The 144,179-nt window shown below is 39.2% G+C and overlaps 9 protein-coding genes, 1 long non-coding RNA gene and 1 pseudogene across 14 annotated transcripts in view; 6 read left to right on the top strand and 5 right to left on the bottom strand.

Moving 5' to 3' along the window:
- LOC148997221 (NACHT, LRR and PYD domains-containing protein 3-like) overlaps positions 1-28,756 on the bottom strand; it is a 31,317-nt gene extending 2,561 nt beyond the window's left edge. Inside the window, exons 1-9 of one of the 4 annotated variants that reach the window (XM_089122187.1) lie at positions 28,617-28,756; positions 27,959-28,054; positions 27,562-27,675; positions 27,249-27,371; positions 24,447-24,542; positions 21,293-23,020; positions 19,563-19,640; positions 14,352-14,525; positions 2,576-2,749 (exon numbers count right to left, since the gene is read on the bottom strand). In XM_089122187.1, coding sequence (XP_088978313.1) covers positions 2,576-2,749; positions 14,352-14,525; positions 19,563-19,640; positions 21,293-23,020; positions 24,447-24,542; positions 27,249-27,371; positions 27,562-27,675; positions 27,959-28,008 — 2,537 coding nt within the window. In that variant the 5' untranslated portion in view covers positions 28,009-28,054; positions 28,617-28,756. The remainder of the gene's footprint in view (positions 1-2,575; positions 2,750-14,351; positions 14,526-19,562; positions 19,641-21,292; positions 23,021-24,446; positions 24,543-27,248; positions 27,372-27,561; positions 27,676-27,958; positions 28,055-28,616) is intronic. The other 3 variants (XM_089122198.1, XM_089122193.1, XM_089122195.1) reach the window with 3 other exon arrangements.
- LOC120474894 (uncharacterized) overlaps positions 1-50,506 on the bottom strand; it is a 328,303-nt pseudogene extending 277,797 nt beyond the window's left edge.
- On the top strand, positions 35,208-39,632 carry LOC148997220 (uncharacterized). Its single transcript, XM_089132863.1, has 5 exons — positions 35,208-35,327; positions 38,613-38,730; positions 38,858-38,965; positions 39,055-39,222; positions 39,402-39,632. The coding sequence occupies exons 1-5, from the start codon at positions 35,208-35,210 to the stop codon at positions 39,545-39,547; spliced, it is 660 nt and encodes a 219-aa protein (XP_088988989.1). The 3' UTR covers positions 39,548-39,632.
- Positions 50,507-52,928: 2,422 nt separating the features above from the next.
- On the top strand, positions 52,929-53,543 carry LOC148997219 (N-lysine methyltransferase KMT5A-like). Its single transcript, XM_089119614.1, has 2 exons — positions 52,929-52,938; positions 53,034-53,543. The coding sequence occupies exons 1-2, from the start codon at positions 52,929-52,931 to the stop codon at positions 53,438-53,440; spliced, it is 417 nt and encodes a 138-aa protein (XP_088975740.1). The 3' UTR covers positions 53,441-53,543.
- A 16,141-nt stretch (positions 53,544-69,684) lies between these two features.
- LOC148997218 (G2/M phase-specific E3 ubiquitin-protein ligase-like) lies at positions 69,685-75,899 on the top strand (the record flags this gene model as incomplete). The annotated part of the gene is made up of 5 exons (XM_089119613.1): positions 69,685-70,042; positions 70,210-70,388; positions 71,951-72,123; positions 72,598-72,701; positions 75,616-75,899. Coding segments are annotated over 5 exons (1,098 nt in total), but the record flags the coding sequence as incomplete, so codon positions are not given.
- Positions 75,900-85,016: 9,117 nt separating this feature from the next.
- On the bottom strand, positions 85,017-90,542 carry LOC120477252 (uncharacterized). Its single transcript, XM_089119609.1, has 10 exons — positions 90,341-90,542; positions 90,134-90,245; positions 89,943-90,046; positions 89,299-89,352; positions 89,003-89,056; positions 88,439-88,903; positions 88,187-88,238; positions 87,683-87,899; positions 85,924-86,074; positions 85,017-85,592 (listed from the first exon to the last, which is right to left on the bottom strand). The coding sequence occupies exons 1-10, from the start codon at positions 90,540-90,542 to the stop codon at positions 85,465-85,467; spliced, it is 1,539 nt and encodes a 512-aa protein (XP_088975735.1). The 3' UTR covers positions 85,017-85,464.
- Positions 90,542-93,894, bottom strand: LOC148997217 (uncharacterized). Its single transcript, XM_089119608.1, has 3 exons — positions 93,870-93,894; positions 91,421-93,194; positions 90,542-90,548 (listed from the first exon to the last, which is right to left on the bottom strand). Exons 1-3 carry the CDS (start codon positions 93,892-93,894, stop codon positions 90,542-90,544), a joined length of 1,806 nt encoding a protein of 601 aa, XP_088975734.1.
- Positions 93,895-101,806: 7,912 nt separating this feature from the next.
- LOC148997216 (uncharacterized) lies at positions 101,807-106,030 on the top strand. The gene is made up of 7 exons (XM_089119605.1): positions 101,807-101,869; positions 102,770-102,831; positions 103,149-103,201; positions 103,286-103,326; positions 103,427-103,580; positions 103,977-104,119; positions 105,899-106,030. Exons 1-7 carry the CDS (start codon positions 101,807-101,809, stop codon positions 106,028-106,030), a joined length of 648 nt encoding a protein of 215 aa, XP_088975731.1.
- An 11,608-nt stretch (positions 106,031-117,638) lies between these two features.
- Positions 117,639-119,516, bottom strand: LOC148997215 (uncharacterized). 2 transcript variants are annotated; one of them, XR_016146047.1, is made up of 4 exons: positions 119,164-119,516; positions 118,518-118,591; positions 118,312-118,385; positions 117,639-118,228 (listed from the first exon to the last, which is right to left on the bottom strand). It is a non-coding gene; the product is annotated as an uncharacterized LOC148997215 (long non-coding RNA). The 2 variants fall into 2 exon arrangements; XR_016146046.1 differs by having other exon boundaries at positions 118,518-118,586; positions 119,164-119,509.
- A 3,548-nt stretch (positions 119,517-123,064) lies between these two features.
- On the top strand, positions 123,065-124,975 carry LOC148997214 (uncharacterized). Its single transcript, XM_089132453.1, has one exon. The coding sequence runs from the start codon at positions 123,065-123,067 to the stop codon at positions 124,973-124,975; it is 1,911 nt and encodes a 636-aa protein (XP_088988579.1).
- Positions 124,976-125,326: 351 nt separating this feature from the next.
- LOC148997213 (uncharacterized) lies at positions 125,327-132,181 on the top strand. The gene is made up of 9 exons (XM_089132445.1): positions 125,327-125,513; positions 125,601-125,717; positions 125,828-125,857; positions 126,499-126,694; positions 126,860-127,155; positions 127,236-127,408; positions 127,504-127,568; positions 129,282-129,376; positions 131,909-132,181. Exons 1-9 carry the CDS (start codon positions 125,327-125,329, stop codon positions 132,055-132,057), a joined length of 1,308 nt encoding a protein of 435 aa, XP_088988571.1. The 3' UTR covers positions 132,058-132,181.
- Positions 132,182-144,179: the final 11,998 nt, after the last annotated feature.

The raw sequence follows: 144,179 nt of genomic DNA, 5'->3' as shown, positions 1-144,179 counted from the left end.
TTAAAGTTTGTGGTTAAGAATCGTGTAAAAAAATCCCTTATTTTGGGGGATATTTTCAATGTTCAGTGTTGACAGCTATGGCGTACGCACGCTTTGTAGATAGATAGTTTCAGATAAAAAACTTATTCTCAACACAGTTGAGCTGACAAACAGCAGTATATTTACAACAGTCTGAAACAGGTGTAGGCTGAAGCTCTTGCTTATAATGCCTATCCTTTTTTAAGGATAAAATAAATTTAAAATATCTCTAATTTAAAAAATAAAAGTAAAATAATTATTGTCTTACATTATAATCTTGACAAACAAATCTAAAAAAAATGTATTTCCTAAGCAGTACATTTGCACCATCCCAAATACAACAAAAACAGTTTGTTCATTTATCGCTCTTTAAATTGTTTCATTTAGTTTCATTGCATTATTTTTAAATAGTTTCTTTAACATGCTAAGTGTCCCTTCCAATTTAAATTATTGTCTATAATCACTCCAAGAAATGTAATCGCTGACACCCTTTCTATTTCAACTTCATTAATCATTCATTTACCTATTTTATTCGATAAACGATTACCAAATACAACACATTTTGTTTTCTTTAAATTTAATGTTAGTTTATTCAAATCAAACCAATATTTAGCAGTACCATTTCTTTTTCCATTGGATCCAGAAGTTGTTTCAGATTGTCACCAGAACAAAATAAGTTTGTATCATCTGCAAGTAATATAAATTTTAGTACTTTGGAAACCTCACATATATCATTAATGTATAACAGAAAAAGCAATGGGCCCAGCACAGAGATTTGGGGAACCCCACATGTTACCTGCACCAATTGTGACCTGCAATTATCTATTTGGACATATTGATGCCTTTTCTCTAAATAATTACTTATCCAAGAGTGAGCTACCCCTCTTGCTTCATTTTTTTTAGTTTCTCTAGTAAGATCTCTAGATCTCCTTTTCTCTAGAAAAAGTCAAATGCTTTTTAAGATCTAAAAATACCCCAACTGTGTATTGTTTATTTTCTGTTGATATTTTCTCCACAAATCTTTTAACACATGTGAGGTTGTTCTAATACTTCTAAACCTATATTGTTGCTTGCTTAGTACATCATATTTTATAAGAAAATAATTTTAATCTTGTGTAAACTAATTTTACCAATATTTTTTGAAAATTGTGAAAGCAAAGAAATGGGCTTATAATTTGAAAAGGTATGTCTATCTCCAGTTTTATATATGGGTATAACTTTAGTGATTTTCATTTTTTTTTAGGAAATATGCCATTTTAAAGAGACAAATTGCATACATGTACCAGGGGTTTCTCAACACACTCGATAATATGTTTTACCACAGACATGTCCATGTCATTCCAGTCAGTTGATCTGACAATATCAATTATTTATTTCCATCTGTTCCTCTTATAAACATTGATTGCTTATTTACACTACTCATTTCTCTTTCCATTCTACTTTTTTTTATTAATTCCTACGTATCTCAATACGTTTCAATTGAGCAGGGTGTAGCGGGTGCACGGCTTTGCATTACAGAAGACAAATTACGAATGTGGACATGGGATGGAGTTCAATTGTCTGATTGACTTAAATAGATGGGCATGATTTTATGTAAATTAATATGAAAAAAGTCAGCTGTGTTGTGTGTGTGTGGGGGGGTGGGGGAGTGGAGAGTGACAGAGAAGACAGAAACTCTAATAGCTCTCCTCAGAAAAACGCTTGTTACACACATACACACACACACACACACACTCACACACACACACACACACACATACACACAGTTTGATTGTGTCGGTAGTTTCTAACCAAACACCCGCAGCGAGTCTCGGCCTGACACATCACGGGGGAAGCCTGACACACCTCAGCTCTTACACCATGGACACACACAAACTTGCGACCCATGAACGCCTCTCTAAACTACTGCGGGATTTTACAGTTTGAAGCGTCTGTCACAGAAAAACACCATGTGCTGTCATGAACAAGAGGAATGTCTTCTCATAGGATAAGAACACACAGTCTCATTGATAACACACACACTGACATGTCATCGATGGACTATAGTGTTTCTCCATGTCATAATCTGTGACTTTGACATAATGTAGATTTTAAACCTGGAGAGAAATCTCCACAGTATCCAGTTTCCTCCTGAAATTAAAGTGAATGGACTGTTAATCCTGACTGTGCTGAGATTGAGTGTGTTTAAAGTAAAGGGTGTTAAATGTATGTCATGATGTCAGAGTGTGTTTTTCAGTGTGACTATCAGTCCTGCAGTTTCAGCTTAATGAGGAGCAGCTCATGTGTTCAAGCATTTACAGATCAAACACATGAACTCACAGTGCAGGAGAAACACAGCAAACGCTTTATACATATTAATCCTCTTACATCATATGAACAGAATTCATGAATTTAATAAGGATGAATTTAATAAGGTGAATTCATGAATTTAATAAGGTTGTTTCAATAGCTTTGCTTGTAATTAATGTAATAGTTATTTCCCTGAATTTTATTCCATTTGATTATAATTTATGTATTCACAGTGACAGTTTAATGTGAGAGTCATGTATGATCTTACCCCAGTGTCTCCAGTTTACAGTGAGGATTCGCCAGTAGATCAGAAAGCTGCTTCACTCCTGAGTCTCCTAGTTTATTATCAGACAGATCCAGTTCTCTCAGGTGTGAGGGGTTTGATCTCAGAGCTGAAGCCAGAGCAACACAACCTTCATCTGTGACTCCACATTTACACAACCTGTAGAGAACAATGACACACATTAAGCCTATATCCAGAGATAAACTATAAATAACATAGGCAAAGCTAGTTTATTTCTATAGCACATTTCATACACTATGGCAGTTCAAAAGTTTCACATAGAAATGAATTATAATAATCACACTATAGCAATTCATAGAGCTTTGCATAGAAAATAGATAAAATAAAAGCATGTTTAATAATGTATTTGTAAGCATTTTAAGGAAAGTCTGTGTGTGTGTGTGTTAGGGCTGGGAGAAAAAAAATCGATTCACCAAACTATCGTCATTGTTTTTCTCTGGTGGCTCTCAAAGACACTCCAGCGTGTGACGTTACAGTCGCTATATCCCTTTCAAGTGGACCCGTGGAAGCGGCGTGAGACTGAATCAGTGTTGCCAACTTAGCGCCTTTGTTGCTATTTTTAGCGACTTTTCAGACCCTTTAGTGACATAAAAAAGTGACGAGTGCCAAATCTAGGTCCTCTTTGGTCAAAGCTCAGTCTCCTCCAGATGTTGTCAGTGGTGCGAACGCGAACTCTTGCTTTCTCCCTGCCGTCTCTCTCTCTCTCTCTCTCGCTGCGTCTCCCCTGTTCAGTGAACGATGAGAGGAGCAGCGGCTCGTTCTTCTGTTGAGCGCACGGCCGCTGACAGACGGGAATCAGCAGTGTTTCTCACTGACGCATCACTTATCTGCTGCGCTTTTATTTTAGATATCAAGAATTTAGTTTGACCATTTTAATTTTGTGCTTATTACTTGTAATACTCGCTATCACAGAGCTTTAGTTCATCCAGTTCCCGAACTCTTAATTCAGATCATTTACACATATAAAAAATGTAGGCATTCACTATATCATTGCTACTCGTTCTATTGTCTGACAAAAAAAACTATAGGAAAGGAGAACATCTTTATTGGACATCTGGCTATTTTATATTGTATTAAAATACAGTATGTGAGCATGAATTTAGAGAGAAAACAGTCAGAACACAAGAATGACGCGATGAAGTCATGAATAAGCTAATTGACGTATTACCTCATCTAGCGACATTTAGGGAAGGCATTAGCTACTTTCCTTTGGAAATAGTTGGCAACACTGGGGGCAATTTATCTAGATTTATTGTTCAGCATTGCTTGAGCGTTTTATAATTTGCATGGCTGAATTATTCTTCCTCTTATCTGAGTGACCATGAATAAGAGTATTTTAAGATAATCCATGCGATCAGAAGTACCGTGACTACTGTAGAGTTACTGTCCTCGCTTATGAACTCAGTCAGATGGCGGGAGTGGAAGGGGATCGAGCGGGATTCTTTATTGCTGTCGATTTTCAGTCTCTTTTTAATGATAGGTCTTACGCATCTGTCAATCATCCCGCTTGCTATTTGGGGAATGAAGCGAGCGCTATGATTGGTCGAACTCTTCTTCTTTTGCTGTTGCTTGATTTGAGGACTGTGTGTTCACAGAGGCATCACCGGGTTATTGCGTAGTTTAGAGTGACAAATCGTACCAGAGTACTTTGAGGTCAAATTGCGAAACAGGTCGTTAGATCTGCAGTAGAGCTGCACGATTCATCTTTAAAATACTGTGATCTCAATTCAAACACACACACACAATCTTCTTCCAGTTCCTCTGTCTATTAAACCTTTGACCAAATCATATCGCAACATTTTAAATCTGTGTTGGCGCTGCCGCTGACCCAGAGAGAATTGTCATGAAACAGCTTCACAAAAGGTCTTTTAAACCTCATAATAGTATCAATATTTCTGTGATACAATAGTTAAAATTATCATGGAAGTACTGGGATAAAAGTTTAAAGCTCAAATATAAACACTGATGTCTACAGTAGCGATCACAATAGAGTAAATCAGCTTTTAATAGAAACTTGGCGCTTAAAACAACACATTTATCGATTACATTGTTTCTCCACTAGGTGACGAGTGACTTAAAAATGTATTTGTTATTGGATTATTTATTCAAGAGAATGTAGAACTGTATGATGCTCCTGAAATAAAACTCAGAAAGATGTGATGAATTGTTTTTGTAAATATGACTCATCTTACACATCATGTAGGGGATAGCGGGGCACAACCTAACGCGTTTTGATTTTGGCTCAATTAATTAAAAAATAATTAGGTTAGATTAATATTTTTTTACACAAGCAACATACACATCTCTGCTACAAATGAACACTTAAAGTTTTTTTCTAGGACCTACCATTTTCGTACAGTTGCACTGAAAGTGTCAGAAGTGCAAATGTTACAACTTACCCCATATGCGGGGTTAATTGTAACAGACAGAGGGGTTAGTTGTAACACTTGTGTGCAACACACATAATTCAGTAAAATTTTATTTGAATAGTTTGATATTGTTTGTGCATCTGTATAGACAGATATCCATACATCCATCCCTCATCCAATCCTCCTTCTATTATGGATCAATATCATGGATAGAGACATAGAAAGGGGCAGCACAGTTTTGCGAAAAATAATAATAAATAAAATTATAAAATATTGTAATTGCAATTAAATTGGATTTGTGTGTGGCAGCTGTACAATTATTGTTATTATTAACCCTCTGAGACCTAAGGGTATTTTTACAATAAATTTTCCGTCTGGTGTCATTTACTAAAAAAGCTTGTAAAATATCAACCCTTTGGTGCACATACAATTGACACACCTCTTTTTTTTCAGGACAAATTGAACTTTCAGCATATTTGTGTTACGTTGATGTCACCTGAATGTAAAATAAGTTATGGGACCATAAAGACAAATGAAAAAATAAATCGGAAATGGAATCACTTAATTATTTATTGAAATTACACACAAATAAATAAAAGCTAAGCAATTTTCCTCTGGAAAATAGTTTGTTCATGTCTTTGGAGTCCTGGAGCACAGGAATAAACATTATAACTTGTACAGAACAAAAACTATTGACATTTTTCCAAAAGAAGTCCAGGCGTTTGGGGCCTCATGAAATTCACTGGTGCCAAGCCTCAAAACAGTTCCTATCAGCAATCACACAGAGGGCCACATCACAGGTTTTGCATTTCTATTTTATTTATTATGTTCTTTTTATTCTTTTATAATACATTTATACTACTATAATACTTTTTTACAGTAAATAAATAATTGGCACTTCAGCTGGGTCTATCCTGGTAATCTAGTTCCTCATCTGTCAAAAAGCTCTGTTCTCCTGAAAATCCATCATCCTGCAATGCACCAAAATAGACCAGCGCTTTATATACGTCCATTTCTCTGTGTTTCTCTGTGAATCGCCCGTCTCCGTGAGTCTCTCTATCTCTCTACACTATATCAGCGCTTGGTTCATGCGTAATGACGCACACCAATGTTTACGACGGATCAGCCTGTAATTGGTCAAAAAACATCACGTGAAAACATCACATGATATCCAGAATGTCCGCTAGCATCGAGCTAGCGGCAAAAATGACGGAATATTTATGAATTATGGACTTCAAGAGTATCAAAGTTTGACATAAAGCGTTTGGATTTATTGCTGAAAACCTCTGAAAGGAAGCACAAGTTCCAGGCTGGATAGAAAACCTTCTGTAAAGGCTAGAAAGACCCGAAAGACACCCCCGTGATGGCTAGCTCGTTAGCTTTCTGCTGGAAAAAACGGTAAGAAAATCGATAAATCTGTCATCGAGTTATGTAAACATTTATCGGAGGTGACGTGTGGCATCGTCAACGATGCCGTCGGGCTCAGGGGGTTAATAATAATAATAACAGTCATTATAATACAAATGAGCTTAAAATAAAAATTAAGGGTTTATTGCATTAAAAACAGGCCATATTTTTATCATTTTTATCAAGTTATCATTCATAGTACACTAAATTTTAAACATTTTAAATTCCAACATTGTTTGTGAACGTCCAACAAAGTTAAATGTATACTCAAACCTGAAAAGTTGTGTGTCTCCCTGTTTTCATTTGATTATCATTGTACACTTGGCATCTTAGTTGTAACATTGTGTTACAACCAACCCCGCTGTGTGTATTACATATTTTAACTCTAGCTAACAGTCGCTAGGAATTGCTGACATGTTTCAAAACGGTGCTATGTTTGAGCCAACAAGACAGTGATTAAGGCAATATAAAGTTAGATTCAGAAACGTATACATCTAACACAGAAACCGAAAAAAATCTATGATGAAAAAATGTACTTGCATGGTGTCAAAACGTCTCGGTTACGTATGTAACCCTCGTTCCCTGAGTAGGGAACGGAGACGTTACGTCAGAAGTGACGGAGATTGGGGGATTTCGCATAGAAAGCCAATCCTCTTCGAGTATTTAAACACGAGCCAATGGCATGCAATGCCTTGGGGCTGCGGAAATTTGCATAGCGTACTCCGCCCTACTCCGTGAGCATAAAAGGAGGAAGTGAACGCAACCGCAGTATGTCTTCGCTGAGGAGCCAAGACTGAACTCGGCATCTACCCAGCGATACAGCAGAAGTGGCAGGGAGACGTAACGTCTCCGTTCCCTACTCAGGGAACGAGGGTTACATACGTAACCGAGACGTTCCCTTTCGTAGTCACTTCGAGTTACGTCAGAAGTGACGGAGATTGGGGGTCCGTGCCATCACGCCAACTTCAGGCTGTCTTCCAGTGCCCTGCGAAAATCTGAACCCCTTTTTTTTTTTTTTTTTTGGGATCTACTTTGACACAGGATTACCAAGGTACACTGGGAAACATATCCCGGAAGGGACATGTTACCAGATGCCTACCAGAGGGAGGACTTAAGAATACTCATATGGTATAGGAACACATATGGAACACTGGAGTACCAGCTGTTGGTGGCTAACAATTTAAACTCCAGGGTTGGCAGATGGCTTGCCAAGGGAAGACACATGCTCAGAGAGTCTTACAGTGGATAATACACATGAGACGGTTACCAAGGGGGAACCGTACGCATGGAGGCACCTAGCTAGCATCCAGAGCACAGCAGTGGAGCCCGCATTGTCGGTGCTGGAGGACTCGAGTCTTCAATGGAAGAACTGAGAAAAATCGCACTTATCCAGTCCGGGGAGTGGAGTGGCGAGCAAGCGAAGACACCTGAGCGGGTCCAGTACCGGCCGGAACGAGTACGTGAGAGGACACTGGCTCAATTCGCAGATTATAGAATCTGGCGAAGGTGTTGGGTGTCGCCCAGCCTGCAGCTCTGCAGATGTCTGTTAGCGAGGCGCCATGCGCTAAAGCCCAAGAGGAGGCCACACTCCGAGTGGAATGGGCCGTCACACCAAGGGGGCACGGACGGCCTTGCTGCTGGTAAGACAAAGCAATAGCATCCACAATCCAGTGGGACAGCCGTTGCTTTGAGAGAGCCCTTCCCTTCTGGCTCCCTCCATAACAGACAAAGAGCTGGTCTGAGGTCCTGAAACACTGCGTTCTGTCGACATAGGTGCGGAGAGCACGTACCGGACAGAGCAGTGCCAAGGCTGGGTCTGCCTCCTCCAGGGGCAGCGCTTGCAGGTTCACCACCTGGTCCCGGAAGGGAGTGGTGGGAACCTTGGGCACATATCCAGGCCGGGGTCTCAGGATCACGTGAGAGTAAGCCGGCCCGAACTCTAGGCACGCTTCGTCAACGGAGAATGCGTGCAGGTCCCCCACCCTCTTGATGGAGGCCAATGCAACCAGGAGTGCTGTCTTCATGGACAGAAACTTTAACTCGACTGATTGCAAAGGCTCAAAGGGATGCCTCTGCAGAGCACTTAGAACTACTGAAAGGTCCCAAGAGGGTACGAGGGGAGGACGAGGCGGATGCAGCCTCCTCGCTCCCCTCAGGAACCTGATGACCAGGTCGTGCTTCCCCAAGGACTTACCTTCCACTGCTTCATGAGAAGCGGCAATGGCCGCGACGTAAACTTTAAGGGTGGAGGGCGACAGCCTGCGCTCCAACCCTTCTTGCAGGAAGGAAAGCACGACACTGATCGAACATCTCCGGGGGTCTTCTCCGCGAGAAGAACACCAACTGACGAAGAGGTTCCACTTCAACGCATAAAGGTGTCTCGTGGACGACGCTCTTGCGGAAGTGATGGTTGCCGCCACCGCAGGTGGCAGCGAACTCAAACCTTCCTCGTCCCGTCCAGGAGCCACACGTGCAGCCTCCAAAGATCGGGACGAGGGTGCCATAGAGTGCCCCGTCTCTGAGAGAGTAGGTCTGGTCTCAGAGGAATAGGCCAAGGAGGTGCTGTCGCGAGGAGCATGAGATCGGAGAACCACGTCTTGGTGGGCCAGTAGGGGGCTACCAGCAAGACCTGCTCCTCGTCCTCCTTGATCTTGCACAACACCCGTGCAAGGAGGCTCACTGGGGGAAACGCATACTTGCGTGGGCCCCGTGGCCAGCTGTGCGCCAGCGCATCCGAACCGAGAGTGCCCCAGGTCAGAGAATAAAACTGGGCGCAGTGGGCTGAGTCCCGAGAGGCGAACAGATCTATCTGTGCCTCCCCGAACTCTTCCCAGATCAGCTGGACCGACTGGGGATGGAGTCGCCATTCGCCGGAGATGGGACGGACCCGTGACAGCTCGTCGGCTGCCCAGTTCCGGTCTCCAGGAATGTACACTGCACGAAGGGACCTCAGGTGCTTCTGACTCCATATCAAGAGGTGGCGGGCGAGCTGCGACAACTGGCGCGAGCGTAGACCCCCTTGGTGGTTGATGTACGCTACAGCCGTGGTGTTGTCTGAGCGGACAAGCACATGCTGGCCCTTGAGCAACGCTCTGAAGCGGTGCAGGGCGAGCCGTACTGCCAGCAGCTCGAGGCAATTGATGTGCATGAGGCGCTGGGCTCCTGTCCAGGAACCGGCGGCTGCATGCCCATTGCACATGGCACCCGAACCCGTGGTAGATGCATCCGTGGAGACGACGAGATGTCTGGAAACTCGCTGAATAGGGACCCCTGTCCGTAAAAAGCTGAGGTTCGACCACGGGAAGAAGGTTCGCCGGCAAGCCGGAGTCACTGGGACTCGGAGCGAGCCGCGATGCCATGCCCACCTCGGGACTCGATCGCGAAGCCACAGCTGAAGCGGTCTCATATGAAGCAAACCGAGCGGCGTTGCCGCGGCCGCGGATGCCATATGCCCCAGGAGCCTCTGAAATAGTTTCAGTGGAACCGCACTCTTGCCCTCGAACTGTCGAAGACAAGTCAGCAGTGAGTTCGCGCGCTCGTTCGTGAGCTGCGCGGACATGGCGACCGAGTCTATCTCCATGCCGAGAAAAGAGATCCTCTGCACGGGGCAAAGTTTGCTCTTTTCCCGGTTGACCCGAAGGCCCAGACGGGCTAGGTGCCGGAGCACCAGGTCTCTGTGTTCGCAGAGCTGAGCTCGAGAGTGTGCTAGGATTAGCCAGTCGTCGAGATAATTCAGGATGCAAACCCCGTGTTCGCGAAGGGGAACAAGGGCTGCCTCGACGATCTTCGTGAAGACGCGAGGGGACAGAGCTAACCCGAATGGGAGAACAGCGTACTGATATGCCTGGCCCTCGAAGGCAAACCGAAGAAACGGTCTGTGTAGAGGTAAGATGGACACATGGAAGTACGCGTCCTTCAGGTCGATCGCTGCAAACCAATCCTGATACCGAACACATTCGAAAATGCGTTTGGCCGTGAGCATTCTGAACGGTAGTCGATGGAGAGAACGGTTCAGAATGCGCAGGTCCAGGATCGGTCGTAACCCACCGGTCTTCTTGGGGACAATGAAGTAGGGGCTGTAAAACCCGGACTTCACCTCGGCTGGAGGGACCGTCTCGATTGCACCCTTCGCCAGCAGGGTAGCAACCTCCGCTCTCAGGACCGGGGCATTGCCACCGACTATCGAGGAGCGAACTCCCCTGAAGCGGGGAGGAGACCGTGCGAACTGAATCGCGTAGCCGAATCTGATCGTTCTGATGACCCAGCGGGATACCCCGGGAAGCGCTAGCCAGGCTTCCAGGAAGTGAGCCAACGGGGTCATGTGAACCACAGACGTCCCCCCGGAGGGGCAGCGTGGCGGGTCGACTGGCACGCGTGCAGGGATGACCCCGCTCGGATGCGTCGAAGCCCGCTCCCCGACGGAAGGGACCAGGGAAAGCGGAGCGTTCCACGGGGGTCCGTTCTGCCGGGGGTCTGGCGATAGAGGGGGAAGGGATTGGCGTAGCCCGGGGACGACACACGCACCCTTCCGCGCCCTCCGAGACAGAGAGGAGTGAGTGGGCTGACACACTGAGGCATCGAGGGCACCCACTCCAGTCTGTGAGCTCAGTGAGGATGTCAAGTCTTTCTTTAACCAGTTCAGGGTGCTGCCCACCCGTGGGTGAGCAGCGGGGAGCTGAGAACAAAAGATTCTCCCCCGGCCCTCCACCGGGGGAAGGAGGGGGCCTGCTACCGCCTCCTGTGAAAGACTCGAGATCAACACTGAGCTGCCCGTGTCAGGATCTTCGCTTGGCCTGGCGTTTAGCGGGGCGAGCGGCCTGAGGGGGCTGTGACGCCGGTCTGCGGCCTCCTCGACGCTGGGGCCCGGGTGAAGGCTGCTGCTGGGGCCGAGCGGGAGGGGGGGGAGCCGCAGAGGGGCGTCCTCGGCGGCGAGCAGGGGGAGGCACCTGTGCCGGTGACCGGGTGGAGGCAGCAGCTGGTCGCCGGGGCAGGATATGTTTAATGGCCTCCGTCTGCTTCTGAGCAGTGGAGAACTGCTGGGCAAAGTCCTCCACCGCACCGCCGAAAAGGCCAACCTGGGAGAGCGGAGCGTCAAGCAGACGAGTCCGCTCAGCGCTCCGCACATCCGCCAGGTTGAGCCAAAGATGACGCTCCTGAACCACGCTAGTGGCCATCACCTGACCGACGGCGCGAGCGGCCACTTTCGTTGCCCGGAGAGCAAGGTCAGTGGCGGACCGCAGTTCTTTAAATGCCGTCGGATCAGTCCCGCCCTCGTGCATGTCTCTGAGCAACTTCGCTTGGAAGACCTGCAAAGTGGTCATAGCATGCAGAGCGGAGGCCGCCTGTCCCGCCGCTCTGTAGGACCGCGCCGCCATAGCAGACGAGAACCCACAGGCTTTGGATGGGTGCTTAGGATGACCGCGGGTGGAAGCACTCTGAGGACACAGTTGCATCGCAACAGAGCGCTCCACCGGAGGCATCCCAGTGTACCCACGGGCGGCCCCGCCGTCGAGGGGGGGAAAGGCGGGGGAGAGATCGCGCTCTCGAGTGGACAAAGGAGCCCCCCAAGAGCGCGAAAGCTCCGCATGCAGCTCGGGGAAAAAAGGTATTGGAGTCGGCCGTGGCTTTGCAGCGGCAGCCTTGTCCAAAAACCAATTATCCATCCGCGAGAGATCGGGGCAGGATGGAGGTTTCCATTCTAGCCCGATACTCCCAGCGGCTCGAGACAGCATGGCCGTCAACTCGGGATCTGACGCGGACAACGCTGGGACTCCCGAAGGAGGCAACGCAGCCGGATCTTCCTCTCCCGAGGAGTCAAGCCCGCCTAGTGATGCCGTGATAGACATCGCATCATCATCTGGAGCGCCGCTCGAAGCGGCCGGTGCCGCCGAAGAGACAACCGACCGAGTCGAACTAGCGCTCGCTGGCTCACGCACTGAGGCGGGAGGTGTGGCCCGAGGAATCGTCGGGGCTTTATCCCACACCGTCACCGTTAGATCGCCCGGACCCCGGGTCGACGGGCCCCCTTTCGTGAAGGAAGCCGATCGAGTAGGGGGGACCGGGGCTCTCACTCTAGTGAGATCATTGAGCCGCGACCTCAGTGTGGAGATGGTCATGCTCCCACAAAAGGAACATGAGTCATCCACGAACGCTGCTGCAGCATGCTGAATGCCCAAGCATACAAAGCAGCGTTCGTGACCATCAGATGACGATAGAAATCTACCACATCCAGAAGGGCACGGGCGAACCATCTTTAAAAAGACGTGCCGCGTGCAGCTCTTTTACAGAGAGGAGAGAAATTCACTCTTTCAGCGCTGAGGCTACCAGGGAGAAGCGCAAAGTCTGGCAGACCACTGCACAGATCGCAGGCAATGCAGAATCTCGCTGGGTACCGCCGTCACACCAACACTGAAGAGGACGCTCGTCTCGAAGAGTCTTGAATCAGCTTTTAGGAGTGAAGAGGTTCTCTTGGCTCCGAAGCGAAAACATACTGCGGTTGCGTTCACTTCCTCCTTTTATACTCACGGAGTAGGGCGGAGTACGCTATGCAAATTTCCGCAGCCCCAAGGCATTGCATGCCATTGGCTCGTGTTTAAATACTCGAAGAGGATTGGCTTTCTATGCGAAATCCCCCAATCTCCGTCACTTCTGACGTAACTCGAAGTGACTACGAAAGGGAACACTCTTTGTCCAGTATCTTCACGAAATATTAGCAAAACTTTCCGCAAATTCGCGGGAGACCGTCTTCTGGCAGCGAGAGAAAAAGATCAGAAAGACATCCTGCTTGATCCTGACGAACTATGTAAAATGTCCGTGTTACATTTAACCCCGCGTTAGGTTGTGCCCCGCGCTAGGCTTGCCGCGGTAGTCGGTGTTACCGGTGTTCAGTCGCAACACCGGTTTCATGACATGCCCACCGCGGCACCGCGGTGGTCATGTGAAAAAAAAAAAAGTTTAAAGCCTTAAAAATATTGAACGCAATTATGCAGTAGTCGTTAAATCCTGCCTATTAACACACACTCAACCCACAGAAAAGACGCGCGTCGGTATCGAGTTCGTCGGTATCGAGTATCGAGAATTGATGAAACTGTTTTAATGAGGGTTAGGGGGCGATTTGGGATTCAACCCATGTTCTCGAGGAGTGAAAAATAGAGGACACTGACAACGCGTTAACAGACAGGACCGAGCAGGTAATATTTAATATGAAACAGTCTCAACTTTCAAATTTGGTCAGTCAAAGAAAATCAAACAATAGGCCTACCGTTTTGTGGCTCTTTAATGTGTCGTGACAGATTGTCTGATAAAGTCAAGTTCCACCGACGTTAATCTACTCCTGACTGCTTTCTGACTGATCCTGTCAGATCATGTCTGTCAATCAAACTCCAAGCGAAGGATGAATTGACGCTAATTTAAAAGTGAAAGTTAGTTTCGTTTTCAAACTAGCGCATATTCAGGGCACAATAACAAAACAGTTCTTTCCCGCACTACCGCACCGTTATGTATGCCCGTGAAAACGTGCGCATTTTACGTTTGCCTTTAAATTAGCGATTTAAAAGCCCCCGCCGGTGAGACACCAGTATTACCGGTTTTGTCACACGTCGAAAATATCCTCACCGTCACAACACTACCCCGCGCTCCCCTACAGTCTGTATGAGTGTATGATTGAACTTTTCCCCATAGTCTAGTGTTAAACACAAATCACAATACATTTCAATATCGAATCACAATATTGTAGAATCGCAGCGTATCGGCACCAAAGTATTGAATCTGGAGATAGATGCATTGTCCCAGCCCTAGTGTGTGTGTGTGTGTGTGTGTAATGTATTTGTTAATATTTTAAAGAACTCTTAATATTGATGTAATTAATGTCAAATAAAGGCTGTATTAAAGCACTTAATGACATTCTCTGATTTTCAGTGACCTAATTTATTCACTCAGAGTCTTTATGGTAGAGATGATCTTACCACAGTGTCTCCAGTTTACAGTGAGGATTCGCCAGTAGATCAGAAAGCTGCTTCACTCCTGAGTCTCCTAGATTATTCACAGACAGATTCAGTTCTCTCAGGTGTGAGGGGTTTGATCTCAGAGCTGAAGCCAGAGCAACACAATCTTCATCTGTGACTCCACAATCATACAACCTGTAGAGAACAATGACACACATTAAGCCTATATCCAGAGATAAACACAACACTTAAACTATAAATAACATAGGCAAGGCAAGTTTATTTATATAGCACATTTTATACACTATGGCAGTTCAAAGTGCTTTACATAGAGAGGAAATAATCACAAAATAAATGCAAGGAAAATTCAAACAGTAATTCAAAAGCTTTACATAGAAAGGAATTATAATAATCACACTATAGCTATTAAAAAAATCATTATTTCTATGGAAAATCCCCATAAAACATGGAAACCCAACAATGTGTGTGAGCGTGTGTGTGTGATTAAGTGTGTGTGAGTGTGGCGGTGTGGTTCAGCGGTGTCTGCAGCGGGAGAGCGAGTGAGGAGAAGTGGGTCAAGTTCAAACGATGAACACCTGTCTGTGATTTCAGTGATTGGCGGAGGAGAGCGCATTTAAGCGGGCCAGGTGGACAGTGCTGTGAGAGAGATCCTGGAGCTTGAGTGGCTGTGTGCGGAGCTGTGTACAAACAATCCGAATTGGTCCGTGACCTTTTTTGAGGAAGCTGTGAACAGCGGGACGAGTTTGATGTCTGAAGGGCCTTTCACACAGGACGCGGTATGCGCTGCGCTATGAAACCCATTCATTTCAATGGCTTGCGCCAAGCGAAGGCGTTTTGTTTCTGCGCTGACCTGAGCGCAAGCGCAGCGGTGCGCACCATTGACGTCCTCGCGCGCATGCCGCGGTCAAAGTTCAAAATAGTTTAACTTTTGCCGCTGCGCTCTGTGACGATTACCAGCGCGGCCAATAGAAACGGGACATCCAAACAAACACGGAATCAAAATGGACGAACGGCTAGTACTGTGTGTGTCGGAATTTCCCGAGCTTTATGTTACAAGTTTGAGGTCGTATAGGGACATCACCAGAAAAGCTGTGTCATGGAGACATATCTCCATTCAATTTGGCATGTCAGGTGTTTTTAAAATATATTTATATATATAATTTGTTCCTTTGTGTCAGCTTTAGTGTTTGAATAAATGTTTTATTCTAAAAAGAACTGAGCTCGTGTGTTGATTTCGATGTTTATATATATATATATATATATATATAATATTCATATCAAGTCAGATCAAGTCACGCGCAAATCACGTTGTATCTGAAGGGCAACGCTGAACAGAGCGGCAAGCGCAGCGCATTCCGCGTCCTGTGTGAAAGGCCCTTGAGACGGAGAAAGCTGTATGCAGCAGGAAGAGTTTGATCTACAGTGTTTGATTGATTTGGGTTTGATGTTAAGAGCTCTGAGGCACCGTGGACTGAGTTATTGAAATAAAGCACACAAGCTCCAGTATTCGCCGACCCCTTGTCTTCTTCCATCACCCACACTGAACCAAGATTCACTTCATCACAGTGAGATTAAGTGTGTGTGTGTGTGTGTTTACTGTATTTGTAAACATTTTAAAGAATGTGTGTGTGTGTGTGTGTGTGTGTTAGGACTGGGAAAAAAAATCAATTCACATAACTATCACAATTTTCTGGTTCACAATTTTAAAATATTTTTTGTATTTATTCCAGAATTGATATTGATTCAAATTAAATTAAAGTCTGTGATTTCATTGATTGGCGTTGGGAGAGGATTTAAGCAGGCCAGTTGGACGCTTCATTGAGAGAGAGTGGAGCTTGTGTGTGGACACTGTGAGCTGGATATTGTTCAACTGTTCGAGTCTGAAGGAAGCTATAAGCTGTGGAAAGAGTGATCCATTCGAGTCCGAAGGAAGCTGTGAATCAGCGGGAAAGAGTCTGTTCTATTGTGCTATTGAGTTTAATGTGAAGCGCTGAGACGCTGTGGAAAGAGTATTTGTCTGTCTAATAAAGCACACAAGCTCCAGTATTCGCCGACCTCTTGTCTTCTTCCATCACCTCCTCTGAACCTTACCACAATTATTTTATACCATGGTCTACAACAATGAGCGACTTCGTTATTTCTTTTAACATTTATGGAGAATATGACAACTTTGACGACGGGTATGCTGCCGAAGAAAGAAAAACTTTAAATAAAACGGAGAAATGACAAAGAGTTAACACCGGGAGAATTTAATCAAATAGAAGATGAAAAAGATGAGATCAACACGAAAAAAAATACGAAATGGGCAGTAAATACACTCAAAGACTTTATTGTTCAAAAAGAAATGGACTCCAGCTTTGAAAATTACACCGCTGCTGCTCTGAATGAGACCCTGCGGGAGTTTTACGCAGCTGTCCAGACAACCAAGGCAGGAGGAGAGTACAGCGTTTCAAGCCTATAAGGAGCCTGAGAGCCGGTATCAACCGCCTTATAATTATTATGTGTAATAAAAAAAAATAACTATGCCTACCTTTGTGTTTCATGAAAAACTGTAGGGTTCTACAAGCTGAGCGGACTATAAATATCTCCGGTTGCTAAATAAACCGTCAGGCAAGTTATTATGTGTAAAAACTAGATTTAGCCTAATTAAAATATAAACTAATGTTTTAAAAATGTTTTATTGGCAAGTGACCATGGTAGAAGCGGGTTAATGCCCTCCGAGGTGTCCATTGTCAGGTTTTAATGGACTTCGGCGGACTGGGAGGCAACAGTCCTCCGCTGCGCGTCAGCCGGTTCACGCCTCGCCGTCGTCCATTAAAACCTGACAATGGACACCTCGTCGGGCATTAACCCTTACTTATTTTTGTCGTTGCTTACAGACGAGGTTGACAGAAGTTCGCCACTCTTGCTCCAACAGAGGATTAACTTTTCGTTATCCATCTGTGTTGCCGCTGCTGCTGACCCAGAGAGAGTTTATTAAACAGCTTCACGAAAGGTCTTTTAAACAGGGCCGGATTAAGAGTTCAGAGGACCCTGGGCACAATGTCTTGTAGGCCCCCTCTTAAGCAGGCCAAATGTATATTTTGTCCAAGGACATTTTAATATGGCATTTACAGTTCTACCGACTTAAAATTACCTTTGTTGTACTATACTGGAGTAAAGTTAATAAATGGTTGTTCTTTATATGAATTTGTAAAACTATGTTGGGTCGACCCTTAATATAGCATTTACAGTTTTACTGATTTACTGTTCCTCTAGAGGGGTTCGGGGGCATGCTCCCCCGCAAGAAAATTTTGTACATTTTAAGGTTAAATGCATCAGTCTTGTGTTTTTTGAGAGATCAACATTAAGAGCTTCAACCCATGAACTGCTCGTTAAACAAAGATAAAGCATTGATTTGTACCAGGACAATAAAGACGGCTCAAACATCTTTTTAAATATGAGAGTCTCAGTCTATATTACATGATCAATGGTGTTTTAGGATGCCAAACAATTATTATAATAATGTAATAATGATTTATATAATTATTACTATGACGTAAAATCCATATAGCCTATAAATGTACTATATAAAGGAAAATGAATATTTCAAAGTATATTTTAGTCTAAATTACACTACTATAGGCAAATTAAAATACTTTTGTCCTTATTTCTTCACTTGCAAGAAATAAACCCTTGAACTTGTATTTAGGAGAAAACACCAGATGACCATGATGATCGGGTGAGCAAAGTGCACACTTTTCTTTAATTCACCCAGCACTGATGCCTATTCTTAAAGTCTTGTGCTGTTTTATAACGGCGAAAAGCCATATCATGGTTTCGATATTAGTTCATTGGCAAAACATAACGCTAGAGACCTTTATGTTAGGTTATACATTTTACATCTTCTCATATGTGTTGGGAAAAGAGAGAAGAGACTTCGGCAAAAGGCGGATTCAAACTTGGGTCGAGCACATCAAAAGTTGATTCACGCGCTTTGCGTAAAAGTTTAAAGCTCAAATATAAACACTGATGTCTACGGTAGCGATCACAATAGAGTAAATAGAGCTTTTAATAGAAACTTGGCTCTTAAAACAACACATTTATCCATTACATTGTTTCTCCACTAGGTGGCGACAAGTGACTTAAAAATGTATTTGATATTGAATTATTTATTCAAGAGAATGTAGAACTGTATGATACTCCTGAAATAAAACTCACAGATGTGATGAATTGTTTTTGTAAATACGACTCATCTTACACATCATGTACAGTCTGTGTAAGTATATGATTGAACTTTTCCCCATAGTCTAGTGTTAAAAACAAAATCACAATACATTTCAATATCGAATCGCAATATTGTAGAATCGCAACGTATCGGCACCAAAGTATCGAATCTGGAGATAGATGCATTGTCCCAGCCCTAGTAGTGTACTGTAGACAGACACTAAGGTTTGAATTTTTCTTTGTTTAATTTGCACCCTGAATATGGGTTGGAGCTTTTAATTTTGAACTCTCAAAGCGCACCAGACTGCTGAATTTAACCTTTAAAGAACACAAAATTGTCTTACAGGGGAGCATGCCCCCCAACCTCCCTAGAGAAACAGAGGTCCACTTCTGACACTGGGTAGTTGCGCCCCTGAGTAACTCAGTAGTCTATGTATTTGAACAATGTTTAAATGTAGTCATATTTGTGATTTTAATTATGTAGCTAATTTTCATTATGTAGGTAATTTTCATTTTCTCACGAGTGCCGTCAGGGTTACTCTCTGGCCCTGTCCCAAATGGCACACTCCGAACTTGCGGACTTCCTCATAGTCCACACTTCGGTGATGTCATGTAGTGCAGACCTATAGGGCCCTTAGCGCGAGTCCGCGAGGGTGCATTGAGAGGTATTTTTGGGACAGACTCGATCGTCACGCCGGAAACAGGAACTCACGCCTGTGAAAGCCTTATCCCTCTCCATACGGAGCTGAATAAACTTAAAGATCATCTCATCAGTCCCTTTATTAGAAATATATAATAATTATTTTTTAATGATATAAACAAATATCATTAAAAAATTCCAGTCATCGAAAACAGGATTTATTTTATTTTCCCAAATCTTATCCATGTGAACTAAACAGCCTGCTTTTACAGTTCTATAATTGTATATAATATATAATTTATAATGTTTAAGATAAGAACTGTTGTAATGTTTTAGCAGTGATGCTTGTTCTCAGTGTTACTTACACAGCGTGTCTAGTTGCTGTAACCACAGGCATCAGGTTCTGAAGAACTTCAAGAACTTCTGCAGTGTTTTGTCGGACACTAATAGAAAATAAAAAATAAACAATTAATAATGCTAACAATAATAATTCATATCATAAGTAAATAATACATTTTACCTTTTTTAATGAAACACAACTTTATAAAGGACGTGTGTTAAAGTTGTTTAGTGTCTATAACTGTAGAAGTCTCGTATTCAGCAACACAGATTTGTTTTCTCTTTTTCTTGTCAATGTCGTTTGTCAAGGTCTATTAGTCTACATTTACACTACAACACTATTCGACATATCAGATTTTGTTGAGTCAAATGCGTATATTTTCATGAATCAAGAAGTATTTTGTGTTAAACAAGTTGTTTTTGAAATAGAAGTAATAATGATAAAGTCACATTAGCTGGAGAAACAGCACTGGCACGCACACACACACACTCACACACACACACACACACACACACACACACACACACACACACACACACACACACACACACACACAGACGAAACACAGGGACAAAATGACGAGACAGTGCAGTGTAAGTGTATGAAATGAATGGAAAATTTATGGAAATGGATCTGGAAGGGAGAGAGGAGTAACGGGTGAATGTCCATGTGCAATCAGCATCTCGTGTGTGAGTGTGTGTGTGTGTGAACAAGACGAAGATGAATGAGGTGTGTGTGACGAAGATGAATGAGGTGTGCGATCAGCATCTCGTGTGTGAGTGTGTGTGTGTGTGTGTGTGTGTGAACAAGACGAAGATGAGTGAGGTGTGTGTGTGTGACGAAGATGAATGAGGTGTGCGATCAGCATCTCGAGTGTGTGTGTGTGTGTGTGTGTGTGTGTGTGAACAAGACGAAGATGAGTGAGGTGTGTGTGTGTGTGACGAAGATGAATGAGGTGTGCGATCAGCATCTCGAGTGTGTGTGTGTGTGTGAACAAGACGAAGATGAATGAGGTGTGTGTGTGTGACGAAGATGAATGAGGTGTGCGATCAGCATCTCGAGTGTGTGTGTGTGTGTGTGTGTGTGTGTGTGTGTGTGTGTGTGAACAAGACGAAGATGAATGAGGTGTGTGTGTGTGACGAAGATGAATGAGGTGTGCGATCAGCATCTCGTGTGCACGCGCTCTTATGATAGTGGCGGTGAGGAAGGAACGAGACGTGGATGAATGAGGTGTGTGTGTGTGTGTGTGAGTGTGTGTAGTCACTCTTCCAGCGGACAGTAGAGCTGAATGCCATCAAGGTTTTCTCAAGTTTACTTTGGCTGTCCGCGTGACGTCATCATCATCATCATCATCAGGAGGATCCGCGGACGTCCACTTGCTGTTACTATTAAAACTTCAGTTTGGAAAAATACTTTCTATTAACTTGCTGTTTTATTACTGCAATCCAGTGAATGACAGCCGTCTGTGTCTCCCAGTGTCTTACATTAACACAAAATGATCTGAATTAAAGACACAAAATGAAGTCTGTCTTCAAAAGATCCTTCAAACTGAGAAGGCCTTCAGAGGCGCTTGATGACGTGGCAGTCGAGATATGCAGCCTTACTAGGACACAGCCACGGTTTGAGAAACACCCGCAAATTATGGACAATATCCCAGAAATCAGTCTGAGCCCGTGATTTAAACACCTCTGATCTCTGAGTTTCTCTTTGTTCATAATGTTTTAGACTGTAATGATTGCACTCGGTGTTACTTACCCATCATTTCTGCCTCCGATTAAGCTGTTCAGGTCAAACTCCTGCAGTGTCTCCTCTGAGGACAACAACACAAACACTAAAGCTGACCACTGAGACGAGGAGAGTTTCACATAACGTAATCCTCCACGGCTCGTATGAGGTTGAGCTTTGTTCACTAGAGAAAGATCCCCCAGTTCATTCAGACAGTGAAACAGATTGATGTATTTCTCTGGAGAGGGATTCTCACTGATCTTCTCTTTAATATAGTGAACTGTTTCCTCATTGTTGTGAGAGCTGTTTGCTGTCTGTGTCTTTAGTTCTTGTAAGAGACTCTGATTAGACTCCACTGACAGACCCAGAAGGAAACGAAGGAAAAGGTCCAGATGCCCATTTCTACTGTGTAAAGCCTCATCCACAGCTCTCTGATGGAGATCAGATAGGGACACTTTGCCCCCATTAGTTGGTTTGGTAATCTGGTCAAACACATTGATGTTATTGTTGATAAAGGAGAGATGCACATATAGAGCTGCTAGATGTTCCTGAATGCTCAGATGAACAAAGCAGAAGACTTTCCCCAGACACAAGCCCAACTCCTCTCTGAAGATCTGAGTGCACAATCCTGAGTAAACTGATGCTTCTGCCACATCAATGCCACACTCGCTCAGGTCTTCCTCATAGAAGATCAGGTTGCCTTTTACAAGCTGCCGATACGCCAGTTCCCCCAGTTTGACGATCATGTCTTCATCTTTCACTTTCTTCTCATAGTCCTTCTCATGTTTGATGTTGGTCTGAATGAGCAGGAAGTGTGTGTACATTTGAGTGAGAGTCTTGGGAATCTCTCGTCTCTCTGCTTCACTGCACATCTCTTCTAGAACAGTGGCTGAGATCCAGCAGAACACTGGGATGTGGCACATAATAAAGAGGCTCCTTGAGGACTTCAGGTGTGAGATGATCGTGTGGGCCAGACTCTGATCACTGATCCTCTTCCTGAAGTATTCCTGCTTCTGTGTGTCACTGAAGCCTCGTACCTCTGTCACTCGATGGACACACTCAGAGGGGACGAGATCCGCTGCTGCTGGTCTGGAGGTGATCCAGATGAGAGACGAGGGAAGCAGATTCCCCACAATGAGGTTCGTCAGCAGCTCGTCCACTGAGGCTGATTCAGTCACATCACACAACCTCACATCGCTCTGAAAATCCAGAGACAGACGACACTCATCCAGACCATCAAAGATGAACAGCACTTTATACTCATCACTGGATATGGCCATTTTTCTGCTTTCAGGGAAGAAGCGATGAAGAAGATCTGAAAGACTGAGTGTTTTGTCCTTCATCAAGTTGAGCTCTCTGAAAGCCAGTGGAAATATGAGCTGGACGTCCTGATTCTCTTTCCCTTCAGCCCAGTCCAGGATGAGCTTCTGCACAGAGACTGTTTTTCCAATGCCAGCGACTCCCTTTGTCAGCACAGTTCTGATGGGTTTGTCTTGTCCAGGTAAAGGTCTAAAGATGTCACTGCATTTGATCGGTGTGTCCTCTGTTTCTGCTCTCCTGGACTGTGTCTCAATCTGTCTCACCTCATGCTCATTATTGATCTCTCCACTTCCACTCTCTGTGATGTAGAGCTCTGTGTAGATCTCATTCAGGAGTGTTGGCTTTCCCTGCTTTGATATTCCCTCACACACACACTCAAACTTCTGTCTCAGATTTGATCTCAGTGTGTTGAGGACTTCAGCAGCTTTAGAGTCATGGCTGGAAGATTACAATAACACATTATTACTAGTGGTGCAACGGATCATCACTGATCCGTGATCCGTTCGGATCAATGTCTTCGGTTCGGCACACACGTGATCCGCGGATTGATTATGAAAAAAAAAAAAAAAAAACGTGCGCATGTTGTTCAGTCAACGCACAGCTTCGTCATAGCGAGCGGAGGAACGGAGAAGCTTGAACGCCCCGCGTCATTTCAGGGCTCCAGACCAGACTGCGACCAAAATTTGAGAGTGTGCGACTGAATTTTACATCCAGTCGCACATGTGCGACCAGTAAATTTGCCACACGTTAAACGCATGGTAAAGCGGTGCGTCAATGAATCCGTGACAAGAATAGCGCGCGTAAACATCTGTGGGAGGGAGACGGAGACAAATATCACAACCTGATGTGCGTCTGAGCAATCAGCGATCTATCGACTCGTTAGTCGTTGCCTAGCAGCGAATGCAAACAAAATGAAAGTGGAACGAAAATACGCTACTCATTTATGATTAGGACCGTGGTCGGAGCAGCAGCAGCGATCCATTGACAAAATAAAGCCCCGAACTTGACAGTCGCGGGCCGATCTCGCTCACGCAACACTGTTACTAGGAGATCCAGTGAAGAAATCCATTGAATTCGCCTCAGAATTAATAACATCAACACCACGAGATCCAGTGAGAAACACTCCGATTCGGCGCAGGTTTCTGTTATAAACCATATCAGATCAAACAGAGCTGACGTGGAAACCAGGAAAAACACTTATAGAAGGCTTTCAGTCCACAAATCAGCCTATATGATAATGTGTAAGAAATAGTCAAATGCTTACAAGTAGCCTACTACACATCTTTTCCCAGCACTTCAATAATATCATAAATAAATGTTTTATTTTTTTGAATTTTTTATGTGATTACCAACACATTTTTTGTTTATCCTTTAAAGATTGTCCTAAAATGAAAAAAGTACGATGATATTTTTACTACTTTTATTAATTGATATTAAGACATTATAAATGATAATAACTAAGTTAATTTCATCTACACCCTAAATTAAGCTTAGTGATTTATTGTCAGCCCCAGTGCTACCAGAATTTTTTTTTTTTTTTTGTAGAACTCGCTGTGAGTTCTCATTTGAGGTGATGCTGCCCTCAACTTTCAGTCTGGAACCCTGTGAAGTTAAAATAAAACAGAATATCATAATGTTAAGTCTATTTATTATTAAAGAATTTGTCAGTAGGCTATTACAGTTATTTTGGGGGAATTTTTTTTTTTTTTTTTTTTTTTTTGCTGATCCGAAAAATGATCCGATCCGTGACCCTGATCCGAGAAACGATCCGATCCGTGAGTTGTTTGATCCGTTGCACCCCTAATTATTACACAAGTCAGAGGAGTAAATAACCATAAATTACAACGACAGTCCTGCATTTTACCTGAAACCAGGACACATGCGTTCATGAAAGTCTTGTGGTTGAATCACAGGCATGAACACAGTTTTGTTTTTAACTGGTCTGGATGGAAGATTTGACCTTAAATCAGAATGAAGAGGGTAAAGAATCAGACACACTGATATTGATGTAATTGTGTCATTAACTGAGTAACACACCAACAGCTTTTACAGTGTGTGAATGTATTAACAATACAATACATAGAGCTTTACACAAGAGCACAATCATCATCATTAATAGACTCAAACTAACAGGATTTCAACTCATTAAACTGCTGTATATTAAAGCCCCATTCTGTTATTTTTGAAAGGTTGCTCTCGGGGTCCCCCTACAGTTGGGAAACAGTATTGTCTCCTGTGGTAAAATCTGTCATGGTTACACTAGGGCAGTGTTTCTCAAACTTTTTCAGCCCAAGGACCACTTTATCTTCCTTTTTTTTTTCTGAGGACCACTTAACAAAATCCCACTCTAACACGCCCCCCAAAAACAAAAAAATTGTAAGGATAAGCTAAATTTAAGTTTAAATTTAACTCCTAACTGAGCTTTGACTGATATAGGCTTTTCATTTTTCTGTCAGTGAAGAAAGTAAACATAGGGTCAACTGATATAGGTTGATTTTGCCTATGAATAATTTCTCAGACGCGTTTATTTACTGAAAGCTAAAGCTTGCTAATTAAGTTTATTAAATGCATTCACAATATGTATAGGCTACACATTTATTATTGTTTGTATGCCTAATACAGGGCCGTAGACAGGGCCTTATAATCAAAGAGGCCCTAAATTTGAGGTTGGTAGGGGCTTCACATTTTTTAGTTATCTGATATTTGCATTTTCAAGACGTTTGAAGACAAAAAAAAAAAAAAAAAAAAAGGATATGAAATAGCTTTAAAACCATGTCAGTGGGCAGTAGATTATTTGTCAAAATCTCTCCTCATCTCCATCACTCTTTCTTTTTTCCTTAGTCTCTTCATCACTTTCTCTTCCCCTCTGAAGGCTTAGCTTTGTACTAAAGGCTTTGTATTATATTCTCAGTATACACTCATTATTACTCATGTGCCTAAAATGATGAAAACGGCTTTTGTTAATGTTTCTTGTCCCCTCACAACAATGACAGTAAACGAATTATTACATTACATGTCACGTTACTATTTTTTATTTACTAATTTTCAGTTCAAAATGGCGAAATTAGACAAAACTATATTAGTTTGCCTGATTATTTTTTGTCAATCGTTTAACATTTCAAATTTCAAATATGAAATGTTAAGTTTAGCTACTTACATCGCACTTGACCGTGCGCGTCGAGATGAACACACACACACACTTTCCTCTGTTTCTGACGTGCTCTCTGCTCTGCACCGCTGCGGATTGACGATGAAGAACGCGCGAATCTGATTAAATCAAGACTGAAGCGAACATGAATTCCTAGCCTACATTAATCACAATTTTTTAGGGGGGCTAGGCAGAAGTTTAGGGGGCCGGTAGACCCCTGCCATAGGAAATTGCGTCCGGGATATGACAGCAGCACTGAGTGCGCCCGTCTCTGGCCCAGCGCTAGCCAACACAGGTAAGCACATTTGAATTTAGCAGTTGATCATGTGATGCACTGACCGTTCTAATCACACCGGTGTGATCGTACGCTCCAGGGATCAGCCAAGAAGACTGATCACACTGGTACGTTTAGGTCAGTTTAGGTCATCTTTTCGCGGACCACACTTTGAGAATTACTGCACTAGGGAATACACGCGTGTGTTTGTTGACAAGCGATCCCGAACTCTGCAGAAGGAAGGAGTTGTCAGATCTTGGGCAGACTCCAGTGTTGCGTGTGAAATGTCTTCATCACAGATACAGTGGCATCTATTTCTGCATGTCTTATGGGCTTTATTTTTTTCGAACGTCAAAAGATCGCGTAGCTCATGTTTATAAGCCAGCGTCTTTATAGTAACGCTAGCCTATTGTCTACTGTTTTACATAATGGATATGCTAATTCAATTCAATGTTTGTTGGTAGATAATAGCCATGTCGTCAATATTCTAATATCAAGCTATCATAGATGAATCCGCAAATTAGAAAAATCGATTTGGATTATAGCCTGAGGCAAGACACTTTCACCAGAAAAATAAGTAACAAACAAGACTATCAGCCGGCAGACATAGGAAAGTTATCCTGAACGATTGTTTTGTCCGTCTAATCATGTATTATTTACTTGCAAGAATGCAGCCCCTACCAAACTCAGTAATCAGTGTACTTTCACGTCTGGAGCTGGCGTGAGCTGCCCGCCCCGGCTCTACGGGGATGCTTGAGTGTGTTAAGCGCCCTCAAAAGAAAGCAATGCAGTCTACATGTGATGCGGCGAGGGGTGAAGCTGCACAACACATTCCCAACAGTAAACTGATCACCCGCGCTCTGTTTCTGACGCACTTCACATTTGGTTTTACTCGCTGCTTCAGCCATGACAACATACAGAGGTAAAAGAAAAAACACTCGTTGGGCTCTCGCGTCGTAATCTGAGGAAGTGGGGGAAGTGACGTATGCCGTAAAGCAGTCGAATTTTGCAGTTCTTTTTGTGCTCGGGTTCCTACCCGCTCCCCGAAGTTACAGAGTGCCAGTTAAAGCGATACAGACCCCGTCAGGCTTTAGCAGACCTGTCAATCAACCTATTGTAAGTCGATGTACCATCTCAAGGGTTTGGGAAAAATATTATAAAGGTTGAAAAAACTACAGAGTGCTGCTTTAACAATTTCATAAAAATCAAAAACTATAAGCATAACTTTTATATAAATGATATACCTGAGATTAGGCCGTGTCCGTCTCTTAAACTTTATTGGCAGATCCATAGAGCAGTCACTCTTCACAGACACACAGCTGGACTCTGGGTTTTGTCTCTTCTGCTGGACTGAACTGGGTTCAAAACTAAGTAAAATACAAACCAAAGCGGTTAGAAAAATCTGCTCAATTTTACACCGACTCCATTATATAAAGGTGGAGAAAACCTCAGCTTACATTTACTTGATGTCATTGCTAGTGTTAGACTGACTGAGATCAATTATGAGTCTAATTCAGAAGTGTCACTATAAGCACATCTTTTATATAAATGATATACCTGAGATTAGGCCGTTTGTCTCCACTCTTAAACACTGGTGGCTTATCCATAGAGGCGTCACTCTTCACAGACACACAGCTGGACTCTGGGTTTGAGCTCTTCTGCTGGAATGAACTGGAACAGAGAACAGATTCAGTTTAATCCTCTACATTACTGTGTTCATTCGTTATGAGAGGAACCATATTAAAAACACATTCATCTTTCATCTTAAAGCACTTTGAAGAAACTTTATGATCTTATTATTTAATATTTCATGTTAATTTTAAAACAAAACACATGCAAAAATAGGCAAAAACATATATTTTTATGTAAACTTGTGCAGGGGGGTCAAATCAGGGGTGATATTTTTCTGTGATGATAATGTGACACAATATTTAACGGTGTTAGTTGAAAGTACCTGTGTCCTGGAGAGAAATCTCCATCTCTGGATGCTTGTGAATCAGCCATGATGAAGATCCGGAGAATCTGTTGAGTTTGATCTCCTCCACTGACTCTGATGAAGAAACATTCACACACAATATTAAATGATTAAATTAAACGACCTTCATAATTTATCTGAACATATCTGGAGTGTGTGAGAAAAGGGATCGTGTAATTTCGTTAACTCACGCTCATTGGGCCTTTACACACACACACACACACACACACACACACACACACACACACACGTCACACACACACACACACCTACACACACACACACACACACACACACACACACACACACACACACACACACACACGTCAGCCGTTGGATTTAGAATTCATGAAAATAACGGACACCGGAAACGCTGAACATGTTCGGGTGAAAGAAAACAAACCCCGACCCGCATCGACAGACTCTGATCCGGTGTTTAAAACGCGTGTCTGTGAGCTGTGATTTGGCCTATGAATGTTTACACATAAGCTAATGAATATTTACATACTTCTGAAAAATCCCAAACTTTACGAAACACAAAAGAAACTTTGATGTGAAAGAAACTCTTAATTTTATATTAAATCAAAATGTCCTCCAGAGATTCATTTTAATATGAGAGTCACACATGAACACTCACCTTGATCAAACTTTTACAAGTACAGGACCTCAAATCCTCCAGATTTAACATCAAACTACAATTAAATTAATTCTTAAGCGTTGATAAACACTCGATGCTCTGTTTTTTCCGTGTCGTATTATATTTTTCCAGCTTCTTCTTCTTCTTATTTGTTTTTACCGGCGGTTGGCAACCAGCTTTTGGTGCATTACCGCCACCTTCTGCTTCGGAGTGTGAATCAGACATTAGGCTTACAATCTAATTTCCACATTAAAATTTAAAAAAAAAAAAAAAAAAAAAAAAAAAAACACCATATTACTCGTAATCACTGATTTCCCTTCACACTTTTCCTATATCCCTATTTATCCTCATATCCGATCATACAAACCTGTTTCCCTTAAAAAAGTTAACAATATCCTAACCTGTGCTCTATCACCTATATTCAACACTCCTTTTAATGTTAGCTCCTGTTCCCCTAATTCTCTCAATTTATTTCTCATTATAACTCTCTGTGACTCATACCTTCTACATCTTATTATTATATGCTCCACTGACTCTACTTCCTGACACCACTCGCACAAGCCTGTTTCATGTTTTCCTATCAATTTCAGTGATTTGTTTAAAGCACTATGGCCCAACCTTAACCTTGTCATTACTGTTTCCTCTCTTCTGTGCCCACCACCTAATCTAGTTATTTTTACACTCTTTTGAATTTGATATAAATGCCTTCCTTTCTCCTCTCTGTCCCATCTTTCTTGCCACATTTGGTTAGATTTTTCCCAGACAATACTTTTAACCTCTGCTCTACTTATTTTAATATGCATTTCTATATTTTCCTTCTTTAATGCCCTTTTCGCCAATTCATCCACTAACTCATTCCCTTTCACCCCTACATGTGCTGGAACCCACATAAATTGTACCTGTCCTCCTTGATTTTTTATCCTTGTCACTGACTGAAGGACTTCATACAATATATCCCGACGGCTCCCAGAATGAAAAGATCTTAAGCTTATTAGTACTGAGGATGAATCGGAGCATATCAGCACCTTTTCTTGCCTAGTTATTTCCACCCACCTTACCGCAACTAACACGGCCACCATTTCCACTGTATATACTCCCAAAAAATCTGATGTTCTTCTATTAATTCCTATTCCTTTTGCAGGTATTGCCACCCCATATCCTGTCACTCCTGTCTCAGGTTTCTTAGAACCATCTGTATATATATGTATGAAGTCCTTATATTCTTTATTTATTTGGTGATTAAATGCTCCAACCATATCTATTTGACCTTTTTCTTTTCTTTTTAGCTCTAACAAATACCAGTCAATATCTGGCCATACAAGTACCCATGGAGCCACCGTCGAATATACAACTGCAGGGCTCAACTTCATTTCAAATACTCCAAATTCTTTTGCTATCTCATTACCTACTCGACTTAAATTATCTCCATTAAATCTTGTATTCTCCCATGTCTCCTGCAACACTACCTTAGTAGGGTGGTAATCATTTTGTCCCTGCAAATTGGCCCAATAGTTTGTCATCAGCTGCCTCCTTCTTAATGCTAACGACATTTCTCCCATTTCTACTTGAAGTGCAGGTATCGGTGAAGTTTTAAAAGCACCACTACACACTCTTAATGCCTGTGCTTGAATCATATCTAGCTTCTGTAGTTGAGTTTTAGCTGCTGACCCATAAGCTACACTTCCATAATCCAACACGGATCTTATCAATGCCACATATATTGCTTTTAATGCAGAGCAACTTGCTCCCCATTCCCTGCCTGTCAAACATCTCATCACGTTGATAACTTTTTTACATTTTCCTTCTATTTTCTTTATGTGATCTGCCCACGTTAACCGAGAATCGAAGATAACTCCCAAAAATTTAAATGTTCCAACTCTTTCTAATTCTTTCCCATACATATTTAACTTCAACCCTTCCTTAATTTGCTTCCTGGTGAAAAAGACTGTTTGTGTTTTTTCTACTGAGAACTTAAACCCCCAATCATATCCCCACTCCACCACCTCATCAATTGCTCCTTGTACTTTACTAATTGCATACTCCATATTCCTTCCCCTTTTCCACAAAGCCCCATCATCCGCAAACAGTGACCTCCCTATATCCATTGGCACCTTTGTGAAAACATCATTGATCATAATGATAAAAAGTAGTGGGCTTATCACACTGCCTTGAGGCGTTCCATTGTCCACTTCGTACTGACTTGACATGTCTGACCCTATTCTTACTTCTATTTTTCTTCCAAACAAAAAATGTTTTATCCAGTTAAAGACTCTGCCACCAACCCCCACCAAATGCAACTTTATTAACAACCCTTCCTTCCACATCATGTCATACGCTTTTTCTATATCGAAAAACACTGTGATGACTGATTCTTTATTTGCCTGAGCCTTTCTTATTTCATTTTCTAATCTAATCACCGAATCCATGGTACTCCTTCCTTTCCTAAAACCACTTTGATAATTTGCCAGTTTTCCATTTATTTCTAACATATACGATAACCTTTCTGTTATCATCCTCTCCATAATTTTGCATACATTTGATGTTAATGCAATTGGTCTGTAACTACTGGGTTTTGAAGGATCTTTGCCAGGTTTCCTTATTGGAACGACTACTGCCTCTTTCCATGCTACTGGTAATCTACCCTCCTCCCACACTCTGTTATAAAAGTGCAACAAATTTAAGAGCGCTCCTTCCCCTAGATGTTTTAGCATCACATAGCATATCTGATCTTTCCCTGGAGATGTCGGTTTAGCTCTGTTTATTGCTCTCATCAACTCAGCCATATTAAAAGGTTCATCAATTTTATCCTCAACTTTATCCCTCCATTTTAACACATCTGGATGCCGACTCATTGTTCTTTCCCTTCTCATTTTGCATATTTCTGATAGGTTGCTTGAACTGTGAATTTTTACAAATGCTTTTACCATCATCTCTGCCTTATCCTTATTAGAGATTGCTGTTCCTTCCTCAGTAGTTAAAACTGGAATATCCCATTCCCTCCTTATTCCTCCCATCCTTTTTATCATTCCCCAAACCTCTCCCACAGGTGTTGTTCTTCCTATTTCATTGCAGAACTCCTTCCAACTCGCCCTTTTAGCTTGACGTACTGTTCTTCTCACAATAGCCTGTGCTTTTTTATACTGAATTAAATGCTGCAAGTTATGGGTGTTTTTAACTCGCTTAAACGCTTTATTCCTGTTTTTTACAGCCTGACGACACTCTTCTGTCCACCATGGTACCAGTTTTTTATTCCTCCTTTGTTTACTCTTGGGAATAGATCCACCTGCTGCCATCATAATTGCTGATGTTATTTGTTTGTTTATTTCATCTATATTCCCTGAAGTGTCTATCTTTGATATTGATTCCTCACTTAATTGCTGAAATTTTTCCCAATCTGCTCTTCTAAAACCCCATTTTGGCACTCCTCCACCTGGTCTTACTTCCATGCGCTCTCCCACTGAGCATGTTACTGGGTAGTGATCACTGCCCACTGTTGAATCATTCCAAACATGCCAGTTACTTATTCCAGCCAAAGCATTAGACACTAATGTAATATCTAATGCTGACTCATTTCCTGTTGTTATGTTTATTCTTGTTCCTCTTCCGTCATTCATACACACTAACTCCTTATCATCCATCAAATCTTCTATCACCCTTCCATTTGCATCTGTATGTGAACCCCCCCAAATTTTACTATGGGCATTAAAATCTGCACACCATATTACTTTTTGTCTATTATTTCCTTGTATCCTTAATAACTGATCTACTTCCAACCTCTTACAAGGATTATAGTAGTTTATTATAACCACTTCCTCTCCTCTTTCCCACAATGCTACCACTATGTATTCTAGATCCTTTCCCTTTTCTAGAACCCTATACGGAATATTTTGTTTAATAAATGTAGCACATCCTCCTCCTCCTCCCCGTCCCCCATTATCTCTGTCATTTCTTATCCCTATGTACCCATGAATCACATACTCTAAATTTGGCTTTAACCAAGTCTCCTGGATACACACTACATCTGGATTCACTTTACTTTCTTTAATGAAATGTTTGAATTCCTGACCATTGGCCAGTATGCTTCTTGCATTCCATTGTAAAATAACAACCATTAATATTAACCAATACATGGTGAATCCTGGCTTGACTGATTAGTGAGATTCTCCCTCACTTCTTCCCATGTCAGTCCCACTAGTCCCAAATGATTTACTGCTGCTTTAACAACCAGCTGTATTTTATCATTTTTTGATTTAACTTCAGCAGTACTATTTATCACTCCTGCAATAAATGTTACCAAGTCCTTTTTGTCCACATACATCTTGTCACTTTTCCTTTGCTGTTGTTCTCCAATTCCCAATTCTGCTTGCTCTGTGGTGATATTGTCATGTACTCTTGACAATCTTGCTGCTTCTGCATAAGTGATCCTTCTTTCCACTCTTATTTTCTGGACTTTATTTTCCTGCCTCATCACCTTACATCCTCCATATGCCACATTATGGTTCCCTCCACAATTACAACATTTTGGTTGCACTCCTGTTCCACATTCTCCGTAGTCATGTTCGCCCCCACATCTCGCACATCTCTTCTTCTCTCTACAGTTATTGGCTATATGTCCAAACCTCTGACAGTTAAAACACCTCAATGGTCTTGGTACATACATTCTTACTGGGTAGCTCATATAACCAAGGTATACCTTTTTCGGCATATTATCCCCCTCAAATTCAATCAATACCGTTCCACTGTCCTTTTTCACTCCTTCTCTTGTTGTTTTAAGTCTTTGCGCCATCACTATTTCCCCCCCTTTAAGATGTCTTTTAAGTTCTTCCATTCCTACATTCATAGGTACCCCTGTGATCACTCCTTTACATCCTCCTCCATTTCCTGCTCCCACCCTCCTAGTGTTTATCACTCTTAGTTTTCCAATCTCTTTTACTTTGATTGCTTTCTCAAATTGACCCTCATTTGCACATTTTACCAACAAATTTCCATCATTTAGGACCTTTGCATATACTATCTCCCCTATTTTACTAGCCAGATGTTTTGTTAATACAAATGGGTTGATAATCTTCAAGCTCTCTTGATCTTTGTCATTGAATCTTATTATGACAATAAAATTCTCTTTTTCCTTCTTATTTTGTTCATGTCCTTCTTCCTCACTTTCAGACCCCTCATCATTTTCTTTTCTTATTCTTTTATTCCCTTTAACTTGACTGCCTTTCTCTTTTGGAAACTCTCCCTTCAATGTTCCCTCATTTTCTTCATCTTTCCCTTCACTACAATCCATTTCTGCCCACCTACCTATGTCTGATTCATTCACGAAGCAGTCGTGCTCAACCGCTCCTAAAACAACATTTCCTACATTTTTCGAATCTCCCGCTTTCAGTCGATTACTCTTTCCTCGATCACGTCCTGCTGAAGTCGCCGCCATTTTTTCCACGCTTCCCGCAACTCTCAAATACGCAGGCCCAGCCCGGATCTCATTTTTTTTTTTTCCAGCTTAAAATGGCGACAGGAGAACTACCTTTCACTTTCTGTGTCGTCTTCTTCTTCTCTTTCTATGGCGGTTGGCAACCAGCTTTTTTGGTGCATTACCGCCACCATCTGGACTGGAGTGTGGATCAATGGGTCAAACATACTCTGCAACCTGGTCTGACCACACTTTTTAAATTCTTTTAATTAACCCAATTATCTTTAAAAAAGAAAAAAAAAAAATTCACCAGACCCTCTTTGCATTATTTACCGTAAATTTAGGGTAATCCCATTCTCACCTAGTTGTGATATCAGCCTTTGCCTATAGCTTGATGGTATTTAGGACAATTAATAATTACATGTTCTACTGTCTCTTGACTATTGCAGTAATCACATTTTCCATCAACATGCTTATTCATTATAAATAACGTTCTATTTAACCCTGTATGTCCTAATCTCATTCTAGACACCACATCTTCTTCTTGCCTTTTCTTGTATGTATTCCTGCCCTTTCCCACTTTTCCTTGAATTCTATACAAGTATCTCCCAGTCTGTTCATTGTCCCAAAGAAACTGCCATTTTTCATTCATTTTAGTTTTAATTATACTTTTAACTTCAGCTTTACTGTATTTGATATCTATAATCCTTCTCTGCTGCTTTCTTCGCACATTTGTCTGCCAACTCATTACCTCCTACACCTATATGAGCTGGCACCCATATAAATGTAGTACTAATACCAGACTTCCGCAGATTGTTAGCTAAATGGATTATTTCAAACACTATATCCTGTCTAGACTCAGAGTGAAGATGCTTGAGACTGAACAATACTGAACTGGAGTCTGACGCAATCACAGCTTGCTTAGGTTTATTGCTCTCTATCCACATCATTTCTGCTGTATATACTGCTAAATCATCATTAATTCTTTTAGCATATTCAATATTTAGTTGAGGCATAACATAAGCAATTATGTTCTCCAGGATTGTGGCGATCTATATGAAGGACTAGGCTGTTGACCAGGAGAACACCACATACAAACTGATCCAAATGTCAGAGCAGTTGTGCATGCGCCAAGAAGGAGACCTGTAGCTCTGCGAGAGAAAGTGCTTGAAGAACTACAGAGAATGGAGCAGATGGGGGTCATCGCAAAGCAAACTGAGCCGACTGAATGGGTCGACAGCATTGAACCTGTAGTTACATCCAAGAAAACGCACATTTGTGTGGATCCTAAAGATCTGAATCTGGCAATAAAAAGACAGCATTATCCAGTGCTGACAGCAGAATAATGTGCCCTTTAAAGGTTCCCTGTAAAATAGCGACCCCTGCTGACCGGTTACTCCCAAATGAAAACCATATATTTTTCCCCCATTGACTCTTCCAAAAAAGAAATATACGAATTAGAAGCATGAGTACGGAAGCCTGAACCGCAACCTAAAAAAAAAAAAAATCTGAAAAAAAAAAAAATCTGTAAAAAATTTGAAAAGAATTGTCAAATGTACGGCAAGAGGAGAGACATTTTGTCCTGGCCAGGTGTGTCGACACACACTGAGATCAGTCTCCAGATGTCTACAAGACTCATCCTGTGACATACATTCTCCAACTCATCTGAAGAACTGTTTCTTGAGGCCGTCTATCCAGATTTCCATCCATAACTGTATTAAAATCACCTCCCCATATAATCTTGGCAGTAGGAAAAGTTGTAATCAGCTGGATAATTTTATCTTCTACTGTTGTAAATAATAACTTGTTGTCTTTTTTGTTGTTACACGCATAAATGTTAATAATAATGAATTGGGAATGATCTGCATCACCAACCAGTATTACCCATCTCCCATTTGAATCTGATAAATGTTTAAAGTTTCCCTTTAAAATAGCGACCCCTGCTGACCGGTTACTCCCAAATGAAAACCATATATTTCTCCCCCATTGACTCTTCCAAAAAGAAATATCCGAATTAGAAGCATGAGTCTCCTGTGTAAAATAAAAATCAGCACCTTGGTTTTGAAAAAATAAAAATAAACATTTCCTTTTCAATGGGTCTCTAACACCTCTGGCATTTACAGAAAAAACAGATACAGACATAAAAACTCAGAAACTGTATGAACTTCTTTGCAAAAACTGCAGAGATTCTGCTCTAATGTAATCATGATCTGCTTCAATGTCCCTTATAGACCCCTTTTGTGCCGACGTCACAGTTACGTCACGGCACTAGCTGGAGGCAAAACAAAGTGAAAACTGGAGGCGGCCAATACAAACCAGCACAGATTCGGCTACATAATAAGGAGCTTAAATTATTGTTACTATAATTAAATGTCATCTTGTTGTGTTTGGTGCAAGAAGTGATTTCTTTTATTTCTAGAAAATATTCACATGATTAAAATCACACTGTAATGTCACTCTTTATATTGTCGTGGTCTCGGCAGAACTGCGGATCGTACACACAAGTCTTGTACAGGACCATATAGGCATCTAAAGATTTATATGCCCTCAGTTTCTCTTTACGATCAGTTTCTCTATAAGGTAGGTGTAGAAGTCAGGCCACTCAACCGAGGTAACGTTCGTTAATCCTGTCAGATCGTCCATGCATTGAGTGAGTGTGTAGGCGGCTACGGGTCGGCCAATCGGGGTCATTCTAAAACGCTTACCAAAACCAAAACTCGCCCAGAGCTTTACAATGTACCCAGATATTATCCAGAACTGGCCCAAAACAACGTCATAATCCCCATATGTCAGCCAGACAAAAGCCAAACGGACACCACTTTTAAGCCAGAACTCAGACACATCTTATCCAGAAGCTGCAGAAAACAGACACAACTGGGCCAATATTATACCACAGTCCCCAAAACTGAACCAGAAATGATCCCTGTGTAATACTTCTATATTGTGCAAGGAGCAGTGTTGTGCAAGTTACTTCCAAACTGTAATACATTAGGTATTACTTGTTACTGTTATTTAAAAGTAATTCATTACCTTACAATATTACTGTCCCAGAATTGTAATGCGTTACATTACTCATGTATTACTTTTGAGTTACTTTCACCAAAATAACTAAGTAGAACTTAACTTTTGGGCTGTAACGATATGCAATATGAAACCGAAATCGCGATTCACCACATCCACGAACCTACAGAATCGCGACACACCTCTTCCAACTCCAGCGTTATTCTCCTTACCGTCCATATCCTATGCTGCATTATCTTTAATTAGGCTATTAGTATCATTTGAAGTTAACATTATAAAATACGTAGACCTACACCACAAAACTAGTTGAGGATAAATTATTTAAAATTGGGGAAGTTCAGTATTATGGACATGATGACATTTGCAGTCAAAACTTGAAATAAAATTGAAAATAGGCTACTTCCTTAAAGGACTCCAGACATTAGACAAATATCAGTCTATGTTTTATTTTTATTATTAGGGAAAAGACACACATTCATGCGTGACAAAAAAATAGGAGGCAAAATATATTTTTTGTAATTCTGTTAATTACACTGCGCAAATCGGATGAGGAAGGGTTGGCTCTCCAGTCTCCATAGAACTTAAAATATTCATTTTATTTTAGTTTGCTTGTTCGTGTTCGCATTTATGAGGAAAAAACAATGTTAGAGACATGACCGCTCTGAACTGGCACTAAAAGACTGCTTTAAAACTTTCACATAGTCTGTTGCCTTTAAGAAGTAAAAGCAGACAATACACTGTAATACAACTGTAATACAAGCCTCACTGAACATGTAACGAGTAAAATATTACTGAAAATTGATTAGTAATGCCTTACACTACTGCGTTACAGCAAAAAGTAATATGTTACTGTAATGTATTACTTTTGTAATGCGTTACTCCCAACACTGGCAAGGAGTAATAAAAAAAGACACGGAAAAACAGACAGACGGGCGGAAAAGAGGGACATAAAGACAAACATAGACCGAGAGATGGACAGACACGGAAAAGACAGACGCTTTAAAACCCTTAAAAAAAACACCCATACAAAATAAAAATGCGATAAACATACTTTATTTTAAACACAAACAAACAAACAAAGAAGAAAATGGCCAATAGAAATAAATGGAGGATTTGTTCAGAAATGATCCTGGAGTTCACCTGTGGAGAGAGAAGTGGTTTGAGAAAGTTCATTAGTGGTATTGCCTCATAACAGCAGATACACACAGTCAAACGCTTCGGGAAAGACGCTCGGCACAGTTACTTCTATTGCTCTCCCTAAACACACACAAAACACTCGTCTTAACCTACACTTCATTATTGTGCCTAACCATACATTTAGTCTAAGGAGCCATTTACACGACACCGTTTCCAACTAAAAACGGATTACGTTTTTGAAACGGTCTCTGTGTAAACAGCAAAAACGCCAATCTCTGAAAATGATGATGTCATGCGTATTGTGTTCAGATATAGCAGGGATCTCAAACAGTTTTTCATTTGAGAGCTACTTTTTAAAAACAAAAGAGGCCGAGAGCTACTCATGTAATACACTACTTAAATCTCTTACATAATCTCATGACTCATTAAAGATCTCAGAGAGGGCAAAGGTGGAAGCTGCCAGCTTCAGTGATTTCAGCCTGAGAAAGGGCATCACTGAACAAACAGCACAGCAGTGGGTGTGTGATGTTCAGGAGTGGGCAATCACAGGTAAATCATGCACAGTGCTCGGACTCTTCAGAAATACAACTGTTAGTTACTTTGTTCAAATATGAACTACATAAGGTGATCAGAATCTTTCAAATGAAACTATCGCTTGACTGTGTTACCTATTCAGAGCCAGGTAGCACAACACAACAGGGAGCAACAGAGGATCTCAGGGCTGAGATAGAAAGTATCATAGTGTCCCTGCTATGCAAGAAGCAGGACCTCTATCGTCAGCATGGTTGGTTGACAAATATTGAAATGGCACATTCCAAATGCAAACAAACAAAAACTCTGTTTTCCTTAGAGTTTTATTGTTTCACTTTGCAGATAGCAACCAGACCAGACAAAGAAAGAGAAGAAAAATAAGAGAATTAAAAAGCAAACTAAGACAAAAGATTGTACTCTACGATACTGTTGCAGAGGATACGATTGATGGGGAATTGGCTTCCAATTTGACAGAGGACTACATCCTGCCTTGGGAGAGAAGTGAGGATGGTATGTTAGCCTATCTTGACATGTTTTCTAAAATGTATGCCTACATGCCTATGGTATAGCAATGACAAACTCTCTCTATCTCTCAATCTGTCTATCTATATGTGTATGTTTGGGTTTGTAACTTAATTGTGAATACTAAATCACTTTTTCATATTTCCATCAATTCCCTCTACCCATAGGCCACTCCTTCAGATTAAAACGGTCTGTTTTTGACCAAACAATGCTAATTAGACGGCTTGAGGAAGAGCAGAGCATCCTTGTGAAGGAGATGTCTCAGCACATCACGTCTCTACGAAAGGAGATAAAGGCCCAGATAGCAAACTGACATTGAATCAACGTGGAAATATGACATCGAAACAACATTGATCTGACATTGTTTTGCTCATCGAATTAACGTTGAACCAACGTCAGACGCGTCATTCTTTCAAAACTAACGGAAAATCAACTTGAAATCAACGTGTTGTTTCAACGTTATGAAAGCAAACCAATTTTCGATTTTCATTTAGCTTTGAAGAATGCCGCTTCTGACGTTGGTTCACCGTTAATTCGATGAGCAAAATCAACGTTGTTTCAATGTCATGAGAGACGTCGTTTCCACGTTGATTCAATGTCAGTTTGCTATCTGGGTGCAGTGGATAAGCTTCAATAGAACATCAGAATGGGCTGTAAGTGAAATTCTGAATTTTTTTTTTTTCCTCACTAAATTAGTCCCTTTCCTACTGCTCAACTCACCTCAACTTGACTACAGTAATTTCCTGTGTATTAGCCACATTGTGTATAAGCCGCAGGACAGTGTTTTATGCAAGTTAAAAGAAACAAAACCATATCACTTCCATATTAACTGCCCCCGTGTATTAACCTAATAGCTGAAGAAATTTTGCAAAATCAATATAAACTGCGGCTAATAGTTGGGAAATTACGGTTCTCTGGTTACAGACGTTTTGTTTACCACTGCATAAAAGTACCATTTAATGTAATTGGTGGCTATAGCGACACTGAAGTAAACATCACCAACGTGGAAAAGATGGTAACAGCAATGACTATAGCAGATAAAATCAACAGCATTCTGTATTCATCACAATACAGGCACGTTTTTGGGGAGATGGCAATATTTACTCTTAGGCATAAAAAAAAAAAGTTTGGTTCCGGTTGATTTTTAGTTCAGGTCATGGGTCGGTAGGGATTTTTTTTTATATATAATTTTTTTTTCAGTGGCAGCAACGGATGGGTAGGAAATTATTCAGGGCTTGACATTAAAGGGATAGTTCACAAAATTATTTTTTGATATGTTTTAGCTTACCTCAAGGGCATCCAAGATGTAGGTGTTTTTGTTTCCACAGTATTTTCAATTTTGATATTTTTAGGTCAAACCTGTGCTCCGCTCATGTGTGTAGATTTCTCTGCGCGAGCGTCAACAGCGCAACCTCACCATCAGTAATACAGTAGCCCTACATTTATTATCCACAATCGATCGCAACTTGCAATAAATGTAATAAAATCAGAATCATTCGCTCGGTTAAGTGATTCCCTAGTTATTTTTTGGTTTGTTATTGATGTTCTAATCCGGCAAAAAAAAGACAGAAATGACAAAAAAAAGACTTGTATAATATGTATTATAGTTCAGTTTGACGAACGATATCTGCCTCGTTTGTTAATAGCATTGCTGGAGGACAAGATGCATATAAAAAGACGGTGCTGTACAAAAACGTAAATTTATAGTTCGCCTCAAAGTTTTTTATTTGTGTATTTATTTAATTTTTATTATTTCTTCCCCAAGCTCATAAAATAAATTTGGGTCGTAATAATTGACAGGGTCGGTCGGAAACCGGAAACAAACAAATTTTTTTTTTATGCCTTATCAGCCGTCCTGTCCGTGCTAACACTGACAGGTAGCTGCTGAGGGCATGCTCAGACATTACGATGCTGGTGATAACAATGACAACTTAGCAATCTCCAATATTTACATATCATCGTTGGAACCTCAACAGAGGTGTAACCAAAAGTGGTAGGTACAGAGTGCTAAAAAGTCATGTTGAGCTGGTACCAGTCTATTTGTTTAGTTTTGTCCCACTGCCATCACACCCATATTAGTCATACTCCACCCTCACACTTTGTTTGGTCTATCCTCACCTCAACCCCACCCCCCAGTAACCACAGTATATGACAATTAAATGTCCTTGTTTCACTTGTTTAAGATTTCATGCAACAAACAACCAAATGTTTCTCTCTATGTGGCTCTACATGCTATGATTTTGGGACAATACTTGTAATTCTTATGTTTATGTATGTTACAGATTTTGGTGACATGTCAGAGGATGCTGCATCTGGTTGGAAAAGTGTCCTCATGCGGAGGTCCTCCATACTGGGGAGTTTATTCCAAAATGCTGTGAGCACGTACAGGGCTATAGTTGACGACCTCCAGATACAGGACACAGAATGCAGTACGGACATTGATGACGAGTATGACCTTAGTAGTCCAGAGTCAGAAGATTAGGAAAGAGACCACTCTATGTTTTGTTTTTAAAATCTGTCAACTTTGTGTTTTATTTTCCTTTTTCTTTTCTTTTTTCTTTTTTTTAAAGCCTAATCCCACTCATAGGATCTCATTCATGAAACGTTCGTAAATATACAAGTACATATGTGAGTGATTTGTGCGTAAAGAGACATTGCAGAAAATTCTTCTCCTGATTCACAACTACTTTGAAAACATCAGCTTACACAGAAGTGTGTGTGTTAATGAATTCCAATCAGTTGTAAATGGGACGTGCATGCACGCTCATTCTCTCAATTACCATAAATCCTGCGGACAACTATATATGGGCATCATATTATGACACCAAAGGAAGGATTTCAATGTTACGTCAAAAGCGTTTTATTATCAGAAGTTTATTCAAAACGCCACATTTTATTTTCAAGCGTACATAGTGGTGTATCGGGTCCTAAAAAAAAAGATTTTTTGAGGTAATAATGCTTTTACCTTAGTGCTTAATGTAAAAATGCTTTGCAGCACATTACAGATGCAGTTAATGGAGTTTCATCTGTTAATCGAACAGTCCCAGAAGTGAAAAGAAAATGGTTCGACATGAAGCTTGGCTGCAACACTTATTACTTGCAGACTAGTTTAAAAAAAATTGAATAAACAGCTTGAATATATATAAATATATATATATATATATATATATATATATATATATATATATATATATATATATATTTTTAATATAATAAAAAAAGACTTGCGGACTTGTGTTCCATTTGCAGATGCTATTACTGGCTCTCATCATAAAAGTAAAAAGAAAATCCGTACGTAATTACTATATATATATATATATATATATATATATATATATATATATATATATATTTTTATGATGTGTAAACATGTACCCGATTAAGGTGAATTTTAAAATGATGCCTTTCAAAACGTTCTAATGTTAAACGCACTATTTACGCGTGGCAGGGAGCAGGTGTAGATTTCTTACGAAAAATTCACGCCAGAACCACTTTACACACGATTTACAATTTTTTTTTTCTCCTCGTGTCTCATGAATGAGACCCATTATGTTCTGTTTATGTACAAATGAAGAGTTCAGATGCAGAAGCCTCTAAGTGCCATTTGAAATTTTCTTCTAGAATGATCATTTTTATCAAGCTTGTATATTTAAGTTCAGTGATTTCACTTAAATGGCAATGGTGATTACCTATTAATTATCATTTAAGTAAAATTACTGAACTTAAATATACAAGTTTGATAAAAAATCATCATTAAAGAAGAAAATTTGAAATGGCATTTAGAGGCTTTTGCATCTGAACTCTTCAAATGTACATTTACACTGTAATTACACTAATACATAGCCATATTCTACTGCTCTCCATACTATTCATCCTGAAACATACACTTATTCTTACTACTCATAATGTTTCTGCACTACAATGGTACTGTTACCACACTGCACATAGATGTACATATGTCTATATGGTTCATACTGAATATCCATATTTATTTTGTTTTTCTTACACTGCATACACATTATTCTTACTACTATTATAATGTTACAGATACTACTTTTCACATATCGTATTGTTCATGCATTGTTCATATTACATAGCCATATTCTGCTCTTATGTGGTAACCGCTAATTCACTGCACACATTTATAGTTCATTTTCATTATTCTAAGCCATGTTCGGTAAACCAACTGTATACTTCTGTCTACACTGCATTATTGTCCTGTCTACTTTGTATATCACAATGCTTGTTTCTCTGTAAGTTCGTTCCTTCTTGACTAGTTCACATGATGTTTTGTGGAAATTGTATAGAGGATAAATTGTTATGGTCTTAAGGAAATAAATAGAAAATCCACCTTGAATATGATTTCCCGTTATCACAGAAGAAATGTAAAAGTCTTCCTACTTGAGTATGGAAAGTGTGTATTTTTGACAACTCTGTCCATGAGTAATAAATTAAAAAAATTAGATGCCCGCACTCTGCTATTTCTCTCATACTTTTATTGTGCAAAAATGCAGGGTCAAAACGTTGCAGCACAGTATTTATGGGGAAAATAGCAGAGTGCGGGTATCTCATTATTTTAAGTTATCCAGCCCCCTTTTGCCCGGCACCGCACATGTGGGGATGAGCACACTACCACTACTGCTCAAATAATAATCCCTTGTACAAGCATTCCATGTTTTTAATGTTGCATATTTTAACCAGATCAAGTATATGACTATGGATGGATTGCCTGTTTTCTGTTAATGTGGATTGTGCATAGGCTTAGGGTCACTCTTTCGCCGACTAAATGTTCATGGTAATCCATGAACCCAAACAATAACAATGTCCTTTTTTAGACGGTGACTTTATAGTCCTATTGGGTCCATGGGTCCATCACATGATTTCTGTAAAAAAAAATAAAAAAAATAAAAAAAAGTAACGCCATGAAAATTAATTATTTTGAAATTCACTAACAAAATAATTTTTAATTGAGTGGAACCGGAGTTTGTAGTCCTTGTTTTCCCCACGGATGAATCGGTGGTGGCATTACAAATTCACTTTTAATCTATTCAAATAAATGGCTGCAAAACATGATCAAACTGGATTTTATTTTGACAGGTCGATTGTAAAGTCGACCTGAAGCCTTAGGTTTCCAAATGAGCAGACAACATAAACCAACATCCAGATCAGGCTACTGAGGGAATCTGTGTGTCGACCATGGAAGGTTAACATGATCAAACTGAATAAATTATAGCACAGTGCAATAGCGCCATTGTTAGACAGTTGACCTGAAGTATTCAAGTTTAATGAGTAAACATCAAAAGCAAGACCATGTTGACCAAGGGTCCACCACAGATCCATTCCAGATCAGTGGTAATGTCGCAAGAGGCACAGCATTTCTCTGAAATGTAAAGATATCAAGGCTGGCTAAATGGAAAACGTGATCAAATTGGATTTTTCAATGACGGGGCAAATGTTGATTATACCAAACAGTCGACCTGAAGACTTGATTAATTATTTAATGATTAAATGAGCAAACGCATTAAAACATCCAGATTCCAGTGAGTAACAGAACTTCGGTTAGGCTAACAGAATCAAACTGAATTTGTATGATGACAGGACAATAACAGAGGTTAACGTCATTATGGCTTTTATTGTTGGAAAAGAAACTAATACTTCAAATGTTGCGTCTCTAAATGAGAAAGCACGTCCGTTGGGTGAGATCTGTACTCCGTCACTCAAACGGGTATCCGTGTGTGTGTGACAGTTTATAAAAATACTTGCTGCAATATTAATAGGATGTGAGGATTTTAAAAATATCTAAGATTAAAAAGGTAATGCATCCAGTATTCTTGTAGTAATAGGGATTGAAACAATTTATATAATGAAACAATTCATAATTTCAGTCCACATAATTGTGTAAAAAAGTTCATCTGACATGTCTTCAAAGGGTTAAAATTAATAGAGCAACATGTAAACGTTCGAGTGATTAATTAATTTTGTTGTGCCTAATTTATGGGTAAAATGTGTTAATCTGTGATCGCCAAAGTGATCTTAATCGATGTGGCGCGATCGATTGCTTTTGTCTTCCACCCAAGTTTCCGGGGAAATCGCGGTCTTTTCCTGATAACAGTAAAAGTTTTCAGTGAGGAAAGTTGACTCGTATCACTCTCGTGATTATTTCTCCCCTTTTTCAGGGGTGTAACATGTGGACCACGGAAGATGAGTGTCATTGACTTGCGCTGGAGTTATCCGTGGTATCAGCACAGACTCACTCCGTGCCGCTATCACAGATTTTAGTTCTGACCGTAGCCAAGAGAGAAATAGGTGTAAACGCCATCAAACTGGATTTTATGAGGACGAGACAAAACGTCAAGTTAATTACATGCCATTATTGTAATAGATTCGACATAAAGCTTGAGTTTCTAAACAAGCCAGCCACATTCACGTCCACGAGGTCAGGTTGTTGAGGTCCGTGGTGCCATCACGGGACATCGGTTAGGCTAAATGAACTGAATATGGCAAGACAGTGCAACAATAACAATGTCATTATGGTTTTTGATGTTGGAAAATAAACTAACACTTCAAATGTTGCGTCTCCAAATGAGAAAGCACGTCCGTTGGGTGAGATCTGTTCTCTTTCATTGAAACGGGTATCCGTGTGTGGACCACGGAAGATGAGTGTCATTGACTTGCGCTGGAGTTATCCGTGGTATCAGCACAGACTCACTCCGTGCCGCTATCACAGATTTTAGTTCTGACCGTAGCCAAGCGAGAAATAGGTGTAAACGCCATCAAACTGGATTTTATGAGGACGAGACAAAACGTCAAGTTAATTACATGCCATTATTGTAATAGAGTAGACATAAAGCTTGAGTTTCTAAACAAGCCAGCCACATTCACGTCCACGAGGTCAGGTTGTTGAGGTCCGTGGTGCCATCACGGGACATCGGTTAGGCTAAATGAACTGAATATGGCAAGACAGTGCAACAATAACAATGTCATTATGGTTTTTGATGTTGGAAAATAAACTAACACTTCAAATGTTGCGTCTCCAAATGAGAAAGCACGTCCGTTGGGTGAGATCTGTTCTCTTTCATTGAAACGGGTATCCGTGTGTGGACCACGGAAGATGAGTGTCATTGACTTGCGCTGGAGTTATCCGTGGTATATCAGCACAGACTCACTCCGTGCCGCTATCACAGATTTTAGTTCTGACCGTAGCCAAGCGAGAAATAGGTGTAAACGCCATCAAACTGGATTTTATGAGGACGAGACAAAACGTCAAGTTAATTACATGCCATTATTGTAATAGAGTAGACATAAGCTTAGTTTCTAAACAAGCCAGCCACATTACAACGTCCATGAGGTCAGGTTGTTGAGGTCCGTGGTGCCATCACGGGACATCGGTTAACTGAAACAAACTGAATTTGTATGACGGCAGGACAGAGCAATAGCTGTAATAAAGAGGTTAACGTCATTATGGCTTTTATTGTTGGAAAAGAAACTATAACACTTCAAATGTTGCGTTTCCAAATGAGAAAGCACGTCCGTTGGGTGAGATCTGTACTCCGTCATTCAAACGGGTATCCGTGTGTGGACCACGGAAAGTGAGTGTCATTGACTTGCGTTGGAGTTATCCGTGGCCGCATCACGGAATTCGCGGCGATTCCGTGATGTTTCCACGGATTTTGAGTTAAGGGCCCGTGGTAGGGCTGGGCGATATGGCCAAAAAATCATATCTCGATATTTTTTGGTCAAATGGCGATATACGATATATATCTCGGTACTTTCTACGTTTTCTATTTAGATAAAGAAAATCTTTATATATATATAAAAAAATATATATATTATATATATATATATATATATATATATATATACAGTATATTCACATTCGGCCCAATGATATCCTACAAACAATGTTGATATTGAAGGATATGGAAACAAATATAATATAGGCTATGCAATATATTATGTGCAAAAAGCTTTTGTTTTTATTATTGACTAAAAGCTAAACTAAAAATGAAAATAAAAACAAAAACAAAAGCACAAACTAATTATATTAGCCTGCATTTGATTACCCCATTATAATCACTTTCACTTTCATTAAAAATATATACTTGTAGGTTTAAAATTCCACATATGGCACATTTATTTTCTCCAACAACAAATATTTTAGCAATATGTTTATTTTAGTCAGAATTATTGCGTACTACGTAGTACTATTCACACGCTTGCGCGCGCCGGCGCTCGTTCAAGGAAGCATGAATTTTAGCGGAGATTCACTTGCAGAAGCTCGTCCTCTTCTGACATGGACATATTTGTTGTGAAATGGACATATTTGCTTTACTTTCTAACATTTACAGATGGAGAATATGTGAAATGTAAGTTGAGCACTGAGGAAAGCACCACATCTCAAACGCATTAAACAGCGCAAGTATATCTGTCAGTCAGCAACAGTGTCTGTCAGAGCATTTGACAGGGCGGCAAGCTGCCTTAAACTTGTTAACTATATCAAAGTGATTTTGACGCAATTAATATAAGCTTGTGTCATGTTTAGGACAAATTGTACTACGTAGCCTAGCTACTTTCACTGCAGCAGCTCACACTGCAACCTCCGCTATTTTTCAGATGTGCTCATTTCAAACTACTGTATCGATATAAACGGTATTGCCTCATTCCATATCGTTTCAAAAAATATAATGATACATCGTACATATTCGATATATCGCCCAGCCCTAGCCCGTGGACATTTCACGGAATCCTGTGAGACCAGGTTGGATGGAACAGCGTGTCCACACTGTATGGAGAGTATACTACGCACACACCACTGCCATAAAAAGGTTACCACAATATCAAACAGAAGACCTCAATAGGCAACCTCAGAATGCACAAAGATCCAGGGCAAATTCACTGGTCGTTTATATACGGTGTGAGACCGGAGTCAGATAATGAGGATCTCCAATGGCACTTTACTGTTACTGCTGTCTCTCCTTCTCCATCCGGGTTGAACTGCTGTTTTCAGGCTCCTTCCCTGCCGTGGATTCCTCTGTCCCCTGCCGCTTGCCCTCTTCACTCGAACATCTGCTTTTATGATCCCCCTCGTGAACGCGATGATTCAATCTCCGCCCATCTCACAGCTGCCGCTCGTTTCTCCTTTGCGGAATCCAGCCGAACTGTTTTTCATGGGGCAACTGGCGGGGTGTTACATTAAATTAGCTCCCCATGGAAACAACACCGCGTTCATTGTTCCGCCCAATTGTCACCTGGTGACAATTACATGTAGACAAACAGTTCAGAATGTAAATGTAGTTCTTGCTGCAGTTATTGGCTGCTAAATTGTACATTTTACATTATTGTTTTTTTCTGCCCTTACAAGACAAATGAAAGGTTTTCTTACCAAAACCACGCTCATCACCAAAGTCTTTTATGGCCATGCCCGACCAGTTCTGCTCAGACACACAGCGAAGGATGAACTTGTCATCTTCAACATCTGCCTTCGAAGGTGGTGTCCACAGCCGTTCGATGTCCTCCGGCTTGGGACAGTTGACCCTCCACCCCTCCTGTGTAATAAGCCGTGCCAACTTTGCGGCTGAAGGCTTGCGGACTGTGAAATGTGCTGAAAGACAGAATGACGTTACTTTGTTTGTGATGAGTAATGCCATGGTTGGATGAAGAGATGTATACCTGACTAATGATTCCAGCAGCAGAGCTGCGTCGACGACATCCTGCGGCCGGACCGCACCAGCGCTGATGGACAGGTAATGGTGCAGCGCCTCCTGTTGCTGCGCCGGGAGCTTTTCTGCAGCCTCCTCAACAGCCCTCCGCACACACTGGGCAGAGAAAGGAGCCAGCTTGTACCTGCAGAAACAAAAAGGAAATATTAATTGTTATGTGACTGTGATGAGGCAAGATACAAAGAAGTGTATCCGTTCACACACACACACACACACACACATGGACCCGTGTAAGGCACTTACAATTTATGGAGCCAATTCATGTCCCGAGAGACACTTTGAACCTCCACGCCGGATGACGAAACAAAGAAACTATTGCAGAGTTTCTCCGGCTGAATGTTCTCAGGCCTGATTCGTCTGAAGTACAGCTCCAAGCACTGTGGAAAAAAGACAGATGAGTTATTCCATTTAAAACTATGGTGGTGAGAAATCAACAGTTTGTACAGTAAAACTTACAGCTTCCTCCTCAGAGCGATCTGCATACTCGAGGTTTTCTCCCTCTGTACGCCGATCACAAATCTGTCACCCAGCTTGGTCTTGTTCACCCACTCGGCATCCTGGAAAATATTGAAAAGGCGTTATTTACAAATGCACAAGTGTGCCAATATTAAAGCACATACAGAGTGTGTACAGAGTGAACTTACCGTCAAGGCTTCCACAGCTGTGGGACGCTGCATGTGGACAAACACCAAGAGCGCCTCGCAGTAATAGCGGTAGAGCGTCTGGTCCGTGTTGGAGAGCTCTCTGCCCGCCTGGAGGTCCCTCTGGATCCTGAGCACGTCCGGCTTCGCCACTCTCACAATCTTCTGGCAGTGTTTAATGCCAGGAGCCGTCTGAACCAACCGGCTGTTTGGATTAAACATAACAGACAAGACTATTAAAGTTATCAATAACATAAAGTGAGAAAAGAATTTACATTTAAAATGTTTAAGGATTGCCCTTACGTTTGAGGAAGATCAGATGAAGGAGCAGAAGCATCATCTTCATCACAGTCAGACTCGCGGGGCTGGTTCGTGATAAAAAAACCACGCTGAAGAAACATGATGACGCGAGAGCGGTGATGAGGCAGGAGCGCACAGATCTGGTTGTAGTCCCAGGTCCTGTTCATCCAAACCCACTCTCTGCTCGAAGCCTTGGCTTTCTGAACCTCGGCAGCTCTCTCCTCGGGCGTGCGTTTCTTCATGCAGACTCTGGCCAGGTGAGCAGCAAGGTTTTCCTGGGGTTTGTGGCACTGCAAGCAGTGGACAACGGTATGATCAGCGGACCTTAAAAACAAAATTACATGATATAGAATCCATTGTTTAAACTATGATCTGAAAGAATGAGACATAAGTAAAAAAAAAAAAGAAATAAAATACTCTTAAATATGCAGCAAAACAGGGCATTGTCCTATTACCATTGAAATGGAGCTCAACAGAAAATACACAAAAACACAAACATTACCTCTTTTCAGCTTGTCCTTTCATTTCAGCAAAATCCGATTCAGATTGTCTCAGCAGTTCAGCAGAGTAGATAGATCCAAGAGAATCTGCGCAGACCTGATAATGGGCCATCATGAGATAGCTGAGCCATCAGTGAGCCATCAATGAGCCATCAGTTTTACTGCCTGAGCTTGTGAAATGAAACTGATTAGTTCTAATGGTTTTTAAATGGGCAATCATATTTACTGCCAGGGATACTTAAGTGTTTGTTGGCTTAAGAGATGGAATTAATTTAAGTCCTGAGGGAAATAATCTTTTCCCCTCTCTGACCAGCAATAAGCAGAAACAAATTCGTACAGCCATTTTTAGTGCAGTCACTGTAAAGCTCAGAGGCCTAATTCGAGGCCTGTTTGACCCCTGCTCTCTCAGGCTGGGAAAAACATGAAACAGCCTGATATTATTATTTAATATAAAACTAATCTAGGGGTATGTGTGCTTTCATACCCCAACACTTATTTGGCTTTACCATGTTCATAGAGAGAATGAGACGTCGTCAGGTTAGCTGACCTCTTTGCCGTGGTGAAAATCTGGGAGCACTTTATAAGTTTTCAACTTGGATTATTTTATTAAAATGAACGCATCTCAGTCATTGTTTATGCTACATACAAGTTTTGCACGTCTATTGAAAGCTTGAGACCTGCACTTTAATGTGTTTGCATTGAATTATCTGTATCTTGTTCAGGGAGTTGATAATACAGACTAAAGTTGCGGCTGTCACCGCTGAACTCACCCCAGGCCTTTGTCGTTACTGTTTCTGCTGTGCTAAAACGTCTTTATTTAACTCAAATCTCAAGCTTTCTTTCTGCTTTTAGCATCAAATTAATCAGTGAGTTCGGAAAGATTAAGAGTTGAGAAAGATTATTTCCCTCAGGACTTAAATTAATTCCATCTCTTAAGCCAACAAACACTTAAGTATCCCTGGCAGTAAATATGATTGCCCATTTAAAAACCATTAGAACTAATCAGTTTCATTTCACAAGCTCAGGCAGTAAAACTGATGGCTCATTGATGGCTCACTGATGGCTCAGCTATCTCATGATGGCCCATTATCAGGTCTGCGCAGAGGCAGACACCCATTGTATAATACTGCAATCTGATTGGCTGGTTTGAGACACTCAGGAGGTTTATCTGGGAAGCATTCTGCTAGAGAAATCACTTTTCTTCAAATGATTCTACTGTGCTGATCTGCTGAGAACACCTGGATCTATCTACTCTGCTGATCTGCTGAGAAAACTTGGATTCTATCTACTCTGCTGATCTGCTGAGACAATCTGAATTGGATTTTGCTGAAATGGAAGGACAAGCTGAGAAGCGGTAATGTTTGTGTTTTTGTGTATTTTCTGTTGAGCTCCATTTCAATGGTAATAGGACAATGCCCTGTTTTGCTGCATACTTAAGAGTTTAAGAGTTTTGGTGTGTCTGCTTTGTCTCACAGCCAGAAATCCAACCGTCGCATCATTCACTGCTTGCTGTGTGGGAAACCACAGGAGATGCTGTCGACGCATCTGAGCAGAGTGTGTATGAAAAAGAACACACCCGAAGAACGGATGGAGGAAACAAATAGGGCAAAGGAGTCTGCCAAGGCGTGGACACGGCAAGCCAGGAACTGGGACTACAAGGAGATGGTGAAACGTTACCCCCACAGACCATCCAGACTGGCTCTTCTGAAAGAGCTTTGCCAAAGAGACTTTTTTGTGGCTAATGCTCCTGAACAGGCAGACCTGGACTCAGAAGAGGCGTCCACCAGCACGGCGGGTGAACCTTCTGGAGCAGCCGGTGGCAGCTCTGAAGCAGCCGTTGTCAGCTCCCTGACACGGTATGTAATTATCTGTAATATAATTATGTTATAAATCTGTTATAATTATAATGTCTCTCAACGCTCATCCATCAGTTCGTTAGTGTGTAACCTCCAGACCTTTTCAATATTGCAGCTCCTCTTCTGACGACTCTGGTAAAGAGGGCACCCAGGCAGTGAAGAGAAGGTGGGTGAAAGAAGAGGTTGGCAGCCCAGCCCCGGACTTTAATGCTTTCCTGCAGGCCTTTCCTGTGGGAATCACTGGCCAACCACCCAACAAGACCCAGAGAGAAAAAGCTGGGTTCCCCGCCGACAGAGTCTTTTATGACAAGTGGAGGGCTCTGCAGTACAGCCTTCGGGAGCAACATCTTTTGTGTAAGTGTATATACTTCCTTATGATCCAATGATTAGATTTGCTCCAACAGAAACATTTTGAACTAGTGTGTGAACCTGAATTTTAATTCAAATGTGTTCTCTTTGACAGCAAAATTCTCAAGACGTACCCCAACTGCAGCGATGGTGGCCAAAGTCATAGATGCAGAGGGCTGGACGGCCAATCATCCTCGTCCAGAGGACATCATGGCGAAGTGGAGGCCGCTCAGCAGAGCACAGGCGGAGAGTGACCCGGGCATCATCAAGAGGGTGACCAGGCAGAAATGGTCGGGTCTGGCTGTGAAGGCCTTTGGGGAGCAGAAAGGTATGTACAACTGTCTTATGAGCACAGTAAAATCCATAAATAAAATGAATATAATAACATCATGAACAGCATGACTCCCTAAAATGACTCCCTCTTTTTGACCACAGGCGTTGTTGCAACCAAGGCCTTCGGGAAGGGCTCCATCCTGTGTGATTTCCACGGAAAGGTGATCACAGGTGCTGAGGGCAGGGAGATGGCAGAGACGCAGGACCAGCTGGGAAACCTGTTTTTCTTCAAACATGGCCCTGACGAAATCTGCATCGATGCGGAGACTTTCCCCTGTGAGTGCCACCCGTCTCTGGAAACCATCGGGAGATGGATTACACATTCAAAGAAGAAGTGCAACGTGCAGCCATGCCACTGCATAGTGAAGCTTCAGGGGGGAGACAGGCACGTCCTGCTCTTTCAGGCCACCACGGACATTAAGAAAGATGATAAGATCTGCTTCGACCACGGCATCAAGAAGAGGACTTTTCGTGGGGAGGAAGAGGAGCTGGAGTGGCTGAACATTTGATTCTTTACAATTTGTGTCACATTTTATGACACAAGACTATGAACTATCAATGTTTTGTTTTTCAACTGTGAGCTCGCGAATGAACTATAGATGTTTGGACAAAATTGGGAGCTTGCGTATGGACTTGATCATGTAAAAGGAGCCTCAATAGCGTCTAAACATTGTAGTTTCATGTAAAAGGAGCCTCAGTAGCGTCTAAACATTGTAGTTTCATGTAAATGGAGCATTAGTGTGACCAATGAAATAATTGACCTTAACCTCTGCCTGGAGCTGGATTGGTTGGATCTCTGACAACCCGGACAGACTGTGATTTTTATTTTTTCAGACTGTGATTTTGCCGGACGTCTGCTTGCCTCTCACAGACCATGTGTGACAAATTTAAATGGAGCCTCGTTGTGAACTGACAACCCAGACAGACTGTATTGTAAGTAGAGTAGAGTACTTGTTGTAAGTGTATTGTAAATACTTTGAACAGTATTGTACATGAATTTATGCTCACTGTACATTAGTAAAATAACCTCTCTGTTTTTGGTTTACCACAGCAGGATTTTGAAGAGGGCACCACGCACTCTACCCGGGCATCCCAGGACAGTGTCTCCTTCTATCGTCGGCTCCTCAGAGCTCCTTGAGGGATGCTGAGAGCGAGCCGGAACCTGAGAACAATTTCCATAAAGTTAAGCATCTCTTTAACCATTCATTCACATATTGCTCACCTTTTATACTACTGCTGAATCAGATCAAATGCATTAATATTATGAACATCAGCTATGCTAATTATTTCCCATCTGCCTTTCTGCTGTTACGCCTGTCCCGAGAAAATAGGGGTTCGTCAGGTCCAGCTTGTATCCAGCGTGTCACGGAGACTTCAGATGCCCCAACGCCTGTGATTTGATGACCAAACGCCCGTGAAGAGACGACTCGACCCCTGTGAAGAGGCGACTCAACATCGGTGATGTGTTTTCCCATAAACTAATACATGATTAACTAACTGTATTTTTCTATGGACAATTCAGAATTGCACTATTGTGTAAAGAACTATACGAATAAGAATTAGAATTAAAGCTGCTATGCATATTTCTTTTCTGTTTTAAAAACATAATTTCCCTTAATCTGAATTCAATCATTCTTTTAACAGTGGGAGCCTTACGGGAGTGTTCACGGGGCCTGCATCTTCTTCCACACATTCTCAGATGCCCAGGAAGGGATTTCTAAAAATTAGAATACAGTGATCTCTATTCAAAACAACTGAATAAGCTCTAATCCCTAACTGTAAAACTGTGTGACGTGTTTTTGAGCATGTGATGAGGCTGTGCATTTATATATAATGGTGTCAAGTTTATAAAATGTGTAAACAACAAGCAGTGTACATATTCTTTTGGAGTGCTCTTTTATATTGTTAATAAAAAATAATTTTCACAAACCTATTGTTGCATTATGATTGTTTGTTGATTATGCTGTAGCTTATGGTTTTCGATTTAAATAATCTCCTGTTAAAAATCTTTTATTAGTATAAGTATTGTCTGTGACCCTACATTCACCAAATGTTAGAGTGACTGAGATAAAATAGGACTAAAATAACTTTAACTTGTCATTTGATTTTGATTTTTCTACAGTATTTTACAGACAGCTGTCAAACTCTGTTGCAATTGTGTAAACTTTTCGTTTGATTTTTATTTCTCTACAGTATTGTGCCAACAATGAAGAGATGGAGGACTTATAATTTATTTTAAATAAATATCATTATGGTCTACTCTTCTCATTTTTTGAAATATATTTCCAAATCTGTCGAGGTTTTGCAGAGATATTTGTGTGTTATTTGTGTGTCTTGTAACATTGAGGGTGCAGCCATGTTTGTTTAGATGCAAAGCCCTCTGGGATATGACGTCTTAGCTTGTATTGTGATCAAATCAAACAATTTTTCAAAGCAAACTGTATTTTATTAAAATTACAATAAAGCAAAGTAAAAACTATATACACAATTAATACAGAAACAACAAAGAAATATATAGATGAACTCAATTGAAGCTTTAACAAGTTAAGAACTATATACACACACACACACACACACACACACACAATAAAAAGCAGAAAGACGCTTTAAACATTAAACAGTGCATCTGTTACAGACAGAGATCCCTCCAGTTGTCTGGCACAGGATCCTCCGAACGCAAGCGCCTGTTGAAACATACAGAATGATAATGAAAAGTATGGTTAAATAACATTTTGGAACAAAACAAAATAGAAATGGGTATCCAAATGTACTTTAAGCCTAAATGTTTGCCTAAAAATCTATATATTAAAAGGTATATATAAAAACAGGTGATGCAAACTTACTCGTTGTGCTGTGCTCGAAGGCCACCCTGGCCTCGCCATCTTCGAGGACACAGGATGGCCTGGTGTTATTCCCTGTATTGGGATCCCTGTATACAGGGTTATTGCGATAAGCAAGGGATGCGATCGCCGAATTACCCAGGTCACATGGGGTAACCGCATCTCATGTCTGAGTGGTATTTCATCCCCGACCCATCTTCCTGGTTGCAAAAAAAAAATGTATATAGTTTTTTTTTAATTAAAATGACCAGAAATGGGTATCCAAATGTACTTTAAGCCTAAATGTTTGCCTAAAAATCTATATATTAACAGGTATATATAAAAACAGGTGATGCAAACTTACTCGTTGTGCTGTGCTTGAAGGCCACCCTGGCCTCACCATCTTCGAGGACACAGGACGGCCTGGTGAGTCCCGAGGTGGGCATGGCATCGCGGCTCGCTCCGAGTTCCAGTGACTCCAGCACCTTCTTCCCGTGGTCGAACCTCAGCTTTTTACAGACCGGTGTCCCTCTTCAGTGAGTTTCCAGGCATCTCGTTGTCTCCACGGATGCATCTACCACGGGTTGGGGTGCCATGTGCAATGCAGCCGCGGGTTCCTGGACAGGACCCCAGCGCCTCATGCACATCAATTGCCTCGAGCTGCTGGCAGTACGCCTGGCCCTGCACCGCTTTCGAGCGCTGCTCAGGGGTCAACATGTACTTGTCCGCTCAGACAACACCACTGCAGTAGCGTACATCAACCACCAGGGTGGTCTACGCTCACGCCAGTTTTCGCAGCTCGCCCACCACCTCTTGTTATGGAGTCAGAAGCACCTAAGGTCCCTTTGTGCAGTATACATCCAGGAGACCGGAACCTGGCAGCCGACGAGCTGTCACGGGTCCGCCCTATCCCTGGCGAATGGCGACTCCATCCCCAGACGGTCCAGCTGATTTGGGACCAGTTCGGGGAGGCACAGATAGATCTGTTCGCCTCCCGGGACTCATCCCACTGCGCCCAGATTTATTCCCTGACCGAAGGTACGCTTGGCACAGATGCACTGGCGCAGAGCTGGCCGCGGGGCCCATGCAAGTATGCATTTCCCCCAGTGAGCCTTCTTGCACGGGTGTTGTGCAAGATCAAGGAGGACGAGGAGCAGGTCCTGCTGGTAGCCCCCTATTGGCCCACCAAGACGTGGTTCTCCGAACTCATGCTCCTCGCGACAGCACCTCCTTGGCCTATTCCTCTGAGACAAGATCTACTCACTCAGAGACGGGGCACTCTGTGGCACCCTCGTCCCGAGCTCTGGAGACTCCACGTGTGGCTCCTGGACGGGACGAGGCAGGTTTGAGTTCGCTGCCACCTGCGGTGGCGGCAACCATCACTTCCGCTAGAGCGTCGTCCACGAGACACCTTTACGCGTTGAAGTGGAACCTCTTCGTCAGCTGGTGCTCTTCTCGCGGAGAAGACCCCTGGAGATGTTCGATCGGTGTCGTGCTTTCCTTCCTACAAGAAGGGTTGGAGCGCAGGCTGTCGCCCTCCACCCTTAAGGTTTACGGCGCGGCCATTGCCGCCTCTCATGAAGCAGTAGAAGGTAAGACCTTAGGGAAGCACGACCTGGTCATCAGGTTCCTGAGAGGAGCGAGGAGGCTACATCCGCCTCGTCCTCCCCTCGTACCCTCTTGGGACCTCTCAGTAGTTCTAAGTGCTCTGCAGAGGCCTTCCCTGGAGCCTTTGCAATTGGTAGAGTTAAAGTTTCTGTCCATGAAGACAGCACTCCTGGTTGCACTGGCCTCCATCAAGAGGGTGGGGGACCTGCACGCATTCTCCGTTGACGAAGCGTTTCTGGAGTTCGGGCCGGCTTACTCTCACGTGATCCTGAGACCCCGGCCTGGATACGTGCCCAAGGTTCCCACCACTCCCTTCCGGGACCAGGTGGTGAACCTGCAAGCGCTGCCCCTGGAGGAGGCAGACCCAGCCTTGGCACTGCTCTGTCCAGTACGTGCTCTCCGCACCTACGTTGACAAAACGCGGTGTTCAGGACCTCAGACCAGCTCTTTGTCTGTCATGGGGGGAGCCAGAAGGGAAGGGCTCTCTCAAAGCAACGGCTGTCTCACTGGATAGTAGACGCCATTGCTTTGTCTTACCAGCAGCAAGGCCGTCAGTGCCCCCTTGGTGTGACGGCCCATTCCACTCGGAGTGTGGCTTCCTCTTGGGCTTTAGCGCACGGCGCCTCGCAAACAGACATCTGCAGAGCTGCAGGCTGGGCGACACCTAACACCTTCGCCAGATTCTATAATCTGCGAATTGAGCCGGTGTCCTCTCACGTACTCGCTTCCGCCAGTACTGGACCCGCTTAAGTGTCTTCGCTTGCTCGCCATTCCAATCCTCGGATTGGATAAGTGCGATATTTCCTCAGTGTCTTCCGTTGAAGCCTTGAGTCCTCCAGCACCGACGATGCGGGCACCACTGCTGTTGCTCTGGATGCTGGCTAGGTGCCTCCATGTGCACGGTTCCCTATGGTAACTGTCTCATGTGTATTATCCACTGTAAGCCTCTCTGAGCATGTGTCTTCCCTTGGCAAGCCATCTGCCACCCCTGGAGTTAAATTCTAGTAGCCACCTGCGGTTGGTGCTCCAGTGATCTCCATATGCGTTCCTATGTGGCCATATGTGTATTTGTAAGTCCTCCTTCGGTAGGCATCTGGTAGCATGTCCCTCCCGGGATATGTTTCCCAGTGTACCTTGGTAATCCTGTGTCAAAGTGGGATCCCTAAAAAAAAAAAAAAAAGTGTAAGGTGCAGGGGTCCAGACTTTCGCAGGGCACTGGAAGACAGCTTGAAGATGGCGTGATGGCACTGACCCCCATTCTCCGTCACTTCTGACGTAACTCGAAGTGACTACGAAAGGGAACGTCTCGGTTACGGATGTAACCCTCGTTCCCTGAGTAGGGAACGGAGACGTTACGTCTCCCTGCCACTTCAGCTGTATCGCTGGGTTGACGCTGGAGTTCAGTCTTGGCTCCTCAGCGAAGACATACTGCGGTTGCGTTCACTTCCTCCTTTTATACCCACTGCGTGGGGCGGAGATACGCTACACTCTAAAAAACGATTCGTTGGCTGAACAACCATTACTTATAAAAGTAATTGGATCAAACATAAAAAATTAAGTATTCATAACTTTTCAACGTTTACTTAAAATATATAGTGTGTGTAACACAAAAATATAAGTTACTAGGTGCACTTAAATGTATGTATAAATAAAATGAAAAATACATAAGGCATGTCAACTTGCGTCAAAATTAAGTAAATCTAGCATATCATTTTAAGTGACTATATTAGCCACGTGATATGCAATTTCCCGTGATGCCTATCCAGACAAAAATTTTAAGCCATTTTATTTCACAGCACATGTGAAGACGTTGAGAAGAGGTAAGCTTATTTTTTGTACTTAGGCCTACACATGATCATTTATTGCATTTTTGGTCAAGAAATTTACTTTTAACTGAATTTCAGAATTGCTACAAATTGTGCATCAACAATTAGAAACGTGTTACTTACGAATGTAAACGTTTTTAGTCTACATGTTAATGAATGAAATAAGTGTTTTGCACGCGAGTATTTGAAGAGTATATTGTGTTTTTTCAAAATATATGACCATGATGTTGGCTTATGCATTAATGGTGTGCTCACACAGAACGTGAATTTAATTACTTGCGATAGCAGATTACATTCATAGTCAATGCAAAGACGCGAAGACGCATCATTCGCGCCGGGCGTCGCGAATTGGGTGACTCGTTTGCCGCGAAAGTCTTCCTCGGTAGAAAAATTTGAACTTGAGCGGGCTGCGGAAGATTCAAGCATCAACTAGACGCGACGTGTTTGACGCGTTCGGTTACCAATTCGGACGGCGCTTTCTCCCCCACGGATAGCCTAGATTATAGGCCTACTTTATTAGCGAGTTGTTTTTGGATAAAACAAATGTACCTTGCATATTTACAAATTCCCATATTCTCTATCTATACATGGATTGTGGGGAAGGGGGCTTTGGGCGCGGGTTAACGTTAACATAAATATTACATTCAAAAACACATTGCCTACAGCTCCGTGTGCACAATTTATCATTAAATAATGGCAATCTTGATTCTAGCACAATATTATTCCTAAATGACAGCGACATTCAGTAAATTAAACCTTCAAAATTATTATCAAAATAAGTAAATACCCTTTAAACAAAAGTTTAGCTTCAAATAAAGATTGTAGATCTACTGTTTTGCAGTAGTTACTGAAGAGATTCGTTCAAAACCTCTGGAAAAAAGTCATTAATTAACTTCTGTTTTGTTTAAATTAATAGATATTAATAGACACATTTTTATATTTATAGGCATTTAATAATGGACTAATTTGTTACATTTAATTGTTTTTTATTGATTTTTGAAAAAAATAAATATATAAGCCTATATATCTTCTGCCCACCAAGCCTTCATTTCTTTGATCCAAGAAAAAACTGTAATATTGTGACTATTATTATTATTATTTTAACAACTATTTTCTATTTTAATATATTTTAAGATGCAATTTAAAAGTTTTGGGTAAAAAATAAATAATAAAGTGAAATGCTTTATTGTGTGTGATTTGCATGTTTAATTTATTTTAAGACATGTAAGCTGAAGATCTAAAATAAGTTAAAATGGTTGGTTCAACTGATTTAACTGTCTTATTTTTTATATATAAATGAGCTTAAATGTTAAGTAAACAGAACTAAGATTTGTTTTGATCTCACATGGCCTGCACTGTGTTGGATTTACTTAAAAGATATATGCACCATTTTTGCGTCATACTTTTTAAGTAATCCGTAATCATTTAATTAAGTAAATTTTTAACTTGGTATAATTTTACATAAAATAAACTTAAATATTTGAGTTCACGTGACATTCTTTACTTAAAAATATATGTAACGTGATGCATACATTTTTAAGTAAAGAATGTTGCGTGAACTCAAATAATTAAGTACATATAACAAAGATTTTCTTGTTAATTTTAAGTAAAATTATTCCAAGTTGGGATTACTTAAAAAGTATGATGCAAAAATGGTGCATATATATTTTAAGTAAATCCAACACATCATTTTTTAGAGTGTATGCAAATTCCGCAGCCCCAAGGCATTTTCATGCCATTGGCTCGTTGTTAAATACTCGAAGAAGATTGGCTTTCATGCGAAACCCCCATTCTCTGTCACTTCTGACGTAACGTCTCCGTTCCCTACTCAGGGAACGAGGGTTACATCCGGAACCGAGACGTTTTTTTCTTACAGTGCAGTGTAATGATTACCAAATACATTTAAGAACAGCAATTTACCTGCATGTATCTGCATAATGATAAGTTGGCGAAAATCATCAAATTAAAAAAACATAACACATAAACTCTGAAATGCGGTAGATGTAACATGTTTTCTAAAACTTATTTCAAGGTGTTTGTGAGCTGTTTTCGAACTGGCAGTGAAGACATATCTTGCTTATAAAAGCACAGGCAGTGTTTTATCATCTCATCAAAACTGATAATTCTTAAACAGCACACTTCCATTCTAATGAAAAAAAAACAACAACTTTATTTCAAAAGTGAACATCAATGAAATGATGAAGAAACAATTTATAAATGACAGCATGCTCTTTATAAGAAGAAACTGTGCTAAAACTGTCGAAGCCCCCAGTTTCTGCATATGCTGCTGTTGCCATGGAGTCATGAATATTGTTGTGCTGGTTCCCAGGTGTCATTCCACACTTTGCCATTGTCCAGGAACGAAAGGAAGAAAACACACAATACAATTTAAAAGAACAACCTCAGCTATAACATGTGAAACATGCCCTCTGTCTTTATTTGTCATACTACACATGTACAGAATTATATCCTAAAAACAACTAAAATCTTTGTCTTAACATGATTATCCAAATAACCTCATTGAAAATATGGTGGTTACTACTGCATTGTCAATGTATGAACCTGGTTGCAGCCCATTACGCCACTTTATTTCATCTAGGATGGTTAAGTAGGAGGAGGGTTAAGACCTACCATATTGAGCAAGGGGTCCACATAACTTTGACTTCTTCTTTTCCCTGAAACCAAAGACATATAGAGAGAAGTTACAGTTAGTTCAGAAAGCAGCAAGAGTTGCATTTAGAGCTTTTGTAAGACGATTTATGAAAAATCTGAAAATTTATGCCAGAACCACTTTACACACGATTTACACACAAATTTGTTCTGCTCATGTTTCATGAATGAGACCCAGTGTCTCCTGCCATGGCTTTTGTCGGCACAAAGGCAAAAGACCAAGAGGAACAAAGGGAAAATTACTCACATTTTTAACTCTTCTGTCCACGATGCCTTGGTACAGGAATATTTTCTGGGCACGATGTTTTCTGCATTCTGAAAAATGACAAATGAAAAATTACATGTGGTTTGTAGTAGACTGCATTAGTTTTGGGTCAGTGTTCCTACACAAATATCAAAAGTTTAGCAAGCTATACAAAGTACAAGGTAGATTTTTTGTTACAACTGGTTGTAAAGTAAAATTTAGTTTGTAACTCGCTTCTTCTACATTGCAGTCAATATACAGTACAATAATACAAAAGTACTAATTAAAATGTTAAACAGGAATAAACTATAGTTAATTGTGCAGTGCTGAGGATGAATTTGAGATTGGTCAGTATCCTACTGGTTGTGTGCCACTTCTGGTTCACCATCATTTCTTGTCAAACTGGGCATTAACCCTCTGAGACCTAAGGGTATTTTTACAATAAATTTTCCGTCTGGTGTCATTTACTAAAAAAGCTTGTAAAATATCAACCCTTTGGTGCACAGACAATTGACACACCTCTTTTTTTTCAGGACAAATTGAACTTTCAGCATATTTGTGTTACATTGATGTCACCTGAATGTAAAATAAGTTATGGGACCATAAAGACAAATGAAAAAATAAATCGGAAATGGAATCACTCAATTATTTATTGAAATCACACACAAATAAATAAAAGCTAAGCAATTTCCTCTGGAAAATAGTTTGTTCATGTCTTTGGAGTCCTAGAGCACAGGAATAAACATTATAACTTGTATAGAACAAAAAATATTGACATTTTTCCAAAAGAAGTCCAGGCGCGCGTTTGGGGCCTCATGAAATTCACTGGTGCCAAGCCTCAAAACAGTTCCTATCAGCAATCACACAGAGGGCCACATCACAGGTTTTGCATTTCTATTTTATTTATTCTTTTATTTATTATGTTCTTTTTATTCTTTTATAATACATTTCTACTACTATAATACTTTTTTACAGTAAATAAATAAATGGCACTTCAGCTGGGTCTATCCTGGTAATCTAGTTCCTCATCTGTCAAAAAGCTCTGTTCTCCTGAAAATCCTTCATCCTGCAATGCACCAAAATAGACCAGCGCTTTATTTACGTCCATTTCGCTGTGTTTCTCTGTGAATCGCGCGTCTCCGTGAGTCTCTCTATCTCTCTACACTATATCAGCGCTTGGTTCATGCGTAATGACGCACACCAATGTTTACAACGGATCAGCCTGTAATTGGTCAAAAACCATCACGTGAAAACATCACGTGATATCCAGGATGTCCGCTAGCATCGAGCTAGCGGCAAAAATGACCGAATATTTATGAATTATGGGCTTCAAGATTATCAAAGTTTGACATAAAGCGTTTGGATTTATTGCTGAAAACCTCTGAAAGGAAGCACAAGTTCCAGGCTGGATAGAAAACCTTCTGTAAAGGCTAGAAAGACCCGAAAGACACCCCCGTGATGGCTAGCTCGTTAGCTTTCTGCTGGAAAAAACGATAAGAAAATCGATAAATCTGTCATTGAGTTATGTAAACATTTATCGGAGGTGACGTGTGGCATCGTCGACGACGCCGTCGGGCTCAGGGGGTTAAGGGGAAACTTTGGTTAATTTCTACATGGGCTCTATTTAAACTGTAATTAAAGGCACACTATGCAAGAACTGCACCTTAATATAACAGCTTCAAAGTCATTTTGGTGGTAAATTATCCTGGTAGTAAAGCTTCGGGGGACGCCGCTGGAAAAACCGACAAATCTCGAGAATTACGACATCCTTTACGGCAACGACGTCACACACATCAACAACAACATGAAGCACAAAGACACTTGCACACATTTCAGATGTGATTCTCAACAATGGAAAAAGCAAAGAAAACGCCGTCGGAAGAGAATAGGAAAAGAGAATGAGCGTCTCTGCTCAACCCAATAAATGCATTGTTTCGCAAGTTTTGTTTGAGTTCTTTAATGGTCTAGTGGTAGATCTTTGGCCAAGCGTATCAGCGTAGGTTACATGTTCTAAGTTGTTTTTCTCTCATCAAAACTGAATTTGTTCATCAGTGGATACAGTCTATATCAAGCAGGGACATGTTTGTATGCATTTTGTTTTGTGATTTCAACGGAATGAATAGAATCTCCACAACGGGGATAGATTGGTCATTGTTGTTTCTCCATTGGTCGCACTCATGGAAGACCAAATGAAAGAAGCAACCGAAATAGGCATCATGGCGATGCATCTCGCCATGCACGATAAGGTGGTCATAACCAGCAGTGATGGGAATAACGGCGTTATAAAATAACGCCGTTACTAACGGCATTACTTTTTCCAGTAACGAGTAATCTAATTGATTACTCTTCTCATCTTAACAACGCCGTTACCGTTACTGCCAAAAATGCGTCCCGTTACTATAACAACTGATGAAGCTGTTTTTTTTTTTCATCAGACCAACTAGATCTCTGAGCGAGAGGCACACTTTTTAACTGTTCTTCCATGGAGCACGAGACAAGCGCATAAATGCTGACGATTGGCTGAGGTAGAGTAAAGCCAATCAGAAGTAGAGTTGGGCGGGTGTTCTAAAGCACGCATAGTAGTGATGAGCATTCGGCTCTTTTGACTCAGCTCTGAAAAGAGCCGGCTCTTTTGGCTCACAAACGGCTCTTTAAATGACTTTGACTATAATATTTCACTTTTTATTACATAATTATTTAATTTCTATAGGCTAAATTTGTAAAAAATAGAGTCGGCTCTTCAGATATGCGAGCCAGCTCCCGACGTTCAAATAAAAGAGTCGGCTCACTCGCGAATCGCGAACGAGTCGATCCATCATCCGCGAACGACCCATCATCACTATCGGCTAACGCTCATGAAATGCGAACGACCCATCATAACGCATAGTCGGACAGGAATAACGGACACAAGGAATAACACAAGCCAGTCAGTCAACGAGAGACAGGTATGCCGACGAGCCCAAATAATCCAAAAGTAGCCTTCTCTAAATGGTATGTTGCTTATGTTAAGTTTTCATTTCCGTCCGTCATGTCCATGCAATATGTTGCGATCATCCATCTTCTAAAGAACAATCCAGATACTATTTCTCAGTGTTATTTATTTGTTAGTTTTCATCTCAATGCGCTGGTATAACATCAGTGAGCGAGGGAGCAGCAGACATTCATCTCAAGGAAGGAACACAAGTTGAGTCAAAATAAAAGTCCCCATTTGTTCACACATGCGCACAATGAACTCTTGCACATACTTAGTAACAGTAAATAGCATAAAGTAAAAACAAAACGGTAAGAAACATAAAATAATATAGTTAATGAGAAGATATAACTCAACAGCTTAACAAACTTAATTTAATTTTGCCCAGTTGTGGCCTGTTGAGGGGCAATAAATATCAAAAGTTCCAAAACATCTATTGTGTTATTTGCATTGATCCTACATACATGGCATTTGATTGGATGCTAGTCTCACTTTGTCCCACAGCAACATTTTTTTTAGATGTTTGTACAATGTTTCATGTTTCTGTTAATGTATTTTATTAAGTGTCCATTTCATTATAAAATTCAGATTTTTCATAAATAATTGAACATGCACATGTGTTTTAAGTTCTGTTAAATAGGGGTAGAGGTGGGGTCACATTTGAGCATTTAAAATTTAATTTTACTTGAAAGTAACGCAATAGTTACTTTCTTAAGTAAATAATTACTTTTTAAAATTTATAACTGAGTTACTAATTTAGTTACTTTTTGTAACAATCATTTACAAACAGTTATGTCCAAAATACTAGAAAAAGTTGTGTCCGCTCAATTGTGCTCTTTTCTGCAAGAAAATGATATCTATGAAAAATTCCAGTCAGGATTCAGACCGCATCATAGTACAGAAACTGCGCTAGTTAAAATTACAAATGATTTACTTTTAGCTTCTGACCAAGGCTGTATCTCAATACTAGTCCTACTTGATCTTAGCGCTGCGTTAGACACTATAGATCATAAAATACTCTTGGATCGACAACAAAACTTCACTGGTGTCCAGGGACAGGCATTAAAGGAACACTCCGACTTTTTGGGACTTTAGCCTATTCACCTTACCCCCCAGAGTTAGATAAGTCCATACATACCTTTTTCATCTCCGTGCGTGCTATAAGTCTGTTTGACGCACCCACCGCTAGCCTAGCTTAGCACAAAGACTGGATGTGAATGGTTGCAGCTTTCATACTAATCCAAATGAGTGACAAAATAACGCAAACGTTTTCCTATTTACATGTTGTGGTTTGTATAGTCACAGAGTGTGCAAATATCAAGGCCATATGAGACACAGACATCTTTTGACCGTATAAATACTATATTTTCTGAAGGCGAAGCACTGCTACTTGGGCAGAGTGATAACAATCACCTGAGACGCACCGTGACGAGGAGCAGAGAGTTCGCTTCGCTCAGCGTTGGAATAAAGAGTCAGCAATTACTAACGTTAGATAGAAAAGCATAGTTTATCATGGGTGTTTGCTTTATTGTATGAGCTGTGACAATAAACAGGGGAGACCAGGTAATACAGTACCATGTTTCATTGATTTCCAACCAAAAACGCACCCAGATTTATAAATATCACATGAATAAATAATTATTATTACAGGAATCAATATATTTTAAATGCAATTTATTAGCTGAACCAAATGTAGGCTATTTAGCCTATATAATATACAGTATTGCATTACTATAGGATAGAATAAGGGGAAAGTAATAGCACAAATTGTTTTTGCACAATGAACTCACAGCCTATCGTACCCTTTTGCACGCTCAAGTTCGTTATTTCCATGGTTATTTCAAATTTAGGCTACTAGGCGCGCCGCGCGCAGGGTGCAAGTTCAACGCGGTGAACGCGCTCGTTTATTTTCCCCAAGCGCGTCCGCACCGCATCAAGATAAAAACATATTCATACCCTAATCATATAATAGTGTCACTAACGTTACATTAGCTCTGGCTAAAGGCACTGTTACAGTAGGTCATCTAAAAACATAACGGAACACTTACCTCAGCCGCAGGTGATCCACTTGTCCTGTCTGTGCTATCGATGGGATGGCCGTATATCCTTCAGCACATTATGGTCCGTGTGGCAAATTCCATTTTTTCAAAATAGTCGTCCTCATTGAAATGTACCGAGCAAACATAATGTCCCTTGATAATCTTAGGTGTGTTTGGATGAATATCCAGAGTAAGTTAGCCATTTCTTCATCCAGTCAGCGTTTTTAGTTGGAATTCTGTGAAACATGGTTACCTCCCCTGTTTACAGTCGCAGCTATTTACAATAGAGCGAAAACCCATGACTCTAAACTACGCTTTTACTATTTATAAATTGCTGACTCTATTACCCAAACACCGAGCGAACTCTCCGCTCCTCACCACGGCGTGTCTCCGGTGATGCGGTTATTACGCCGTCAAAGTAGCAGTGCTTCGCCTTCAGAGAATAGTTCCCAGGTTTTATACGGTTAAAAGATGTCTGTGTCTCATTTGACTTTGTTATTTGTACATTATGTGACTATACAAATCACAACATGTAAATAGGAAACGTTTGCGTTATTTTGCCACTCATTTGGATCAGTATGAAAGCTGCAACCAGTCACATCCAGTCTTTGTGCTAAGCTAGGCTAGCGGTGGGTGCGTCAAACAGACTTATAGCACGCACGGAGATGAAAAAGGTATGTATGGACTTATCTAACTCTGGGGGGTAAGGTGAATAGGCTAAAGTCCCAAAAAGTCGGAGTGTTCCTTTAAGCTGGTTTAGATCGTACTTATCGGACCGTTCTCATTTTGTCTGTTTAAATGGGAAAAAATCAAAGATAACGTCAGTAGACTATGGAGTACCGCAAGGATCGGTTTTAGGCCCTCTGCTATTCTCAATATATATGCTGCCACTTGGTAATATTATAAGAAAACATGGAATTAATTTCCACTGTTACGCTGACGACACTCAATTATATATTTCATCACGACCAGATGAAAACACTAACTCATCTAAAATGACAGAGTGTCTCAAAGATATAAAATGCTGGATGACGCGTAATTTCCTACTATTAAATTCAGATAAAACAGAGGTATTACTTATTGGTCCAAAAAACTACTCACAAAACCTCTCATAATACAACTTTAATATAGACGGATGTCCTGTTACTTTATCCACTACAGTAAAAGACCTGGGTGTTATACTAGACCGCAACTTGTCTTTCGAAAATCATATTTCATATATTACAAGAACAGCCTTTTTCCACCTTAGAAACATTACTAAGCTACGTAACATGCTATCTGTTTCTGATGCAGAAAAATTAGTTCATGCATTCATGACCTCGAGACTAGATTACTGTAATGCTTTATTAGCCGGTTGTCCTGCATCCTCAATAAACAAGCTACAGTTAGTACAAAATGCAGCTGCTAGAGTTCTTACTAGGTCAAGAAAATATGATCATATAACACCAATTTTATCATCTCTACACTGGTTACCTATTAAGTTCCGCATCAACTACAAAATACTACTACTGACCTATAAAGCCCTAAATGGTTTAGCTCCTATGTACTTAACGGACCTTCTTTCGCCCTACAATCCACCGCGTTCCTTAAGATCACTAAATTCAAGGCTTCTGGTCATTCCTAGGATATCGAAGTCCAGTAAAGGAGGGAGGGCGTTCTCGCATTTAGCTCCAAAACTCTGGAATGGCCTTCCCGATACGGTCCGAGCCTCTGACTCGCTGACACAGTTTAAAACTAGATTAAAGACGCTTCTCTTTAGTCAAGCATTCACATAATGCTTACCTTCTAGTCCTCTGTTATGCCATACGGAACCGTTTGCCACTGAAACTGCTTAACACACCAGTGGGGCTCGACAGCCTTTTAGACAAACGGGTCGGCGCGTATGGTTGGGTTGCGGAGAGTTCAGGTTACGGAGAGTTTGTGAGTTATAACGGAAATCATTATGAACATCAGCTATGCTAATTATTTCCCATCTGCCTTTCTGCTGTTATCTCGGGACGCTTGTCCCGAGAAAAATGGCGTTTGTCAGGTCCAGTTTTGTGTCCAGCCTCTCACGGGGATTTCGGATGCCCCAACGCCTGTGATGAGACGACTCAACGCCTGTGAAGAGACGACTCAACGCCTGCGATATGTTATGGCGCCGTTTGATTCATAAACAATAATTATATTTAATATTTATATTTAAACAATATGAATGTAAGCCAGAGGAGAACTGGCCCCCGACTGAGCCTGGGTTCTCCCAAGGTTTTTTCTCCATCCAATCTGATGGAGTTTGGTTCCTTGCCACTGTCGCCTTGCTTTTGGCTTGCTTTGAGCTTGCTCAGTTGGGGTTATTTAGTGTTTAGCAATGTTGTTGATCTGTGTTGTGTTACTTTCATGTTATCACTGTGAAGCTGCTTTGATACAATCTGTATTGTGAAAGCGCTATATAAATAAATGTGACTTGACTTAATGTATATTTTTCAAATAACAAACCTCTTTTAATTGGACCAGTTGCATTGCCTTTTTCTTCCAACAACAAGCCGTAATTGATAACATTAAATATGGTTAATTAGTTAGCCATATAATCGCATATTTATGCCAGCTTGGATTACATTGCTGTGATTACTTTGTTTTCCAGCCATGACTTGAAGGGATTGTTGCTTAATCTACAATCAGCAGCTGAACTTGCTGAGCCCAGCCCCATGTCCAATTGTGTTAATGTAGTGAGGTCCAGTGTTCTGGAGAGTGCCATGAGGACCTTCAGGAGGCGGGCCTTTAATCCATCAAAACGGTTGGATGTCGTTTTTGTTGATGCATGTGGATCTGGGGAGGGCTCAGTCGATAATGGTGGACCTAACAGGGAGTTCATAAGGCTTCTCATGGAAGCGGTTGTGGATTCACAGTACTTTGTGGGGCCCCAAAAATGCAAAAGCCTTGCTCTTGATTCTCTTGGTAGGTTCATCTGTTGTGTAATAAATAAGTATCATTTTTTGGACAGGCAATTGCCAGCATACTGAAAGTCCATATATATAGAGAGATTTCAAAGCTTTAGTTAGTTTCCACAAACCTTAAAACCACTTATTGCAAGACAGAGAAAAAATTCATGCCAATTGTTTTAGGCTTGTCCAGGGGAACTTACAAGGTGTTGGGCATGATGTTCTCCGTCTGCCTTGTCCATGGTGGGGTGGGACCCCGTGTGCTGTCCAGACGGCTATTTGCACAACTGTCAGGGCTCCCTGCTCCCCCAGTGGACATTACAGAGGTTGATGACCCAGAGCTGCAAGATCAACTGGACAAGGTAAGTTTCAAATCTGTCTTTGGTCTTGTTGAGGCAGAATGTAGAATCTGTAATGTCATCAAATGTCATAAATTTTGTGTTATGGTCTGATGAGTGGGTATTGATGAGGGGTTGCTAGTTTTGGCCACATATTGGAAAAAACACAAGTATAACAGCTTGACAATATTCAAACTCGCACAATGATAAAAAAATAGTCATTTTTATTGTTATTGTAATTATATTTATAGAATTATAATGTCTAAATATAAATCAAAATAAAAAACTTGAAAAGATGTACTGTATACCCATGAGAAAATGGCAAATGTGCTATTGAGTATTGTTTGGAAGCCATTAAGCCATTTTGGCTATAGTTGAAATGTCTTATTATTAAGTTGGTTTGAGAAAGGCAACTTACTGAAATCCTGTTAGTCTAGTAATTTTAAGCCAAAATGGGGGTCGACCTTGAACAAATTGCAAGAAAAGCAAACTCAACTGATTTTGTATCCTCAATATGTACAGAGTAAGGAAAAAAAGCCCTGAAGAATCCCATTAGGGGAAAGTTTCGAAAAAGACCCAAATATATCCTATTCATTCGCAGATTCATTCTTTTTCTCACATGAATTGGGTACAAATTTTAACCTTTAGATATCAACATGAAAATTACTGATTTTATTACTTACATAAAGACAAACAAAAAATGTATTAAAAGTTTTTTTAATTGTTTGTTAACATGGACAAACGGTGCATAATCAAATTACGTATGTGCTAATTTGTATAAAGTGCTTAAAATAGAATGAATAGACTATATGTGTTTGTTTTTTCTCTCCAAATTCAAATGGAGGTATGGCAGATGCCACAGAAGCAAACACAAGCACAACTATTCTTAATTTCTTTCTAACTAATCTTTCTTTTACTTTCTAACTAAGCTCTTTCTTTCTTTCCTTCATTCTTTCTTTCTTTCTTTCTTTCTTTCTTTCTTTCTATCCATCTATCCAACTAAAACTATTTCAAACTAAAAACCTTTAAAACCTTTAAAAGCTCTTAAAACTACTTCAAGCCAACTTAATGTTTGCCAACAAACTTTTTTATCTAGTTTTAATTTTAGTGTTATTTTTAGTGTAATTTTTAGTGTTTAGTGTAATTTTAATTTCAGCAATCTTCCATTAAACCATGGCACATTTTCCATGTTATCTTAATGAATGAAAATGAGAAATGTGGATCTTTTATTATGTAAAGTGAATTTTACATTAAAAAGATGTTTTAAAAAAAACTTAAATCCCTCTAACACTGCATAAATATAAAGTTAAAACAAAGTGTTTAATATTAAATTTGTTTAAAAAATAATAAAATTTCACAATTTTAAACACAATTTCTAGAAATAAGTCGATTTTTAAAAAGAAATAAATTGTTTTTATGTATTATTCAATTAAAATGGAATCCAGAAAACTTAAAACAGAAAACTGAATTTTAAAAAAATAAAATAAAGAGTATTATTTTTTATTGCCATATACTGTTCAAATTGACAGAAACAAAAGGGCTATAATCCTAATAAAACCTCTTATCTTACCAACTTCAACTTTTAGATCCAAAGGGCAGAGACCGTCGAAGAGGCCCGCACAGCCATGGTAGAGGCATCAAACAGCCTCCACATGCTTGGTTCATTGTGTAGGGTTTCGAACCTACAGGAAAGAGATGACCTGGTCCAGGCAGCTCTAACCTATTATGTGGAGGGACGGATAGAGATGCCCCTAAAACAGTAAGATTAACTGCTTGATCACTCATTCAGGATGAATACATATATTGACGTTAAAATTAAAGATAAAAAAAATTAACTCACTTTAGGGGTTGTCTGTAAATTTGTTTTGCATGCCAAATATTGATATAACCCTACTGTTGATATTACACACATACAGTACATATATATATATATATATATATATATATATATATATATGTGTGTGTGTGTGTGTGTGTGAAGAGTTCAGATGCAAAAGCCTCTAAGTGCCATTTGAAATTTTCTTCGAGAATGATAATTTTTATCAAGCTTGTATATTTTAGTTCAGTAATTTGACTTAAATGGCAATGAAGATTACCTATTAATTGTCATTTAAGTGAAATTACTGAACTCTTCATATATATATATATATATATATATATATATTTTACACATGTTATATATAAAACCCTACATGTTTGCATCTGAGAACATGTGTACTTATCTTACTGAAAGATTGAAAGAAGGACTGAAGACGCTAGGGGTCCTGAATGCTCTAGAGCAGCCTTTCTCAAAGTGGGTGCCGCGGCACACTGGGGTGCCCCCTAGCTGTGTCAGGGGTGCCGCCAAAAAATTATGTAGGCTAAAAAAAATGTAAAAAAAAAAAAAACAGAAAAAAAAACAGCTGACATTTCATATATAAATATATTTGAATTTACCTCAGACCTCAACACCTCAGACTGACAAAACTAAACGTGAATTTAGGCCACTTTAGTTACAGCATTATGGATCGTTTTTTGAAAAGAAAATCCCCATAAGAGCCGGGGATTTTTATTTTATTTTATCTGCATCCTGCACTTCATTTGAGTTCTCCTGGTCTGGATATTGGGTTCTTGTATTGGGCGGTCCACCTCTTACGGTTTTATGGCATTTGTGTCTCTGATTAATTATTTTGTGAATTACTTTGCAAACCTGTGTTTTTAAAGGTGCTATAACGTTTTTATTATTGTTGTTATTTACAGTTCATATTATGCTCTGTTCATTACTGTTCTGTCTAACTAAACAAGACATTTGCATTTAAATTTGGGTTATGCAGTGTTTTTAAATTATATTTTACACTGGGGTGCCTTGAGATTTTATGCACTTTTGAAAGGTGCCCTGACTGAAAAAAGTTTGAGAAAGGCTGCTCTAGAGGTGCACTCTTCATCTATGGAGGAACTGTTTTGTGGTGGAGCACCCCCCTTGTTGGCTGCCTCCTTGCTTGACCTCTTCACAATTGAGTATTCTCAAAGAGGAAGCAGTAGGAGGGCTCTGGAGGAGGTCACAATTGGCTACTGGCGGGACTGGATAATTCAAGTTGAAGGTGAGTTCATATAATTATAAATTTGCTATATTATTTTGTTATTGAATATATTTACAAGTTATGCTATTCCTATGCTATAGGAATGTGCTGAAGCCCAAATATGAATATAACACATTCTACGAAGCAAATTATTTACAATATAATTACCCAAATGTATAATTGCAGAGAACGGGAAAGACATTGAAATATATTTTTTCCTCCCATCTCAATTTTTTTTCCATCATGTAGGCGCTCTGTAGAATGTTTAAAGGTATAGCGGAGGATTTTCTTTTTCCGGGTGGGTAGTCTATACTATTGGTCGATCTAAGTGTCAATCATTCTGGTGATATGTTTACGTAAGGCCGTCGTACGTGCTCGTCCCTATGTAGTTTTCACTTTCAGGTGTATTATGTCGGAGTTACGGTTTCAGCCATTCCTTTAAAAATGGCTGAGGGTCGAAAGAGAAAAAAAATGTATACGAAGTGTATGATAAGAAGAGAAAGGCCGCAGAATATAGAAACAAGACCAGAGAGATTTTGGGTGAATATCACACGCTGGCGTGCGCTAAAAGCACAGGTTGGGCTTCTCACTGATGCCGCAGTCGCGAAGATTCTACCAGACAGGTAAAGTTTGTCACGCTATTTGGAGAAATCCATTTAAAATCACTAGTAAAAGTGAATGCAAGCTACTTAGCAATGCTAGCCCTGGCACAAGTCATGCACCGCATAGACCCGGTAAACATCTCAATTTGTCTAAAGTAGCCTTTTGACCAAAATGGTAAATGGTATCACGCTGAAATATTCTAAAACCTTGCGTGTTCATGTGTTCATATTCTAAAACCTTGTGTGTTTATTATTACACAAATGCAACAAGCTACTTCTCCATACGCAACTATGTATAAAAATAACTTATTAATACGTATTAACAATGAGAGATATTAGGTTAAGGACCAACGTAATAGCACTACTTATATGTTGCTATGTAACGTAATTGCGATTTGCAAAATAGTTTCCTCAGATCGTATTTCGCGTGATACAGGGTGTACATATCATGTCTTGAGTCCTCGGTCACTCAATCGATCAGTATAATAAGTAAATAAAACACGGAAGGGCATTTGACATGTTGTCTTTTTTATGAATATTTTTGAGTTAGTTTACAATTTGCAACATAATTGTGCAAGGCGTAATAGTAGGCGTTCCCTCTCGGGAGTGTTGTGTTTGTGCTTGTGCATTTTTTTTTTTTTTTTTTATATTGGAGAGGGCGGGTCTTCTCTAAAATTCGGAAAGATCCTCCGCTATACCTTTAGTTTTCTTTTCTGAACATGGTATTTGGGCTTCAGGTACATCCCAACTATTAAGTCAGTAACCTGGTATTGAGGTTTTAATTGTAAGTATCTAATGATACAAATCCAACTGTAACGGGAAACCGGACTCGGAGACAGAGAGATTTGTGAAGCAGACAGGTAATTTATTGCATAGAGTGAAGATGACAGCATGCAGGCATGTAATGCAATATTGGTAGTGAAATGTAATTATTTGGTGGAGCTATATGTAATGATGACATTTTATTTGTACCCTCACTCAATTTGGAAGAACTACAATGGTTGGGTTGTAGTTTCAATAAACACCATCATCTAATAACTGCACACCTGGGGTGCGTTTCCCGAAAGCATCGTTGGTAACTATGGTCGCAAGTTGGTCGCAATTTCCATTGAAGTCTATTGGTAACGACGGAACTTGCGACCATAGTTGGCTAACGATGCTTTCGGGAAACTCACCCCTGGTTGATTAACAAAAATGTTTTGTTCATGTCAGTTGATAAAAAAAAACTTATGTTTTTTATTGTTCAGTCTCTTAGTTTTCAAACATTTGTTTTAAATAATTAAAGTGTATATCTATTAGACATGTCTGTCATTTGTTATTAAATTGCAATATTGTATAATATGCAAAAACAACCACAATAAAAAAGAATTGGCTCTTAAACATATTGACCAGTTCTCAAAATATTAATATATAGAATAAATGCTCATATTGTACAATAAGACATTACTGTTGTATCACAAATGTTGTGAAATAAAAATATGTGATAATGTGTTAAATGTCAGGTTGTAACTGTAGGTGTTAATGATTAGAATGTTTGTGTGTCAATCTGTTTTTTTTTTAAAGATTGTTTGTTTGCTTTGTATGTTACAGATGGAGATGCAGCAGTGGAGCTAGAAGGTGGAGAAAAAATTAAAATCACCCTAGAAGATGTGCTTGTGTTTGCTTCTGGGGCATCTGCCATACCTCCATTTGGATTTGTAGAGAATCCTACCATTACATTCCTTCACGAGGACCTGAATGGCAACCGGCGGATGTTCCCAGAAGCAAACACTTGTGCTATTACCCTGAAGTTGCCCAGTGGGCATGAGTATGAAGACTTTTGTCATTTTATGACGTCTGGAATAATACAGTCTCCTGTGTTTGGGGTAGCCTAAAAAACCCACTCTGGCATGGCTGATCGTTCCCCAGCTGGCCCGATGTTGCTGTTGTTTTTATTATTATTTTTTTCTCTCCATTGTTTATACTTCTTTATATTGTGTATTGTTTGCTTATGCTAAAATTGTGTTCAAGTGTTCATTATTTGTAGATTAGATACTATAAATATTACATTGTATGCCCTAAACCTTGACTGGTTGTTTTTCTTTATACCTTATTTATTTAAGTATGATATGATAAATATAAATAATAATAATTAGTTATATAGCGCTTTTCTCTGCTCTCAAAGCGCTTTACTTTGAAGGGGGGAAGCCATAGTGCACCAGAACGCCCACCACACACCAGCTTACTGGTGATGAAGCCAATTGGTATATATGGGGATGATTAGGAGGCCATGATGGACAGAGGCCACTGGGCAAATTTGGCCAGGATGCCGGGGTTACACCCCTACTCTTTCAAAAGACGTCTTGGGATTTTTAATGACCACAGAGAGTCAGGACCTCAGTTTAACGTCTCATCCGAAGGATTGTGGTCTTTGACAGTATAGTATCCCCATAGTCTCAGCCTCAGACGTCACGCCCACGGAACGTTGGCTAAACGTCTGATGCATATGGTACACTTAACTGGAAACACTTCAGGAATGTCGAAGTCGTCATCTGATTGGTTGAATTTTATCGGATTTCCGGGGGGCGTCAGTGTCGCGTTTATTTTCGGTCCGCCGGGAAACAAAGCGCAGATGTGTGATTGCGGAAGAAAAACTGTTGTGTTTATATGAGTGGCCTATGTGAGTGACAATGAGCATTTCTCAAGATCAGCTAAACGTAGTTGTATGTCCCCTCCAATCTATTATGGAAGATCAAGTGAAGTACTTAATTGCGAAGGGTATATCAGCTGCGTTTGTGGACAAACATGAAACAGACGCTGACATCGCAGCTGGCCGATTCAGTATTCATATATAGGGCGCACACTGGATTATAAGGCACATAAGATACTGCAGAGTCAAACGTTTGACTGGGTTTGCGTTATGCACCCACTAGATGTGATAAAGGCTAAAGGGAATGTAGCGAGTGCGCGGCGCCGGAGGTGAGGCGTTTATTTAGTAGGCGTGAGCGCACTGGGGCGGGGACGTAACTTACATTCGTGTGACAAAGCGGACATAAGATGGACATGAGCAAGTTCGTGGGTGAATTTAATAACACGGAGCGTTGTTAGCGCCTCCGGTGACTGCTGACTGACTTGTTGCACACCGGTCTGTTGTTGTGGGGACATTTCCACGCCCCGAAACATGACGCTGAACGAAATGAACTGTAATTGGTTGTTTGACATGTCGGTCTAACGGCCTTATGGGCGGGCCTTGACCAAAGAAAGCTGCTATGAATTCCAGACCTTCAGCCGTCAGTCTGAAGGTCTGGCTACGCGAGACTAGTATCCCCATTACTATACTGGGGCATTAGGACCAACACAGACCACAGGGTGAGCGCCCCCTGCTGGCCTCACTTATACCTCTTCCAGCAGCAACCTGGATTTCCAAGGAGTCTCCCATCCAGGTACTAACCAGGCTCAGCCCTGCTTAGCTTCAGTGAGCGACCAGTCTTGGGCTACAGGGTGAAATGGCTGCTATTGGATGATATTGGTTAATCATAAAAGTATTGTAAACATGATTGTTATGCCATAGCTGTAGTCAGAGTAGAGTTTACAATGTAACTACAGTGGCAAAGGTTGATTTGACTTCTAATTGATGTCTATCTGTTCTTACAAGAATTCCAGTGGTGACAGAAATTTATAACAATACAGATTGTGCAAATACATGGAGCAATATGGAATGAAAAACGTGTACTTTATTAACTGCGAAATAGTTAAGTGAATGTTTGTTTTTACTGTAATTCTTATATTTATGTAACAAATTTGTTTAATTCCCAGGATTTAAATATTTAGTGTAGCATTTATGATTATTGTGTGTTTGTGTGTGCTTTCTTAAGAGCATAGTAAAGCTATGGGTATCATGTATAAATAGGTAGACATGAATAAGACCAGCATGCAGACTAGACCATTATTGTTATTGAGATAATACAAATGATATAACAAAGTTTTCGTTTTTACATACAATTTTTCCATTTTTATTTTGATTCAGACTAAGTTACTTTTTAATTGATTGCACTTGAGCAAACGTCACCAAACCTATGCACCAAACCAACCCCACGTCAATCTGATCGTACACCTCCAGTGATTTCCAGACTCGGAATTGCTCACATGTGTAAAAACTCCTCACCAATACCTCGTCATTTTGTTCATACAGGACATTATACAAACTGCAATGTGTTAACTTATATTTGTTTACACTCGCAATAAAACACAACATTGTGCTTTTGTCAAACAAATTCGTGCGTGTTTTGAGTGAGTTTCTTTCCTGTTTATGCTCGCCAGCCATAATCTCCGTCGTTGTTCGGACAAAAGCTTAGTCTTCTCACATCCATACGGCGTCTAATGACGGGTATAGTGTAAAATCCCGATTTAATTGAACATCCGGCACGATTTTATCATCCATTGACCCAGCAGGAGATGAGCATTTTCACTTTATAACACGAAACTCATTTCACTTCAGGTAAAAGCTCCAGGTTTACACAGGCTATGAATGTTTGATTGTCGGCCTAGACAATTTATTTATTATCAGAGGAGTTTTCGCAGGAGTTCCATCAGTCGCTAAATAAAAAGAGCATACTTTGTTCTCTTTCTTTATAATCTATTCACACTTTAAATAAAATAGTTTTGTTTGTCATAAACGAAAAAGTGAATCCAAACTGTTCTGTGGGTCAGTAATTTCCTATTTAGAAAGTGGAGATGGTCAAATAAATGCTGCTCTGCTGCCACCTACTGATTAAAGTGTTCATCTCATCTTATTCTGTTTAAAGTGTTTGTTTTTCCTGCAGGCGAAAACTATGCAGCGTTTGCTCCTCTTACTGTATTTATATGGGCTATTAACTGTTTTGCCTGACTTGGGCGAGATTTTTGTATGCTCTCAACAGTAGCAAAAAATGTGTAGTATGACTAGACGACATTTATAGGCTTTATAAAAAACTTTAGTGCAGCTCTATTAAATAGTACATTTAAAACATGTTTAATTTAAATTATTAATTACTTGTTCAGAATAAGAATGGCAGTAGCCTGATCCAAGCAATCACAGGCTAACTAATTTTAGTTTAAAATCCAATAAACTCTAAAATGGTTTCTGATTAATGCTGGATGCAGCATGAGTGAACTCGAGGCATGCAGACTGTTGCTGGCTTGCTGCAGAGCATTAACACATCTGAAACACACTAATATATAATGATAAGACTCAGTTTTTCTGAAATTTTTTAGCCCATTTTATTTTTTATCTCTGAAGATCGAATAATCAAAATAGCCTACATGCCATAGACTTTTATTAAAAAGTTACATCTATCATTGGGATTGGGATACCAAATGTATGGTACATTACCAGACATTCAGTATTATAGAAATAAGTGTCCTACATAAAATGTGCCAAAATAAGTCACGTTTTTAAACTTAGTACCAAATAGCTCATAAGGAATGCATAGGCCCTCTTCAATTATGTTTGTTTATAAATTAAGTGTTTTTACCTTGCTTATACATATATTTTTTTTCAAATATAGCCTAAATATTCATTCACACAAATTATCTTATTAAAACTTTTGTTTGACATTGTTTCTTGTCAATATTCCCAAAGAACAAGATGTTATTGCATCATGTATAGCCTATTTGAGAAATGTAAGCATATTTACGGCATTTATTTTAAAATAATGAAAAGGGTAATCTAAGACATAAGGACAGGGTGACCCTGATATTTACGGAAATCCGTCATATAGCGACGCATAACTTGAATCCCTGAATATGAAGTGTATCACTGAATATTACATTATATATTAGTAAATATATTGTCTCACATTTTTAAATATATGAAAATGTCTTAGGCCTATGTAATATGCAATATATTGTACTAAGACCTTATAATTCTGTATATTTTCAAATATAGGCTACTGTCAAACCATGCAGCGTTTCTCAAAGTGTGGGGCGCGCCCCACTGGTGGGGAATAGAAACGTGACAATTCGGGCGCGACAAACGGGAGAAAATAAATGTGGTTATTTTTTTTGTCCATCTCCAATAATTCTTTTATATATTGAGCGTAAACTCAAAACACAACAACGACATAAAGACTATAACTTTTATTTTTATTGTAATATTGAATTGTTTCTGTAACGCTTGAAATGTATTTTTATTGAATTGTTTCATTTAAAGACATTTCAGGCTTTAGAAATAAATAGATTACTCTTTAGGCTAGGCCTATTTCTCATAGTTTCGTTTAATTTATGACGAGATGTGCTTCAGTTAACGAGTTACCGCGGCCCCGTGCAACTCCATGCTTATGGCTGTCTGCTATATTTGCTTTATTTATTAAATCCAGGCAATTGGTTGATGAAAAATGTATTAAAATGAATACAATTTAGGCTATACAAAACGAAATTTACTTTAAATAAAGCCTTTCTTCTAAACAAAACTTAATGAAGTGGTCAAAATCATCTCTGTCGACCCACGTCTCTCGATATATATTGCCTATCTATTTTCATAATCACAGATGGAAAAAAATAACATTATAACAAATATGAAACTACTTGCAGACTCTTTTTTTATTAGAAATGGCTGCACATTCATTTAATTCTGAAGTTTACAAACAAGTTGAAAGGCATTCTTTTGTAATATCTGCAACATTTATCAAGTACACAGATAATTTTGCATGCATTTATAAATTATTATGTTAAATCACAATAAAGTAATAAATAAATATGAACGCAACTCGTTTAATTACACGTTATTAAGCATTTTACTCCCATAGAAAATCATTAAAAGAACGTTTAAAGTGGTTTAATGCAGATTAGACCAGGGGTTTGTGTGTGGACCACTATTTAATCAAGAATTTTTGCATTCAGTCTGGTTGAAGTCCCCATTAGGATAGAAAAACATGAACACAAGTCCTATCACAGACGCAGACGTGACGTTATAAGACAGACGCAAGTGTCACGTTCATTGAGGCGAGTGCATGTTGCAAAGTCATATTAAAGAGCCGATCAGAACGCGCGATACACTCGCTTCACTGAGCCGTGCTGTACTGTGGATAGCGTGTTAAATACGTGTAACAATAAATAACTTCACTGCCACACGTGAATAACGCGTGACGTCTGACTCGACACTTCACTGCCACGCGTGATTTGCGTGACGTCAGCGTCACGTCAGCGTCACGTCTGCGTCTTAAGTTGAATAGAAATAAATAGCAGAATAAAAAAAAAATAAGACGTTGAGTGAGACGTTCATTGAGACGAGTGCATGTTGCAAAGTTATATTAAAGAGCCTATCGGAACGCCATAGTTCAGACGTAATCCACACGTTAACTTTTAACGTGACGCCGCCGTGACGTCTGCATAGATCAACAGCTACACGTTATTGACGTGTCTACGTGACGTGTGTCACAGTCCTCCGTCTGCACCAGTCTGTCTTGTCTTCAGCACTACACTTCCCAGGATCCTCTCGTCACCCTATCCCGTGTTCACTCCCTCATCAGCCACCTGTTCCTCGTCATCGTCATCTGTTTCACCTGTCTTCACCTCATTATGTTTGATTCTTCTGTGTATTTAGTTCCTTCTGTTTTAGTCAGTCTTTGTCGGTCGATGTTGTTGTTATGTTAATGTTACCCCGTGTTCCGCCTGCCTGTATCCTGTTTATTTGTAATAAAACCTTTCGTATTGGACCTTTCTGGACTCTGCCTGTTCGTCCTTCTGCCTGAACCCGCACCGTGACAACGTGATACTTGCGTGTACGTCTCCATATAAAACAAATGGAGACGTACACGCACGTATTCACGTGTGTTTTCTGTCTTGCTTGTCAGTCTCGTCGCCGAATGGAACATTCCGAGCGCCATACCGATAGGCTCTTTAATATAACTTTGCAACAAGAGTAAGATTAAGATTGATCCTATAAATGACAACTATAAACCTTCGACTTTTGATGATGGAGGTAATCTGTATATCACATCCCAGTTTAACTCTCCCTCAGTTGTCTTCCACTATTTTATCTTATCTATTCCTACACTCTAAAAAGAGATGTGTTAAAAAACAACACACATCATGTGTTGATGGTATTTTGACACAAGTTGTGTAGTTTTTAACACACAATGTGTGTTAAAATGTAACTGGATAGAATTTTAATGGGTTGAGGGAAGTTTGTGTTTAAGAACCTAATTAGAGGTAGTATATTTTCTATGGTATCCCATAACAAGCTCTAAAATAAATGAAACAATACATTACAATAAATAAATAAAATCTTAATTCATAAAAAAACTTCAGATTAATGAGTGTTTTTGGCAGCCAATCACATCATGCCTCGGTTTCAATGTTTTTTCAAATGCTGATTTCACTTGTTATTGATAACTAATTTATTATAACAAACAATTTATTTCTGTCAGATGTCTACAGAAACACTTATTGAGAATTACCAGGTTTTGTGTTGACGATTCATTGAATGTTTGTTTTGATGTCACCAGAATCGTGATTAGTGGCAGCTTTATTTGGGCTCTTGACCCTTCACCCTTTACCATTCGTTTCTCTGTTTGCTGTTTCTGTGTATTTATATTGCACATCTGAAACAGTTGAAATCATCTTGAGGAAAAAGATCATTAAATGATCAGTTTTCAACATGATGTTTTTTTAACATAGCAAGAGAAGTTTAATGTATAAGAGATAATGTATATTTGATCACTTATATTTGATTACAGATACTCAGTTTTTACATGATATTATGGTGTATGCTACCTCATGTTATAATTCTTAAAAAATATATGTTTAGAGAACGTTTAAAGCTGCAGCATAAACTAGTCAAATACAGACATCTAGAATCAGCATATGACTCTCAACAATGGTGGCAAAGCTTCATGTCTCTAGTATAAAGCTCATCCATAAGTACCAGCATGCATTGCGGCCTGAAATTTTTCGTTTGTCACCATTATTGAGATACATACGCTGATTCTTGATATCTGTGTTTGACTGGTTTCTGCTGTAGCTTTAAACTTTTTTTGTCATTCTGCACTTTTTGATTGCTGGATGTAGTTTCACAAAACTTTCAGAACTAACAATAAATCATTAAAATAAAGCACTCCATCCATATACTCAAAAACTTGATCATAACTTGGTGATTATGACATCATCAAGAACCATCTGATCATATTTTCTATCACCATAACAGATGTATTTTATTAAAATACAGTTACAGCAGCCAGAGAAACACTAAAACAAGAGTAAAGGGTCAAGAGCCCAAATAAAGGAGCCATTAATCACGATTATGGTGACTTGAAATAAAACTGAAATGAAACATCAAACCTCTGTTAATTCTCAATAAGAGCTTGTCTATGTAGATTAATGATGTTTAAAACATCCAAATGTTCAAACAAACTCTATTAAACATCACTGGACTACATAAACACAAGTTACCAATACGTGTCAATGTTCATCCAAACACTTTTGTAAGCACACAGGAATTAACTCTGGCAAATACTCTCCGACTACAGTCACATGTGACGCATATCTGACACAAGTTGTGTTACTATAACACATTAGTGTGTAAAAGGTTTCAACAACACACTGCTGCTGTGTAACACATTAGTTGTGTTAAATGTAACACAAAATGTGTAATCCTTATAAACACAGAGATGTGTAAAGAAACAACACAGGTTGTGTGTTAAATTTGACACAACATGTGTTGTCCTTGAGCAAACACACTAAATGTGTTAAAATCTACAAAACGTGTTAAAATCTACACAACATGTGTTAAAATCTACACAAAATGTGTTGTCCCTGAGCACACACACTACATGTGTTAAAATCTACACAGCATGTGTTAAAATCTACACAAAATGTGTTGTCCCTAAGCACACACACTTTATGTGTTAAAATCTACACAGCATGTGTCATTTTTAACATCTCTTTTTACAGGTTGTGTTATTTACAAAATCATTTTATAAGAGTGCACCAGTGTAAATAAAACTTATTTACACACAATATTTTGTCAGTTGCTACATTTTAATCTAATTCAAAGTGCAAACTTAGTGAAATCACACTCCCTGTGTTAAGAACAATAACACACTGGTTGAGTTAAAAGTAACACAAAATGTGTTGTCCTTAACTAAACACACAGATGTGTTAAGATATAACACAGGTTGTGTTGTTTTTAACACATCCATTTTAAGAGTGTACAACCAGCACAGCTGAAATCCTGTTCCAAGTGAGTTATGATCTTTCGAGGTCTAAATCAACCTATAAATCCTGCTGCAGTCGAAATACAAAGACAGAGTTTTTGTAACCAAAAAACAAACAAACAAACAAACAAAAACAAAAACGGTCAGTTAAACTGGAAAGGGAAAAAATAAACCCTAAGTAGATTTACACAAACTGAGAAAGTCAAACATCTTTAGGTTGTGCCCCGCTCTCCCCTATGTAAGATCTGCTTGTGATCCATCTTCGCTGTGTTGACGACACATACCAAATTCGAGAGTATTTGCTAAAAACCGATGCTCACATAATTTTCAGTGTAATTAATGACATTTTGATCCGTGGTGTCACACACACACAAGTGAACTTGATTGCCGTTGCCTAACCACCGACGAAGAATATTTTTTTGGGAAGTTTGTTAAAATACTCTTCACAAAGGCTCGGTCTTCTACCGGTTGATATTTGTTGCATGCAGCATGTATAATAGGCAGTGGGTTAAATGTTGGCCTGTTGGATTCGGTCTCTTGACTGTGGCAGCTAATGTGAAACTCTTCTAAAGAATTCTAATGATAACTGTACTCCCACAAAGGATATTGTATTGGAGATATACATTCAAAACATATTAAAGGGTAATATGAGCAAAGACTAAGCTAGATTCCTGTAAAAACAAAAAATAATAATACATATTATAATATATATCATACCTGACGTTGTTGAGTGCCTGAACCACAATCAGCAATAATAAGTATAGTTCAGTAAAAAATACATGCATAAATACCTTTAAGTGGAATGAATAACTCTGCTGTATGGCGTCAGTCTCATTGCTGGCAGATACCTCAAAATAGACCTATAGAGAAACAAAATGAATAAAAAAAAATATATTGTTGACCACAATATCATGTTATCATAATAGTTAAATGAATTTTTATAACTACAGGCAATGTAACATTATATTTGTAGCCTACCTCATTTAGCTGATTATTTATCTATAGTCTTTTTCTCAATGAAACAGCCTGGGGCAATTTAAAAATGTTTTAACCTTTAAATATTTCAGTAAAAAGCCGAGAGTGTTATAATACTGTAATATTACATATATTTTAATATAATTTTAATAAACGTATAGTATATTGAACAACTTAAATTATACACAATTTATCAGTATTTTAAGAATAATTTAGAAAAATGTAGTTATTACAGATAAACTATATAACAAAACTGTAATTAATTTTGTTTGACACACAAAAAAATAAACAATTAAATAACAGATGATCTTCTGCCACTGCCACCCTCTCGGTCTGGAGCATAACGGAGCCATCTCTTTACTGCCTCGGAAAAGTCTGCCTTGGAGGCCTCTTTTCCTTGGGCTGTATTTCTTAATGCACCTGAAACATTATGGAACAAAATGAAGAGTTCAGATCCAAAAGCCTCTAAGTGCCATTTGAAATTTTCTTCTATAATGATACATTTTATCAAGCTTGTATATTTAAGTTCAGTAATTTCACTCAAATTGAAATGAAGATTACCTATTAATTGTCATTTAAGTGAAATTACTGAACTTATACAAGCTTGGTGATAGAAGAACATTATAGAATAAGATTTTCAAATGGCATTTAGAGGCTTTTGCATCTTCAAATATAACTGACATGGTTGCACCAAAATGAACATATCTTATAGGGCATTTTCAAACCTGAACTAAACCAATCTATTACTTACGGAACATTATCTTCGAGAGATTTGAGGTCTCGAAGCTCCTCTTCTCTCCACGTCCTGCCCAGTTCAATGACGAAGCCAGTTTGTTGCTTAAAATGTGGCTCAACATTTTTCTTATAGTGCCTTCCAATTTATGCCCACCTAGAAGTGACAGCTGGTAAATCTAATAAAAAGGGGATCAGTGTTAAAAAAATTATGCCCAATTAAATGCACACAAAAATACATTTTCTATTAACATTTCTAAATAGACTTTATCTGAGCCATACATACAGTATGTTTCTACAGACTTTTTTTTTTTTTTTTTACTTTTCTGTTGATCTCTCTTCAAAGTGCATCCACAGACTGGACTATGTTTATATATTTATTTTCAAACATAAATGGTGTCAAATTCAGTTTTTTCTGTTTCTGGGTATATTTCCTGGGATGTCTCTAGAATTTACTCAGATTAGTGCCAAAAAATAAAAACATGAGAGGACAACAGAGAATGGTCTGACTCGTTCAAACTGACAAAGTATACAGTAAATTAGAAACCCACTTTACAACTGTAATGAGACAAGTATCTTAGCATGGTATTTTTAGATTTCCAATCCTCTCTGTAGATTTGTTTTCAGACCATATGTACTATAAATGGTTGTATCCTATTAAAGGGATAGTTCACTTTGAAATTAATTTTTGATATGTTTTAGCTTACCTCAAGGGCCTCCAAGATGTAGGTGTCTTTGTTTCTGCAACAGTTTAAATTTTGATATTTTTAGGTCAAAGCGTTCTTGTCTGTAAGTCATATAATGGAGGTCTATGGTCACCACCTCAAAGAGCATGCACTATGGGATGAATATAGTATCAAAATGATCAACACGTGCAAGCACAATTATCAATGAACTTGATACATGTTGTAGAAATGTTTTATCCATGCCTTTCAACTTGCGTGTGCAAAATTCAAAATTGAATGAATGTGTAGCAAAAAAACAAAAAATTGTGTGAATACATGTTTTCTTTTGTGGTGTATCATAAATTGTGCATGCGCTGGAAGTGATCTCTCTCGCGTGTTGTGCATCACTCATTGTTTACACAGAGATTTCGGAAGTTTTACCTTTCACTGTGAAGATCTAAACATATTTCGATATACAGGAAATCGCAATGGAAGATTATTTCAATATATATCAACAGACAACGTTGAAGTTTTTCCGCAACCTTGCGAGAGATCACTTCCGGCGCTTTCTGGCGCTTGAGCAGACCGAAGCGCCCACGCCCTCAGATCACTTGGACGTGGCTGTGGTTACAAGAGGTAAAAACATCAATGTGTACTAATACATTTTTACGAGTCATTAAATCATGTTTAATTTGGACTTCTCTGTGCATGCTCTTTGAGGTGGTGACCATAGACCTCCATTATATGACTGACAGACAAGAACGGTTTGACCTAAAAATATCAAAATTGAAAATACTGTGGAAACAAAGACACCTACATCTTGGATGCCCTTGAGGTAAGATAAAGCATATCAAAAATTAATTTCAAAGTGAACTATCCCTTTAATCAAAATGGTAGCATTATTTTCAGGATTATATTTCTACTGTATATAGTACAGTCATCTCTAATAGTTTCTGTTTTTATGAAAACTGAATGGGGCAATCGTTTAGAACCATAAATATTTTTCAGTAATCTTTATGTTATTTTTTCCATACTTATCAAGACCTGGAAATTAAATAAAATTCCATATTTTTCCAAACTGCGTAGGAACCCGGTTAAATATAATTGCATTACAAGACATACCAATCTATTTTTTTCGGTCTCATCCAACCTCTCCAATTCCTCAAAATCTTCAAGAGATTGTAAAGGTAACTGCAAGCCACATCTTATTTCCTGATCAGGTACAGCAGGCACTCCCTGTAAGTTTTGTATCATTGCTCTCTGCTCTTTTAGCTCTGCCTTAACTTCCATGAGAAGTTTAAGCACATTCCTCTTGAAAGGAGACAACTCTACAAATAAAGTAGACAAGTAAATAAATATATTAAGAGAGAGAAACTCTACTAGTTCAGTAATAACCCTAATCAGAAATTACTAACAGGTTTAGTGTTTAAATTAATACTTGAACATGGAATTTTTGTTTTTGATTTATTACCGTTGGTATGTTCATTCCCCTGCGATGTTAGTTGTGCTCTTGGATTTTCTGAAGAAAACACAACAGTTTTTTTAAACTTCTTATAAGTTCCTAAAACTCATCTGTAAAACAATTAGTCTTGAAGAGGTTAGCAGTTTGAAGAATCAGCTGAAAAAATGTCTGAAACAGTCAGACTGGAGTTTTGGTTCATGTATTTTTCTTTAAAAAAAAAGAGTGACAGTAAATACTAGCAGCAAAAGATAGGATGGATGTCAACATTTATAGTATAATTATATTTTAGCCTGTAAGTCCCACCTAAAAGGACATAATAATAATTAAAAAATGACATAAAATCAACATAAAGGCCAAATAAAAAGTTCCAAATAACTGTTTTCAAAATAAATTAAAAAAGTCATTACCATTGACCAGTTCAGTCAGTGTGCCCTGATGTGCTCCGTACTGTGATCCCTGGTGTGCTCCGTTGTGTGATCCCTGGTGTGCTCTGTTGTGTGGTCCCTGGTGTGCTCCGTTGTGTGATCCCTGGTGTGCTACATAGTTTGATCCCTGGTGTGCTCCGTTGTGTGAGCCCTGGTGTGCTCCATAGTGTGATCCCTGGTGTGCTCCGTTGTGTGAGCCCTGGTGTGCTCCATAGTTTGATCCCTGGTGTGCTCCGTTGTGTGAGCCCTGGTGTGCTCCATAGTGTGATCCCTGGTGTGCTCCGTTGTTTGGGTCTTGAAGTGCTCCGTGGATTGCCTCTTGGTATGTTCCCTGATGTGCTCCATAGTGTGATCCCTGGTGTGCTACATAGTTTGTGCCCTTGTGTGCTCCGAGGTTTGTGTGTTCTGACCCCTGGTGTGTGCCCTGGTGAACTCTGTGTGAATTTTCTGAGAGAAATGTGCACAGTTTATTTTTAGGCATGAAATGCTTGTGTTAAACTGACAAGACAACCAATGTTTAATAGACTACATTTCAATAATACATACCAGCTGAAGTGATGTCTGATGCAGGACTGGAGGCGTGGTAGTTCATGTGTCTCTCTGAAAAAAATTAGCAAAAGACATTAAAGGTTATGAAACAAAGGGCAAACTTTTGCGCAATGTTGCAGGGTAATGTTTAATCAACTGGTAACCAGGTGAGATACAGGGCCCACAAACTAAAGTATCAAGATAGAAATTTAATTAAAAAAAGATATTTCAGAATTTGTGGAGCTGGAAGTGCATTTATTACAGCTGTGATACAATGTAAAAGAGGCATTGAATTGAATAACATAAACACATACCAAGTGAAGAGAGGTTTGAGACAGCTGGACTGGTCTCAAAGTTCATGTGACTTTCTAAAAAACAAAACAAATGAACAAGTGTAATTAACAGCAGGGTTTTGAGTAATGAAATTGTGTGCTTTGAATTCATTCAGTCATGTTTGAAAATCACTAAAGGTGGACATTTGTGAACTTTCTCAATTGTTAGATTTTAATGATGTTGCTCTTAAGGACATTTTTATAATGGGTTAAATTAACCATACGTTCAAGGATGCAAGGGGGAAGAATACATTTTTCCCTGGCCCAATATATAGATTATGCCATGCTGCAGAGCCTGTTCCTATCATGCCTGCCACACCAGGGCCAGTTGGTGACGGCTCCAGCATCCCTGACCAGCGTCCAGTGACTTATACAGTCCCGTAAGGCCGCTCCATTTCACAAACCCATAGCTTCTCCCAAGAACATTTTGGGGGGAGCTGTATGTTCATTCAATTTTATGGCAGGTTCAGTGCATTCCAAATTAAATTGAACTAAATTTTCTTGTGAAGTTTTTTGGGGAAAAAGTTTGAATCGCCTTGAAATTCAGGGACATTTGATCATGAATACCTTTTTTTTTTTTTTTTTTAAGTAACCACAAAAACAGTTTAATTATACTTCCACAATACCTGGAAAAACAATTGCGGGAGGAGCTGCGAGCCGTGATTTTTTTGGTGCATCATCATCCTGGTCAGATTCATTTTCTATAAAGTTTAGGAAGCGTGGATTAGGCCTGTAAAGTGAAACATTCAAATTACTTCTCAATAGGACAACACTTATAAAAAAACAAATCATCGGTATTTATTATCATTAAGTTAACCTTTTCTTCCTTTTCATTCTTTCATGGCCCTCTTCATCAGAAGTTATTTCTGACGTATGGATATCACAGTCCACATACTTTTTTAGCATCTTCTGTGCTTTTTCTAGGGTTTCTGTAATATAGATATGAATAATATAATATAAAATTGAGCAAAGCATGTAGTATCAGTGCATAGAGATAATAATAATAATTTTAAAAAAATCGTACCACACTTTTTGAGCAACCGGACAGGCTCAAAGACTTTCCATCCATCTTGGACAGGCTCTTTTCTCTTTACTGCTGCCTTTAATTTTGCTTGGTTGTAATTTGGCCAGTAGCACTTTTGTTCAAAAAGCCAATTATCTGGGACAACATCTGTGCTTTTGTCTGGAAATTCTATTAATGAGTAACATGGGTTCACTTTATCCATTACTGTCTGGGAAAGATAAAAAAAAAATTGAGAAATGTTGACCCCAGCTATGATTAGTTCTGGGTTGCTGCGTGTTCAGCTCCCTTACCCATACCAATCACAGTGGAGTAAGAGTCATGCATGAATTAATTTATTTGTATGTAATGTAATGTAATGTAATGTAATGTAATGTAATGTAATGTAATGTATTTATTAGTATACAATGAAAAAAAAAACAGAAAGAGTGGGTGCTGCATCACTTAGAAAACAAGTGAAATTTGTATTTTCTCAAAGTTCAGTCACTACAACAAACTGCCCATTAGTTTACTCGAAAATTAATATTCTGTCATCCTTACTTTGTCTTAGAAAGACATATTTAGATATATTTTTTAAAGATTTTGGTCACTCCAACGACAGTACTACAGATAACCAAAACGTTATAGATTAAAAAGCCTAGATTAAATCTTTCCATCGTATTCATATTTATACTTTGTTCAAGAGTTAGATTACACCTCTCAATTCATTTGGATTTGTTTCAATGTTATGACATTTTTTGATCTAAAGATTTGGTGTCTGGACTGTCAATGGAGTGACCCGAATCTCTCAGATTTCATTAATATGAAAATGAACGAAAATCGTATGGCTTTGGAGCAACATGAGAGTGATGATAGAATTTTCATTTTTTCAGGTTAACTAACTCTCTATGATACGGTACTATATACAGTATTTTGAACAATTTGTTTCCACTTTTTCAATATGTTATGTTTATTTAACTGTAAAAACATTTCCAAAAGCCTGACACTACACCATACGTGCTCACTCTGCTGAACAAACACTATCTGCAATGGAGAAGGGGTATTGCAAAAAAAACATTCTCGTTTTCAGGAAGAAGTACATACTTCTGTTTCACACTGGACAAAGGTACGATTTCAGTCTTTTCTTGCAAGACAGAAACTCTGTAACATCCAAGTGCAGAAGAGTCGCATGGGTATGTGTAAAATGATACTCGTTTTAGGAACCTCTGGCACACTATATGAATGCTTTCATTCTGTTTGATTATGTCCTTAACGATGGCTATGTCTGTGTCGATTTTGATACAGTTGTCTCCTTGTTTGGGTGACAGAACACAATTTGACAAATGCACCTTTTTTAGCTCTTTTGAACTTGATGAGAGAAGTAGATCTCCATTTGGTTGGTGAGATTCTTTTGGAAGCATTTCTGAAAGTCTTTTGACAACCTGCTGTAAAGGTCGATCTGGTTTTCTAACCAATCGTTTCAATCCACCCAGGTAATTCTCATATGGAAATGCTGAAATATTATCAAGAGGGCCGAACGCTTTATACTCGTCTGCAAGATGGATAACCTGGTGAACATTGTAAACCACTTCATCTGCGCCATACAATCTGATGAAATGTGTTACAAATGACAACAGAGCCTTGTTGGCAAATTCAATCATTGAATCAGAGAGGCCAGGACTAAGCAGCTGAAACATGCCAACAGAAAACAGAAGAAAGTTGTCATAAATTTCGGATTCAACACATCCTTTTAAAACAACGGGACCCGTGTATATCATGAACTGGCGGAACTCTGTGGCCTTCCATCTATCCACATCTGTCAAAGAACGAGGTTTCCTGGCAAACTCTTGAGGCATAAACGAACGGAGAGCAATTAGTCTGTCAGAAATCTGTGTGATACGCTGTGATGACAACCTTGTTCTAAGCTTTTTCCCTTTCATCCACATTTGAATTAATCTCCTCATCACTCCAAGACAGCAGGTGTGCATGTAGTCTAACGGGAATTGGGTTACCATTTTTACTAGTTCGTGCAAGGGGCTTAAGGTATTGTTCAAATGGTTTTCTTCATTTGTCATCATTTCATAATCCATGTCAGTACGCAGTGGAGCATCTGTTTCAGGATATGTCATTTTATTAGACCATACTCCAGTCTGGGAACATTTGTCACAACCAAAGTAGCCATTGTGAGACTTGACATTTTTGAGGAATGCTCGTGCAGGGGCGTCGCAAATAAAGGAGGAGACAACAACTTTGAAACGAGTACCATTCTTTACAATGCCTTCTCGCAAAACCACTTTTAATTCTGCAATGAATTCTCTCAAATACTCACAGACTGAGCTCGGTTTACTATTGCCACAGAACAAGCCGATTACAAATGGGGATCGTGTTTTATCACAGTCAACTGTTGCAAGAATTGGCCAAAATTGTCTTCCGGAGCTTTTAAACAGGGGGATGCCATCAATATTAAACTGCAATGCAAGAGTTTGGACATATTCAGAAATATTGGAGATCCTACCTAATATGTTTTGCAAGCCATTTACCAGGCCAAAATGGTAATATTCGCCATTGCAAATGTTTACCACGGGTACATTTGTCTGTGTATCAAGAAGAGTCCTTGCATCCTTGGGCAAATCAGGAAATTCTGGTCTTAAGATTGCCAATAGTGCTGTTAGAGCTACTAGAGGGATGCAAAAAGATGCTGCCCATGTTTGCAGTTTAGTTTGCAACTGATTAAGTGAATTGTTGCTACTGCTGTCAGATTCTACATTTGTTTGGATGCTGCCAGGATCGGAGAGATTGTCAGAATCAGAGATGAAATCAGACTCCGTGTTTTTTTCCAGGTCACATGAGTTCTCATGTGGGGGCAAAAGAGAGGAAACTGCATCACAAGAGGATATATCACCACTTTCAGTGTCTTGACGTGTGTGACCATGAACACTAGAGTCATCAGTGTTTTCAGTTTGTGTTTTGTATTCATCCAAAATCTCTTTTTCTATCTGTTATACACTGGCCAAAGTCTTTCTCCTTTTAGTCCAATAAGACATTGAGTGTTATTGTCAGTATCATATATTTCGTTTTGTAAAAATTAAATGTACAGGTATTTCGTTTTCATACAATCTAGTTGTTAATTGATGTGTTGTCACGTGTAAAGTGGTGTTTATAATTATTTACTTCTCTAGCATCTGTTCCTTTGGAAAATCCTCCTGAAAGACAAAAAAAGAACTGTATGTTATAGGGATGATACAAATTACAAAAATATATTTTTATATTTATATAAACTTTATTTTAAGAAAATTAGTCTTCCAGGTTTTGATGCACTCTACATTTTGATGCATTGATGCACATACTGAAGAGAAAAAAATGTGATGGTGTTGGTCCAAAGAATTTGTTTAAAAGTTATGTTAGGTAACATTGAGAATGATTAACATCAGTACTTCTTTTAAAGCTTAATTTCATAAACAAATTAAGTATTTTATATTTTGTGTTTCACAAAAGAAAGTCACATGGAACCATCGACTTATCGTAATTTTAAAACTTTTAAAGGGTTAAGCACCTGAAGGCAGGGCAGGATTAACCATTGGGGCGGAGCGGCAATCGGGAGAGTCGAGAGTTTCCCCTTTTTTAGTTCGAATCCGCCTTTTGCCGAACATATGAGATGTAAAAGTATAACCTTACATAAATGTCTCTAGCGTTATGTTTTGCCACTGAAATAATGATATGGCTTTGTTCCTTTATAAAACAGCACAAGACTTAAAGAATAGGCAACCTGTTTGTGCTGGGTGATTTAAAGAAAAGTGTGCACTTTGCTCACACGATCAGCATGGTCATCTGGTGAAAACAAGCTCAAGAATTTATTTCTTGCAAGTGAAGAAACAAGGACAAAAGTATTTTAATTGTCCTTTATTAAAGTGTAATATAGACTAAAGTATAATTTAGAAATATTCATTTATATTGTACATTTAGGCTAAATGGATTTTACGTCATAGGAATAATTCTATAAATCATTATTACATTATTATAATACTTGTTTGACATCCTAAAACACCATTGATGATGTAACGTAGACAGAGACTCTCATAACTAAAAAGATGTTTGAGCCCTCTTTATTGTCCTGGTACAATTCAATGCTTTATCTTTGTTCAACGAGCAGTTTATGGGTTGAATCTCTTAATTTGATATCTCAGAGAGCACGAGATTGATGCATTTAATCTTAAAATCTACAAAATTTTCTTGCGGGGGAGCATGGCCCCGAACCCCCTAGAGGCACAGAGGTGCACCCAACATAGTTTTACAAAGTCCTATGGGAAAGAACGACCATTTATGAACTTTACTCGAAGCATAATACAAAAGCTCAAGTCAGTAAAACTGTAAATGCCATATTAAAATGTCCTTGGCCAAAACATATATTTTGCCTGCCTGAGAGGGGGCCTACAAGACATTGTGTCCAGGGGCCTCTGAACTCTTAATCCGGCCCTGCCTGAAGGTCATTCTTTTTCATAAATAAGACCTGAAAAGACTTCATGGACCAGTCGCTCATTTATTTATCTGTAGGCACTTTAAAATGCAATTGGTGTCAAGCCCGAATTATCATTCGGAGTCAGAAGAAACAGTCTTCTGCATCTCTGAAAGACTCCAAATGATGATTAAGACTATATGCCATTAATGTCTTTATCATAACATCACTATTGACTAATTGCTGCATGATGTAGCTTTAATTCATTTATCAGCATTTATCAGTAAAAATATACTTACAAAGCTAATGACGATGTGTTTGGATGGCTCTTAAAAGAGCCTTTGGTTTATTCAGCTGCTAAAAGGAGAAACAGAAGAAATATCACTGAATATGATTTGGATATTGCATGTCTGTACAAATTAAAAAAAAAATTTTTAATAAAATGATTTGGTCATATGGTTTGAACATGTCAATTCAGAAGATGACTGCACTTACAAAAATCAGATGGCTCAGATGGCAATCGGCACTAAAAAAAGAGAAAGGGATAATTATTTTAATGGTCCAAAGTTAAAAAGTGATTCATGAATATATAAAATAACATTTGAAACTGCACAGAGAGATCAAAGAATGTAAAGCCCAATGCATTTTATTAGACTTTCCAACCCACCAACAAAAAATAGATCATAAAAGTCACAGTTAAGATACATTATTTTATTTTTATACACTGGCCATATTGTAGGATGTTTCATACATTATTATTATTATACATTTTAAAACATTTCATTATTATTATAAATGATGGATGACTAGAAGGCAGCGCTAGCAGCGAAACCTGTGAATGACGTCACATAAATATAACGACATTACGGTGTTGAAGACTGAAATGATGGTAGCAGAAAAAGACGGAAAGCCACTGTTTGTGTGAATTATGTTTTAGATGTAGGCCAAGGCCTGCTGGAAGGCAGTCCATCAATTTTATGGTAATTTATTATGGTTTCATATCCGAAAACTGCCTATATTTCATGATACAAATAGCTTAGAAAAACGAACGGTTTCCGGTCTGATTGTCCTGTTTAGTAACTCAATTCGTTTTATTAATTACATTCTTAACATTTTTAAAGGTCAATGATACTTGTATTAACGGTAAATGCTAAATTTCAAACAGTAATTTAAATAAATTTGAAAGAAAAAGTACTTTACCTCAAATAAAACTTTGTCAGGCGTAGTCCTCTCACTCCTCTCACTCGCGCGGGGTGTGCGCGCGATGGGCACAGACCTCAGCTTATACCCACTGCTAGATTCTTTCGCGGGCTTTGCACGGGAGTGTAAAAGTAGCAAAGTTTATATATATATATATATATATATATATTATATTTTAAAAATATAAATCAAAATAAAAAAAAAATTCTATTTATTCTATGTAAAAAATAATTTTGTGTATTATTTGTATGTAATTTATTTGTAAAAAAAAATAAAATAATAATAATTTAAAAAAAAATCTAAGTAGGGAGAGGAGCAGGGCACAACACATTTTGGTTTTGGCTCAATTATTTAAAAAAAAAATTAAGTTAGATTCAAGATAAGCAAAAATACGTCCGAAATGGAATAGCTACAGTGGCGTAGGTGGTAGGACGATAGCATATAAAGCTTTTGATGTGCTCGACGCGAGTTCGAATCCGGCCTTTGCCGAACTCTCTCTTCTCCCTTTTCCCAACACATAGGCCTATGTAAAGATGTAAAATGTGTAACCTAACATTAAGGTCTCTAGCATTATATTTTGCCAACAAACTAAAATTGAAACCATAATATGGCTTTGTGAATTAATAAAACAGCACAATACTTTAAGAATAGCATCATGTTTTTGCTGCATGATTACTTGCTCACGCGATCATCATGGTCATCTGTTTTCTCCTAAATAAAAGCTGAAGGGTTTTTTTTCTTGCAAGTGAAGGAATTAGGACAAAAGTATTTTAATTTTCCTATATTATAGTGTAATGTAGGCTAAATATATACTTTTGAAATACTAATTTTCACTTATATAGTAGCCTACATTTATAGGCTAAATGGATTTTACGTCATAGGAATAGTTATATAATACATTTAATGTACATTATTACATTATAATAATTGTTTGGCATCCTAAAACACCATTGATAATGTAATGTAGACTGAGACTCTCATAAAGATGCTTGAGCCCTCTTTATTGGTACAATGCTTTTTCTTTGTCCAACGAGCAGTTTATGGGTTGAAGCTAATTTTGATCTCTCAGAGAGCACGAGATTGATGCATTTAACCTTAAAATCAACACAATTTTCTTGCGGGGGAGCTTGGCCCCGAACCCCCCTATAGAGGCACAGAGGTGCACCCAACATTTTACAAAGTCCTATGGGAAAGAACGACCATTTATGAACTTTACTCCAGCATAGTACAACAAAGTTTCTTTTTAATCAGTAAAACTGTAAATGCTAAATTAAAATCCTGCCGGCGACGAGGGCCAGTGCTCTACGAAATTTCCCGGAAATTTCTACGAAATAGCTTCATTATTCATATAGGTGTGGTTTGGGTGTAACATGAAATAAACCAATCAGACAGAGCATCATCCAACGTACCCTTTAAGAGCAGGTGGCATGTTGCATGACAGATTGTTATTATAAGGGTGGGTTTTCCAGGCGCGCCAGGAGCGTTTACAGCCGATGAGACCGACGTTCTTGTCAGGGCAGTGAAAGATAGAGAAGTGACGTTGTATGGGGATGGGAGAAACCCACCCAAATCAGCGTCGGTTAAGCATCATATACATGTTTCTTGCCACTATTGCAAACATGTCTGATCCTTTAGTACTACAATTAGTCTTAAAAAATTGGGTAGCCTAATTAGGTTTTTTCATCTTCGTAAACCACAATGATTTCCCTCATGTGTTAATATTTTTCCTTGTTATAGGCCTAATGTATGATTTGCAAAAATAAAAACGGCTGCATCTGTGTTGATGAGAGAATCAAAGTCTATGCGTATTGTGCACCCGCTATATGGTCAAGCATGCGCGCTTAAAATAGCATTATGAACAACACGCAACGCGCCACTGACTTTAGACCAGGTTTTTTTCTGGTCAGTGGCGCAATTGTTTTCTGGAACTGCAAAATAGCACCAGGGAATGGGAGCCCAAGTTCATTAGTTTACCGGCGTGCTTCTGAGGCCGCTTTGAGCAGGTGCAAAATAGGAATTATACACGCAGTTTTGCGCCGGGTGCAAGATAGGGCGCTATGTGTGCATGCAACATAATCAGATAGTAACCTATTTCTTTTCAATATTTTCAATAGGTTTCAATACATCTCAAGCTTTCTATATTTTCCTCATGTCTGCGCTTTCCCATTAACCTTCAAATTGCGCAAATTAAAATTGCAAAATGAAAATATGCACAATGGAAAAACGTCAATTTCGCAAAAACTCCCATTTATGCAAAAAAGGTTTTTACACTTGCATGAGGAGGGTTTTCAGGCAATAGGCCTATGAAAAAGGGATATTTCGCAAAAACTGCAATGGAATGGGTTTTGCGCATTTGTCACCCGCCTTAGAAGACGTGGTGGGTTTTGGGTCAATGTCCAAATAATAATAATTATCATCATTAGGCTATTATAACATTTATTAGGCTACATGTATAAGACGCTTTTATCCAAAAAAGGAACAAAGCAATTCGTCACATTTCATTCATTATACATGTTGGACAATAATAATAGGGCTAAGATTATCACAAATAATAAACAGAAGATTTTGACGCAAGTGTGTGTGCAGTGTGGAGCGCGCATTGCATGGCAGAGAGGCGCCTGCACGAACACTTGCATTTTCCTATCAACAGTAGAAACAACTTAATATACTCTATAATTTTTGGTCATAGAATACAAATAGGCCCAATAGATTATTTGCAACTACTTTTATTTGCGTAATATCACAATAACAATAAAACGTTGTGCTTTTGTAAAATAAAATAAAACAATAAGGTGCACTTATGATCTCCACTGAAGCGCGAGAACTGAAACAAAATAGGCCTATAGCCTTTAAGACAAAAGCTTTAAATGTCCAATTTAAAACGAACACATTCGAATCGAAAGCTAATATCTTCTGATTAGTAAGGTGCCTTTCTCAATGTGCATCCGGGGATGGAGATTTTTAGCCGAAACTTAGAAAACAATAGTTTATTAATAAACAATTAAAATGCCTCCTTATTTTTACAGATTTATTATAGCCTATAACTCACCTATAAATCCCCTTTCTGTAGGCTGTGTAAAATGTTTAATAAAGAGGCAAAAAGTCATAAACAAATATTTGAAAATTATACATTTATTCACATATATAAATATATATACATTGATTTATCTTGCGCAGCATTTAGTGGCTTACAGGTCAAACAAAATGTTGGTGTTCAACTTTGTGTTTTAAAAATAAATATGTTCTATGCATTTTTTTGCGCTATGGGTGAATAAGGCTATATAGCCTATATTTATAATCCTATCATGTGTTTTTCTCCCTTGCACAGCAATCTTGGATAGGCCTATGTGCTTTTCATTAATAGATTAAAAGACATTAACGTCCTAATGGGACTTTAGTGCATGCTGTCCGATTCTTCTAACCAAGTTTCAACATTATAATCTTAAGATTTCGAACATTGTGTTTTGGTGGTATCTACTGATGAATCAACCCCATTTCAACGTTGAATCGATGTTGCATTTTCAACGTAACAACGTTCTGATGTAACGATCAAATAGTGAATGTTGATTCAACGTTGAAATTTGATCGACGACCGATACTAACCTTTAAAACTAAAAATCAACGTTGAATCGACGTCGGTCTGCTATCTGGGGTAATCGTTGTGGAAACGGAGTTCCCGTCAACTGTCGACACATCAGAAAAACCTACTCTGGGAGGAGAAAATTGATAAAAAAATTTATTGGTTGTTAATCATAGCGTGTTATTTTATATAAATATGTATAATGTATAATATCAGCCTGGTCTCATTGTTAATACGTAGCTATTTTACGTTTTTGCAAAGATAGAAAACGTACTTTTTAGTACGTTTGCATAGATGCTGAAACGTATAATATAGACGTATCTGCAACATTTAAACGTAACATTATTACGTTTTTACAGCTACAAAACGTAAACTATTTACGTATATTCTATATCATAAAGATATCTGGATAATTTCCCTTTTTACTATTTTATAGATAAATGTAAGATCCCGTAACCCTAATCCCAAACCTAAACATACCCATTTTATACTTAATATAAAAAAGGATAAAACGTAACAGACAGGTGTTGGGAAAGGGCAGTTTTATTAACAATATAGCATTAAAATATATTTTGAGCCACCTACTCCTACCCCTAAACCTACCATAACAATTCCTTAAAACTACGTAAAAAACTACAATTATGAAGAAAAACATAACTAACAGACAAGTATAATCACAATAATTTATTTATTGCGAAAATGTCAAAACCGATACCAAAAGCCGTTCACATGATGAAGCGTTGCAGTCGCAGTCTTCTCTCTGGCAGTATTGTAATAGTTTTGTATGAAGTACAGAGCAGAAATTAAATTACTAATGAAAATGTTAATCCGGCTTCGGTTGGTTCGCGCTTCTCCATTTCAAAATTCAAATGAAGTAATGAACTAAACTAACCAACCGTCTACAGTCCTTCATGTCGCAAACTGTGACGAAGCAGGGAAGAGCCAATGAACGTTTGATATCGCTGCCGTAAAAGATGACGTATGGGCGCAATATTTGAATTTGAATTCATCACCAGCGCGGGGTTTGACTTGTAACGTTACGGTCGCTGCTGAGAATGGAGATCACGAGTCACGACTGGATAAATCGCTGAATTAGGAGTTGTTTCTTGCAAACAACTATGGATTCTAAAGATTTGGATTACATCAAACTATTAAAATTGATGTCTTTTGTGAATTTTTGTTGTGTTTTATAGGAGAAAACGCTTTATGTGTCTCAAGGTAAATAAACTATTACAAAATGGTTGAACGAGTAACGTTAAAGAATGTATTTTTTAAGGTTTTATAGTCTATTGTTTAACACATGCAGGCGAAACGAGCAAAATGTTAATATTTATGAGTATTATATCAATAATGCGACTGAAAACTTCATTAATAAGACAGTGGGATGCAATAGAGTCAAAACATAATGCTACGATATTAATATGCATAAATTGTGATACGTACAATGTGTACGTCGGTGGATTTGTTCATACGTAAATAAATTACGTTTTTGTGCTATCAATACGTAAATATTTTACGTTTTAGTACTGTAAATACGTCAGTATTATACGTTTCTGCGCATATAAAACGTAATTATATATACGTATGATAGAACGACACTTTACGTACACATACATACGTATTCTCATGAGATCACGTTGATAATATAAATATTTATAATGCATATAAATATCTGAATTAATGCATATGGTCATGTAATTAGTATAAAATTGATGTACTATACACTATTGTAGTGTATTAATAAGAGTATCAATGTGATGTATCACAAGGAAGATAATGAATGTATAAGATTTATTATTTTGTTGTTTGTTTTATTTATTGTCTATAAATTTTATTGTTTTATTTATATGTTTTATTTATTTATTTTTCTTTAAAGAACTGTAATAGCCTCAGTCTACCTGTGCGCGAGGCTCGTGAGCGCACGCAATGTTGCTTCTCTCCGTGAATAATACTGTTTACACACGAGAGAGAGAGAAGCTAAAGCCCCATTGATCCACTGATGATCTCTCTGTTTACAGATTAAAACAAAAAACATTGGATCTCATCGCTGAGTAGTCGTGTGGTCATTTGTGTTGGAGAGTCCGTTCCAGACATGCTATATATATATATATATATATATATCAAATTGAAACATGGCCAAACAGGACTCTTGAAGAGCAACTTCTACACCTTCCTGTATGTATTATAGTCAGTTCTGTTTAATATGAAACCCAGCCAAAGTTTCTAAATTTCAATGATGACCGTATTTGTTTTCAAGATGGATGAAAACATCGACTGGTTTATCTTCCCAACATGGATACCAGGACACTGGATGGTTTGTGTAAGTCAAATGTCTAAATCTGTAGTGTATACCTGGGATAACTTATGTCTGCATAATTTTTAAATACTATTTGATATATAAACTGCAATTGTCTTTTGGTGTATATATTGTGACATATCAGCAGATTATGAAGCCTGGAGAGCACGGCAAAACATTCAATAATGAAGAATACATGCTCATCTACAGGTTTTTTAGTGCACTATTCGGACTTCAGAGATTGTGGTCATTCTTAACCACATTTTAAAAAGATTGTGGTCGTTCTTAACCACATTTGAATAAAATTGTGGCTATTAACATTAAAGGTTTTTATGTGACTTGTTCATCTGACTTGGGATCTAATTATGTTTACAGATCACTTTTTTTTGTAAAGGGTCAATAAAATGATCATATAATACTCATGCTGAGTTCTGGTTGTGCCATTTCAGTTCTCTTGTGTTGTTTTGTTTGATGCAGTGCGGTAACTGTTTTGTCTTTGTCATCGCAGGAATATTGCACAAATCATGTCTCCTGGGCCTTGGCATGAATACTGTGTCAACGATATCACGATACCAATGTTCATTTGAATAAATAACTTGTAAAAGCATTGGAAATTGATTTATTTTTTCAAGGTGGATTGACTGGATTGTGCATGGCAACGTTAACAGGGCCTTCCACGACAACATCAAAGCAACAGCTGTGGTGTCTTTGTCCTGATGGTAAGTTTATAAAGCTGAAGTGTTGCTTATGTGTTTATCCAGTATATGTATCTGACCAAACTTATTTGATAGTGATTACCATTTCAGTATTCACTGAGCTTTGTGACTGCAGGGGCCTTTGATTTTACAGAAGTAAGTGAAATATGCAATGGAAACCCCCCATATCATTAAAAGTAAACTTACAGATTATTTATTTTTAACTTAGCCTGACAAGCCTTGCATCAGGAGGTGGTGGTGTCTGCTGCTTTTGGAGAATTTCCCCTTGAGGTTTGTTTTTCTTCATTTTTTTTTAATCCACATTTTGAACTTGCACTCTATTTTTTGCTGTTCTGTCACAGTATATGTACTGTTCATTGAAGTTCCAACTACCCAATGCTTAAATTTAGCAGTTTAAAAGTTTGTTTTATTGAAGTTTCAATTACCAAATGCTTACATTTAGCAGTTTAAAAAGTGTTTTTAACTATAGATTGCTAATAAATTCATTACATGTATCAATCTAAACAAAATGATTTCAATTATGGTCCTGGGAGATGTCATTAAGAACAAACTGTGTTCATGAGACTTAAAATTTTAAACATTTGAAGGTCAGACGCTGAAAGAAAGCAAATCCGGAAAAAGAGGAGAGTAGAGAGAGCAGGTATTGGTTCCCACTTTAAATCTTGAACTGTAAATAACAGGGATTTGAAAATGATGCTACTCTTGTTCTTACCCTCCAATTTAGAGGTGATTGAAACCCCCCTGCCTGCTGATTCTTTAACCAAGGTAAGGGCAGTATAAACTCCTGTCAAATTTATCAGTTACCCATTTTAAGAAGTTGTATGTAAAGTTACATTTTGGACTGATTGTTGGCTACTTTGTACAGATGCCACCTGACATCCTGTGGCGGATCCTGATGGGAGTCATCACAGACGACGGTGATGTGGCTTTCTGGAGACTTTCACTGACATGTAAGGTTTTCAGAGAAATTGTCAGTGAGCCCAAATTCAGAGAGGAGGCCCACTTTGTATGGCTGGACAGTAAGTTCTTTAAACCTAAGTTGTGAGCACTGTAAAAAGGTACTTGAGAAAGTCTGTCTATGATTAAAGTTATTTAAAATTATGAGAAAGTCTGTCTATGATTAAACTTTTGCCTCCAAACTTTCAGCTTGAAAACTACTTTGATCTTCAAACTGAAAAGGCTTTAAAGCTATTTCAAACTTTTAGGATAGGTTTTCTCAAGCCAAATTAAAGTATGTTTTTCATAAACAAAGTAAGTAAACTTAGTACTTTACAGACAAAGCGAAAAACACTCATATCTTGTCTAACATTTTCCTATAATGTTTATAAAAAAATTAAATTCCTTGTATGACTGTACTATGTTAATGCCTTTATTCAAAATATTCAATTGTTTGTTTTGTATTTTATCTAAATTAGGTGTTGTGAACTGGACTGCATTTTCCAGAGAATATAGGCAAGAGTTCCGGGTGCCGTACTCTTTGACTCATTGCTTGCACTGCAATGAATTATACAAAGACTGCCCACCTGGATATGTTGGGGATGGCAGAAGAGATTGTTCGGTTGATTGTTTTTTCAATGATGGAGGGGAATTTCAGGCTGAGTAATGTGTGTGAGTGTGTGTGGACGTGTGTGTGTGTGTGTGTGTGTGCACGTACGTGTGTGCTTAAGTATATGTGTGTATATACAGGTGTGTGCATGCATGTGCACGAACGTGTGTGTGTGTGCTATACAGATGTGTGTGTGTGTGTACAGTTGATGTATGTGATTATCTGTATGTGTATATATATATCTCTTTACAGAATTATTCTTGTTTTGAAATAAAAGTTATCACTGGTATGAGTTTTTTTTTTTTGTGTTGGCATGCATACAGAGATTGACAATGTACAGTATGTAGTTGGTTTAACTACAAACTACTTTATTGGCATAAATGTTTCATAATAGCCTATATAATGCACAAAAATAAACAACTATTACAGAGGAAGGATTAACATAAGAAATTAATATGGTGCCATTAATGTTTACAGTAAATTACACAGTGAAGTGCAACAGAATGTGATATGGGGGTTAAAAAATATAATTAATCAATATCACACGGAGAGTGACATTTCAGTTTTTATCCTCCAAAAATCAGCATGATTAAAATGTGACATTAAGTTACTACAACAGTTTAATAAACAATAACTTAATTACAACTACAAAATGTTGCAGAATAATGTAATAGATGAATGAATAATAGCCTATAAAGAACCTTTGTGTCAAAGGGATTCTTTCTGGTCATTATAGAACCTTTTTTAGCATAAAAGTTCCTTTGGAGTTGAGAAAAGAAACCTATGCTTCATATATAGAACCCCAATGAACCTTTTTTTCTAAGAGCATCCAGTATACATAATTCAGTAAGTATACAGTAATTCTTTAAAAGTTTACCTTAGATTAAGCATAGTAAAAACGATGGATATGTGCTCTACTCCTTTTACTGCTTTCATTATTACTTTAGAGTTTAATACCATACACTAGTATAAATTTCTTAAAGCATTGTTTCAAATTTAAGCACGCGGTTTTAAGACGAAAAAAAACGTGAAAATCGCGCGCGAATATTCAGAGACGGCATTTCCTGTTTATCCCACAGTTTATCCGCCTCAGGTGTGACCCCGCCTCGATCGACGTCATCAATTTGCTCCTAACCAATGAGAAGCGTTTTGGGTGGGGCTGCACGTGTAGCCCCGCCCCAGGTGTAGCCCCGCCCTGATCTGCAGGCTGCAGCCAGGTGTACTTGTAGAATTGAGCAAGGGGTTTGTTTGACAGTGTGGTTGTGGCATAGACCCTGCCCTCGGTGATCTGTACACCATCCTCCATTGTTTCAAAGACAGACGGTAATGTCTCCTAGAATCATAAGTGTTCTGTTGTGGGATGGGATGTAATAATGACATACATAGTAGTTTTCACTTATTTCCGACATCAGAGCCACTGAAAACTCAGTGGATGTATTGTATTTTGGAAGTTTAAGTGGCGCCTTTCCTTCGTAAAAAAGTTCATGTTTGAGCGAATCATTTCCTGACTGACTGTTTTGTGAACAAGTGTCAGTTCAAAGTAGGTCTTGCTTCAAAGTTAATCCTCAAGTGTGGATCGTCGTCTACTGTTTGCGATCCAACGTCACCTCCAGTAAGTGTATTTTATTATTTTTGAGCAAATAGTCATTTCAGTCTGTCAGCCAATTCAACAAAAAATGCGTATAAAGTTGTTGTCGTCGTCGTAGGATGTCTGTGTATATAATTTAACCTTGTTTGTATAGTGTGTAACTGTCACCATCTTTGGACTGTCTATTTGTTTTGATTTGCCAGGTGTGTTCCTCGTCTGAGTGTCCCGCCATCAATCTGTTTCCATGGACACTGATCACCTCCCTCACAGCTGCCTATCATTATGTTATTGTCACAGAGTGGTGCAGGCAGAGGAACAAGATGAGTCCAGATTAACACGAAGATAACTTTTAATTCCAAAACAACAGGCAAGAAGAAGGTAAACGGGTGCAACACAGGGTAACATTCAACATCGACCGACAATAACTGAATGAAACAGAGGGAACTAAATACAAGGAGGAATCAAACATAATGAGGTGAAAACAGGTGACACAGATGATGAAGACGGTGTACAGGTGGTTGATGAGGGAGTGAGTTCAGGAGTGAAGACAAGAGGATCTTGGGAAGTGTAGTGCAGATGACAAGACAGACTGGTGCCGACCAAGGGGTAATCCATCGACCGGAAGTTGAAGCCTCGCGGGAGCTGACATCTTGTAGCAGAACTTCACTTGCGTTAGCATTCCCATTGACTCCCATTCATTTTGGCGTCACTTTGACAGCGAATAACTCTACATCTGAGGTGTTTGAAGACCCCATTTGTCCTTTATTTATTTCTAAAGAAACACGACAATGTATAAATAGCTCCATTACCTTGTAGCTTATGTTATGGCCCCGTAGAAGCAGTTTTAGTGAAAGTAGGCTAACGATTGCGTCATACCCACGCGACTCTCTGTCGCACAGCAACCCAGTCTCATATAAAAATGTACCCTGACTACGTTGGTCCAAAGTGCAAAACGTAGAGGGGTTACAATAATGGCTCTTAAATTGTATGACTGTTACATTTTTTTTGCTTATTCTTCTACTATTGTTTTCCGTCAGAGTCACGTGACTTTCAAGATTACGGCTGTGAGAACAAAAAACATGGCAGACATTTCTTTCATGTTTAGTGAAAAAAACTATATTTTCAGTTGGTTTCTGCATAAAAAACAAGTTTTGATTACATTTCTAGCGAGAAATATATATTTTATTTTCATAATATCCACTCAGTGAGTGTACATAATCACCTGTTTGCTCGTTACTGCAAATATTTTTCAGATCTCGCCAGAATAATGTGAAACTGAAACGTTTTGGTTGCTATAACATGGACCCTGCTATCTGCATGTTTTGACTTAGTTTCTGCATGAAAATAAGTTTTGATTACATTTCTAGAGAGAAACATATATTTTATTTTCATAATATTCGGTCATTGAATGTACATAATCACTCACTTGCTCGTTGTTGCTTAGAATGTTTAGATCTCGCCAGAATAATGTGAAACTGAAACGTTTTGGTTGAGTCACGTGACTTCAAGAAGGATGGGGAGAGGGTAGTTTGTAGACTTTCTGGATCAAGTTCACAGCAGGTGGTGGCAACGCGCTATCTATCTATCTATCTATCTATCTATCTATCTATCTATCTATCTATCTAGCTATCTGTGTGAAGGAGAGAGTTGATCTGTCAAGCTTTTTAGGGATGAGCGAGTACATACTCGTATTACTCGTATAATATTTGTACTCGACAAAAGTGCTTTATCCGTACCGGATACTCGTTTCAGCCGAGTATCCGGCTCAACTCTAGAGTCTATGCTGTCAGTACCGGAAAGAGGAATGATTAGTTCATCTCTCGAGTTCGGGTTCGGTCGGGTCCGAGTCTTTCGTTCTTCCTGTCAGTCCCATAGAGTCTATGCTGTCAGTACCGGAAAGAGAAATGATTAGTTCATCTCTTGAGTTCGGGTTCGGTCGGGTCCGAGTCTTTCGTTCTTCCTGTCAGTCCCATAGAGTCTATGCTGTCAGTACCGGAAAGAGGAATGATTAGTTCATCTCTGGAGTTCGGGTTTGGTCGGGTCCGAGTCTTTCGTTCTTCCTGTCAGTCCCATAGAGCCTATGCTGTCAGTACCGGAAAGAGGAATGATTAGTTCATCTCTCGAGTTCGGGTTCGGTGGGTCCGAGTCTTTCGTTCTTCCTGTCAGTCCCATAGAGTCTATGCTGTCAGTACCGGAAAGAGAAATGATTAGTTCATCTCTCGAGTTCGGGTTCGGCGGGTCCGAGTCTTTCGTTCTTCCTGTCAGTCCCATAGAGTCTTACAAACACAGCATGTGTTCTCTGGTTTTCTACAAAGTGGGAGACTTTCAGGCTTTTGAAAAAAAGATTTCAGGCAACTTTAAGGCTTTTGAAAAAGTATTTTAATATACTGTATAACAACATAAACAACAATGGAATTGAACATTTTCTTAATTCTTGGTGTTCTCCTCCGTCACCCACTGTGTCGGCCAAGTTTTCCCACTGTAATTAAAAGAGATTGTTATTAATTTAGGTCTTTACATCAGCCATGAATTTAATTCAAAACAATCATGACAAGGTTAAGGGCAATGAGGAGCAGCAAGCCACCCATTCATTCAGTAGGTTTATAAACTTACAGTAGCCTGATAACAGTCAATTGCCTGCCTATGGTAATATTTTGGTTAAGGTTTGAATCTGCATTACCTACGGTGTAGCCATTAAGACCATTTCACAAGATGTAAACAACACTGGTCCAGAAGCACTTCCTGTTTCAGTTTTTTAACACTACAAAAAAGCTGGGATAAAATACAACCAACAGAACATTTAAAACTGAATCAAAAAGTTAAACAAACATCTTTAAGATGTTTTCTTTACATGTGAAATAAAGAAAACAGTTACAAACTGAAACAGGAAGTGCTTCTGGACCAGTCTTGTTTACATCTTGTGAAATGGTCTATACCTCTGCTCTGAAGGTATCCATTGTAAAAGACCTCTGCAATTTGCTGCAATTGTCTTAAAAATGTAGTCATGAAAGACCTCTCAAGTCTTTGGACTTTTGTAAATGCCTTTAACCAATGTGTGTTACTTTATGTCAACACAATGTCAACATCTAATCAAAATTCAATGTAAAGAAAAAGGAAATCCTGGCTCAGAATAAATTGGTGATTATGTCCAACATATGTCTCTCCATTATCATCAGTCAGGTTTTTCTGCCTTAAGCAATACATAACTGATAAAATACACAAAGTGTAAAACTTGAACTAAAAGCTCAGTACCAAAAATTGTCCGCCCTCTCATGGACCTGATGTGATAGCACATTTTGATAAGTGAAACTCAGTCTCAGTTAGTTTTTTTTTTTTTTTTCATAGTAGATCTGTTCCCTTGTGCTGTTTAGCGTGTATGTTTAAACTTTATGCAGCATGCGACATATCATTATTTAGTTTGATTCTAAACAATTAATCCATCCAGTTAGTCTCATGTTACCCACATGCACCAAATTATAATTAATTTATATTTGAGCAAGAGCTTTGCACAAAATAAATTAAAGGCAAGCCACATATAGATGACTATCCCAAATTCAACCTGTTCAGTTAAGTGGCTGAAGCAATTATGGATGTTAAATGGACTTGCACTTTTATTGCGCTTTTAGACTTTCTGGGACCTCTCAAAGTACTTTTACAATGTTCCTCACTACCACCCTTTTACACACACATTCATACAGAACTGTTTGCAGACAGGCTTTGGAGATTGGATTCCCACATATTCACACACCCAATGACACACTGGGGGGAAAGTGTGGGTTCAGTGTCTTGCCCAAGGACACTTTGACACACTGTGCCACAGCCGCCCACAAATACAAGCCAAGGCTATTGCTTTGTTTTGAAGTACAGTAGGTAGACAACCAGAATGTGGTTTTTACCGCCGCAGGTTTGCCGCGGCGGTAAAAGTTGAGGTGTAGTTGCTGCCTTTGGCCGCTAAGAGGCGCAACAATCACAGACTTTGAAAAGTGTCCGTTTTTTGCGCCGCGGCTCTTTCAGAGCGATTGAAAGATGGTAGCAGATTAATTCAAGTGAAACGTAGTTAAATTAATTAATTAATCACAATACTGAAATTAAATTGAAAAAAATAATGAACCCTTAAAACATTGCAGTCAAAACATATTAGGCTACATCAATGAGGCTTTACAATCGTAGCCTATAAGACGACAGCGCATTAGCAGTCCAGCGATAGCTGTGTGGTTAACGCATCATCCTCAACCTCATATACCTCCAAACGACGCAAGATCGAACCTCGTTACATGCTCTTGGTCGACAGCTTTTATGTTTAAAAATAAAACGTTTGCGTTATTTTTCCACTCATTTGGATCAGTATGAAAGCTGCAACCAGTCACATCCAGTCTTTGTGCTAAGCTAGGCTAGCGGTGGGTGCGTCAAACAGACTTATAGCACGCACGGAGATGAAAAAGGTATGTATGGACTTATCTAACTCTGGGGGGTAAGGTGAATAGGCTAAAGTCCCAAAAAGTCGGAGTGTTCCTTTAAGAACATTACATTTAGGCAACATATTTAGATATAAGACGCTTTTATAAAAAAAAAGAAACAAAGCAATTCGTCAAATGTCAGTCATAATAGGCCTACTGTAGACAATAATAAAACAGGGCTGAGATTATCACAAATAGGCCTAAGCAAGATTTTGACGCATAGGCTGACTTTTTGCCTTTATTAAACATTTAAAATATTCGCAAATTAATATGAAAAAAAAAAATAGATTTTGCTTTCTAAAAACTATATTTTGCCCGCAGTGCTAAATGAGAAGAGCATGTGAGAGATGATTTATAGGTGATTTATAGGCTTGTGTCTGAAAAATAACGACGTTTTCTTGTTATTGTGAGTTTACACAAATAAAAGTAGTTGCAAATAATGTATTATGTATTATGTATTTTTTTTTCCGTATGACCAGAAATGCTAGATTATTTTAAATTGTTCCACTGTTGATAGGAACATGCAAGTGTTTGCGGCCGCGGCAGTGACATGCACACAAACAGTTGGATATACGTTAAAACCTGTGTTTGTTTGTTAGAATCGTAGCCTATTATTATTGTCTAAGACTGACATTTGACGAATTGCTTTGTTCTTTTTTGTGGATAAAAGCGTCTTTTAAATAGGTCTGTAGCCTAAATGCATTTTTATTTGCATTACTAGGCTACTATGAATGAGTTCACCGACGACAGTAATATATTTAACATAAAATAATTTATAACTTATAACCAAACCTTTTACAGTTTTTGAACTGTGTTAATTAGGGCCCGAGCACTAACAGTGCGAGGACCCTATTGAAACTGTTAGGATTATTTTATTTATTAGGGCCCGAGCACTAACAGTGCGAGGACCCTATTGAAACTGTTAGGGTTATTTTTTTTTTTTTCTTTTTTCTGCAAAGTAAGTGCCATTTTCGGGGCCGCAACATGCTCAAAAACTCACCAAATTTGGCACGCATGTCAGGACTGGTGAAAAATTTCGTATTTTGTGGGTTTCGCAGATGGGCGGGGCAAAATGGCACGCTAGCGCCACCTAGAAAATTGGAAAAAATTAGCCCCTCGTCCACGTTCAACCTACATGCACGAAATTTGGTGGGGACGTGTATCATGTCAAGACGCACAAAAAAGCCTCAAGAACCCATACCCTAAACTCGACAAGAGGTCCGCCATTTTGAATTTTGCAGCCATTTTTGGACGATTTACAGACTCCGTACTTTAACGAACTCCTCCTAGGGATTTAGTCAGATCGACTTAAAATTTCTGCTGTGCCTTCTAAAGGCATTGACGATGTAAAGTTGTGCTATCTGCGCGTTTTCGTCGATGGGCGTGTCCGTGGCGTCGAAGATTCGCCATGAAACAGGAAGTTGTAGTAACTTGGCTGTAAATGCCCAGATCTGCACGAAATTTTACACATTTGACAAGAGTCCCGCCCTGAACAAATCTACATGCCGACATTCACCCACAGTCATAGCGCCACCTGCTGGCAACAGGAAGTGACCTTTAACGAAGCAGCCCCCGCCGCTTGTTTGACCGACATGTACGAAATTTCTGTGGTACATCTACCATGACCAGACGCACAAAAAAGCCTCAAGAACCCATACCCTAAACTCGACAGGAAGTCCGCCATTTTGAATTCGGCGACCGATTTGGGACGATTTACACACTCCGTACTTTAACGAACTCCTCCTAGGGATTTAGTCGGATCAACTTCAAATTTCTGTTGTACCTTCTAAAGGCATTGACGATGTAAAGTTGTGCTATCTGCGCGTTTTCGTCGATGGGCGTGTCCGTGGCGTTGAAGATTCGCCATGAAACAGGAAGTTGTAGTAACTTGGCTGTAAATGCCCAGATCTACACGAAATTTTACACATTTGACAAGAGTCCCGCCCTGATCAAATCTACATGCCGACATTCACCCATATTCATAGCGCCACCTAGTGGCAAGAAGAAGTGACATTTAACGAAGCAGCCCCCGTCGCATGTTTGACCGACATGTACGAAATTTCTGTGGTACATCTACCATGTCCAGACGCACAGAAAAGTCTCTTGGAGCGATGCCCTAAACTCAACAGGAAGTCAGCCATTTCTAATTTTACCGCCATTTTTGGATGATTTACTCACTCCGTACTTTAACGAACTCCTCCTAGGGCTTTAGTCGGATCGACATCACATTTCTGATGTGCCTTCTAAAGGCATTGACGATGTAAAGTTGTGCTATCTGTGCGTTTTCGTCGATGGGCGTGTCCGTGGCGTCGAAGATTCGCCATGAAACAGGAAGTTGTAGTAACTTGGCTGTAAATGCCCAGATCTGCACGAAATTTAACACATTTGACAAGAGTCCCGCGTTGAACAAATCTACATGCCGACATTCACCCACAGTCATAGTGCCACCTGCTGGCAACAGGAAGTGACCTTTAACGAAGCAGCGTAGCAAATGCACAGCCGCACTGGCTGAGCTGCAGAATATGCAACGCAGCCGCCTCACACCCCGACGCGCTACAGGTGCGAGGGCCCGCCCATCGCTGCTTGCAGCTTTAATTTATTTATTTTTTTCTTTTTTATTTTTTCTGCAAAGTAAGTGCCATTTTCGGGGCCGCAACATGCTCAAAAACTCACCAAATTTGGCACGCATGTCAGGACTGGTGAAAAATTTCGTATTTTGTGGGTTTCACAGATGGGCGGGGCAAAATGGCACGCTAGCGCCACCTAGAAAATTGGAAAAAATTAGCCCCTCGTCCACGTTCAACCTACGTGCACGAAATTTGGTGGGGACGTGTATCATATCAAGACGCACAAAAAAGCCTCAAGAACCCATACCCTAAACTCGACAGGAGGTCCGCCATTTTGAATTTGGCGGCCATTTTTGAACGATTTACAGACTCTGTACTTTAACGAACTCCTCCTAGGGATTTAGTCAGATCGACTTAAAATTTCTGCTGTGCCTTCTAAAGGCATTGACGATGTAAAGTTGTGCTATCTGCGCGTTTTCGTCGATGGGCGTGTCCGTGGCGTCGAAGATTCGCCATGAAACAGGAAGTTGTAGTAACTTGGCTGTAAATGCCCAGATCTGCACGAAATTTTACACATTTGACAAGAGTCACGCCCTGAACAAATCTACATGCCGACATTCACCCACAGTCATAGCGCCACCTGCTGGCAACAGGAAGTGACCTTTAACGAAGCAGCCCCCGCCGCTTGTTTGACCGACATGTACGAAATTTCTGTGGTACATCTACCATGACCAGACGCACAAAAAAGCCTCAAGAACCCATACCCTAAACTCGACAGGAAGTCCGCCATTTTGAATTCGGCGACCGATTTGGGACGATTTACACACTCCGTACTTTAACGAACTCCTCCTAGGGATTTAGTCGGATCAACTTCAAATTTCTGCTGTACCTTCTAAAGGCATTGACGATGTAAAGTTGTGCTATCTGCGCGTTTTCGTCGATGGGCGTGTCCGTGGCGTCGATGATTCGCCATGAAACAGGAAGTTGTAGTAACTTGGCTGTAAATGCCCAGATCTACACGAAATTTTACACATTTGACAAGAGTCCCGCCCTGAACAAATCTACATGCTGACATTCACCCACATTCATAGCGCCACCTAGTGGCAAGAGGAAGTGATATTTAACGAAGCAGCCCCCGTCGCATGTTTGACCGACATGTACAAAATTTCTGTGGTACATCTACCATGTCCAGACGCACAGAAAAGTCTCTTGGAGCGATGCCCTAAACTCAACAGGAAGTCAGCCATTTCTAATTTTACCGCCATTTTTGGATGATTTACTCATTACGTACTTTAACAAACTCCTCCTAGGGCTTTAGTCGGATCGCCTTCAAATTTCTGCTGTGCCTTCTAAAGGCATTGACGATGAAAAGTTGTGCTATCTGCGCGTTTTCGTCGATGGGCGTGTCCGTGGCGTCGATGATTCGCCATGAAACAGGAAGTTGTAGTAACTTGGCTGTAAATGCCCAGATCTGCACGAAATTTAACACATTTGGGACAAGAGTCCCGCCCTGATCAAATCTACATGCCGAAATTCACCCACAGTCATAGCGCCACCTGCTGGCAACAGGAAGTGGCCTTTAACGAAGCAGTGTGGCAAATGCACAGCCGCACTGGCTGAGCTGCAGAAAATGAAACGCGGCCGCCTCAGACCCCGACGTGCTACAGGTGCGAGGGCCCGCCCATCGCTGCTTGCAGCTTTAATTATTATTATTATTATTATTTTCGCTTATTATAGTACTGAGCTTTTTCCTCTAAAAATTTACTTTAAAAATAAAAGTATCCTAAATGTATTTATTTTTTTTAAATGCAAGAAATGATCCATTTTAAAAAAGGATTTTAAAAACAATGCAATGCATCCCGCATCTAAACAGGAGATACGCATCTTCATGAGACTGTGTTGTGAATCATGCGGCACACTCTGGGGGACGAGCCACAAACCCGTGAGTCCGGATTACAAACCCATACAGATTGCGATAGCGTGGGCACGGTTTATGAATTTGTGGGTACAGATTGCAAAAACTGAAGGCACGGTTTACAAATCTGAGAGCAAGGATTAGGAACTCGTGGGTACGGTTTATTAATCCGTTGTGATAAGTGCAGTTATGTTTCTAACGTTAGTGTTTTGGAGCAATTGAATGCCTTCAAACAAAAGCTACCGAGGAATCGTCAAGAAAAGTAAAGGCCAGTTTTAAAGTTTTACAAAAAATAAACCATGTTCAATTTGTAGCCTATAGCCTATATTGTTCTTGAATTGTTCGAAGAAAAAAGGACATACTAAAAACGCTAGTCTAATCTCAGGAGCTGCTTTGATTACGCTCATGGCGTTTAAAAAAACGCGGCGCTCCCATTGAAAACAATTCTGGGGGAAAACACGCCAGGCGTGTGGAAAAACGCTTTGGTGGACACACGGGCTTTCAAGTGGGGGATGGCGCATATTTGCATTTGAATGTTGTGTTACATTCTAAAACATTTAACGTGTGACGCACACACACACAACTGCACATGCACACACAGAGGGCTTACATTCTGTTTGATTGTGTTATTGTTGCAAACATGCTGCTCTAAACTCTAGTAAACTAGCGTTTTCTGTCTGTGTCAGCAGCAAAGATAAAGTTGATGATGCTGACTCGCCTTCGCAGTGAACGCGCATAGGCCTAAACGCATAGGCTACTTCGAATTAGCCTACTTACGCAGAGAGTTGCCATTTTATTTTCGTTTTTAAATGTTTTGTTTAAAAGTAGACATTTAAAGCTTTCTAGTTCATATCGCGCCTCTGTGTCCTGATTATATTGTCTGATATTTACTTCTAATGTGTTAATCCAGTCAATTTGATGATGAAACATTTATTACAATGAAGATAGAATTTATCCGAAACGAAATTTACAAGCTTTCTACAAAACAAAACTTAATTGGTGGTCAAAATCATGTCTGACCCACTCAAATATTTTCCGATATATTGGGTAGCTTTTGATCCTAGGCCTACACTGGGCGTGGTGGTGTGTCAAAAAAAATACTCCATTATAAACTTCAATATTTCGTTCAAAACCACCTCAAAACAATTCGTGACATTTTAAAAAGCCGTGAATCAATGTATTAAGGCCACTGAAACTGAAACTGACATCTCTCAAATACAGGAGCAGAAGCGCTGGTTCAGATTTTATTATTTGTTGTTTAAACATGCGTGTTGCATATTTAAAAATAAATAAATAAATATATTTGATATGGTCTAGGCTAATTATAACATTGATTACTGTGGAGGGGGGGGGTGTTTTTTTTAATTCTACATGGAACCCCATTAAGTTTTATTTTCTATTTTTTTTGCATAACTGCTTTTGAAGATGTAAATTCAGTCAATCTGTTGGAAGAGATTTGTTCCTTAGTTCAAAATAGAAATGCATGGTCATTTTATTTTATAAATATAAGCAAAAAAACTAAATGGTGTAACAGAGTTTTAGAACAAATCTTTCTGCATTAATAGCCTAAATATAAAATATAACTATAGTAATCTATGTTTGAGCAAGCTTCGAACCCATGTGTTTGTAATGGTAAAACAGTAGCCCTATGCTCTACCACTCAGCCATGTGTTCGGTCTAATGAGTAATAAATAAATTCAAGTCACCACCGCCGTGTTTGTCGAACAATAGGCTATTAAGGCCACTGAAACTGAAACGCGCGCTGCATGTTATCTGTCAATACAGGCGCAGAAGCGCTGGTTCAGATTTTATTAGGCTATTTGTTGTTTAAACGTGCGTGTTGCATATTTAAAAATATATATTTGATATTGTCTATTTAGGCGAATTAAAGCATTGATTACTGTGGAGGGGGAAATACCCCACCGGCAAATCGCAACTTGCTTAGCTTGGTTATGATTTTTTTTTTTTTTATCTACATGGAATTTTTTTTTTATCATAACTGCTTTTGAAGATGTAAATTAAGTCAATCTGTTGGAAGAGATTTGTTCCTTAATGTAAAATAGAAATGCAAGGTAATTTTAATACATGTTTATGCGGGATTCGAAACAGTGTCATCAAAACAATTGTACCAAAGTTCTACCATTCGACCACGACTTTTCTCACTGACGAAAGCCCAGAAGTTCGTTTGTTCAGCAGTCAGTGTGCGCACGCGAGAGAAGCGCTCTTCAGTCTTCGCATTAGCGTCATTGAAAGCAGCACTTTATTTTCGCTGACTGCGAGATAGGCCTATTTTAACTTTTGATTAATAAAATGTTCTCCTATAGCCTAAAAGTTTCTATTCTAGTTAAAGCTATATTCTATTTAAAATGTAGGCTACTTTTACATAATTACGTTTTGCTTTCGCTAAATGTCCCTTTGCGCCACCTGGTGGTCATTTCGCCACCGACTTTGAAATACGGCTGGTTTATTTTTGCCGCGGTAGATTTACCGCGGCACTTGCCGCGGCGGTAAACGACATTCTGGTTGTCCACCTACTGTATAGCCTAACAACAACAACAAAACAACAACATTTTTTATGTATTATTTATGAATAACTATTTAAAGATATTTAGCCTTGTTATTGTTCCTTTTTCCTATATTATGATGTAAACAAACCAATGATCTTTATGTTTTCTGTTTTGTCATTATGACTATTATGGTATCTTTCCATGATCTTGTATGTAATACGTTTATAAGTTTAAATTATGAGTGACAGGTGTACTAACACTTCATAACATCAGTGACTCGACAGCACAACCTAGAACAGTTTTCCTCTGCGTTTGTAATGTCTGCACAAAGGAGACGGGCAGCTGCTCGAAGATCTCTTTTGGAGAAAACTGTTGATTTTAAACTAGAAAAATGTAAGTATCACTCCTTAAAAATTAATATTACCTCAGAATGAATTGCATTGTTAGCCCACCACAAAACTTAAAACAAAATAATAATATTAAATGCTGACCAATACTTAATTATATAACTTTTTTATATACTAAAAATATAATTTAATATAACAAGCAAAATGTAATTTGTTTTGTCATATGACAGTTATGCATGAATACATTTATATTCATAAATGCAGTGAAACATCTCAATTATCAGTCAATCGATGAATTAATGGATACATTAATTAAATAATTAAATTTTATATACTGACAACAATAATAAAAATGAATAAATGAGTAAAAGAACAAATAAAAGTAACCATCACAATAAACAAATGCATTATACAAGTCAACAACACATGAAACAAAGCTTTATTCAAACTACAAGCATGTATTTACAGCCGCTGAACACCACATCATGCCGACTCAACACAGCGGTTCCCATTCTGCAGCTTTATTCTGATGAATTCACCAGAGGGGACTGTGCCTTCTTCCCAGAGCTTGTTGTTGTGCTGCGCTTCACAATCTGAGGCAATAAGGGCAGGTGGAGAGATAGAGGGTCTTGTAAGGGCAGGTGGACAGATGGAGCGTCTCATCCATGGCACCACTTCCAGGATGCACCTCTGGGCTCCTCATCCTCAGTGCTCACACCAGTCTGCAGACATTTCAGATCCTACAAAAATGCACAAACATTATACAAAAGCAGTCATTTTAACACACAATGTCATTTGATTTATGTATTAAAAATAATCTTACTTTATATTTGAGTAAAAGCCTTAAAACAAATGCTGCCATCATCTTTCCTTGCAGGTCTTGCTCCACCACAAAAGCTATGCAGCAAATGCACAGAAATCAAGAAACAGAAAAGTGTTGTAATTTCTCTACTTGAATTTACAATAATTCAAATAAACTACAATTTAAGATTGAATAGATTTTGATATCCATGTCTGTAGTATACTCACCCAAAGCCTTTGATGACAGCATTCAGCATCATGAGCCTCTCTCCACCGGATAAACACACGCGTGTTCTTCTGTCCTTGTAACATACAGACAAGATTCACATTACGAGCTCAACACTGAATTTACATGCTGAGGTTGATGTGTTAACTCACTTTTAATCCAACTTAAATGTTCCTTAATATATCAACACTAATAAGGGACAAATTAAGTATAACATATTTAGTTACTTTATAGATTTGTTTATTTACCGTATTTACAGCACATTTGTCTAATGTAAGTAGTGTTGACAACAGTGAATTATGCTTCATAATAGCACACATAACGTTACATCACTCAAAAATATTTTTCATGTTGGGATGTGCTCATCTGCAATACTTAAACAATATTTTAATTTCAGATGTAAATAGACATTTTAAATAAGCGTGTTTAAGATGTAACGTTATATGGTTATGTAAATCCATTTTAGAAACTTACGTGTAGCGTACTTACTGGAGCTCCCCTGTTTAACTAACTAATAAAACATGTGTTTACACCAAAATCACAACTATACTATACTGTCTAAGTCCTTTAGACCTTCAACAGTTAAAACATTTACTCTATAGTAGTTTAACACATACGATTTAAACACAAGGAACCGTGTTTACTCACATTTGAAAACCCCCTGCTTCGCTGATCTCCGCGATGTTGATAATGACGAATGCTCTCCCGTGGCCTCCTGGGATAGAAGAGTATCCATCGGATGAACACTCAAAAATCTTGGCGAAAGCAGGAGATCATCCGGGAACTTCTCGCCTACTCTTTTATGAGTACTGAGGTTTCGGACATACTACTCCTTTCAAATACTGTTTTCCCCTACTATATAGTACGAAAGTAGGAATATTCGGACGTACTATAAGTATACGTATGCCCGAATCTCGCGATAATTAGTACGTCACTCTGGTAATTCTCGCCTACTCTTTTTGGATAAGGATTCGGACATACTTATTCACTCGCCTACTGCTTTTTCCCTACTATATAGTAGGGAAGTATGCGGTTTCGGACGCAGCCCCAGTCTTACTGAGCGCTCCTTTAACACTCTGATCGCCCGTGGGCGGGCAACAGAGCTACGTCATTATATTTAAACTTATTTTTTGTGTGTTTCTGGAGATGCTATCACCCCATATATAGTATCATTTTAAATCTTAAAATCTCATCTTTACACAGAATATAATGATATTTGTGTATATGGAAAAAATAATTAATATATAAAGCTTTAAAAAACAATCGTCACAAAATCGCTCCTCCCCCAAAATGTCAATGCAGAAAAGTAAATATTAATATACATGTCTTATGCAACTCACAAAACAGAAAAATCATATATCAAAAGAAAGCTCTCATTCTCAGAAATGTGACTGTGTAGTTTGTTTTATTGTTTTAACGTCTCAGTTCAAATTATCTGAGCTAATATAGCTCACATTATCAACAGAATCGGGCAGTAAAATATGATTTCTGTGAAAAAACAAAGACAAACGTCTCATTTCTGCGTCGATTACATGTGCTCTGAGCTAAAATCGGCCACAAACTCTATATTATCTTTTACCTTAGGATGTTTTATTTCAAATGAGCCCATTTGTACTTTTCTGTGAGCTCATCTTGGTAACCCAGCGGGCACCTTGACGTCAATTTGACATCAACAAATAGTCAAGATTTTGACCACCGTGTATAACATGGATGAATATGGATATTTTCATTATATTTCGTAATTATTTCATTGTGGTTGTAAAGAGGCCCAACAAAGGAATCAATCTGACCTGTTTTTTCTGTTCCCTACATCTTAGGTCAATTTCATTGACATTAAATCGATGTTGATTTGACGTCAGGAAATAAAACGTCAATTTGATGTGAAATGTATATCAAAACAATGTGTGAAAAAGTAGCCTATTTTTTTTTTCTTTTTTTACTGGGGCCTCAAAATGCATCCATATGACAAATATTTTGAATCAGTTGTTGGATTTCTGCATGAAAGTGGATTTCTGTAAATTCTGTGGTTAAAAACAAATAAACAAAAAACTATTTAAAGATTGTAAATTACTGCTATGAAATAACAGTAATTATTATATTTTACAAAAATATACTGATTTGCTTAATTACAATAAAAAATGAAAAAATTGCAACATCTTTGGAAAGAGCATGATGTTGCATTCATTTTTCATTTTTTTATTATAATTAAGAAAATCCTGGGTTTATTTTATTAAAAGTATATATTTTTTATTTTTATAGTGATATTTTAAAATTAATTGATAATGAAATTTTAATACCCTATAATGTTAATATATATAGTTTTACAAATACATGTTCATTTATGGAAAATTTACATGAGGCTACATATTTTAAAATTATTTAGATTTTCTTGTTTTCAACTGATAGATGCAATGCTAGGGCTCTTTAAAAAAATCATATTTATTTTTCACAAATTCCATTTTTTTCCTTAATTTTTAAATATGAAAAATGTAGGGCCTACAATGCCCATTATCTATTCATAACACCGCCTGTAGATGGCGCCGTTAGCTTTTTCCCATTCTCGGGTTTCTCAACAGCTGTACAAACAATTAATTATTTTTTTGTGTCTAATTTGATGCAAATCTAGTATGACATAATGTCATACATGTATAGGCTACACGTTAAAAAATAAAATATTTTTTGGGGAAGGATTTATGTTGATGAACGTTGAAACGTACGTCATCACGCCGCCTTGCGTAAAGAGTAGTGCGCGCCAGAGCCGTTGGTTGCTACGCTCGAGGTGAAGTCGAAGCAGCCGGAGACAGTTGGAGCTATTTATCAGGTGAGTAATAGCTAAACATCTCATGAAATAAAACACAAGGTATATTGGTTAACTTTGAAAACTTAGAAGATTGTGTTTTGATTAAACATTTGACGTTGCAATGAGTATTTTGTTCTTTTTGGTGAATTTAAATTTCCCGCCGACGTTAACATTACTGTGAAGGTTTCTGAGGTAAAGTTAGATTTAGATCCATCCATTAATCTTGTAACGATTGTTTTGTTTTTTGTTGCGAGTAATGTTAGTTTTGTACAATTTTTGTTCGTAGGTTACTAAAAATGACCTTTTTATCTGTGAAACGCAACATAAGCCATATTATAATCATTTGTAACTGCAGTTGCGGCAGCTGTTTCGTTCTCAGCTCGACGAGGCGCTTTACAGTTGCAGAACAAGAGCTTTTTATATTTCGCAGCTGTGTGTTTTGCATTCAAGTACGTTTCATTTCTTGAAATTTCCCACATTAACATGAAGTACATCATTGTAATGTCTTTATCAATGCAGTTGGGTCGTTGAATCGTCGTGTACTGACAGTACATGACGATTCAACTGCAATAACTAACGTTATAGTTATGCGTTCAGAACGACTCGCACACGAATGACTCATTTGAACCGCTTCATTTAAGCTATTGAAATTGATGTGAACGAGCTTTGATCATTTAGTAAGACCACCTAATTATGTGGCCATTGTTGGCTGAAAGGTTATTGAAGATGATAAAAAGCTTTATTTGATTAAAAGAACATTACTGTTTGTTTGAATAAAATTAATGTTTTATACAACTTATAATTTAATAATTGTAATTTTCATCTAATTTGATTAAAAATAAGATTAAGTCAATTTGGTTAAGCCACTTAAAGGTATGGTAGGCCTATCAGTAATATTTAACAATATAAATTCGTGGTTTGGGAGATCAGTATGACGTGTGTGCCCCTGACACCCCCCACCACACACACCACAGTAATGTTAGGTAACGCATCACGTTTACAAAAGATGAAAAACGCAACAAGCTAAACAGCACTGACAGTTATCGCCAGAATAAAAATGAATAAAACCCAGATTCAATATGATCAGCCTCTATGTGCTGTTTGGTTTAACAATGGACACAATGGAGTTGCACATCTTTGGCCAAACACATATACGATCACGATTATCATGTCTTCAATTCAATTTTACAATGCGCAGAGCTTATATTTTATGTGACTAATAATTACATATTGATAATATAATAATACAAGTACCAAGTAAAGCATGACTCTTGCTCTTGACTTACAGAGACAGGGCAGAGCTACATAGAGCGTTTGGAATTTTTTTTTTAATGGAAATAATTTTTTTGTAGACTTTTTGTAGGCTATAATCTCTTATGCTCTATATTACTGCAGAAGTGTCCATGTCTGCATCACAAAAATATTTGTTTTAGCACCTCTATATGCTAAATTCAAAATTATTGTTTTTGTGTCTCTATAGATGGATAATACAACTAACAGATTAAAATACTAACAAGTAAGTATCTGGTTTTGACTGAGGTTGAAGCAAAAACTTCAGTATAGATTTTATTTATTATTTGTTAGTTAAGTAAGGATGGTGGTACGCCTATTCTTTACTGCTGAAATGCATGATAATTTGTTTTAATGTTTAACAATATAACACATTTCCATGCATGTCATTATTCCACAATATCTGTTTTAGAGATGCATGGATTCCTCCTATTTTGCAGCTACTTGTGACCCTAAATGATGGCATACCACAGAAATTGGAGGAAACGTCATGCTGAAGTGCTGTCTCTTGCAGCTGATGATTCAAACAGCAGTGATACAGATGGGTTACTGAGGCCTCTGTTCAGTGAGGATGAAACTGACTCTTTGTCACTTTCAGCAGATGGCAACATTTCAGATTATGACTCTGATGCGTTAGTGCTGTCTTCTGACACAGACTCTGAGGTCGCTGACAATTTGTGTGATGATTCTACTGAGGAAACTGCTCCTGATCTGGGCGAGGAAATTGCAGCTTGGGCCGTTACCAACAAATGCAAGCGATCTGGATTAAACGAACTACTAGATATTCTAAGGCGCCAAGGACATCGCCTCCCCAAGGATGCCAGAACCCTGCTGAAAACCCCGAAAAGAGTGGAAGTAGTTGAACTGTGTGGTGGACAATATGCCTACTTTGGTATTGCATCAGGAGTTCTGAAGGTTTTATCCCAGAATCCTGTTTTCTCCGATCGAATAGATATGTGCTTCAACATTGATGGTATTCCACTGTTTAAATCATCAAGTCTGCAAATGTGGCCAATCCTGTGCAGTTTCCATGATTTTGCACCCTTCATTGTGTCACTCTATTGTGGAAAAGCCAAACCCAGCCCAGTTGAAGATTACCTCTCTGATTTTCTACAGGAGTTGCAGCAACTGATGCAAGATGGCATAGTCCATGGAGAGAAAGCACTGCAAGTGACTGTAAAAGCATTTGTTTGTGATGCACCAGCTCGATCATTCCTGAAATGCATAAAGAATCACAATAGCTACTTCGCTTGTGAGCGCTGCACAATTAAAGGCACTTATGTGGGACGAGTTGTTCTGGGTGCTGCAGCGCCTGGTGTTGTTGCAAGGTCTGAAGCAGGTTTCAGTAGACTTGCCTACAAAGACCATCAAATTGGGAAATCCCCATTGACACTAGCTGGAATTCCATGTGTTCAGCCATTTGCATTGGACTACATGCACTTAGTGTGTTTGGGTGTAGTTAGGAGAATGCTTCACTACATGCAGAGAGGACCCCACACATGCAGACTGTCATTTCAGCAAAGGAGTGACATATCAGATAAACTGAAGGCATTGAATGGAGAACTACCTAGTGAGTTTGCACGACAACCTAGGACTTTAATGGAATTGGACAGATGGAAGGCTACGGAACTTAGACAGTTTCTCCTTTATACTGGACCAGTGGTTCTAAGAAAAGTGGTTTCACATGCTGTATACAAACACTTTCTTTCCTTGATGGTTGGGGTGTCAGTCCTGTTGAATTCGGATGATGCAGACCGCAAGGAACACTTAGACTATGCCCGAGAGCTACTCTTGTACTATGTGAAGAAGAGTGAGGCTATATATGGAAAAACCTTCGCTGTATACAATGTTCATTCACTAATTCACTTACCAGATGATGTGGAACACTTCAACTGTTCACTGAATGGGATTTCATGCTTTCCATTTGAGAACTACCTGCAGACTCTAAAGAAAATGGTCAGACAATCTCGCAATCCTATAGCCCAAGTTGCCAAGCGTCTATCAGAACTAGAAAGTTCTACAAAATCTAAGCCTTTTACCAAAGAGAGCTTTACTCACATATCCACAAGGCCAAGAGATTGTTGTTTCATTCTTCAGAACAAGGACTATGTCTTTGTGAAGGAAATGCATGAAGAAGGCACCTTGGTTTGCGATGTGCTACGCCAATGCAACACAGAGAGTTTCTTCACTGATCCTTGTGATTCTAAACTGCTCAACATCGTCCGTGTTAGAGATATCAGTAGAACTACACGTCGACTTATCAGCAAACAGCAGTTGATTCGTAAAGTTGTCTGTCTGCCAGCCAACCCTGGTGAAGCTGACACAGGATTCATTTTGTTCCCCATGTTGCATGAAATAGAACGTAACTGAATTGTAAGTATATCACTGGTATCAATTAATGTTTTTAACTGCTCTTCCATTATCTTTGTGAGGGTGTGGAGGTTGTATACTTGTTCTGAGAGTAGAGGGGAAAATGCTGCCCTGATGCAGCATCTTCAGAGAATGATTAAGCTGCCCAGTTGTTTCAACTGCAAAAAAATACCTGTAGTTCAGTGGTAAGATCATTGCGTTAACAACGCAAGGTTGTGGGTTCAGGATAATGTACAGGATAATGCAATGCAAGTAGCTTTGGATAAAAGTGTCTGCCAGATGCATCTAAAGGAAAATAAAAACACTTCTCATTTACTAATGATTCGTTTTGATTTTTGTATAGGTGTAAAGATGTGGGTCAGGGCGGTTTGGAAAGAGCCAAATGGAGAGGAGGAGGGAGTCATCCCAGAGGTTTGGGTGAAAGACAACATGGTACACTGGCCACCAGGGGCTAATGTAACTAAAGCAGCTAAAGAGATGCGAACGCCAGCAAGTAGCTGGAAAATGTTTCCCCTGCTGAAAATCAAATTCAAGTCAAGTGAGTTAACATCCATTTTAAAAGTGAAATTGTTTTTCTACTAATCCAGAAAGATATTAAAAGCTTGTTTTTTTCTATTTACTGTAGATAATCAGGAAACGTGTGAGGCATTCGACCAAACAAGTACTGCAGAACTCAGTGAGGAAGAATGTGGTCCTATCAAGAGGGTATCAAAGAAAAAAAAATACCCAGGGTTTATTTTAGGTACAGAATACTTTCCCATTTTGACAGGTCTCTAGTTTCTGGTGCTGGAGGATGATGTATGTTGTGAGACTATGTCTGGTAATTATACTGTTGTTTCTCCACTTACACAGATGAGGATGAAAGCGGGATGAAACAGATTGGTGGGTTTTTGGAACAAAAACTATTCATATTTCAAAATTTACAAAATCAAATCAGCAACTTCTGGTGAAAACGAGTCTACATTGACCTCCATAAAGTGCCGAAATGATGACGTCACTTTGTAGGACAACTCGAAAGCTAGCGGCGCATGAGTTCCCTCGATCGAAAAGCTTTGCATTTTCCCCATAGACTTTTGGAAAAATTGCAAAAAAAAATAAGATCTGTGTTTAACAAAGGGTTGTGACCCTTACACTTTTTGTCTATAAAGATAATCTTTACAAGTTAATCCAAAATTTATACATTTTGTAGCCTATATAAAGTTTTTAAAAAAACACAATAAAGTTAAAAAATAACACAAGCAGGTTATAACTGGTGTGTTTTATGTCATAGATCAAAACGTGAAAATATTTAGAGGCTTTGTTCACCACAGACCTTATTTCAGGCGATTTAGCAAAAACCCATTCAAAAATCCCATAGGCTTTAGATCAAGGGAACCGAGAGTGCTAAAATGCCAACTCACTTCTGTGTTTTGGCCTACAGAGGGACGTAGTAACTTCGGCACTCTTTTGTAGATAATACAGTGTATATAGTTGTTGCCAATCCTTCATCTTATTGTTACATTTGGTTGTCTCTCATCCCTTAGGTCTGTCCTTTCCAAAACCACCAAGGATTCTAGAAATGTCTAACCAGGCATTAGGATCAAAAGAAAAAAATTATAAATCTAGGTCCAGCAGTCCACTCCATGACTCTCACTTTCTTCTCCAAAGTTCTCACTCTCCATGCCAGCTGGCCCACACTCCGACCCACAGCACCCCACGCAAGCAGTTCCACACTCCACGCCAGCGGTCCCACACGCCTCACCACACCACTTCACGCCACTGGTCCCGATCTCCAGCCCACAGCACCCAACGCAAGCAGTTCCACACGCCACACCACACCACTTCACGCCACCAGTCCCTATCTCCAGCCCACAGCACCCCACGCAAGCAGTTCCACACGCCACACCACACCACTTCCCGCCACCGGTCCCGATCTCCAGCCCACAGCACCCCACGCAAGCAGTTCCACACGCCACACCACACCACTTCACGCCACCAGTCCCTATCTCCAGCCCACAGCACCCCACGCAAGCAGTTCCACATTCCACGGCAGCGGTCCCACACGCCACACCACACCACTTCACGCCCACGGGACAGCACTCCACATCAGCGCTCCCGCTCTCCTAATGAGTGCTCCCAAAGACCAGGTTGGGGGAACCAGCACAGAGAAGGCGGAGAGCTATTCCCATTAGATAATGGAAGTAAGCCACCTCATATTCTTACTGGAAGTGGTAGTTTTTGTGAATGGGACAAATGTTTTTCATTCTAATTTGACTTTCAGAATTCCAAAGGCGGGTCCTCTATCTTCTATCTGACATTCGGTCTAAGCTGTCAGAGATGGGCCAAAATCGTGAGCCCCCAGAGTCTCAGTTCCACCTTGAGAAGATGAACGGTAGGCGTGAGCTGAAAAATCTAGAAGGGCAACTGGCCGATGAAGAAAAGAGGAATGTGATGGTCAGTATAACAATGCCAGGCCAATACTAATACTGTTTTTTTTTTTTTTTCTGTTTCTGATGGTGGAAAAATTACATTTTTCAAAATCTTTTCAGGTGTCTCGGTTAGTCAGGATTGGGGGTGCAAACCTTGAGGACTGTATAAAAAACATGATGAAAAGGTAAAGATACCATCCGTTGGTGCATTTCTTGGATCACTCTTCTAGCTCAGGGGTCAGCAACCTTTGCCAAAAGAGCCATTTTGGGCCGTCTCCCACCAAATAAAATTTGTCTGGTGCCACAAAATATATGTAACCTTTAAAGGGGAAATGAAGCAGTCAATCAAGTTTACATGATTTACAAGATGGATTTCCACTATAATCAACAATTATATAAGAAACATGACAAATGTAAACAAATGTAAGAAAAAAAAGAAAAAACGTTATATCTTTCGCCGCCAGGGCACCGCCATTTTGCAGTATTCTAACATGTGACGTCACAGGGTTGGTTGGCTTTAGTTTAACAGGCTCTGGGCATTGAATATCGCGACATCAAACTGTTTACACCAGTGTTTTGACCGCGAACGACTAATTTTAGGTACAGTCATTTGATAAAAAGACGATGTGTAATGTTATATGTGGACAAACTGCACATAAACATTGTTCACGATGTCTGCCATCATATTCCCGTCTCGTCAACACCATGTAAGTTATGTTGCTATGTAGAACAGCCAGTGGTGGTTTGGGGCGAAGAGCGGGTTTGCAACGCTACCAGGTGTCAGTGTGACTGTTGTACTTTGCTTTCAAGAGGTTGATCTTGAGCATGTATTGCGTGGTCAATTCTGCATCACCGGTGCGCACATTTACCATGCTGTGCCGGGAGGTAACTTTGACAATATGCGCGCCGGTGATGCAGAATTGACCACGCAATACATGCTCAACCTCTTCAAAGCAGATGGACTCTGACATGGTGGGCATTGTAGTACAACAGCCACACTGACACCTGGTAGCATTGCAAACTGGCTCTTCGCTCCAAACCACCACCGGCTGTTCTACAACAACGTAAGCAACGTAACTTACATGGTGTTGGACGAGACGGGAATATGATGGCAGACATTGTGAACAATGTTTCTATGTGCAGTTTGTCCACATATAACATTACACATCGTCTTTTTGTCTAATGACTGTACCTGACATTAGTCGTTTGCGGTCAAAACACTGGTGTAAACAGTTTGATGTCGGAATATTCACTGCCCAGAGCCTGTTAAACTAAAGCCAACAAACCCTGTGACGTCACGTTAGAATACTCCACAATGGCGACGAAAGATATAACTTTTTCTTTTATATGTTTACATTTGTCATGTTTCTTTTATAAATGTTGATTATAGTGGAAATCCATCTTGTAAATCATGTAAACTTGATTGACTGCTTCATTTCCCCTTTAAAGGGGCATAAGGCAACTCTAGTAATATCTTCGCTGATTTTCACTTTTGTTTCACCCCCTACAGCTGTGCGGCGTATATTTTTTTGGATAGAAATAGATAGGGCTGGGTATTGAGACAAATTTCACAATTCGATTCGATTTTTCTCCCTGAACTCTTTGTAAGTGTTTTGGATGAAAGCTTCTGCGAAATGACTAAATGTTATATAAACTCATTAGATCCCATTATAATTCAAAATAAATTTTGTGCGAATACACCGCACAAAAAAATAAAGACGTGGGGGTATAATTTGTAAATTACACAAAGTCTGAAGATAATACTAATCCGAGCAGTGCACTTTTGTTGTAGAAATGTTGATGATTCAGGAACTACACCAAAGTGATGGTGAAAAACTGGTCACTTAGTTGTATTTTTGATTACTGATATTACTTGGTTGTCTTTTTTCTTTTGTCAGAGTTCTTACAAACAGATTGATGGCAACAATGAATATGGATGGCTCAGGGGTGAAGAAGGCTTTTGGAAAAACACGGCTATGCCGTGTTATAATAGGTACTACGTTACTTTTTTGATAATGTTTATATGCCAAAAGCAGAACGGAACTCATTTGAACCGCGTGTGCCACACGGAGCATTTATCCGCTCGGCTCAAAGTCCAAACGGCAGCGCACTGAGCGCAGCGCAAGCTCATGCAGACTCACACTCTGATCGTCTTGTCCACAAGATCCAGTGAGAAGCGCTTGAGTTCAGTGAAGAACACAAATGTCAAGTTTAAACCAGTTTAAAGGCAGATGACACCGCTGACAAAAAAGAAGAAACACTGCGTGCGACGATACAGTCAGAATCTGAATTGATACTGAATCCATTTAGCCTACCATGGATTTACTGTAAGGTTAATCTATTAATATTAAAGGGTTAGTTCACCCAAAAATGAAAATTCTGTCAGTATTTACTCACCCTCAAGTTGTTCCAAACCTCTATGTGTTTATTTGTTCCGCTATATTAGTGTTGTGGCGGTGAGGAAATTTTCTCACCGGTTAATCGACGTGTGACAACACCGGTAATACCGGTGTCTCACCGGCGGGGGCTTTTAAATCGCTAATTTAAAGGCAAACGTAAAATGCGCACGTTTTCACGGGCATACATAACGGTGCGGTAGTGCGGGAAAGAACTGTTTTGTTATTGTGCCCTGAATATGCGCTAGTTTGAAAACGAAACTAACTTTCACTTTTAAATTAGCGTCAATTCATCCTTCGCTTGGAGTTTGATTGACAGACATGATCTGACAGGATCAGTCAGAAAGCAGTCAGGAGTAGATTAACGTCGGTGGAACTTGACTTTATCAGACAATTTGTCACGACACATTAAAGAGCCACAAAACGGTAGGCCTATTTATTGTTTGATTTTCTTTGACTGACCAAATTTGAAAGTTGAGACTGTTTCATATTAAATATTACCTGCTCGGTCTTGTCTGTTAACGCGTTGTCGGTGTCCTCTATTTTTCACTCCTCGAGAACATGGGTTAAATCCCAAATCGCCCCCTAAACCCTCATTTACTAGGCCTATTCCCTTCATTAGTCCACTAATACTGTTCACTTGAAGGAGTGAATGAGAAGGAGTGAGCGAATTCGGACAGCCATTGCTGACAGAGACGCGATCTGACACGCGTCCCATTTTCTCACAAATCTCTACGTTTGTTTAACGTCAGAAGGAATTAAAGGCAAAAGGAATAATGCTCTTATGGACATTTTGGTATAATTTGTGTGTTATGGTTTGTTCAAGCCCGAAAGAGAACTCGATACCGACGCGCGTCTTTTCTGTGGGTTGTGTGTGTGTTAATAGGCAGGATTTAACGACTACTGCATAATTGCGTTCAATATTTTTAAACTTTTTTTTTTTCACATGCCAACCGCGGTGCCGCGGTGGGCATGTCATGAAACCGGTGTTGCGACTGAACACCGGTAACACCGACTACCGCGGCAAGCCTACTATACACAAAGGAAGATATTTGGAAGAATGTTTTAATCAAACAGATCTCATTCCCCATTGACTACCATAGTATGTATTTTTTCCTACTATGGTAGCCAATGGGGATTGAGATCTGCAAAAATCTTCCTTTGTGTTCAGCAGAACCAATAAACACATAGAGGTTTGGAACAACTTGAGGGTGAGTAAAATACTGACAGAATTTTCATTTTTGGGTGAACTAACACTTTAACTGCACCATGAAATGTGGGATATACATATTGAATCGTATAATATTATTAATGTAGACAATGTATTAAATGACTAATGGAATATAAGTACAGTGTTTAATAATGTATTTAACTGTTAGGCTACTGTTTTTCGTACAAATACCACAGAAACCATAAAGTTATGCCATGATAGTGAGGTGCTAAGTTATAGGCTATACCTGGTTTTATCTGTGGTTATCATGATCTAAATGTATGAGACTGTATGACCAATGGTTAATTTTAATAAAACTCAAACAGTCAGAATATTACTTTTTACCAAATAAAAATGTGGTCGTTACATTAAAAAAACAAAACAAACAAACAGATGTTACTGTTTTTGTTAATGAACATAGATTTAAAGAGTAGTTTAAAAACACAATTAAGACTCTGGTTTATACAACTTTCACTTAGGAGCAAAAATCTGCCTTTAAACTTGAAAGAAATAAAGATTTGACATATATCGTGATAATTATCGATATCGACTGATATAAAAAAAATTATCGTGATAATTTTTTTTTTTGCTATATCGCCCAGCCCTAGCCTGAAGGACCCCAAACACTGCACGTTTTCTTTGTCTCCCTAATCAAACACACCTTCAAATCATCAGCTCATTATCACATCCCCATAATGAGCTCATGAGTGGAATCAGGTGTGTTTGATTAGGGAGACAAAGAAAACAGTAGCTACCCTTCAGTAGCAGGGTTGAAAAACAATGTGGTTATCCATGTTTATTTAAAAAGTTTGAATTACTTTGTGGATTTCTATGTACAAGTGATGCTTGCTGAAAAATGTATGCTGTATTTTAATATATTAAAATGAGTGCTAATTATGTCTTTCATTTCATTCATTAGGTGCTGTACAGCAGTCCAAACCTTCAGCATCAGAGGCTGAAATAAAAAAATACATGGGGAGCTATCTCCGGTCTGCTCCTGATAGATGCGGGGGTATGGGACGACAAAAGGGGAAATCAGCAATTGATGTGTGTTCAGATTCTGAATAAGTAGGCCTAACCTGTTGTTCAGCTGCACTGTTTCTGTTCATTTTGTCTTGTGATTGATTGAATTAAATTAATATATATATGTGATTTGATCTTGAAAATAAATATAAATAAAATAAAACATGAAAACCCCATGTTCTTAAACCCTTCATCAATTAAAAATTATTTTTAAATTACATTTTTAATTGCAGCTGATTGAATAATAAACAAGTCTTACGTTTAATATTGTTGTGTCATTCTTGTGGTCTAGAATAGGACATCAATGCGTTAAAAAAAATTAATCAAAATAGCAAATCAAAGAAACGTCAAAATTTGACATCAATTTAATGCCAAGTTTTGACATTGATTTGATTTGCATTTTTGACCAATTCTTTGATGTTTATGTTTGATGTCAATTTGATGTCTATTTGACATCAATTGCCCGCTGGGAAATAATCCACTGTTATGCCGCGGATGTCCAAAACACAAAACGCGCTCGACGGAAGAAACATGCGATCTACACATCATCATCAAACCGTGCAAGCGTCCTTTAGCAATGACGATGGTATATATATCAGGCATGTGTTCAAAGCTGAGGGTGTCAGCTTTCCAATCACATGTCAATCATGTATCTAGTTTAGTCACATGATGAATCAGCCAACGAATCAGTGGAGTAGGTGGGTGGGATCACGACCGGTTTTTTTAGGTGTGTTCGACATCGCCTGCGGCTGGATGCAACCGATCGGCGAGAACAGCCGCGTGCAGGCGGGGAGGAGCTGCAAACGGAGACGTGAAGTCGGACAATTTCTGGTTCCCGTAGTGACGGCTCACGTGGTGTTTGCATGCTTATAACACAGCTGAAGTGAAATAAATGCAACATTTGCCAAATAAACAGATATTTCAGATATTTCAGACACATTTTCATTCAATACTTTACTGCTTCATACAGCATCTGTTTGAACTAGAATAAAGTTCAAAATAAGCCTATAATCAATGACGTGGAATCAACGTTTTTTAATCAGTTTTATTTTGATAAACATGATAAACATGACACAATATAACATTGCGACTACATTAAAAGAGTGTTTACTGTTATAAAATACTGATTTGTGAGCTTTAGTGGAACTAAACGTGTGAGAATAAACACGAAACGCACGTGATCGTTGTCATGCGGTGAATCCGGCGAATCGTGGAACAGCTGTGACATCATCAGAGCTCGTGCAGCCGCTCTTCAGAAGCTGCGCTGGCTGAGTCCTCCGGCTACTCTCGTAACGCTCTCGCGGTACTTTGATGGCATATGTCACAGTCACGTGGAGTCAGCGCTGCATCAAGTCGGACAAAATTTCTAACCGGCATGCACGGTTTCAAGTCAGCCGCCGATCGGTCTGCGCAGAGCTGCATGAAGTCGAACAAGCCTTTTGTCTTTATTTTGCATCATGTGATTCACGACGTTGTTGATGATAGGCGAGTAGATAGGAAGTGAATGACAAGTGACAAAGACGACTGACAGACAATTTGTGGATATATTAGTATTTTTCGAGCGTTTTGAATAAAAAAAAATGCATCTGAAGATGGAAAAGCAGCTAAAAAGGTGTTCTCCTGCGTCGAAGCAATATTTGAAAAATCCAAAGGACGCATATATGCACTAAAAATGATGCTTTGCATCCCTTCGGTTATATTTGAATAACTCTTGCTCAGAATGTGATAGAGAAAAAATCTTTTTTTCTGGTGGATACAGTGACTTAGTGTAATCAAGTAAAATAATCAGCAGGTCCCCAGAGCAAACAGTACATGCATCACAGATTTTTCAAAAACAGGATAATAAATAAATAAATTAAAAAAGGCCAATTTTTTTAAGTTTATCCTAATATTTTAAAACCTTACAATGCTATTTATGATTTTTTTCAATCTGATTTAGTAAATTTGAAGGGTTTTCTGTACAATGACACTAATTTTTTTAATTTCCTATACTGTGTGTGTCTAGGGTGAATATTTAAACTTGGGTGTGTTAAATGTAGGCGGAATTCCAAAATATGCCTTAGAGTGGAAGAGGTTTTAAACAGCTTCTAAAAAGTTCCCAGTTATGTCCTCATTTTGAATAATTTTAGTGATACAATGTATCCTGCCTGAATATGTTTCTTGCTTGATATTGTATATTGTCATATTCAACTGTTGCATTATTTTATTTGTCGTTGTCTTCCTCATGTGGGGACGTGGGTGATGTTCGCTCTAAGCTGCGCCCGTGCAAAAAATAATAAAATGCCACGCAGAGGACCGACACGAAACGTGTGGAAATCCATTTGATTGTAGTTTAACCCTCAGGTGCTCTTCGTTTCGGAGTCACACTTGTTATCTTCCCGGTCAAAAGTGTCCGGACACCTAAAAATGAAACTTTCTCCATCCCAGTAAAACCAATGCAATTTATTTTTGTTCTATAATATTTATTCTTTTTATTTAGTATTTTGAGACAATTTAATTGAATTTATTAATATTTATGCAATATTTATGGTTTATTTTTGCCATGGAAATATATATATATATATTTATCTATATATATATATCTATATATATATATATATAATTTTTTTCAAAAAAATATTAACGCAGTATTTTAGTTTAATACAGAGTCTAGGCTTTCAGAAAAATAATATATATATATATATTGAAGAAAATTAGAACCATCTGGTTACAGTATAGAGAAAAAGCGTAGAATCATGGTGTAACCACTGGATGACATGTATGGAGAGGCATGGGAATTCCCCAGATGTTTATGAACACATTTTTTTTTTTTTGTTGTTGTTGGATTTAGTTGAAACAATCTCAAAAATTATTTCTTATTAAAAAAATTCACCATTCATTTTTTACAATTTCTTATGGGGGTCATTTTTGACCAAAGACCACGAGTGTGACTATTTTTTTAAGACCACTTAGCATGCTCAGATCATGACCTCAATTTTTTTGTGTGTTCACATACCCAATGCCATAAAAGTCACCAAGTTTCATAATTTTCTGAAGAAGCTGTGATTTTTAAATATTCAAAACAGATTTCTTTAATCACAATTTATTGGTGTTTTTGTGTATAAAAGTGTGTGTGTGTGTGTGTGTGTGTGTGTGCGTGTGTGTGTGTGTGTGTGTGTGTAGGGGTGGGTATGTCTGTTTTGCACTCTTGATATTTTAGAGTGTCACCCCTTCAATGCTGAGCACTTTTTTTCGGCATCGTGGCCGATTTGTAGATTGTACACACAAAAATTCTCAAAGTTTTTCTTTTTGTCAATTTCTCATTCATTTCCTATGGTCGGTCATTTTTGACCGAAGAGCACAAGTGTGACTATTTTTTTTTACGACCACTTAGCCTGCTCGGATCATGACCTCAATTTTTTTCTGTGTTCACATACATGAAAGTCACCAAGTTTCGTAACATTGTGATGAAGCTGTGATTTTTAAAAATTCAAAAAAGAAAATGTTTCGGTCAGAAATGACCGAAGAGCACCTGAGGGTTAAGTGAGAAATAATTTCAGTGCTCTGGTCAACCTCTGTAGAGTGAAAACTGGTGAATGCAGTTTACAACTTTCATAGAAAGAGAATGAAGTGAGCGTGTGTGAGTCCTGTGTGCGGACAAAATAGCTCAATACGAGAGGCAACGAGAAAATCACATCGTAATGTTTTAAAGAAGAGTGGTTTGATTAAAGTGATGGAAATAACTGTTGATGGCCATATTTTATTATATTATAACCCTAAATAAAGCATCTCACAAAGGTATTGTTTAGGTTACATTAGGCCTATATTTTATTATATTATAAGGCTAAATAAAGAATCTGACAAGGGTGTTGTTTAGCGCTCATTGCCATTAAAAAGTTTAAAACCCCTTGCTAAAGAAACTATTAGAAATTCATAAGGAATAAACAATCTGTCACGGTTTGATTCGGTTTGGTTTTGATCTTCTGTTTGCATTCTTAGTCACATGTCCTTGGTTTTCCCGCCACTTTTCTGTAACCTTCATTAGTTCATCTTCGTCACCTGTGTTTTGTTAATCACCTTCATCTGTATCACCTGGTTTGGTTAATTCATGTCTGTATTTAGTTCCTTCAGTTCAGTCACTCTTTGGGAGTAGTTTCTCTGCCTGTTTGTACCTGTCTGAAGTTTCATTTTCCCCAAACCATCTCAGTGTAACAGAGTACTTTTCTTTCTTACTATATTCTATTATTGGAAAGAATTGAACTGTCTTTCATTTTCTTTAATTTATTTATTTTTGAGCAGGGACAATGCAAAATATACATTAACCTTAAAAAGGAGAGATGCATTTTACCAGGTTGTAGCACTTGTGCTGATTTCCACCTGTAGTCTCTGGGCAGGCTGATGTCAACAGATATACATATTAATAATCCATTTATCCCAAAAACAATATATATGGCATTCATTTACAAATACACTCACACATAGACATCAATTACAATACATTTTGGGAACATGTTTGTTTTAAAAGAAGCCATTTTTTGGCCCGATGTGGAAAAGTGTTGATTTACACATGTGGTCAGTTCTGTTGGCAACTTGTTCCACTGTTTGATGGCCACACATGAGAAAGCTAAGCTGCCGAAAACTGTTTTACACCGAGAAATCGTGCACTCGCCCCGAACAGTCGACCTAGTGGCTCGAGATGTCATTTCTGAGCTCAGTGAGATCAACTTTTTTTTAACAGAGGGCTTGCAGTACTATTTATGATCTTAAACAAGAGACAGATATTTGAATATATGATTGTTTTCAAACCTAATATCCTATGTTTTTTTAAGAATATGACAATAATGAAATAACTGAGATTTGTTGTCATAAACGTTACAGAAGTTTTATACAAAGATTCCAGGGGCCTTAATGCTGTTTTACTTGCTTGTGATAAACTCGTCATGCCGTATCGAAAGTGTGGAAATCATCACATTTAGATGTAAATTAGATGCACCTATGATCAAAGAGTTTCTAATATATCTAAAATGTGCTATATGAATTTAACGTGTTGGTAATCTTTTTAATAAGTTTTTTGAAATTTGGATTTGGGTCTAGAATGATTCCTAAACATTTAATTTGGTCTACCTTTTTAATTTCCTGACCCTCAACTGATTTTGTTAAATGAAAGTTAAGAGTTTTTTTTTTTAGCCAAATAGAAATCTTTTCCATTTCCTCAGTTAACTTTTGAGCAACATCCTTAACAGTGTTACCATGAATATACACCATTTTGTCATCAGCATGCATTATCATTTTAGCATTAATACACACACACGGAAAATCATTAATATAAAGTGAAGACAACAAGGGCCCTAATATAGAGCCCTGCGGCACACCCATAGTGCATGCTCGTAAGAGAGATGATACATTATTTATAGATACACTCTGCTGCCTTGCACTGAGAAAACATTTAATCCAATTGAATCCGGTGTTGAACTCGTGGAGATTCTGGAAGCTGTCTTCCGTAAATGAGCAGCACAGAGAGCTAGATTACCATCGTCATTTTCAGGAACATAATCAAACATTAATTGTATCCATTGTTGACGAAGTACAGCGTCTGTGGGAAGCCGAAACACAGAAGACCTGACAGCTGCGTGAACAACTCACTCGACGAGCTGGAGCTGCTGAAATATGGCCATGTCCTTTTCTGCTTATTCTGGAGGGAGGGTTGATGCAAATGTGTGGGTTAGTGACGTACCATAACCCAGCTGTAGTCCCAATCCAGTCGTTTTTGTAGACAATATACTTTCTGATTTTTAAAGGACGATATCTCTGCTTACAATGAACTTTCAGCGCTGCAACTTTGCAGATACTGTTCATGCACCAACAGCAACATTACACACTATTTAACATGAAAAAAGTGAAATCGCAGTCAACCCCCCCTTTAATATTCATCAATTGCGAAATCATGTTAAACACAGAGGAAATAATAAAAACGTAACTTCACTCAATGTGAAGTAGAAGTTATCGTTGGCGAGGTGGAAAAGAGGAGAGAATTGTGTGGGCATTACTAATGCCAAAAAGGCACTTGAGTGGCAAAAGGTTGCAGACGCCGTAAATGCTGTCGCCTCACAACCTCGGACTGTGGCCGAAATAAAAAAGAAATGGTCGGATTTCAAAGTCGAGGCAAAAAGAGCGTCTAGTCATTAATTCAATCAGAGAGGGCCAAGGAGTTGGGCGAAATCAAGACTCCAAACTGAAATAAACTGCACAATGAGGGAATTCTTCAATAAATAATATATTTTTCCACACCTTTTGTTGTGAAGATGATGCTTTGAATCCTTCCATTTAATCGCCACATCTTCTAAGAGCGCAAGATCAGCCATTGTGCGTCATTATACGCATTGTCATGGGGCATTTTATTTACATCCATTTAATTCTGCATCTGACAAGCTACGGATGTCGCTTATAATCTAAATGGGAAATAGTTCAGCGCAAATGTAATTTCTTGCAGCTTTCTGAATGGTTGAGACACGTCATACGTTATTTTATCAAAAATAAAACAAACTAAAGGCATATGCATGAATACCATGATTCCGGAGCTGATGAAGATATTTTTATGATGAAAACAACTTTGCCCAGTGGACAAATAATACATCTATTTATCGATCTATCTATATATCTCTCTAATTATCTATCTATCTGACTGACGATCTAATTGCTATATCTGCTTCGTTAGATGGACATATTGGCGAGAATATCAGTTTTGTACATTATTTCGTTCTGTTTACCATCTTATTTATGAGAATGAATTGTATAAGCCAATATTATTGAAGAACATATTAATTTCTTTTTTGGAAATATGTGTTAATTTGCATTTCTGTTGCAGATCAATCAAACGGGTGTTCGTGTAGGCTGTTAATTGTAAGACTTGCTTTGTTAAGTCTTCGTGTTATTTATGCAATTTATTTTACACAACCGTCTACAGTTTCACACACTTTCACGTGTTTTTTCCATCTGCCGATGGTGTCGCCATTTCTCATTTCACCCGTTTTTGTGAGTACGCCTGGGTCAGAGCTGGCGTGAAGGACCGCACATTTTACCGCCAAGTTTGCTTTTTATAAATACCAACTATTGCGTAGAGAGCGGCGTACGCCTTCTTTTGTGCGTACGCAACGTTTATAAATGAGGCTCCTGGAGCTTATCTCCTGACTTGTGTATAGGCTTTACTATGGCTGTTTTCAAAGCTGTAGGGAAAGTACTTTCATTTATAGACTGATTTATAACTTTAGTTAGCACCAGAGTTGGGTAAGTCCTTCAATAGTACTCTATAGGTACTCAAGATTAACATAAGATTGACTGAAACCAAGTGTTTCCCCCCCCCCCCCCCCCCCCACGAAAAGAGGGAAAACAAAAGGGAATATGGTAAGATAAAACATTCTGCAGTTATAACAAAAAATGTGTGCTCATGTGAAAAGACGCTTACATGGCTGGCGATGGAGGTTTGAATATCAGTAAAGGTCGGCACCCAAGGGAGCTGCATCTCCTTCCAAGCCTCCTGGAAGTATCCTTCAAGTTTTTGCAGGGGTTGGGTTTTGATGTAAAATACCAAAAAGTTGCAGTCTCCCCACCCAGCAGGTTATTTTTCATTTTTAAAAAGTGCTGTGCCCACTCGTATTCATCCTCGAACAGCGCAATCTGTGCTCTCCCGAAAACCTTATTGGTTTTGAGACTGGACACCTAATCCCACACAAAAAACACAAAAGCAGTTAAGAACAGAACAGATAAACAAGACATAGTCCAAGACATAAAAATTCTATTGAATTTTATATATATTTATATATATATATTTGACAAACACTCACATTTATAACATGTGCCTTCTCCATGGTGGAGTATCGAGCCCCTGCACCTCCTGGATCATCATGTTCTGTGAAACACCTCCCTGTGGCCGTAAAGAGACGACAGCAAGGCCGAAAAGTGCCCGTAAAACCTCCAGAGGTTTTTATAGGCCGGGTTACTCTCAATACTGGCTAAAAACAACAACGACAACACAGAGTAAAATCTCAGCAATTAAATGGCAAATTAATTTTACAATTAACTGTCTTAACACTTACTGTTACTCCCTCCACCGCTCCTGGTGTCTGGAAGTGGCCGAGGATCAGGATTGCTTCACAATAGTAGCAGAACATGGTCTTTTCCTCTGACGCCACGTGGTCACCTTCCAGCAGCCTCCCATAAATGGACAGCATGTCCTTTTTGGCCTTCCGGAGGACTGGCACTCATGACGGCTCTTCTCGCCCTCTTGGAAACGTTCATACCTAGAATGACATACAAGACAACAATGTGATTACACACACCTGTATACAGTATACCCCTGTATCACATAACCCCCGATGTACAGCCAGCACAGAAGTATCATCAACATGAAGTCATTAAAGAAAACAAATGGAAAGCAGATTAGCAACTGGCCTTGTTTTACAGGTGACCTTGCTGTGTGACTTGGCCACTGGCTTTCTGATGGTAGCGAGGAGGTCGAGGTACGCTTGGCACTTCCTGTAGAAGTCCAGATCTGCTTCACCCAAGTTCAGGTGGGTCTTTAAATACTGAACAAACCGGATCATGTTCTTAATGTAGTTCAGTATGGTGGCCGGGCCCGTGTCAGCGCGCCGGAGTTGGGTGAGGTCGTCCTTGGTCTCAGTGGACTTCAGAGGTTTTTCTAGGGTCCGAGCTTTAGGGGTGCTGAGCACCCAATGAGCCCCACTGCCACCACACACATTTTACACCCATATACGCTCCCTCTCTCTCTTCATTTTATTTATTTATTTATTTGTAAAGGGGGACAGTGTAAACATTAATCAACATCAGAACAATGAAAATGTACCCGAGTTAGCTAAAAGAGCTAATTTTCATCGGTAGTTCCCCAGCCAGCAGGAAAAAAGGCAACCTTAAAGATATAAACAAATTTGTAAAACTATGTTGGGTGGACTCTGTTCCTCTAGGGGGGTTCGGTGGCATGCTCCCCTGCTAGAAAATTTGGTACATTTTAAGGTTAAATGCATCAATCTCGTGCTCTCTGAGAGATCAAAATTAAGAGCTTCAATCCACATAAAATGTAGCCTATAGTCTATCACTTCTCTATCACACTTCTCCGTTCAAAAAGCTTCAGCAAATAGTAGCAGCCCCCAATCTTGTTATTATGTGAATCGTTATTAAGAGAAAATAATATAGCCTAAAGTAGCCTAGGCTAAAATAAAATAAAAAACCCGTCATATAATCGTTATAATATATCACATCAATGAACATGGTAGTTCAAAATATAGCCTATTATTCACCGTTAAGCAAATATGAGCTTATCTTGTGTGATGGTCCAGAGCAGCGGTATAGTCCGCGCTTGGGCTGGAGCGTAATCTCTTGTTTTAATAGTTGTATCGTTTAGGAAGGCTCTACCTCCTTTCGTGTATCCTGGGAACTGCTAAAACTCCAGAGTCTTATGATCTTAAAAAACGAAATGGACTATATCGTGCAGCATCTGCCCATCTACATCATTATAATCAGCAATAAAGGGACCCACATCAACAGCCACTGTAAGCGGGCTTAAAACAGCCTCTGCTGTCATTTACTCAATCGGTTGTCAGCTATCGGGTAGTCTTCCGAAATTTAAAAGACATACAACAGACCAATACAAAAGAAACGAAGCAGATAAAAAAAGAGTCGGACATGGGAGTCGAACCTCTGTCACTAAGAGCAAGACGACACTGTATGCTGGCACGCAGACCACTGCCCTACTCAAGATGTTAGGTTTGCTGGGTAATCTAATGTATTTCACAGACATGAATGTAAACAGAGACTAAAATCATACTATATATCTACATACGATAAAGGAAATTTCCTTTATCGTGCTTTTTAAAAAGCGATAGCCTACTCGTGCCCAATGAAGAAATAAAATATGACAGGATAACGTTCCAAAAACAGAACCTTAAAGACGGATCGCTATTCAGATCGAAAATCTACTACATATGTCTTTCCACCAAACGTCACTTCATTAGATGGGCTGAACTTTGAAGAAAAGGGCGGGGCTGATTATAATATTATAGAAAAAGCCGCTTTTACGCCGTCTTTGTCAGACAGAAGCGCCGCAATTGACGGCGCAATGTGGATGGCCTGCGGTGTCAGAAACGGCGTCATAGGCTGGATTAAAAAACGCCGAAAATGACGGCAATGATGCTTTGTAAACGCCGTAATTTACGCCGTTTGTACCACAATACGCCGTAATTTTGCAGCGTCTTTTCGTCTTAAACGCCGTAAACACCGCCGTTTTGAGAATGAAACGCGTTTGGAAAGTGGCGAAATGTGAACCATTTGGCTTTCCATAATCTTCCGCCATTAAACGCCACAACAATGCATAAGCCAACATGGTCATTTATTTTGAAAAAACACAATATAGCCTACTCTTCAAATGCTCGCGTGCAAAACACTTATTTCATTCATTAACATGTAGACTACAAACGTTTACATTCGTAAGTTACACGTTTCTACTTGTTGATGCAAAATTTGTAGCAATTCTGAAATTCAGTTAAAAGTAAATTTCTTTACCAAAAATGCAATAAATGATCATGTGTAGGCCTAAGTACAAAAAATAAGCTTACCTCTTCTCAACGTCTTCACATGTGTTTCATAAAATGGCTTAGAATTTTTGTCTGGATAGGCATCACGGGAAATGGCATATCACGTGGCTCATGGTAGCCTACTTAAAATGATATGCTAGATGTAATTTTTTCGCAATTACTGTAGTAGTTGACATGCCTTATGTTTTTTTTTCACTTTATTTAAAAAGTGCACCTAGTAACTTATATTTTTGTTACTTATAACATATAACTATATACAGTACGTTTGTAACATATAACTATATATGTTAAGTAAACGTTGAAAAGTTATGAATAGGCCTACTTAATTTTTTATGTTTGATCCAATTACTTTTGTAAGTAATGGTTGTTCGGCCAACGAATCATTTTTTAGAGTGTGTTTTATCACAACAATCTTGTATATAACTTACAATCTAATGATGAACTCACTCTCAGGCCCATTTTGTCCTTACATTCTTGCTAAAATAACTATAATGCAATAATAATAATAATTCCGCCCCTCCCTCACTTCCGGTTCTGGCGCTGGGGTTCTGAAACTGGTGGTGCTGCGGGTCTGCAGCTGGATATATCTCGCTTTTGTTTGTATTTAGGGCCCAAGCCCTGAAAGGGCGAAGGCCCTATTGTTTTCCTTGGGATTATTATTCTTCTTCAGTATTATTATTATTTTGCTACCTTTTGGGCACTTTTGGGGCCCTTAACGTGCTCGAAAACTCTTGAAACTTTGCACACGGGTCAGAACCCGCGGCCATCAGAGCCGGGCTGAAGCTGGTACCTGGGCGTGGCAGGGGGGCTCGTCAGCGCCCCCTGGAACAGGGTCCGAACACTCGGTCCATAACTCAAACACGCTTGCATGTAATAATATGAAACTCGGTACACATGTTGATCTCATCGTTTCATCTATACCTCGCGCTCTTACTTTTTACCCCAGCCCAACAGGAAGTCGGCTATTGAGGTTTGTTTGTAAAACGCTCGCAATGGTATTTGAAATACTCCTCCTAGAGCTTTGATCCAAATTCGACGAAACTCGGTCAGCGTGAAGTCAAGACATTGAGGATGAAAGCTTGTGTGGGGATTTTTGATATCTCGAACGGTTTGTCCGTGGCGAGGAAACGAAATAATGGCGAGAAATGTGAAACAGGAAGTGTGTTATAACTTCAGCATACATTAACTGATCTTGATGAAACTTCAGCAGTGTGTTCGCTGTAAGAGGACGATCACATGGATGTGACTATTGTGAGTCAAAGTTATAGCGCCACCAACTGGCAGCAGGAAGTGTGTCACTTTCAAAATGCTTTGAAATTACCCTTTTTTTTTTACCCGATTTGCTTCAAACTTCATCTGTATAATGTAAACATAGGGCAGATGTAGACCTGTGAATGGATTCTTGATATCTTTGAAACTGTTGCCGTGGCGACGCATCAAACTTTACCATTCTTTTAGGATGCTTTTGAGACCCTTAGCATGCTTGAAATTGCATGAAACTCGACAGACACATCACATTTATTAGCCAGTAGACATGTGCAAAGTTTCAGAAACGGGCGTGGTGAGGGCTCAGTAGCGCCACCT

The sequence above is a fragment of the Pimephales promelas genome, chromosome 2 (assembly GCF_988280905.1).
Source record: "Pimephales promelas chromosome 2, fPimPro1.hap1.1, whole genome shotgun sequence".
Taxonomy (NCBI): Eukaryota; Metazoa; Chordata; class Actinopteri; order Cypriniformes; family Leuciscidae; genus Pimephales; species Pimephales promelas.
Note: the sequence above shows the minus strand (reverse complement) of the source record. Positions and strands in the feature narration are given on the sequence as shown.

Coding starts and splice junctions, on each gene's coding strand:
- LOC148997220 (XM_089132863.1), top strand. CDS start 35,208: ATGGAGCAGATGGGGGTCATCGCAAAGCAAACTGAGCCGACTGAATGG. Junction 38,731..38,857: donor TCAGGAGTGGGCAATCACAG/GTAAATCATGCA, acceptor TTACCTATTCAG/AGCCAGGTAGCACAACACAA. Junction 39,223..39,401: donor TTGGGAGAGAAGTGAGGATG/GTATGTTAGCCT, acceptor CTCTACCCATAG/GCCACTCCTTCAGATTAAAA.
- LOC120477252 (XM_089119609.1), bottom strand. CDS start 90,542: ATGGATAAAGTGAACCCATGTTACTCATTAATAGAATTTCCAGACAAA. Junction 90,047..90,133: donor AGAATGAAAAGGAAGAAAAG/GTTAACTTAATG, acceptor TTCACTTTACAG/GCCTAATCCACGCTTCCTAA. Junction 89,057..89,298: donor CTCAAACCTCTCTTCACTTG/GTATGTGTTTAT, acceptor AATTTTTTTCAG/AGAGACACATGAACTACCAC.
- LOC148997217 (XM_089119608.1), bottom strand. CDS start 93,894: ATGGTTAATCCTGCCCTGCCTTCAG. Junction 93,195..93,869: donor TAATCCTGCCCTGCCTTCAG/GTGCTTAACCCT, acceptor CTTGTGATGCAG/TTTCCTCTCTTTTGCCCCCA.
- LOC148997216 (XM_089119605.1), top strand. CDS start 101,807: ATGGATGAAAACATCGACTGGTTTATCTTCCCAACATGGATACCAGGA. Junction 102,832..103,148: donor TTGGAGAATTTCCCCTTGAG/GTTTGTTTTTCT, acceptor AAACATTTGAAG/GTCAGACGCTGAAAGAAAGC. Junction 103,327..103,426: donor CTGCTGATTCTTTAACCAAG/GTAAGGGCAGTA, acceptor TACTTTGTACAG/ATGCCACCTGACATCCTGTG.
- LOC148997214 (XM_089132453.1), top strand. CDS start 123,065: ATGGCATACCACAGAAATTGGAGGAAACGTCATGCTGAAGTGCTGTCT.
- LOC148997213 (XM_089132445.1), top strand. CDS start 125,327: ATGTGGGTCAGGGCGGTTTGGAAAGAGCCAAATGGAGAGGAGGAGGGA. Junction 126,695..126,859: donor AAGCAGTTCCACACTCCACG/CCAGCGGTCCCA, acceptor CCACACGCCACA/CCACACCACTTCCCGCCACC. Junction 127,409..127,503: donor AAGAAAAGAGGAATGTGATG/GTCAGTATAACA, acceptor AAATCTTTTCAG/GTGTCTCGGTTAGTCAGGAT.